Genomic DNA, 144179 nt, shown 5'->3' on the forward strand with positions numbered 1-144179 from the left:
CTGTTCCAGCTGCTATAGCATGAGAGCAAGGTATTTTCTCGACTTGATAGACACAATCACACTTTTGAAGTTCCAGATCAACATTACAGTCCCTATTGCCACCTTTCACAAAGAACTTCCATCCATCAATTTGTTGGACTCTCAGAGTATACGCGTTCTCCTCTCGGACAGCAAGCAAGTGTTCAACACCCCGACTATGTTGAGTTGTAAGACTCAAAGCATCTCCTCTCCTTTTCCAGTACCACCTTCCTAGCTTCTCCCTTATGAACTCCAGCAGGAACTGAATAGGAAATCCTCTTGCTCGCTTCAGTGCGGAGTTAATTGATTCAGCGATATTGCTCGTTTTTAAGTTGTACCTGTCTCCCTGACAATGAACCCTAGACCATAGGGTCACATCGGCTTCCTCCAGATAATCAGCAAGATCCGGATTTGCACTCCGTATCTCATCCATGTACCGATCAAAATCGTAAAGTGTATGAGCATAAGCAGCACCTTTCACCAAGTACAAGAGATGCTTCCCTTTATACTTTTTGACAATATTCTCTTAAAGGTGATAATAACATATTCCTCGGGTTGCCCAAGGAAACACCTTTTCACACGCATTTATAATGGAGGCGTGCCTGTCGGAGACTATCACCAGAGGATACTCATCAGATACACAGCTCGCCAATTTTGTGAAAAACCATTCCCAAGATTCATCATTCTCACCATCTACGATCCCAAAAGCCAATGGATATATCTGAAAATTACCGTCTTGTGCGGCTGCAACCAACATAGTACCCCCATACTTCCCACTTAGGTGAGTCCCATCTACCACAATGACCCTTCTCTGATACTTAAATCCTCTGATCGAAGCTCCAAAAGCAAGAAATAGATACTTAAATCTATTCAGAGAATCAAGTTCTATAGCTGTGATAGAACCCGGATTTGCTGCCTTGATTTGCTCCAAATATGAAGGCAGTCGCTCATACCCGTCTTCCGCTGATCCTCTCACCATTTCTTGCGCATATAACAATGCTCTGTATGAAGTGGTGTAATCAAGTGTCATGCCAAACATGTTCTTCATTGCATCTTTGATATGCTGCGGATTCAACCCATCAATGATTCCCACTCGATCTATGAAAAGTCGACCAATGTACTTCGGAGTACAACGTTTCCGCTGAGCGATTCTGTCTGGGATGGAACATGTATGAGTTGCCAAATACTTGGTTACCCAAAACGTTTTAGTCCCATGTTTCACACTTGCTCGGACCTTCCATTGACAACCACTAACACGACATGTTGCCACAAACAGAGTTTTCGTTGACTTGAATATTCTGAAGGAGAACCTACGCCTCACCGCTGTCAACCGCAACTCTGAAAGCAGTGCATCCTTACTAGCAAAACTCTGGTTGACATAGATTCTGTCTGCAGATGATCCTTCTCCTTCACAACCATATGCCCCTTTGTAATCATCAAAACAGATTTCATCATCTTCTTCCTCATCCTCATCTTTAACCTTTCCATACTCACTATAATCCTCAGCATCAGCGACAACAGGGATGTCAGCATCCTCCTCCCCATCATGATCCTCAGCTTCATCCCCCTCTTCAGCTTCATGCCCCTCCTCAGCTTCATCCCCCTCCTCAGCTTCATCCCCCTCTTCATCTTCATCGCTCACATCAGCTTCATCCCCCTCCTCAGCTTCATCCCTTTCCTCTGAAACCGTTCTCATCTTGCTAAAGCTTGATACACAAAGACGTACTTCATGTGTTTTAGTTATCTCGAGCAAGTTCCGAACTTGTCTATCACTTGTAACATGAATAGGAGGAAGGTCTGGAGCCATCTGTTGTAATGAGTAGGTTAGCTCCACAGACTCTGTGTTCATGTCCAGGTTATAATCTTCTTGAGCCATTGCAACAAGATCAGCATGTGTCGAACCTTCATTCAAAAATAACATTCTCGCTCCTTTGAAATGATCAACCACAAAATTCCAACATCCATCTTTCAACAACCATTCTCCATACACTGCATGTAACTGACGCATCATCTGAAAAAGTCAAAATAAAACACATTAGCAAACTTAGAACAAAGAAAACGAAAGTTTATTAAAGATCGAAGCGGACGACTTCAATCTAAGTAGTCCAGACGACTAAAATATATGTCGTCTGGTCAACGCAGAGGTTATTTTTGCAATTGACTTTGAAATCTGTTATTTCGGACGACTGAAAAATAAGTCGTCTACTATTGTTTGGCTAAAAAAAAAACTCCAAAAAAGCTAGACGACTTACATTTCAGTCGTCATAGGTTAGTTTTGCATTTGACTGGATAATTTCAGAAGTTTGACTTCCCCAGACGACTTACATTTCAGTCGTCTGGCGAAAATTAAAATAACAATATTTTTTTAAAAGTAGACGACTTACAGTTAAGTCGTCATAGGTTAGTTTTGCAATTGAAAAAAAAACTTCAAGATTTAATTATATACAGACGACTTATAATTCAGTCGTCCACGAGACGACTGAAATGTAAGTCGTCCAGGATTTACGAGGTTTGACCAGAATCTCGGAAAAAAAATCCTGGACGACTTACAAGTAAGTCGTCTCGTGGACGACTGAATTATAAGTCGTCTGTGTATAATTAAATTTTGAAGTTTTTTTTCAATTGCAAAACTAACCTATGACGACTTAACTGTAAGTCGTCTACTTTTAAAAAAATATTGTTATTTTAATTTTCGCCAGACGACTGAAATGTAAGTCGTCTGGGGAAGTCAAACTTCTGAAATTATCCAGTCAAATGCAAAACTAACCTATGACGACTGAAATGTAAGTCGTCTAGGTTCTTTGGAAATTTTTTTGAAACCAAACAAAAACAGACGACTTAACTTTCAGTCGTCTCAGGTTACAGATTTCAAAGTCAATTGCAAAAATAACCTCTGCGTTGACCAGACGACTTCCAGGTAAGTTGTCTACAGCCAGACGACTTCTCAAGTAAGTCGTCTGACGAACAGATCTGGAAAAAAACTCGATGTCATACCTTAAATTGGTGAGATAAGTTCCTTAGCATACATAAGGCTTCTCCAAGCATACAGAATCACAAACGAAAGTAACCCACCCAGAATCGTTAGCTTCTATGACTCTATGAACCATAAAAAATTTTGAATCAAAATCTTGGGTTTTTTAGCTCATTGTGGAGAGAAAGTGAGAGATATGTTGTGTTTAGTTCACAAGAATGGAAAAAGAAGAAGGGTAAATCGATTTTGGGAGCATTAAGAGCTTCAAATTAGTTGTTCATGGTGGTTGTGATATTGATGACAATGGCAATCTTGTAATTACTTGAAGATGATGAGGGTGAGAGAGTAAAAATGTCATTTTCGAAAAAAAAAGAAACAAAAATTGATGGCATTTTCGTAAATTATATGAACTTGTGGGGTGAATAGGGCAAAACCAATTTTCAAAAAAAAAGGAGGTTAGTTTTGTGTTTGACTTTAAGTTATAGGTCAATTCTGCAAAAAGCCCTTAAATATTTTGGCATACATTATTCAAATTTATATGTTATATAGTATTTTTCTTTTTAGATTTTGAAAACTTTAATTTTTGAAAACTTTAATTTTTGAAAAAAATTTAAATAGGTTATCCAAACCCAAACCCGAACCAAACCCATAAAGATCCGAACCAAACCCTCAAGGATTCGAATTGAACCAAATGATATTCGAATGTCCACCTCTAGTCAAATGTAAAAAAGGTTATTGATAACAAAATGTATATTGTTTATAATATTTAAGTACAATATATTTTTAAAAAATTTACTCCGCGCAGAGCGCGAGTTGTGATCTAGTGTGTGATTAAAATCCCAAATAAAACTAAAAAGGATTTTTGGAACTTGATACGCTGACCTCTGAGTCACCGTATTCACTACCTTATCATGTTGTGGTGGTGAAGTAAGAGTAGGTATTTAAAAGGATTGTTCTTCTCTTGGTGGTAAAAAGGATTGTTCTTCTCTTTGTTGCTGAAAAAGTTCTTAACTCCACCAGAGAAAAACTTTCCGTAGGTATTTTCTTTTGTAATTCGTTCATCTTCAGTTAGATGCAATCTTCTTTTTTTTTTGTGAAACCAAGGATTATATTAAACTTAACTGATGCTTACAAGTAGAGGGCTCGTTGCCAGAGAGTGAAATTCACTTGTTACATAAACGAAAATTAAAGCATTAAAAGGATAGGTTAAACGGTTTGAATCGTAGACAAAAACCGAAAGCTTCTTCAAAAGGGCTTCTAAGCTGATCGACTGCAAATCGATCTGATCTTCTGCCAAAAAAGGCGAATGAAGAAAATGGCTAGCTCGTTGTTTGATCGAGAAACGGTAATAAATAAGATGTGGGTTTAAGCAAAGACGTCTTATTAATGGTCGGAGAAAGAACGTTCAGTCGGTTACAAGAGAAAAGGAGAGATCGCGACAGAAAGAAAGCCGGTGGCACGATATGCTACCGGAAAAGTACAACTAACGGCGAGATGAAGCAAAGGTGAAAACCCTAATCTAGCCGCCAAGTGTTAGTCAGATGATTTCCAATCCCCTCCTCGTCGTCTCTCCTTTTCCTTATATAGGCGTCCTGGCGTCTCGCCCTTGACCTAATTTACGCCGTCTTGGTGGGCCTCCTCTGCTGGGCCGAGAAGCCCGTAGGCATCCGAGTAGCTGCTAAGCCGAACGTACTTCAGTCGATGATGATCGACTAAAAGTACTCGAGAGTCAAGCCAAGAGACCTGACTCTCGAGCCGACCGATCGAGCCGTCGTTCCTCCTAACTCGGGCCAGGCCTTCCTATTCCTCGGGCCTTGTGGGATGGTCAAATCCATCCTCTACAGTAAGTCCCCCCCTAGTCCATTAGTGAGCGGAGTGCTTTCCAGCTCGTGATGGATTCTAAGGTTTGGAGGTTTGAGGGAATAGGAAGCCTGTCGGAAGGTTGGAATGGTTGGTCGATGAGTTGCATTGCGTTGTTCTCTCGAACGCGAGCAGTAGAGGCTTTTGTCTCTTCTTTTAGTCGTCGTGTCGCAGGAAGGGTTCGTCGCGAGGGTTCGCTGGAGATTTGGGAGAGTTTCAAGGCCCATTTAGGCCTGTTTAGACTTAATGACGACGCCTCGAATTCCCCCTATCTTTTTTTTTTTTTTTAAATGAACCGAGAAGTCGAAACGTCGCGAGGGTCCGCTGGGTTTCTAGGGCGGATTTCGAGGCCCGTTTAGGCCCGAATAGACCTAATGATGTCACCTCGAGTTCCCCCCTCTCTCTTTTCCTTATAAATACGCAGACCCCCCTTCATTTCTTCAAGTTTTTCTCCGCGATCAAAGGTACTTTCTCTCTCTATCCTTTATCTCTCTAAGCGTTGTTAGATTCATTCGAAACATCCTTCGCCGTTCCGTTCTGCAATGTCGTCGGGTCAGAGGCTATCGAAGCAACAGAAGGGAAAGGCAGTCGCAGCGACGTCGAATCCGACTAGGAATCCCGGCGGGGGTCGTGTCGGTGATCCAGAGGCGATTCATCGCGCGGAGATGATGGACACGGCGAATCTATCCCGCTCTCATCGGCTTCTTGTTGCGGATGCTGCGAGACTTGCGAGAGAAGGATGTCAGAACGTCGTTGCGAGGGATGCAATGGAATGTTCGAGAGACGGGCAGAGCGGGGCAATGCCCGTTGACTCGTTCACTCTGAGAGCTCGACCTGCGGAGGTTGGTCTCTCGGAGGACGACGATTCTGAGGCCGAGTTCTTCCCGACCACTTTTTACCCCGATGGGATTTTCGAAGAGCTTCCTCAACTCCATCCCGATTTATTGCGTCCTGCCTTCTTGGCCGGCCAGGACTGGGAAGGCGTAGAGGAGACAAAGTCGACTCTTGGAAGCGTGAAGAGGGTTCTTCGGGCCGCGGGTGCCGTAGGCGTGACCTTCCTTGTGCCTACGGAAACGCAGAGACCTTGGTCTCCTCCGGTGGGGTACCAGACGGTGTATGAGTCCTATTTTCAGGAAGACACTTGTTGCTGGTTCCCCATCCCACGACTGATCACAGCATACGCCAGACGTCGAGATCTCGCGATCAGTCAGCTGCTGAATGGTTCGCTGCGTCTAGCGGTTACTTTGTCGGTTTTGGCGGAGCAGATTGACATGCCGATGAGCGTTAGGTCGTTCGAAGAGATGACCTCGATAACCGACATGAAAGATGGCACTTACTCGGTGAAGATGCGATCGAACTGCAATGTGTGTGCCGGTCATCCGAATAAGACGCAGAATTGGCAGCGCTCCTACTTCTTCCTTAAGTCTGACAGCTCGGCCTTCAAGGAGCCTCCCCAAGATGATTACCGAGTTCTTTGGAACCGTTCTTACGGTAGAATACTCTGTCGCGAACCGTACGAGATTTGTCGATTCTAACCCACCGTTTTTTTTTCTGCTTTGTATGCAGTTGGCCATCCTACCTCCCCAGCTTATCCCGAAGATTTCTTGAGGAGTGTTCGCGCCGTCGCTCTTCTCCGAGTCTATCGTTGGTCTGAGATCTCCGTCGAAAAGATCCGTGAGCTTAAGGATCGAATCCCTTGAAGTACGTTCTCTCGCACCTCTAGACAGTGCTCTTCTAGTCGCAAGTTTCTTTTTCTGTCGCGTCCTGACCCTTCTGCCTTGTGTTTTCAGGAGAGTGGAGATCCGACCTTCCGACCGTTCTTCCCATTCGTGCTAAGCGACTGGACATTTTCCCGAGGGACATCCAAAAACAAATCACCGAGGCGAAGAAGATGGACACTCTTCCTGATTTGAGCGCAATAATAGCGGCCCAGCTGGGGCTGGCTAGCGGGGAAGGACCCTCAACGGCGGTTCCTCGTTCTGACGAGGTTTTCCCTTCCGATGCCAGAAGCGCGGGGAAGGGCAAGAAAAGAAAAAGAGGCGATGGTTCGGGAGCCGGGAGGAGTATTGAGGAGACAGGTGATGTCCCTCCTTCCAGTGAGCCCCGGAAGAAGAGCAAGAAGAAAAGGACAAAGAAGAAGTCCACCGGCGAGCAGTTGGAAGATGCTGACGAGCAGATCGAGCAAGAGGAAGAGGATGCTCGAGGAGAAGGAATTCAGCCCGAAGAGGGGGGTTCTGGGGCTGAAGCCTTGGAGGGACGGAATGACGAGGAGGGAGTAAGCGAAGGAGAGGAACGCGAGACTTCTCTTAACGCCGCCTGCTCGGGTGATTACGAGGAAAATGGCGAAGGGTCGCCACTCCTGATAAGGAGGGGAAACGACGAAGACGATGATGAGAGGCGGTCTCCTGTCCTGACGTCTCCTCGCGAGAGAACTCCAGCTCCCGTCGGAGGAGGGGCCGTCCAGATCGGTACTTCTTCCCGTGGCTCGGCTATCCTAAGGAGGGCTCCCGGTTTCAGTTTTCCCGATAAGGTCGACTTCCATTATGAGGGGCCGGTTCCCTTAGCGTACGTTCCAGAGAAGTGTGGGGAGTTTCTCTGTCAACTGAGGGGGAGGGCGAAACCTCTTCCTGCCGTGAAGGACCTTATCTTCGGGAGTGAATACGAAGAAGCTGCAAGGGCCAAACTGCTGGTAAATGGCTTGGTCTCTCTTTTTTTTATTTCCTTGACTCGTAACCTCTCACGATTTCCATTGTGTCGCGTGTTCAGGGTGATAGCACGATGAATGTCGTAATCGATAAATACGACACGGCGCTTAAGGGAGCCTTGGGGGAGCTCGAGCTGGCCAAGAAAGAATTTGCTGAGAAGGAAAAGGTTTCCGCTCGTCGACTGAATGAGTCAAGGGCCAATCTGCAGAAGCTCGACGGGGTGATGGCTCGCACCGTTGCTCGGCGCGATGAGTTTAAAGCCGCGCTGGAGTCGTCTCGAAGGACCATCCGCGAGCTTGAACAAAAGAATGCTGATCTCGAGAGCGAGAAGGCTTCGCTCGCTGCCACGCACGAGCGAGAGATGAAACGTCTGAGAGATTCCAGAATCTTGGAGGTGACGAGAGAAAGGGGGAGGGTTGAGGCAGAAATGACCGCCAAGGCTAGTCGTTGCTTCGCCAGGATTCGTTCTCGAGAGGAGCGCCGGGGTCCTTACGACGAGGCTCGGTTACTTTACAGCCAAGCCTTCGGGACTAGGAAGTGCCTCGAGGCCTTGAAAGGAGCCGGGAACGACATACCGAAAGCCTCTATCGATATGTTCGTCGATTACGAGAGGAAGTACGAACAAGAGGCTGAGCAGCTGAAGATTGGCGAGATCCCTGAAAGCGATTTTATACTCTCTCCTCTCGTGTTGGAGTCTCAGTTTGTGGATGCTCGGATTCTGGCGGGTCTCGATCCGTATGGTTCCAACGCTGGCTTAATTGACCCGGAGGCCGCGGCGAATCTGCATGTCTCGTGTACTTTTCCGGTCGGAGAAAGGCGCGAGGAACCGATGCTTCCTATCGAAAACCCTTTGACCGTTCTTGAGGAAGGGGTGCCTGGTCGAGGAGCCCGGGTCGATGGAAATGATGTTCCTGTCCTCGTGCTTTCGGACACTTCAGTCGAGGGTCGCGATTCGCTGCCTCCAGAAGAGTCTCGTCGGGATGGCGAGGAAAACACTGGCGAGGTGTCGGGGGATGCTGCGGCGCAAGTTTCTCCGACCGCCCGCGAATCGAGCGTCAGGGCTTCGGAGCTTTCCGCCCTTAATGATCGCGAGAGTGATCCGGAAGCTTAGTTTTCCTTGTTTGTTGTTTTCTTTTGGACTTAGCCTTTCGAGGCTTTTACTTTGTTGTTCTTCCGTTATATATCTTCGAATCGTATCATCTGTTTTTTTTTTTTTTTTTTTATTTGTACTCGTCTATCAAATGCATGTTTTGTCAAGATTTGAAGTGACTATTTGTTTGGTATGATAGTATTCGAGATATCGAATCGTTGTAGTTTTGGGCTCGTTATGACGTTGTCTCGGTCGATTTCTTTGACTCGCGATCGTTCGTCATTTGAGTTTTGTTATATGATGATCGACGTTGACGGTTCCAAATCGACCCTAGCGTAATTTCCAAGCGTTCAGTGGGCCAAACATTACTTTAGTAAATTACAGGGTGGGTTGAAGTCATTGTCTCGGCCGTGCTGGTTTAAATCGCAACACGGTCGATTCCCATGAATACGTGTCTGATCGAGACATATCCAAAGTGGGGTGATGCGCTCGTTTGAGAAGCCGGGGCATGCTCGTGTCGGCATCGCTTAAGTGATCGTCTTCTTTGGAGATCGACTCCTCGGGGAGGAGGTTTTTTTTTTTTTTTTTATTTCGGCTGGACCCCCTTTTTCTTTGGGCTGCCTACGTATCCCTTCGTGGGAATCAAGCCATTCGTAGTTCTTAGATTGTGAGTAAAAGTGGCTTTTGAAGGCGCATTTACTCGGTTTTTTTTTATTTCGGCTGGACCCCCTTTTTCTTTGGGCTGCCTACGTATCCCTTCGTGGGAATCAAGCCATTCGTAGTTCTTAGATTGTGAGTAAAAGTGGCCTTAGTGGCGCATTTACCCGGTAAGGCGTTTGTCTTGACTAAGGATGGAAGAGGCAGAGATGTTTGGAGTTCCAAGCTCTCGGTACTGCTTCGCTCGTTGAAGTCTCGAGACGGTATACTCCTGGTTTGATGACTTCGACGATCTTGTACGGTCCTTCCCAGTTGGCTCCGAGCTTGCCGGCTTTCCACTCCTTAGTATTTTCGAAGACCTTTCTTAAAACAAGATTGCCCATTTCGAGGGGACGCGACTTAACCTTCTGGTTGTAGTAGCTCTCGATTTGATGCTGGTAATTTTGGATACGGAGCAGTGCTTGGTCGCGCTTTTCTTTGATGTCGTCGAGGGCGTCGAGCAGCATGTCACGGTTGAGTTCGACGTTTTGCGGCATTCGTGATCGGCGCAAACTCGTCACATTGACTTCTGCGGGAGCCATTGCCTCGACGCCGTAGGCCATTGAGAAGGGCGTGGCCTTCGTCGCTCCGCGAGGAGTTGTTCTGTGGGACCACAGGACACCATCTAGTTCATCCGCCCAGCAACCCTTCTTTAAGTCGAGTCGTTTCTTCAGACCGTCGATGATGGTCTTGTTCGTCGACTCAGCTTGGCCGTTACTCTGCGGGTTTCTCGGGGTCGACATGTTGAGTCGAATTCGCCATCTGTCGCAGAATCCCTTGAAATGATGCGAGATGAATTGCGAACCGTTGTCTGTTATGATCTCGTATGGGAGCCCGTGTCGGCAGATTATGTTCTTCCAGACGAAATTTTGCACCTCCTTGTCGGTGATGTTGGCATAGGCTTCGGCTTCGACCCACTTGGTGAAGTAGTCTGTGAGAACTAGGATGAACTTCTTTTGGCGAGATACCGGCATTGGACCGATGATGTCCATTCCCCATCGCATGAATGGGTATGGAGCAGTCAGGGTATGAAGGAACTGCGTTGGGCTGTGTAAGGTGGGAGCATGACGCTGGCATTTGTCGCACTTGCGCACGTATTTCTCGCAGTCGGCGTTCATGGTTGGCCAGTAGAATCCCAGATTCTTCACTTTTAATGCAAGAGCTCGTCCCCCCGAGTGATTGCCTGCTGCTCCTTCATGTGTTTCGGCCATGACTAACCTCGTTTCTTCGCCGGAGATACATTTGAGTAGCACCTTCGTCGCGGTCCATCGGTGTAGTTCCCCGTCCATGACAACGTAGTGTACACTACGTCGCTTCAGTCGCCGCGCGTCCCACTTCTCGGTGGGCAATGAAACTTCAGTGAGGTAGTTGATGAGTTCCTTGCGCCAATCTGTTGGCTGATCATCCTGCGAAAGAGGTTCCGCTTCGTCGATGTCCATTGCTTCGCTAATCGCTGCTGCGATTGCGGTCTGTTCCGCCTTCGGGTCGATGCTCGGTTTTTCGATTTTATGGATTGGGATTGTCCTCTTGACTTGATCGTGTAGCTTGCTTCCTAGAGCAGCGAGGGCGTCGGCACAGACATTTTCTCCGCGAGGAACCTTCGTGAGTTCGAAAAACTCGAAGTCTCTCGTGAGATCTTGGACGAGTTTTAGGTAGGCGTCCATCCTTTCGTTACGGACGTCGTAGTCGCCGAGGTACTGGCTGACAAAAAGTTGAGAGTCGCAGTAAGCACTGACCCTTTTGGCCTTTACTGCCTTGGCGAGACGGAGCCCTGCGATGAGGGACTCGTACTCAGCTTCGTTGTTTGACGCCGCAAAACCAAAACCGAATGACTGCCGGATGAGTTCTCCTGTTGGTGATTGCAGTTGCACTCCTGCCACCGACCCTTTACTCGTGGATGAACCGTCAACGTGGAGGATCCAGTTCAAACTTGGTAGGATGAGGTCTTGCTCCAACTCTGGTGTTAATTCGATCAGGAAGTCTGCAAGAACCTGTGACTTTGCTGCTGTGCGATTCCTGTACATGATGTCATGTTCGCTCAGCTCCATCGCCCATTTAGTCAATCGTCCTGACTGGTTGGTATTCTGCATAACCGTTCGGAGCGGTTGGTTGGAGAGCACTTCGATCGTGTGCGACTGAAAGTAGGGTCGCAATTTCCTGGCCGAGGTAACGACAGCTAAGGCCATTTTCTCGAGTGTTGGGTATCTCGTCTCCGGCTCTGTCATTCTTTTACTTGTGTAAAAGATTGGTTTCTGTTCTCCCCTATCTTCTCGAATGAGCACGCTGCTGACAGCGGAGGATGTGACGGCTATGTAGAGAGACAATGTGTCGCCGGCCTCTGGCTTTGATAGTACTGCGGGGGTTGTGAGGTAATGCTTTAGCTGATTGAACGCCTCTTCGCATTTCTCGTCCCAGACGAACCTCTTGTTGCCCCTTAGTAGCTCGTAGAAGGGAAGACACTTATCGGTTGATCGCGAGATGAACCTGTTGAGAGCTGCTATCCTTCCAGTTAGTCGCTGTACTTCGCGGCTGTTCTTTGGGCTTGGAAGATCGAGGATCGCCGAGATCTGCTTGGGGTTAGCCTCGATTCCTCGTTGAGTGACGATGTAGCCGAGGAATTCTCCCGAAGTGACACCGAAGGTACACTTGGCTGGGTTGAGCTTCATCCCGTAGTCATTCAAGATCTTGAAGCAGTCGCGTAAGTTGTTTAGGTGATCGTCGGCCTTGAGCGATTTGACTAACATGTCGTCGATGTACACTTCCATGGTGTTGCCTAGCTGATCGGCAAACATTCGGTTGACGAGTCGCTGATAAGTCGCGCCGGCATTTTTTAGTCCGAAGCGCATCACCATGTAGCAGTAGGTCCCTCTGTCGGTGATGAATGCCGTCTTCTCGCGATCGTCGGGATGCATCAAGATCTGGTTGTATCCCGAGAAAGCGTCCATGAAGGTTAGGAGTTCGTTACCGGCAGTTGATTCGACGAGACGATCGATATGAGGGAGTGGGTAACTGTCCTTTGGGCACGCTTTGTTGAGGTCCGTGAAGTCGACGCATATGCGCCATTTGCCGTTTTTTTTTTGACGACAACCGGGTTAGCCAACCATTCGGGGTATCGTACTTCGGTTATGAAACCAGCGTCGAGGAGCCTGTCGACTTCTTCGTTTACGGCTTTAGATCGTTCTGGACCGAGTTTCCGTCGCTTCTGTCGGATGGGTTTGAACGTTGGATCGACGTGCAGTTCATGAGAGGTAATTGCGGGGTCGATCCCCTTCATGTCGGAAGTCTTCCAGGCGAACGTCGAGGCGTTGTCTTTGATGAAAGAGATGATTTGTGAACATACGTCGTCGGACAGGTAGACGCCAACTCGGATGGTTTTCGTCGGGTCGAATTCATCAATTGCGACTTCGCGAACCTCCTCCTTCTGAGGGTATATCTTGTTGAGTGGTTTACTGACGGAGTTGACAAGGGAAGCTTGCTGCTGCATCTTTACAGCTGCGATCAGTAGTTCTCTCGCGGCTTGTTGATCGCCCCGAATCGTCTGAGTTTTACCATCTTTTCCCGGAAACTTGATGCACTGATGATAAGTCGAAGGGACGGCTTTCATGGAATGCAGCCACGGTGTTCCGAGTATGGCAATGTAGGGCGCTTTGGCGCGGATGACGGAGAACTTGACGGTGCGGGTTATACCGCCTGCGTAAACTGGAAGGCGAATTGTCCCTATCATTTGCTCCGAGGCTCCGTTGAAGCCGGTTAGCGTGCGAGAGGAAGGCTTCATATCTTTTAAATCAATTCCCATTTTGTTGAGTGTGTCGCGAAATATGAGATCGACTGAGCTGCCGGTATCAATAAGGACTTTTGCGACCAGACATTCGCTGATGTCGAGGTCGACGAGGAGGGGATCGTTATGTGGCATGTGGACACCCTTGGTGTCTAGTGCCGAAAAAGTGATCTGGCGATCATTTTCGACCGGAGAAGGCCACTTCTGAGAGGTGGTTGCTTGACGTTTGTAATCTTTGACGGCTCGAACCGAGTCACCGCAAGGCGGCGATCCGCCCATTATGACGCTGATGTGCGGGGCTCGGGTAGCTCGCATTAATTCGAGTCGCTTCCTCAAGTTGTCGGTTGTGTTCTCGAATGTAGGAATTTCTGCGGGCTGTTTCTTTTTTGACTCAAGGCGTCGTCGCAGATCGGATCCTTTCGAACGGTTGAGTTGGATTCGCAGGTCGTCGGCCTTCGAATTGAGCTGGTCACGAAGGTCATCAGTTTGACCGACTCTCCGAGCGCTGCATTTTGAGATGGTCGCACGGAGGTCGGTTGTTCCTGTGTTTATGTTCGCGGCGTTTTTTTGCTTCAATAGAACGCGTAGGTCTTTATCTGCTTTCGAGGGAACGAGAGACTGTTTATCCTTGCTGTTCAATTTACCATGCAGATCTGGTTGCGCTGTCGGAACGTCGTCATCAGAGGAGTCGCAAGGGCGAGAGAGTATGACTTCCACTCGTCGCCGGCGACGCGGGTGTTCGTCTTCTGACGAATCGTTGGCGGGGCCGACGTTGTTGATGGGAGTGCGCTCAGGGCTTGCTCTTTCCTCACTCGGGGCCGTGTTCTTTTGGGACTTTTGTGTCTTCTTCTCCTTGTTCTTACTCCAGCTTTTAGTGTTTTTCGGTGCCGTGGGAGAAGTGGGCATTTGGATTGTCCCATTAGTGATCCCGTCGAAAAACTGCCCGATGAGGACCTTGCATTCCTTCGTGTCATGGGAATCCCTTTTGTGGTAGAGGCACCATTTTTTTGGCTCCTCGGAGTTTGAACTCGCTGGTTCGGTTGGGGTTGATTGCTTCGGAGCAGAGTCTCGATCCCAGTGGTTCCAGCCTTTCTCTCGCGCGATAGCCGCCGACTTTGGAGATTCCTCGTCATCGAATGAGCTAACGTAGCCTCGCTTCTGAGTGGTATTTCCACCTGAGGAGTGCTGGCGAGGCTCGGGGCGGGGGTCGTTTGTTCGGGAGGATCGCTGTCTCGCCGCTGCTTCTTTCGCGAACTTTGCTCTGGTGTCTTCTTCCATGCGGATAAAGTTGTGCGAGCGAGCGATGGCGTCGGAGACAGATTTGGTCGGGTATCGGTAAAGATCCTGGCGGAATGTGGAGTCGATGTGCAAGGTGTTCATCAAAGATTCGACGGCGATATGGTCGGGAATATCGATCTTCGAGACAATAGCTTTGAATTTCTCCATGAAGTCACGGAGACTTTGGTCGCTGTCGTGAGTGAGGTTCCACAAATCTGACACGGTCGCTTCCTGGTTGGTGAACATGATATAGTTCTTAAGGAAAGCCGTTGAGAGGTCGTGGAAACAGTCGACGGAGTTCTCTCTGAGGCCGGTGAACCAAGTAAGGGCCGGGCCTTCTAGGGTTTCGACAAAGAGTTGGCAAAAGCCGGCGTCTTTGTCTTCGTCGGTCAGGTTTGCGCGTCGCTTCGCTATGTTGAAAGACGTGACGTGAGTAGAAGGGTCGGAGAGACCTTTGAAGGTTGGAAGACGGAGTTTCTCCATCTTCTGTAGCCGCACGCCGGTAACCTTTTACGTGAAGGGTGTGCGAAGAGATTCCGCGAGTACATGCTCGATTTGGGGCGCGGATGTCGTCACCTGGTGGATCTTAGAATTGATATCGAGGACCGACTGTTTTAACGCGGCTAGTTCGCTTGCGGTGTGCGCATTGGTGTTGTTATCGGCGCTTTGGTTATCGTCATCCCGCGTAGGTACCAGGTCGGTGGTTCGTTCTGTGGCGAACAGGTGTCGACGATACTGCGCCGTCGAAGCTTCGGCGTTTGCAGCGAGAGGAGCAAGGATCTTTGCTATCGCCGTTATTTGGTCAACTGCCGCCTTCTGCGCCGCTTCTTGTAGGGCGAGGCGTGCCAGGATAGTTTCCATGGTTGCGGGATGGGGAAGTGGAGTTACTGGTGTAGGCGTAGGTGTCACCTCTGGAGCCGGTGTCGCCTCCAGAGCTTCGCGCTCCTCGCCTGACGAAGAACTGTCATTGCCAACGACCATAGTTCCGACGTTACTTTGTTAGAGCCCCACCGTGGGCGCCAACTGTTTGATCGAGAAACGGTAATAAATAAGATGTGGGTTTAAGCAAAGACGTCTTATTAATGGTCGGAGAAAAAACGTTCAGTCGGTTACAAGGGAAAAGGAGAGATCGCGACAGAAAGAAAGCCGGTGGCACGATATGCTACCGGAAAAGTACAACTAACGGCGAGATGAAGCAAAGGTGAAAACCCTAATCTAGCCGCCAAGTGTTAGTCAGATGATTTCCAATCCCCTCCTCGTCGTCTCTCCTTTTCCTTATATAGGCGTCCTGGCGTCTCGCCCTTGACCTAATTTACGCCGTCTTGGTGGGCCTCCTCTGCTGGGCCGAGAAGCCCGTAGGCATCCGAGTAGCTGCTGAGCCGAACGTACTTCAGTCGATGATGATCGACTAAAAGTACTCGAGAGTCAAGCCGAGAGACCTGACTCTCGAGCCGACCGATCGAGCCGTCGTTCTTCCTAACTCGGGCCAGGCCTTCCTATTCCTCGGGCCTTGTGGGATGGTCAAATCCATCCTCTACACTCGTGATGCTTGTACAGCTGAGCGTTAAAAGACTTTCTCTATGGAGAAGGTTGATGGAAAATTTTTCCCTAGAATGGAGGAATGTGTCGAAAGTGATCTCTCCAAAAAGAAGGAAACTGGTCTTAGTATTGGCGCTTGATGAATTCCTGTGTACGGATTGGAATAAAGAACGCAGTAGAGAAAGAAGGGGGAGAACGATCTCTCATGGCACCGACATGAGGAGGTTTGATCAGCCTTTTGTTGTAAGGCTACGGGACTGCAATCTTCAAGCACTGAATGGTTCCGAGCTAAACTTTGAATGAGACGGGCATGAATATTTGTACTTGTCGGAGATACCGGTTGATGAGGAAATTTGCTTGACATCTGTTGGACGTGGATTGTGACAGCGAAAGGAGTGAAATGAGACATCTCCTGAAATGAATTGGACATTAAAGAACTTGACTCCTCCACACCAGTGAACAGTAGGATAGGCATGACTCCAATTTTGAAGGAGCATGTCTTAATTCCCAGCAAAACCTGTCGACTCCAGCATTACCGTGATGGACCCATAGAGATTTGCGGGAGTCAAAGCTGAGCCATTGGTCATTGTGGTCGGAATGAGCCGATATAAGCGGTGGTTGTGGTGAACAGAGAAGGATCAGTTGATCATCGGAGAGGAGGTTCATCGACCAGAACCAGGTAGAGTAAATATTCCCCGAAGGGAGAACGGTCATCTTCCAAGGAGACGAGAAAGGTAGCGGACGTCGAAACGTCTTCAGATCTGAGGTCTGACGAGAGCCATCTCCGCGAGAAGAAGTCCATGCCGTAGAAGACAGATCTGGAACTAGTGAAGTCATAAGAGATGGACAAGGGCTACACAAGAGCCAAAGTATTAAGAGACTGCACTGACACCATCTCTCGCAGCTAGCGACGGCGAACGAGGTTAAGAAACCCAGAAAAATAAGAGACTCGTGGAAAAACCTGATGCAACAAAGAGACAGATAAACAGCGAGATAAAAGGGGAGAGAGCAGGAATGAGAGATGCGTCTGGAGGGCCTGTGGGGGTCGGGAGGCTCCAGCGGTTCAAGCGGAGAGAGAGAACCAAGCAGAGGAAGCTTTGGCGGTGGAGGGTCGGGAGGAGATCTGGACCGCGACGGTGGAGGAGCTATGACCTTCAAAGTCATGGAGGAGGATAGGAGCAGCTTCAGAGAGGAGAAGGTTGATCGACGATGCTGAAGCGATGAAGATCCATGGAGGCGTCTCTTCTTCGTTAACTAAATCTAAGTTCGACTCCTATTTTATTATTTCCATTACGGTCTTGTGTTAGATGCTATCTCTTAGTCTTTATAAAATACACACCATCAATGTATATTTCATAATGTTTTTGGTATTTTCATCTTCTTGGGTAACTTAATTTGAGGGATTTATCAAACTCAAAATGTTGATTTATTCCGATTTGAGATTGAGAGATTAGAGATGTCTGACATGTATGTATTACCATTCCTTCGGTTTTGTCTATAGGTCGATTGTGGTATCTCCCACGATTTACTATCTACTTACTTCTCTGGCTTATGATAGGGTTTATTGTCTTTTTTGGTTTTCTTATTTCTCGGGAACTTAGGATTCATGCTTTTGGAAATGCTTGAACTGGTATACTGAATCTTCCTCCCATTTCACTTCTGCCCGTGCTCGGGATGTGACGTCTGCCATGGTTCTGCATTGATACTTGATTAACTCCTTGTACATATCAGCATCAAGCAACATGTCTCTCTTGAAGGTAGAGATCGCTATCGAGGTGTTACATCTCGGGATGGATACCTTTTCCTGGTTGAAACATATTGTATAGTTACGCAGGGATTCAGCTTGGTTTCTTGTGCATGCAAATTTTTTTACGAACTGGTCGGTTAGAGCTGCGAAGGAATGTATCGATCCATTGGGCAAGTTGATGTACCATTGCAGGACGGACCGGATCAGAGTCGAGCTGATACCATTGCAATGATAGCTTCCACGAATTGTTTCTGGATAGTTGTAGTAAGCATACACTGCTTGTTTTAGGCCACATAATTGTCTGGATCACGGGTTTCATCATTCATTTTTATATTTGGGAAATATAACTTTTTCGACATCTCGAACATGGCGATCTTGTCTGCAAAAGGAGTATCCGCGAACAGTGTATTTAGAAATTAGAGAGAAAGTAAAAAGGTAAATTTGGAATTCTCTTAGTTCAGTAAAAGTTAGAGTATGTAGAATAAATGAAAGTATTTCGGAATATTTTTTTTCTTATTAAAAGTATCTAAACAATTGGTGCCGTGTGAATGCACTTAGGTCCAAATATGGAAGGTCTTGGTGTAAGAGTGGCCCAGATTTAATCATCCTGATACAATGGCTGAGAATAAATTTTGAGATGTCCTTATGGTACCCTAGTTATAGTAAGTTCCAGATGAGACATGTCGAGAACTATCCGGTTTGGAAACTGAAGAACTTTCACATCTGAACCGGCCTTGATGAATCCAATTTTCTTGGTTTCTCTGATGGGTCAAGATTACAAACCAAGTCGGTTCATAACCTAATTCCTTCTGGTTTGGCTGCAAACCTCCATTTAGTTAGTGTAGATTCAAATCGGGTATGTTGGTAATTACCCAACTTAAGAGCTGAATATCTCCTCCATGTGAAATGATATTTTGCTTATTCCACTTCGAGGCGTGCTCTAAATGAGCAGAGAATCTTTCCCAAGTTGTTTCATGCCCTAACTCTCCGTGGCTGAGCCAACGTGAATTGAACAATGGCACTGGGTCTGAATGGCCTTCACTTGCAAGGTAGCCAGGAATCAGCTGGGTTGTAAACTTGATTCCGGTTTGGTCTGAGATGATATGGACCCAGTTCCAATTCGACGTAAGACTCTGATGATTTGAGTGTCTGGACATGTAGGTCTGTTGGTCATCTCCTTCTGGTAGGTTCGGCATAGTCTATGAAAGACACATGTCCTTGTTGGGTTTAGCTGGCCTTTTGCATCCGTTTTATGGTGCTATGGATTGGCTACTGGTTTGATGTCCTCATCACGGGGTTTGAGTGTGTTTATTTTGGATAGTTTGATACATTTTTTGAAATAAAATTTAATTCAAACTGAATTGTATACCATATCTAGAAGTTCATGCAGTCCAGATATTGATTACCTAGAAGTTCATGCAGTCCAGTTTACAAAACATCGTGTTTTATGTTTACAGTTACTATATTTTTTACATATAAGATATTGATGGCGCTTGCATACATTTCACTCAACGTACCATAAGCGTCGAGTGGTTCGCCAATCAAAGCTTGGTTCGCCCTCGGCCTTGGCCACCTTCCCCTCATCGAACCACAAGCGTCGAGCTGTACGCCAATCAATGCTAGGCTCACCATTAGGAACATCCTCGGTCTCAGACTCAGAATTCTGAACACTGCTGCTAAGTTTGGGTAGGACCTCATGCGTAAGGTTGTATAACCGTGGACTTTGGAATACATGAAGTTCGTGGCGAGCCTCATGCGCTACGTTTTGTCCGCCGTGTTCGTGGATAAACCAGATTATCGCTAAGGCCAGGAATAGAGTCAGCGCAACTGAAAACATAGTCATCCTGGTCCTGTTTTTGTCGCCTCCTTCCACCTAAAAACTAATAAAAATTAGATGGTCTTGCATCTGTTCAATCCAAATCAATTAAACTGATCGACTACCAAAAAAAAAAAAGAAACCAAACCATACCCTCATATAGTCATGTGGTTAGTATGAATTCATTTTTTCCATCTGAATTAAAAGAAGCTAATTATTTTCCCAAAGATTTATCTTTTTTTTTTTTTTGCTTTTCTTGGTAAGTAAAATTATTGAACCGCTTCAACACCAAATCAGTCATCAGTCCCTAGACTGATGAACCAATCATCAAACCAATCATGGTATGTTTTGGCATCAAAAGAGGTAAGATCTAAAGATGAAGTAGAAACCTTGGATATGGTGAAGTTCCTCTTGGGACAAAACCGAAGATTCTTATCAGCGTGTTCAAGGCAATGCCGTAGCAAGTTGCAGACTGTTAGTGTTGTGGCTGCGTCCCGGCTGTCTATACTTCCTATTAGTAACCAATAAGATATATAGCCTGTCTCAAAAGAAAAAATATAGACTTGTGACCTGGAATGTCGAAAATCTGTTTGTCAGGTGGGATACCAAGAAGTTCTCCAACGAGAACCTGAACTCGGGCCCGTTCCTCCCTTGAAAGTAGATCTCCATGAGTGATAACTACTGCTGGCTTGTCATCTGGAAATCATATTATGACTTCTTTGAAATTTTTAAAAAGAACAAAAGAAAAACACCATTCTGTGAGGACTCACCAACCTTTAAACGATAGTAAAGGAGAGTTAAAAGCAGTCGAGACCATATGGGCATAGCTCGATTCACTCTCCATCATTTCAACCGCATTAACAACAAATATAATGGAGTTCACTTTCCTTATCTCACAACCTGTACAACCATCTCGGATCAATCTATCCTTCAAATCCGAGTCATCGGATGTCCTGACCAAAATTACAAACTCGTCATGTTAACACAAAAAAAAAAACTAATTAAAGCCAAGAAGAGTATAAAACAAGACAGAGGAAGAAAAGACCAGATCACAGGCTCGCCGTGATGAACACCTTTTTTAATCCACTGCTCAATCATAGTAGTGTTATCGGATGACGAGATTTGGCTCAAGCCACGCGTGTCACAGAGGCAAAATGAAGCAGAACCTCCTCTTGGGATCATATATTCCTGAAGAAAGAACGTGCCTCCATTAGACGGCATACCATCTGCAAAAATTGAGAGCAACAAAACACTGATCTCGTCGTCTTCATCTTTAAAAGACAAGAAAATGAATTATCCAATTATATGTGTACATGATTCTTGAGCTCTAGCTGGGGCAAACTCCTCGTCTTGGACCACTCTTGTAATTCTATTAACAAGACTACTCTTCCCAGCTCCTTTCGGACCAACTATGAGGATCGACGTCGTCTTTGGAATATGGTAATCGCTCAAATTGACATCCGCAAATGATCCAGGAGTATAGCTGATTTTTTTTGTCAAAAAATACTAAAAGGGGTTAGAATCTAATAGTTGAATAATATCTCTTTATGGATCGAATATAAGTAGCACAACACAAGAATCAATCCTGATCTCGATTTGAAAACAAATAAAAAACCTCAAGATTTGGCGTCTTGCGAGTTTCAGTTTCCGATTGTTCTTGCCAAGTCTCTCCCGTAACAGATCATGGCTTTGGAGAATCTCTTGGTAAGTTTTCTCTCTCTTTCTCATATAAGCAGCAAGCTTCTCTTCAGAAACCCCTAAATCATCACTGCCACAAAAAAAGGAAATGAATCACTTTCTGATTACGACCATCGTCAGATAATAATATTACCTGAAGCAGCAAGAAGACGATCGTGAAAAATCAGGGTACAAAGAAGATGCCAACTCCTCTACAACAAGTTTAAATCATTTCCGTTAAAACAAAACATGCGAAACAGTTCCAGAGAGAAAGATAAAGAAGAGAACTCTTACCATCTTTGAGAGTATCACCACCCATGGCTATGATTAGAAAGAGAGAGGAAAATTGAAACGTTCGGGGATCAAATGCCAGTATGGACCACTTGGGGTCAAAAAAACCGAAATTCTTGGGTTCACCCGATGCTCTGAACCTTAAAATTCACCCACCAATACCAATAGTATTTGAGTATTTAATATTTGATATCACCGACCAAAATTGAATTTTCAAATAAGATTATATTTTTAAAATAAAACAATAAAAATACATAAAAATAATTACAATAAATAAATAAATAAATATTGTTAAACCGTTAGCAAAATACTAAATCCTATACCTTAAATCCTAAACTCCAAACCTTAAATTATAAACCTTAAATCTTGGATAAACCGTAAACCATTGGAAAATTTTAAATCCTAAATCATACATTAAAAACTAAATCTTAATAACACTAAACCCTAAACCCTAATCACTAAACTTTAAACCCTTGGATAAACTCTGAACCCTTGGATAAATCATAAACTCTAACTAAAAAATATTTAAAATTAAACCCTAAAGTTTATGATTTATCCAAAGGTTCAGAGTTTACCCAAGGGTTTAGGGTTTAGTGATTAGGATTTAGGGTTTAGTGTTATTAAAATTTAGTTTTTAATGTATGATTTAGGGTTTAAGATTTTCCAACGGTTTAGAGTTTATCCAAAGTTTAAAGTTTAACGTTTAGGGTTTAGGGTTTAGGATTTAGGGTATAGGGTTTAGTATTTTACTGAAGACTTAACAATATTAATTAATTTATTTTTTGTAACTATTTTTATGTAATTTTATTATTTTATTTTAAAAATATAATCTAATTTGGATATTCAATTTTATTTCCTTTTTTAAAAGATATCAAATATCAAATACCCAAACACTATTGGTTGGTGAACCTAGAGGTTCACCCTAGGGGGTGAACCCAAGAATTTCTCTCCAAAAAATCTCATTTAGACCCGTCTTTTTTTCTTTTCATTTTATATTTAAATTTAAATAGAAATTTAAGCAAAATAATTAAAAAACCTAAAGACTTAAACATATTTACTTACCCATGTCATTATTATCCGACCGAGAATCCAAACTACCCGAAACCCGACCCAACTAACCTAAATCTTCTTCTTCTTCTTCTTCCCCCTTTCTTCTTCATCAATAGTTTTTATTTTTTAAAATAAAATCAAAAAAGTTCTTCAATTATCCGATAATTTTATCTTTCTTATACCAAATCGATCAACTCATAATCATATTTAACCAATTATAAATTACCCATAATCAAATTTCATCTTTTACGTACTAGATTCAAAATAAAAAAACGCAGAGTATTACTAGTATAACTAGTGCAACTCAAATTAGTACAACTAGTACAACTAAAACAAGTATAACTAGTACAAATAGGTTGAGTATAACTAATATAACTGGTACAAATACAATGCGTATAACTAGTACAACTTAGCAATTAATATGATGATATTTGGTTTTTGTTTTCAGCATATTAATGATGCTATAGAAGATGATAATGCAAAACCAATAAAAATATTGGTATAATCCTCCTGCTTATATGTGTCAAAATATGTTAATAATTTTTTTTCGATAATATTTAATTTGGATAATGACATTGTTTTACTAGTTGTACTAGTGTACTATTTAGGAAAAAAATGCATCTTCATTTTTTCTGTTCTCGTAGCAAAAGAAGGCGGCTGCAAAGCTTAGGGGTGGATGTTCGGGTACCCATTCGGATTCAGTTCGTATCTATTCGGATTTTGGGTTTTCGGGTTTAAATATTTTGGCTCCATTCGGGTATATTAAAATTTTGGTTCAGGTTCGTTTCTGATCTTTGCGGGTTTGGTTTGGGTTCGATAATCTGTTTAAATTATTTTAAAAAATTTTAAATTCATATATAATTTAAATTTCTCAAAATCTATAAATAAAAATAATATATAACATAAATTTTTGAATAATGTATGCTAAAATACCTAAACTTAACCTAAAAATTAGTTTAGCTTGAAAATTTGGATGGAGAATCAATAGACATTTTAAATATTTTGGTGTTTTGAGTATTGATTAGCTATTTTAGATATTTATTTTAACTATTTGTATATATTTTAAAATATTTTAGACAATTTCAAAATATCTTATACATTTTAGATATTTTTTGGATATTATATCTAAAAATATCTAACATATTCAGGCACATAATTCTAATTTGGATATATTCGGGTATCCAAAATATTTCGGTTTGGATCGGGTTCGGTTCTGGTTCTTTAGATACCAAAATTTTGAACCCGTTCGGATATGTAACTAATTTCGGTTCGGGTACAGTACTACTTTTTTGGATCGTATTTGGTTCGGTTCTTCGGGTTATCGGATTTTTTGCCCAACCCTAGCAAAGCCAGAAAAAGTTATAGTAGGTTCATGCCCGTCTTTGGGCAAGTGCAAGTGGTGCTTATGCAGGTAGACCCGCCCGTAATAAACAAATGAACATATAATATAATTGTATTTAAAATGTTTAACTTATTCTCAACTTTAATTAAATTAATTTTCATGTTTTTTATTAAAATAATTTATCAATTTATTTGATTATTTATTTTAAAAATCGTAAAACTTATGTAGTTATTAAAATTTCCATAGAAGATTATTATTTTGCTTTCTTTCAACTATAGTTTTATTTTTATTAAAATAGTTTATCAACTATGATTTTCTATAGACATTACACATATTTGGAGAATATTTTAATGTTATCAATAGTAATATACCTCCATCAAGAAAATGGCATCACTTAATTATGAGATGTATAATTTTCTTTATTGATTGTTTCTAGCATATGAAAATGCTAGAAAAGAGAATGATGTAGAACCAATAAGACATATTGGTCTAATCTCTTCTGCTTGCATGTGTCAAATATATGAATAATATATTTTTAATAATATTTGATTTGGAATTGATACGTTTATAAGTTATACTAGTTGTACGATTTTCGAAAAAAAAATCATCTTCATTTTTTAGTTTCCAGGCCAAAAAGCTAGATGCGGAGCCAGAAAATTCTTCAACCATTGCTCTAAAGACGCGAATCACCGGAAAGAAGAAAAAGATTGGGTTTGATGTATGATTTTTGTTTTTTTTTGCAAATAATTGTTTTAATCGTGATGTATTAATACAATTGTTATCGACAATTGTAAAATTTTAGTTTGTTTATCAAGATAATAATAGCTATTAGAAAGAAACAAAATTGCAACAAATAATACAAATAATCAGTAAAAATATTAATTAAGAATTACTTACCAAAATAAATCATTTTAATCAAATATTTTTTTTAAATTACATTTAATTAGTAAATGATATAAATCAGCAGTTGTAAATGATACATATTTTTGAATAACTTCTTAAAATTGATACTAATTTTGTGTAAAATGAAATGATGCAAATAATTTATATTTTTACATCAATTATTAAATAAATTGATGTAAATTATTTGCATCACCAATTAGTTTAGTACAACCGATACAACTAAAGCAACATACTAACATGTAGTTCAACCACAATGTTTAAAAACATGATACACATTTAAAACTTGATGCACAATACAAGATGAAATAACATAGTTGTACTAGTATTTGAGTTGTACCAGTTTATACATAGTTGTACTTGTTTTTGAGTTGTACCAGTTTGTATATAGTTGTATTTAGGCATTGAAATCGAAAAAACTAGTTGTACCACATAAAATTTAAACTTACCTTAGTTGTAACACTTCTTTATGTGTACATGTCTTTGCCCCACTAAAATGAAATCATCAATTTTGTTAAAATACATTTCATGTATGGTTTCCAAAAATTATTTGGACAAAGAAGTTAACAAACCTTAAAAGTATAAGGTAGATCATGCAAACTTATGAGATGGTGTAGAAACTGCAAAAAAAAAAACAAAAAATTATCACAAATAAAAAGGGGGCCTATCTAAATACTTATCAATTTGGCCAGCTAATTGTTATTTTCATATGGAATATTTCAATTTCAAAATTTGAATAGTTGTACTAGTTATATCAGTATCACTAATCTGGTAAATAAGACATAGTTGGAATAGTTATACCAGTATCACCTGTATTGTTTGATACATATGAAAAAGTTGTACCAGTTGTACCATAGACAAAAACTATTTATTCTATAATATCATGATTCATACTTTAACAACATTATATTAAATCTTAAAATCTGACTCATAACGTTACAAGTTATACGAGTTGCACATGACTATTACAAGTTATAAGAGTTGTATCAATACCACATATTCAATGTGTTACACCGAGTTGTACCAGATTTACTAATGATACATTTTCTATAAAAATGTCAGTAATACTACATCAGTTGTACCAGTGAAACCAGTTGTTAAAGAATTTTGTGTTACAAGTTGTACCAGTTGTACCATAGACAAAAACTATTTCTTCTACAATTTCATGTTTCATACTCTAACAACATTATATCAAACCTTATAATCTGACTAATACGGTTAACATGTATTTTATATGACTTAACCGAAACAAATAACAATAAAAACATAAGAGAGAAAGACAAAAGAGAGAGAGGAAGAGAGTCTACACTTACCAATCGATTTCAGAACCAAGGACGACGCAAATGGGATGTTTCACGACGTCATAACCTGTAGAAAGACCCTAAGAAACAGAGGTAAAGGTTTGTGAGTGAAGAGTTGAAGAAAAGAGGTTTGGTTGGTGAAGTGAATGAATTTTCGTAGTGGTTCGGTATGGTTGAGGAAGACATGAAGAAGAAGAGTGATTAAATTTTCTGTGGGACCCAAGCGAAATCTGATGGCCAAGATTAAAACACACTCATAAGATCCGTCGGCTGAGAGACAAGCTTTATTAATGGCCTTATTGTAAATATTTCATCTTTAAAAATCGGACGGCTCAGATTATAACGTGAAGAATCAGATCTAATGGTTGATATTAAACTTTCATTAAGGGTACAATCATAATTTACACCCATTTGTCCCATAAGAGATTAGTTTTGGTGGTTATAGATTTTTTTTTCTCCTTTGTCCCTGTAGATTAAAGTCCAACTTTCGGTTCTAGTTTGTTCTTCTTCGCAGAGATTTTGTCCGCTCACGATACGGAATATTGTATTATTGTTTCGATAAAGATCATTTGAGAATCAATAATCATTTTATTCTCTTCTTTATTCGGTTCTATCTCACTGATTGTTTTGGAGAAAATTGGAAAAATATGATATTTAGAATTACTGTTAATCATTATATTTTTAATTTAATCTAAATTAAATTTAATTAGAATATATAATATTTGTTAATTGTTTTCTTAATACAATTTTGTTAAGCAAAAGAAAAGGTCAAATAGAAAAAGGTTGGAGGCCAAGCTTGGAGACGCAGAGACTTGACGTTTCATGGTCACCGACTCTTTGGTCTGAACCGTGTCTCCAATCTGCTATCAATCTAACTCCATCATCCTTCGTTCATGATGCAGCGGAAGCTACTAGATTTTGAGAATACTTTTAGTGCTTAATCAATTTTTTTTTTAGAGTTTGGAAAATATTTTTTTCGTGCTATAAAGCTCGTATAAAATTTCTTTCTTACTAAATCATCAAAATTACTGAATACAACTATAAACCTAGAAAAGCTATTTATGTGAAAACATAAAGGGAAATTCTCTCAAATATATTTTTTTTTAAGTTTTTCTCACAAAAATAGACTCCAAAAACTAAAATGGCCAAAATAGCATTTTTTATTTTAAAAATTTTAATTTTTTAATTTTTTTTAATTTGGTGAAACGCTGTCCACAAAAAGAGAGATCATTTGCTAAAGAGAGGTGTCTCTTTATTTATACAAGAAGAAGTCTAGGGCTTTATAGAAAAATGGACCTAATTTATTGTCTAGGAACATATGATGGACGCCTCTCTTTATGATCAGCTCATGATTATCCACTTCAAAGAAAAAGTCTCATCTCCAACAACTAGCAACAACTCATCCTCAAAAGATAAGTGTTTACAACCATTATGAGATAACTATCGTTGTTTGCTCTGTTGCTTGTTGTCTGTGTATATTGCTTAGTAATTAATTACTACTATCATATTCAACTCGTGAACACTAAGTAAAAACAAGTTCCATCGCTTACTTATTGATTATGCAAGACTTGTTTATTTCTCTTAGGTTTCTCGTGATCTAATGGTTCCTTTTATGAACCAGAGTTGATTACGTAACGTCGAGCCAAAGAGAATCAACGAGTGAATGCTACTATCATGTCCTCATGCTTGGAATGGCGATCTCTCAGCTGCGAGCTTGCCGGAAGCAGTACAAGCGACATAAACCAGCACGTTTCTCAATGCCAACAACTTGCTCGGCACACACGATCTCAACACGAGACTTCGGGTCAGCAATAGTTCGGTAAACATGTATTTTAGGCACAAGTTTAAATTGAACTTGCTTGTTATTAGGCACGAATTTGCAGTTGACTCGCTTATTGTTAGACATGAGTTTACAAAAACTCATCTTTGGCTAGGCATGAGTTTTCAGAAACTCTTCTTCTACTAGGCACGAGTTCTCAGTAAACTCGCCTTTGTCTTAGCATGAGTCTTGTAAACTCTTCTATCGCTAAGCACGAGTTTAAAGCAAGCACGCTTTTTACTAAGCACAAGTTCAAAGCAAACTCGCCTAAATCTAGATTCTCCCAAGTTTGATATGCTTTGAAGATAGTTCTCTTTGGCCTCATCCTTCTAGCGCCAAGTCCTGAGTTCTCTGCATAATATCATTTACGGCGAGAAGCTTATGGTGAAACGCTGTCCACAATAAAAAAAAAAAAGCTCGGCCTCCCATGCTCCATCAGTTACGACGTCTTGAAGCTCCATCAAGATTGAGAAGCCCGAGCTTGCCATCACAAATACAGTTCTGGTCTTGCCTTGGAAGTATGAGACACAGCCTTACCTTCATCTCTATACATTGTCAGCAGTTTCAAGCTCTGTTCAAGCTCCAAAACGAAAGAGAGAGAAGAAAACAAAGGAACATATGATGGACGCCTCTCTTTATGATCAGCTCATGATCATCCACTTCAAAGAAAAAGTCTCATCTCCAACAACTAGCAACAACCCATCCTCAAAAGATAAGTGTTTACAACCCTTATGAGATAACTATCGATGTTTGCTTTGTTGCTTGTTGTCTGTGTGTATTGCTTAGTAATTAATTAGCCACATTATGCACATAACCAAGCACTTCTTCAGTAAAAGTCTTGAATATCTAGAATTTGATAAGCTTATATGTATACGTCTAAGCTTCAAAAGCTGAATTCGGGTTTAGATGAAGATGACAATGTCATTCACATTGTTGATGAGAATGGATGGTGGTGACGGAACTTGTCCGCTGACAAAACAAGAAGATTCTAACTTCGGAGAACATATTCAAACTTTTTCTTCCACAATAGATAGTTACTATCATTGAATTTTGATAGTAACAGTACTCGAGCAAGATATGAATTGTGGAAGGAAAAGGATAAGGATCGTGAGCTTCGGCCAAGTTTATGAAAGCTCTGATACCATCATAATAAACAAGAAAACAATGCTTAACTGAAGTTATTTATTTACTCTTACTTGATTCATTAAAAGTTACAAGAGGCTCTTAAATAGTAGAGAAAGAAAGATCTCGATCCTAAACAGATAAGAACATAGGAAGAAATATCTAGATGAAGAAAATTTTAAGATCATTTACCAGTGTTCTAAAATGCGTTATGCGCTCTCTGTGCGGTGACCTAGCGCCTAACACCTACCTGTATACGCGGATGCTTAAATGGGGCCTAAGCGAACAAATATATATATATATATATATATATGAAAATATAATAATATTAATACTAAAGCATAAGGTTTTCAATACTAAATTCTTCAAACCAAATAACTAAAGTTTCCAAAAAAAAAAAACAAATCTGTAGTAAGATAATTCACATTATAAATTATAAAAAGGTTCCACTCAGCAAACATTAATTATTATAGTATTGAACACTGCTAATGAGAATAGAAACCAACAAATAGACGTAGGTATTATGATATTCAAAAAAGAAAAATACATGTATAGAGAAACAAGAAAAGAGAACATAAATCAAAATAATATTAATACCTTTCGCAAGATAGAAAGCGATAAAGTGAAGGTGTCGGGACTTGATTTTTTGATAGCTAGAGAAAACAATGAGTTGAACGTGAATTGTTAATCGGGGTTAACAACTTAAAAACCCAAGCTAAACTACGTAGTTTTATGTTTTTGACTATCTTCATTTAAACATGTATTTAATTATGACTTTGTTTAACTTTAACTATTTTGAGCAAAAAAATGGTAAACGCTTAAATGTCACCGTATATACGGATTATTCAGCGTATAACGTCCATTATTAAAGAAACCGTATATTAAATAGTATATGCTGAATCCGCTACGTTACATAGGCACACAGCATTTACCGACCGTATAGACGGCCGCATAGGACGCATTTTTGAACAATGTCATTTATACATGCAAATAACTAAAGAACTTCGTGATAATAGCTTCAAATGATATAATCAGAGAAAAGCTGGATACTCTGCAAATTATCGGATATTATCGGATATTGTCAAAGCAGATATTGTTCATCACATGGGACACTTTGAACATATAATATTATCGACGGCAAAAGTGATACGTCCTAGATTCGGACAGGATCACTCAACGGGACTTTGAATAAGAACTCGCCAAAGATGGGAGAACTTGGTGGATTGAAAGGCGACACAAAAGGTTGCGGAAAGACCTCTTGATACTACCGGCTTCGATTGGTTTGGAATGTTACGTCAAGACCAACAAGGGAAGATTTGTTTACTTGGAGAATCACTCGACAACAAACAAAGACTGTTCTAAGCGAAGAACAAAGAGATAAACTCATACACTTGAAAGAAAAATCAATTGCTCCATTATGAAAAAGAGTTTACATACTTATACTACTTGTGGTCAAAGCAAGACATAAATAAAAAAACTTAGGAAATAACAAAGTTGATTGGGAATGTTGAAAGACAGTCAAATAAACTCTTCAGATCAGATCTGGTCAAAGTGACCCTTCGGCTGATGTCTAGATTCATCCGACCAAGTTGGTTCCGTCGCGGTAAGGAGCTGGACGAACGCGGGGACGGTCTGGACAGTCCGCCGGATGATCGAGCAGTGCACTGATGCGGCCTAAGTCTTCAGATAGCTTGATGATTCGTGCCTTAGAGAAATCTGAGTGATAGAAGTCCAACAGTGCATTGGACATGAGAGATAGTCCGTCGGTTCGGTCATCAGGATACTTGGTACGTGCCAAACGGACCAGGAGAGAGAAGTCGTGATCGTTTTGGGAATCCTCACGACCCAAGTCAAGTCTGGCTCGGCTGTTGGCTTTAGCTTGTCGAGATGGTTGGGAAGGACGAGCTCTGGTACGGTCAGTTCAGACGTCTGGTCTTGGATCTGTCTGAAGCTCCATTCCGGATGTAAGCGGTTCGAGACGGTACATGGCTCGGTCGTTCTGGTCGGCATGGTCGGATAGACGAACCTCAGCTGAGTTGTTCTGATCAGCCTGATCTTCGTTCTGGTCCGGTTCCATGTACTGATCCATGGACTGAGGCGCATCATTCCCTCTCTCTTCAAAAGGATTTGTCCGCAAATCGGGATCATCTGCAAAGAAAAGAGATAGATCAGAAACGTTAAAACTTGGAGAAATGTCATACTTACCTTTCAGATCCAATTAATACGCATTGTCACTGATTTTCCTAAGGATCTGGAATGGTCCATCGACCCTAGGCATGAGTTTGGACTTCTTTTCTTCCGGGAATCATTCCTTTCTCAAGTGAATCCAAATAAGATCACCTTCTTTCATGCGAATTTGGTGATAGCCACTTTTCAAATCAATTTTAGAGAAAATAGAAGAACCATGCAACTTATCAAGCATGTCATCAAACCTAGGGATTAGATGCCTATACTTTACCGTAATGTTGTTGATGGCTCGGCAGTCTACGCACATGCGCCAAAAACCATCCTTTTCAGGCACAAGGAGGACAGGAACGACACAAGGGCTAAGGCTCTCCCTGATGTAACTCTTCTCAAGAAGCTCTCCAATCTGTTTCTGAAGTTCCTTTGTCTCCACTGAATTGGTTCGGTAAGCTGGTCAATTCGGAAGAGACGCACCCAGGACGAAGTCAATCTGGTGTTCAATGCCTCTTACTGGTGTTAAACCCTTAGGGTTCTCATCTGGAAATACGTCAGAGAATTCCTGCAAAACATCTGTTAGATCACTCGGAATTTCCGGTGCAATGTTAGAAGAGGAAGCCATTAGAGATTCTTTGTAAACAAGCAAAAGAAATGGCGGTTGTAAGCATAAGGATTTCTTTACATGGCTTCCCTTGATAAAGAAGTTTGAGTTCCTAGGAGATACCTCAGGTTCGGATTGTTTAGGCTCTTTGTCTCGGCTCTTCTTCAGTTGGAACTGATCTTGGTGGACTTCGGCCGGTGAGAGAGGAACCAAAGTGATCTTCTTTCCCTTATGATCAAAAGTGTTTCGGTTGGTGTATCCGTCATGCATTGTCCTCTTATCAAACTGCCATGGTCGTCCCAGCAGGATATGGCATGCGTCCATGGGAAGGACGTTGCAAAGGACTTCATCCTCATATCGCCCAATAGAGAGAGGGACTGCGACTTGTTCCCGCACATATTGTTCACCAGTTTCGTTTAGCCATTCCAACTTGAAAGGTTGAGGAAGTGGTTTGGTTATGAGTCCAAGCATCCTGGCAAGAGAATCACTAGCAACATTAGTGCAACTTCCACCATCAATAATCAAAGAACAAACTTTCTCTAAAACTAAACATCGAGAATGAAAAAGATTATCCCTTTGTTCTCGTTCATTGGTTTTGGGTTGAATACTCAATGTTCTCCTGGTAACAAGAAGTGGACCGTGAGCTGGGTAGTCGAGATATTTGTTCTCATCATCAAAGATAGGCTCAAGCGTCTCATCAAAGACCGGATCTGGGTCTTTGTCCGAATGTTCTTCAAAGATCGGACCAAGGCCTTCCATCCGTGGATCTTCTGTCGACTAGAAGTGGTCCTTGATGTGGGTAATCAAAGGAGTCTTCCTCCTTATCAAAGATAGGACCGCGTTCTTCCTTGTCCTCCGTATCGTCCTTATCATCATCGGACTCAACTTCTCCATTCTCCAAGAGGATCATCATTTTCTAGTTTGGACATTTGCTGGCATAGTGTCCAAGACCCTGACATCTATAGCATCGAATGTCTCTTGCCCGGTTGTTAGTCTCAACTGCTTTGCCTTTATCAACATGAGCAGGACCATTAGTCTTAAAAGCAGTATTTGTTGTGATCGAAGACTTACCCTTGTCTTGATAGCTAGGTTTGGGAGCAAAGGCCGGTTTAGAGTAGCTCTTTCTTTTGAGTTGCTGCTTGATCAGAGTGGCCTTGTGTAGCATTTGCTCCATACTAACATACTCTTAAAGCTCCATTCGATCTTGAATGTCTCGGTTGAGGCCTGAAAGGAATCTGGTCATAGTTGCATCCAAAGGCTCGTCCACATCCGCCTTGATCATCAAGATCTCCATTTCTTCGTGATAGTCCTCCACGGATTTGGTTCCCTGAAGCAAACGTCTGAGTCGTTGGTGGAGTTCCCGGTGATAATGTTCTGGAACAAACCATCTCCTCATCAAAGCCGAGATCTCATCCCAAGTAGAGATTGGTGGTACGCCATTCCTTCTCCCGTGAGTCATAACTTGATCATACCAGTTAATAGCATAGCCAACAAATTCAGTTGCAGCCAATCTAACCTTTTTCAACTCAGAAAAATTTTGACAATCAAAAACAAGTTCTATTTTTCTTTCCAATTCAAGGAAATCATCTGGGTCATTTTTACCGTCAAAAGTTGGAATTTTGAGTTTCAGTCCACCCAAACCTTCATCAGTTCGTTTAGTTCTAGCAAAAGGATTGACATCACCTTGATCACGGTTTTGTGGACCTCTCCTAGGTCGGTTGATGGAACGATCATCACAAATCTCCTCCTCTCCAACTTCTTCACCCGGCCGGTTGTTCCTCTGTGGGCGATCTCTCCTAGTTCTAGATCGGGTCAGTTGGCTACCTTGAATCTTATCAAGTCTCTGATGGACCTGCTTCAAACCTGCATTCATAAGGTTAGCCATAGAATCATTGAGACCTCTCATCTGTAAGTTAGATAAGCCGGCAAAGGAATTTCCGGTTTGGTTTCTTTCTTCTTCACTGTCCATAGTTCCTAAAAAGCTTAAACACAAAGGATTAGTAGACAAAATCCTCACGCACTCAAGTGTTTAACTCTCCCACACACGTGTTTCACTCAAAATTTAAAAAGTCATTCTAGAGCCTTCTCTCAAAGTTCTAAGAGAACAAGACAAGTAACCAGCTGTGATCTCCAAGCAAACGGGGGGTAGTACTAGATAGAAAGATAAGAACTTTGGTTTTGAAATCCGTTTTAACCACTCTAAGGCTGGATTTCTCTTTAGCCAGCATGATTTCTTCCACCACCTAGCCACTAATCGAACTTTTGATTTTTTGATAGATCTCTTTCTTTTCTTTTTTTATTTATTTATCTAGTGACTGGTAAAGAGATGGCCCCGATTAGAGATAGAAAGAAGAAGATGAAAAGATTCAGAAAATGGAAGATGAGAAGATGGATAGATAGTACCGGTTGAGTGGCTCTAATACCACTTTGATACGTCCTAGATTCGGACAGGATCACTCAACGGGACTTTGGATATGAACTCGCCAAAGATGGGAGAACTTGGTGGATTGAAAAGCGACACAAAAGGTTGCAGAAAGACCTCTTGATACTACCGGCTTCCATTGTGGTTTGGAATGTTACGTCAAGACCAACAAGGGAAGATTTGCTTACTTGGAGAATCACTCGACAAGAAACAAAGACTGTTCTAAGCGAAGAACAAAGAGATAAACTCATAAACTTGAAAGAAAAATCGATTCCTCCATTATGAGAAAGAATTTACATACTTATACTACTTGTGGTCAAAGCAAGACATAAATAAAAACACTTAAGAAATAACAAATTGACTGGAAATGTTGAAAGACAGTCAAATAAACTCTTCAGATCAGATCTGGTCAAAGTGACCCTTCGACTGATGTCTAGATTCATCCGACCAAGTTGGCTCCATCGCAGTAAGGAGCTGGACGAACGCGGGATGGTCTAGACAGTCCGCCGGATGATCGAGAGAAGTCGTGAGAGAAGTCGTGATCGTTTTGGGAATCCTCACGACCCAAGTCAAGTCTGGCTCGGCTGTTGGCTTTAGCTTGTCGAGATGGTTGGGAAGGACGAGGTCTGGTACGGTCAGTTCGGACGTCTGGTCGTGTATCTGTCCGAAGCTCCATTCCGGATGTAAGTGGGTCGAGACGGTACACGGCTCGGTCGTCCTGGTCGGCACGGTCGGATAGACGAACCTCGGCTGAGTTGTTCTGAGCGGCCTGATCTTCATACTGGTCCGGTTCCATGTACTGATCCATGGACTGAAGGGCATCAAAAAGTCTCCTAGCGCAAAGGCCGCTGGTTTGGTCATGCGATAACGAAGTATTGGTTCGGTACTTGTTAACAATATGGCCTATGGTTGCTGTGTTGACAAGGAAGTGAATTTGCTGATTCATAATTGCAGATTCAGAGAGCTTATACTCTGGATTTGAAGGCAGATTCAGAAAGGTTATACTCTGGATTTGAAGGCTCAACCTCCCCTATAGATAATCCAATCTAACCTTTTCTGGAAAGCCAGATCATAATATCGAGCTAGCAGCTTAAGAAGCAAAGGGACAGTGGGGTGGTGAAAGTGACAACAGATGCTCCAGCCGCTTCAGAACTGATGCTAAATGACAGACAAAGCTACTACGCTACGGTATAGGAGAAGAGGCCTACGCACGTTGAAGTAGGTGTCTAGGTGGAAAAGAATGTAATCGATTCAATAATCAATAAGAATTGTACTTGAACACTTATCAAACTCACATTAAATTCATGTTTATGTTTTGTTTTAATTATTAGTAACATCCTTTTATCACTAAAAGGAAACAAAATAAAAGAGTAACCCTTCAAATGATACTATATTTACATGGATGCCGTTTAGGAGCTAACGTGTCACACAGCCAGCGCTTTTCAATCCCTTTTTCAAAACACCCACGCCCATCTAGGCTATTGACAAATATTTCCACTGGTCTGGCTTAAAACATGTAATTGTAGGATCCTTATAAATATGTATATAACATAGTATATGTTAACTGCGGTGTGCTGGCACACATTAAGATTGGAAACCTATGTTATTTTATAATCTCATTCGCCGTACATTAACATGAGATTGGACACAGCCTCTCCTATTGGTAATATAACCTGCAAAATAAAACTCGATGTTAGTTGCAAACACACAAACATATATTATGTTATATTACACACAAACATATATTACAATTTCTACAGGAAGAGGCGAATTATGCAAAAAATTAGAGAAAATGCTTACAAGAGATCTTCAGCATGACACAAGGAATACTGTTAGGAATGGATCTCTTAGGACTACTTAGGGTGATGTAGTCAGGCGTGAATCCTCAAAAGGCAGGTAAAATTGTCGGTAGTCACATATCATCTGTTCATGCTAAAATATATAGTGTCACATATAGGGCCATTTACTTATCAAATTATCATAGGAAGTTGTATATTCTTTATTGCAATGTTCTTTACGAATTTAAACATGCAGTATTTTTAGATGATTTTGACATAGCCTCTAAATCTATACAGGCGCTATGTAGTATGCATTGATATTTTAATGATAATTTGTCTCTACATCCAAGTTCAAAATCGCTGGATAAATATTTATTCCAATTGTAAATGATATTGATAGTTTTATGCGCCTAAATTTCGAACGTTACTGTGCTAATTAGTAGTGATAGTTCAAATCGTGTTCTTACTCTGATTTAGATGACAAGGTTTTTGGAAAATTCATCAGTTCATATTAGCATTTATGTGATTACTTATTATATAATAGGAAACAAAATATATTCAATATATGGTGGTGATACATTATTTAAGCATATTCACATAAATAGAGGCCCACATGATTGGTTGATTTTTTTAATCTTTCTATATTCTCACATGATTGTGATCCCGAAATTATATCAAGGTAAAGATCAATATTGTGCCAATCACACAAATGTATAAAAATGGAAAGTTAACAATTATGTGACCAATTATTTTGGGTTTAATTGAGAACGTGTACCGTAAATTTGTACCATAGGGGATATGATTAAAATTTAAAATTTAAAATCTAAGATTCACGTAATAAGTATCGTATATTATGCATTAACAAGTCTATGCCTTGATAAAAAATGCATTCCAAGTTACAATTCTCTCTAAAATTTCATTTTCAGTTCTTTGTTGTTTATACTCAAATTGTTGGGATGCCGAACCGTGAAGCACAATATCATTGTGTCAGGGACCACTATCATCCTTGTGGAAAATAATCTATAGGAGGTTACCAAGAAGGTTGTAATTTTTCTATAAGTTCATATTTCCGTCTCTTAATTACAAGCAAACACTACAAGAGAAGGGGGTAAAGATATTATAAGAAGATAGCGTTCTGGTCGAGAATGCTATTTTTGACATAACTCATAATTTAAGATAGCGTTTTTTTTACCTCGATGCTATAAAAAACCGCATATTGTACATTAAAACGCTATCTTTAGTGAGGCGAAAAAATGATTGATTTTTCGCTCCTACCCTCATTTCATTTCCTTCTCATTTTATTCTTTAAATATTTACATATAGAAGAAAGAAATTTTTCTATTGGTTGAAAGTAATACACAAGGATTGCAATCTCTACCCTTAATTATTTTTAACCAAAGGTGGAGATTGTGTTTTAAGCTGTCCTATCCTTTTGACTTCTGAAACACGACGAGAGAGAGAGAGAGATGATGAGAGATTACAAGGGAAGAAGACAGAGACCGGCCTGAGTTCGTCGCCTTCGTCACCGTCTGAGTTTGTCGCCGTCGACCTGTCTCTACTCCTCGTCACTTTGTTCTTCCGGAATCCGTACTCATCCTGAGAACGCCCCTCTCTCCTCTGCAGCCGAATCCGAAACCAACACTCGTCTCACTCTCAATCTCCTCTCATGTCTACTCCTCAGGTTCTCTCTCTCTCTCTCTTCCTCTCGATTCAATTTCACTAAACAACAGATCTGAAAAAAATATCCGTAAAATTTGTATCTTTATGTAGGTCTGGTGCTTCCTCTTCAAAGAACAGATGAAATCCACATCCCAAACCCATCTTGGATGCAATCTCCTTCCAAAGAAGAGGCTCAGAACTAGCCACATATATGGTTTAGACCAAACAAAGTTTTAATTTTTTTTTAGAACAGTGATTCAGTCAATGGTGATATACAATCCCACAGATCTTTACTTGTGGGAGGGGACTATTGTTAGAGCTTCAAAATGTTGTTCAAGTGTATTTCTTTGTGTTGGCTTTCTAGTTTGTGCAAGGCTTCCAAGAAACTTAGGATTGATTTTCAGATGTTTTCTTGTGCAGATGAAAGTTGCTTTTGGAGGTTTGGATTCTGTGAGTCAGCCACCACATCAACCTGACCGTAGCAATGAGCAGACATGAACCTCAAATGCTCTTGCATTCCCAGGTATTGTGTTCATATCACCTGTTTTGTTTACGTTGATGAAAGATGAACAAAACTAGTTTATTTTCTTATTTGAATTTTTATTAAAAATTGCTCGATGAGTTCTGCAGGTCCTGAAGGTTCTAAGAGTACCCAAAAGGGTGTGACAGAGAATGCTCTTGTTGTTGGTCCAATTTTACACCCAAAGGGTTTGTAAGTATTAACCTTTTGTCGTTTGTTTCGTTGATCTGGATGCTAGTTGATGCTTCTACTTAATGGCAAGGATGCTGATTAAAAATAGTTTCTATCTTCATGTTCTTATGTAACTCTTGTTTCAGCTGTGTGCTAAGAGACGGAAGATGTTGGAAGACATGGAAAAAGACTTTGAAGGTATATTCTCTTTGAGACCTGTTTTTAAATATAAAAGAGTGCTTGATCTCTCTTTGTGTTTTGAATTTGATTTTCTTTTCTTGTTACATGAAGGTGGACAAGAGGCAGATAAGCTTGGAGGAGGAGGTAGCAAAAGCGGTGGGTCGTTAGCCTCAGGGACATTAGGTTTAGAGTGGAAAAGGTCCAAGCTCCTGTGTGTGATTGGAAGACGGCAACGTTGGAGTACTCGTTTCGACGGCGTCGGTCGTGGTGTGGTGCGGTTCTAGAAGATAGAACTTTAGGTATAGAATTTAGGTGTAGGTTTAATATTTTTGAAAAAATTGGTTTAGTTTGGTTTAGTTTGGTATACCAGTCATAAATATGTAACTAATTTCGATATATAAAAAATTTGAAATATTTTATTTGTATTATTTTTTTTTTTTTTAATAATGCTATAATAACAATTATTATCTGCTATTAGAAGATATACAATTGCACAATTAATAAAACGCCATCAAACTAATACTTTAACATAGCACAAGTTAAACGCTATCTAAAGTGCTCGAGAAAAGATTGCGGGGGAAGATACATTGTTCGCCATAACGCTGCGCTATCTTGCAATAGCGTTTTTCTCATGCTATATATGAGACGTTTTCTTGTAGTGAAATAGTATGTCTAAACCCATCTAAGGTTAGTTACCAAGAAGGTTGTAATTTTGCTATAAGTTTATATTTTGTCTTTTAATTATAAGCAATTAGTATGTCTAACTTCTATTTTTGCATTTCAATCTTTCGGATTCTTCTGTTTTTCACCCTCTATTTTTTAGTTTGGTGTATTCTCTTCCTTCTCAAATTCTTTCAGTTGTGATAAGACCTCCAAGAATTTTGTTATCATGTCGATTAAAGACTGTCAGTTAATAATATGTAAGTAGTATCTCCATCAACAAAAAAAAGTAAACCTAAGTGAATCAAAGTACGAAGCGGAACCAAAGAATGAAAAATAAATAAGAATATAATTCACCTGGATTACTCGGTTGATGACCAAGTGAAGATTTTTGTTCTGTCAATTGTAGAACTTTTAGAACCCTAATCCCCTTTTGTTTTCTTTTACACCCTTGAAACATCTAATGATCCCGATATCATTAGCTTCTTCCATTTTTAATAAAAGAACAATTTTAATATTTAAATGTAATGAGCCTGTTCTTAATTCGGCATAATTCTTCAATTTGTTTATGAAGCCACGATACTTTTTTTTTTTTTGTCGAAGCCCACAATACTTGTAGTTTTAATAATTCATCATTTTAGACATTTTGTCTGACATGTTTAGGTTGACAGATTCTAAAATGTAGTATAATTTATTACTAGACATTAAATTAGATTTCATTATAAAATATGGAAGATACATACTATAAAATCTAAATGTCCTATAAAATCACCATTTTTTAGGTGGAAGCACCGTAGCCTAATGGTTAAGGTTTAAAGGCTTTTACACCCAGGTCTGGGGTTCAAATCCTAGACTATGCAATTTATTGCAGATTACAGGAAATCCAGGTTTCAAGTCCCGGAGAGAACTATTTATTAAACAATTATGCAGACTACGGAAGAAAGGCTTACAAAGAATTTTCAACATGGTGCAAGTAAATCTGGTCAAGCGTGGATCTTCATAGGATGACTCAGGTGATGCAGTTAGGCGTAGGTCTTCATAAGACAGGTAGTATTGTCGGTTGTCGAATCGTCTATGTAATCTTTCTCATATCATAATTGTAAGATCATAATAAATCAGCGTAGAATTTGCGATTTGTTTCTCTTTGCTCTTTACACATACATGAGCTCAAACATTCACGATTATACAAATTTGATTTCTGTTTGATTTTTATGTCTCTTTGATTTTGATTTATGAATAGATGAATTCTTTACCATTTTCTATTCAAGATAATACAAATAGAAATTATACGAAGAAAAATAATACAAGCTCGTGTTCCTCAGCGTAATAACAAATCAAAAAGATCATAAAACTTACAATTTTGTAATTTTAACAGTATTGTTTCTGGTCTCAGAGAGTCAAATCACGGACACATAAATTTTTTATTATTATTTGTTACACAGTTTGGTTATACCTGAAATAACTCGAACCTTAAAAACCCAAACCCGATCCGAAGTATAAAATAACCCGAACGGATTCTGTACCGGTGCGACCCGAACGCCCAAGCCTAAAGTACTATAAAAAACTTAACCAACGTAACAAAAAAAACTAAACCAACATGTCAACTAACATGTTCACATAAATTATTATTTTTTTTAACTCTCACCCCGCGCAAAATGCGGGTATCTAGTTAGTAGTTGGGTATTATATATTACACAAAACAAAAGAAAACAATGAGAAAACGAGAATCAAACTATAAGCTTATAGAAACATAGACAGCGCGGCACAAGCAAAATGCTATTCATGGCTCGATAATGATCTTCCCAGTAGCATGACCGTCGATACTTTTAGCCCAAGCATCCTCTGCTTTGCTCAGAGGATGCTTCGAGTCAATCACAGTCTTGACTTTCCCTTCTTTCACTAAGTTGACCATAAATTCCAAATTCTCAGCTTTCGGGATCAACAAAAGCGGAACCAATTGCTTCTTAGACATGGTTATTTTCTTAACCGCGAAAGTCCACATTGCGCTAGGCCCCGGCGTGATGTCTATAACCTTTCCATTTTCAGACAAATTCGGTTCGAATGTCGAAAACGGTATCCCATTTGCACAGTGAATCACAGAGTCATATTTCTTACCAGAGGGACTCTTGAGAGCAGCTCCCTCTGGAGTCTTGTAGTCAAGAACCTCGTCCGCTCCTAATGATTTAACGAAGTCTATGTTCCGAGCCCCACATGTGGCGGTTACATGAGCGTTCCCTAGCTTTGCTAGCTGGACTGCATAGTGGCCGACACCACCAGATGCTGCCGTGACCAGGATGTTCGCCTGCTTGCCTGTACCATCCAGCTTCAATCCTGCCGGATTAGTTAGAGCCTGGAGAGCGGTTAGGCCGGCCACAGGTAAAGCGGCTGCTTCAGCTGGTCCTACCTCTTGAGGCCTTTTGACTGTCAGTTTCTCGCTTGCAACAGCATATTCAGCAAGTCCTCCTCCGGTCTGAAAACAACCAAAATAGTTAAGTTTTTCATGCTGTATTATAAGAGTAACTCTACAAACTGTAACGCAAATGTCTTGTATGTAAGAACCTACAAGATGGCTGAGAACTGATACAACTTTGTCACCAGCCTTGAAGTTCTTGACTCCTGATCCAACCTCTAAGACCTCACCAGCAACATCCGTAGCTGTTCAAGACAAATTATCCAACGTTATGCAACCCATTAAAAAGCCATCTAAGCATGGGCAGGGCAAGAGACACGAAGCATATTATTTTTGAAAGCAAATAAAATACCAGGAATGCAGGGGAACTTGCGAGGCAGAAAAGGCCTAATCATTCCTTTTTGAATTTTCCAATCAACAGGGTTTAGACTAGTAGCTTCTAATTTCAGCAAAACCTCGTTGGCCTTAGGCGATGGAACCGGAACTTGAACATGCTGAGAACATATCAGATAAGCACATACTATGATACTCATACTAATCATCAACAAAACAGGGGAACATGAATCGGGTTGATAGAAACAAATGGTTTCTCAGAAAATCAGTCCTTTAGTCCCATCAGATTATGTCAATAAATTCTCGATAATCATTAGCTCTTACACACGCACTAATTATACATTCATCTGTGTAAAGGTAAAAACACTTATAAGATTGAGATGATTTCGAACAAGAGGTTTAAGTGTTTAACCTTCAAAGCGGCGGCGCCACCGCCGTAAGACTCGTATTGAAGAGCGTGCATGAGTTTTTCGGCCATTGTTAAACGAAGGGGATCTCTAAATCGAACAGTATAGTTTTCTTCTTGCAGAGATAAATAAAGTTGAAGGGAGGATCTGGAACCTTTACAACCGCCCGCGTGCAGAAGAGTTTCGTTAGTTTATGTGGACAGAGGCTGCAGTGAAGGGTAAAAGCGGAATTCACAACAACTGATTGTAAATCTGCCACGTTACTTCCGCTTATACACTTTAACTAACGTGTGTCTATCGCACGACTCACAAGGAGATGGATCGTGTAAATTGTTTTGGATTGGTCAATTCAAGCCTTTATGTGGGCCGGCCCGCTTCAAGTTAGCCTATTCGTAATGGCTTAACATTTGTTTTCGAAAGGTGTCGATTGATCCACCGCGGGTTCAGTTCATGTCTGTACCATTTGCTCTAGCGGGTCTGCAGAAGCATCTTCAAAAGAAATAGGATAATTTCAAATTTAGAGTTTTTTGTCCTACAAAAATGAAATTTAAAACTTCAAATTTAGAATTTTAAATCAAAGTTTTACTACTCAAAATCCAAATTTGAAGAAGTTTCATCTTTTTATTTGCATTTTGTCTTTATAATTAATTACACATCACATTTATTTTTCTTAAGAGGAATTTCATGTTTACCACTTTCATTGTACCATTATTCATTTTTACTATCACTAGGGACATTTTCAAAAATACATTCTTTATTAAGTGACAAAAGACTCTTATACCCTTGTTCCTCTATATATAATAAAAAAATTATGTTTTCTAATTATACTTTTGCAAATTCGAGCTTTTCTATAATTTTTTTTTTGAACTTGTTTTTTGGATTTTTTTTTCAAATTTTTTTTTTTTTAAATCGAAAATTATATTTGAAACTATTTTTTAAATTTTTTTAATATACTTTATAAGTATTTATTTATATATTTATTAGAATTCTAAATTTCACTTTCCAAAAATCCTACCTTACCCCTCAACTCTAAACCCTAAGTCCAGATTAGTTAACCCTTAGGGTATAAAAGTGGTTAGTGTAAACATTAAAAATAGTACTATGAATGTGGTATTTGTGGTAATTTTCCTTATTCTTAAGTATTTTTTTCATTTATCGTTTTAATCCTTAAGACTTTTGTATATCATAAATATTTCACATTTATTTTTTTAAATAAAAATTTAACACATAAAATTAAATAAAAATTTTAAAACAAGATTCATAATATTTTAAAACTAGAATTATACAACAAGAATATTACAAAAGAAACTTAATAATTTTTTTAAAAGATACATAAGCCAATAATTATTACACAAAATTAAATATTATTACAACACTAATAGTCTAGTAAATTTTCTTCGGAACCTCTAAAATATTGTCCAAATAAATTTTGTGTAATCAAATATGGAGCATTACAGAAATAATTAGAATAATGTAGTATTTTGCTTGTAGTTTAATATTTAATTATGTATTTCTATTTATAATTTTTTTTATTTGTGTAAGATTTCATTAATTAATATTACTATAATATTTTTATATATGTGCTAGTTGTTTATAAATTTTATGGATTTATATTAGTTATGAAAATATAAGGACCATTGTGTAAATTACAAATAATTTTGAAGTTAAATTTGAAGTTTTGATTTTTCAGAATAACACTTTGAAACTTCAAATGTAGAGTTTTGCATACTCTAAAATAGAGAGTCTTTTCGGAGATGCTGTAAACAACTTACAGTAGAAAATCTATAAATTAATACTCGATAAATTAATAAATACCATAAATTAATTAATTTCTCCGGTCTTAAGTTGGACCGGCTCAAAATATGACACAAAACGATAAAATAAATTCTATAAATTAATTTCTCGGCTTTGTTGGGGTATTCCCACCGAGTAAGCTATCACACTAGCAAACTCTAATATCCCTTCTTGAGAGTTCTTTAACTAATTAACTGTTTTATCTCACTTGACTAATTAACCTTGGCACACTTGTTGTTGTTGTTTGAGTTAGTAAAAGACACACAAGATTTGATTACCGAATTCTCTTTACCGGCACATCTGGGGAGAGGACGGTACGCTCAAAGATTTACTAGTATCAAGAGTATACAAGAGTTTTCTCCTACACAACAACTTATGTGTTTCTATATTTACCTAGAGACAATACTACAATAAGCTAAAGACTTGTTGGGGGTTATTGGTTCTAGTATTTTAATGAATTTGGAAATCCTCCTTGGATTTAATAAATCCATTTATTTTTAAATCAAACAAATAGATAAGTGGGGGTTATTTGTTGGTGTATTTTGATGGATTAGAAAATCCAAACTAAATTTAGTGTTATTGGTTATATAATTTTAAAATATGTATTGAAATTATGTGTTATTGGTTTAATGATTTATAAATTCTAATTCAAATCAAGTGTTATTCAATAATACGGGTTTAATAATAGATTTGATTTCATAATGAATTTGAATGGATTTGCATGGATTTCTTTGTTAAAAATACAAAGGCTCAAATCCGAGGGAAAACCTTCGGATTTGTAAATACTAATCCGAGAGAATTTGAAAATTTGTATATTTTACTTTGATTTATAAATACTGTATGATTTCTAAATCAATCAAAATATATAAAACAATAACACCTTAGAATCAATGATACATAATTCAAAACCAAAATAGGTGGATTATTATAAATCAATGAAATTGATTTGCAATAAATTCAGCTTTGTAGTAAAATAAAAAATATAAAAACTGAAACACATGTTTTTCATTTCATATATCATAGGTTATTTTTATAACATAAAATCACTCCACATGTAGTTAAACGTGCTGCAGCTAAGGCTAGCACTCGTCAGGGTGATGGGGGCAAACAACAAGAGAGTAAGGGAGCTTCAACCCTGAAATCTGGCAACTTTAAGGTTTGATTTTATAGATCAGAGTGGTCTAAAAGAGAATGCTAGAGAATGCATGGTACGGGGTATTGGTTATGGGGTCTGGGGGTTTATGGTTTTTAATAAGCTCGATGAGCATTTATCTCATGTTTACGGTTAAGATTTTGGGTTTGGTTTTATTTACGAGTGTGTCTCTGATGCTTTGTAATCATTTTATGGTGAAATATTGGAAGCATTGGAATATTTATGATATCTTGGAATATTGGCTTATGGATTTGATTGAGATATTACATTGTTTGTTTCCACTGGTTTTATTTGAGGTCTTTTTATGTTGTTGGAATATCAGCGATCAGAATGGATTGGTAGGTTTGTATTGGTATGTCTCTTTGGACGTTTTGGTGGTGGGTGAAGTGGCGTCGTGGGCCGGTGGGCCTGGCACGTTTAGTTGTTTCAATATGGGTGATCGTTTCAGTCTAGTACCGCTGTGGTTCTTAGGTGGGTACATGGCTTATTTGTTCGGGTATGTATGGCTAATTGATCGTATAATACTGTTACAAGGTCTTGGTTATTGGAGGGGATGGACATGGTTTTATGGGCAGTAAATTGGTACATGTAGTTGGAGTTGTGGGAGGGACAAGTTTGAAAATTGTTCCAAGGTTATTGGGCAACATCTTTTGGACTGGAGGGTTGGGATTTTAAGTTATTTCAGATGGTTGGGAATCGTCAATCCCCCATTCTCTAGCTCTTGGGAGCATGATCAAAATAAAATTTTATGAGGATCCTAAGCTGGAATTGTAGAGGAATGGAGAATCACTCGACAATAAGTTATCTTCGAAAATTTTGGTATAAACATAAACCTGGTTTTTTATTCTTATCGGAAACTAAGCAAGATTTAGAATTCGTTCAAGGAGTTCAATCACATTTTGGATATGATCGTCTGGTGACAGTGGATCCAAATGGTAGGAGTGGGGGGTTAGCGCTTTTTTACAACGATGAATTTCAGGTACAAATACTCTATTCGAGTAACAGAATGATTGATGTAGAGGCCGTCGTTCTTGGGAAGACAGTTTACCTCACGTTTGTGTATGGTGAACCGGTACAAAAATTGAGGGAACAAGTATGGGAACGTTTGACGAGGTATGGGTTATCGCGAACAGACCCTTGGTTCATTATTGGTGATTTAAACGAGATCACCGGAAATCATGAAAAAGATGGGGGATCTTTACGAAGCCCAAACTCTTTTGTCCCTTTCAATGACATGATTAGAAACTGTGGTTTGTTGGAATTTCCAGCTAGAGGAAATACATGGTCATGGCAGGGGAGAAGGGGAAAAGGAAAGGGGGCGGTGCTGATCAGATGTAGACTAGATCGAGCTCTAGCAAATGAAGACTGGCATATGCTTTTTCCCTGCTCTTATACCGAGTATTTAGGGATGGTAGCGTCTGACCATCGGCCAGTGGTGGCAGTTTTAGAGGATAAGGTATATTGCAGACGGGGGCAGTTTAGGTTCGATAAACGTTGGATCGGACAGGATGGACTCATGGAGTCAATAGCCTCAGGCTGGCTGGAAAATAATGAAGGACAGTCAGGGGATTTTGTTTCAAAAATTAGTAATTGTCGCCATGAAATTGCAGCGTGATGGAAAAATAATCCACCATATGGAAAAGATAAAATTCAGAATCTCCAAAACGCACTGGAAGAGGTCCAATCGGATTATAATAGGACACAAGAGGATATTTTAGAAGTTTCTAGGAAATTGCAAGAGGCTTATAAGGATGAGGAGGAATATTGGCACCAAAAAAGTCGAAATAGGTGGTATTCGTGGGGAGATCTAAACACTAAGTTCTATCATGCATTAACGAAACAAAGACGAGTTCGGAATAGAATTGTGGGCCTTCATGATGAAATTGGTAATTGGATAACAGAAGAACAGGGGGTAGAAAAGGTGGCGGTTGAATATTTTGAGGATTTGTTTAGCACTACCTCTCCTTCTGAATTTGAGGGTTTTCTGGTGGAAATAGTTCCGTCAATTACTCCACAAATGAATAATGGGTTGTTAAGGTTAGCAACGGAGGAGGAAGTTCGGCAGGCCTTGTTTATGATGCATCCGGAGAAAGCTCCGGGTCCGGATGGGATGACAGTGCTTTTCTTCCAACACGCATGGCATATTATCAAAAGTGATTTGGTTGAGACAGTTAATAATTTCCTGGTTACAGGAGTAATGGATCCAAGGCTAAATACTACCAATATATGTATGATCCCGAAGATGGAAAGACCTACTAGGATGTCCAAATTGAGGCCGATTAGTTTGTGTAATGTAGGGTACAAGGTTATTTCGAAGGTCTTATGTCAGAGACTCAAATCATGTCTCCCACGGTTAATTTCGGAGACACAATCAGCGTTTGTGCCAGGAAGGCTGATTTCGGATAACATTCTTATTGCACAGGAAATGTTTCATGGATTGCGGACTAATAAGGCTTGTCAAAGTAAATACACGGCGATTAAGACGGATATGAGTAAAGCGTATGATCGGGTGGAGTGGGATTTTATTCAAGCGGTACTTCTTAAGATGGGGTTTGATCAGCATTGGGTTAAATTAATCATAGGATGTATATCATCGGTTCAATATCATGTATTGTTAAATGGACAGCCGCGGGGAAATATAATCCCTCAAAGAGGTTTACGGCAAGGGGATCCATTATCCCCTTATCTTTTTATTATGTGTACTGAGGCTTTGATTGTGAATATTAAGAAGGCTGAAAGGGGTAATCAATTTACGGGCATGAAGGTTGCTAGAGCTAGCCCTTCGATTTCTCATATGTTGTTCGCAGATGATAGTCTTTTTTTCTGTAAGGCACAGAAGGAAGAATGTCAGACAATTCTTAGAATCTTAAAGGAATATGAGGTGGTGTCGGGTCAACTGATTAACTTTCAGAAATCTTCGATACAATTTGGGCATAAGGTGGAGAAATCCGCTAGACAAGAGTTGAGAGACATCCTAGGGATACAGAATTTAGGTGGGATGGGGTCATACCTGTGTCTGCCGGAAAATATGGGAGGATCCAAAATTCAGGTCTTTGGTTTTGTCCAGGACCGTTTGAATAATAGGGTTAATGGATGGACATTTAATTTTTTTTCTAAAGATGGAAAGGAAGTAATTATTAAATCAGTAGTTACGGCTTTACCTAACCATGTGATGTCTATATATCGGTTGCCCAAAGCAACAGTGAAGAAGTTGACGAGTGCGGTTTCCAAATTTTGGTGGAGTCCAGGGGGAAACACAAGGGGCATGCACTGGAAGTCATGGGACAAAGTATGTACAAACAAGGATGAAGGAGGTTTGGGTTTTAAGGATATTACGGATTTTAATACGGCTATGCTTGGAAAGCAATTATGGAGGCTGATGGAGAAGCCTTCATCACTTTTTGCTCGAGTTTTTAAAGGACTGTACTATAGGAATGCATCACCCCTGGAACCGATCCGTTCATACTCCCCGTCATATGGGTGGAGGAGTATTGTATCAGCTAGATCTCTGGTTAACAAAGGACTAATCAAAAGGGTGGGAACGGGGTCCTCTATCTCTGTATGGAGTGATCCATGGCTCCCAACCACTCGCCTGAGACCAGCAAATAAAAATCAACATGACAATTATCAAGACCTCACAGTGGATTCTTTAATAGATCCTATTTCACGTACTTGGAACATGCAACTAATTCGGGATTTGGTGGAAGATGCTCAAATTATTGAAAGCATCCCTTTGAGTAGGAATCAGATGGTGGATAAGGATGGTTGGCACTTCACAAAGAATGGGAAATATTCGGGCAAGTCAGGATATCAGTTAGAACGGGTATATCCGGATAAGGCAAAACCACCAGAGTTTTATGGACCCACGGTGGATAGTCTAAAAGCGTTCTACTGGAACGTGAGATGTCCTCTGAAGATTAGACACTTTTTATGGCAAATGGTATCCGGATGTATTGCTGTTAAGAAGAATTTGCAAGCAAGAGGAATAAGGGGAGATATTTGTTGTGCTAGATGTGGAGCTGAGGAGGAATCAATAAACCATGTGTTCTTTGAGTGCCCTCCTGCGCAACAAGTTTGGGCCTTGTCAAAGATACCGTTAAACCCAGTTTACTTTCCTACTAGCTCGCTCTTTACGAATATGGATCACCTCTTTTGGAGGGTACTCCCGAAGATGAAGGATCATCATTTTGCGTGGTTATTATGGTATATTTGGAAAGGAAGGAATAATAAGGTGTTCAGTAATTTGGATATTGACCCAAGGGAGACAATTAAGCTTGCGGAAACCGAATCAACGCTTTGGGCGGAAGCTCAGGTGTTGAAGACAAAACAGCTAACACAACAGGGTGAGGGTTTGCACCGTCAGCTGAGGGTAGGTCGTTGGTGCTTTATAAATGGTTCCTGGAAAGACAAAGAGCCTTACTCAGGCCAAGGATGGTATAGTACACTCGAGGGATTCCAGGGTTTGTTGGGGGCTAGGAATACTATGGCATGTCTGTCACCTCTCCATGCGGAAATGGAAGCATTGATATGGACAATGCAATGCATGAGGAATTTGCATCAGTTTCAGGTTACATTTGCTACGGATTGTTCTCAATTGGTGAAGATGGTTTTGGAACCAGAGGAATGGCCGGCGTTTGAGAGTTACCGGCACGATATAACGATACTGAAGACAAGTTTTATTAGCTCAGAGATCATTCATGTACCCCGGACAGAGAACAAAAAGGCGGATAGCCTAGCACGATGTGCAAGGAAACAATCGTCTTTCGTCGTTCACATGGATGTGGAACTACCAGTTTGGTTCGCAGAGTCTATATGAGTCTGTTTGCTGATGACAAAAAAAAAAAAAAAAAAATCACTCTGCGTATTTGTTGCTATTGTGGCTCTCACTTGATTGGCATGATCTCTTTGCTGATCCTGATTTACGAGAATTTCTTCAAGAATTTCATCATTGTTATTAACTTCTTAAAGATCTTTTACATCATCAGAGTCTTTTTCTTCACGAAAATTATTTGTTCTACAGAACTTCCGAAGAAAATCATGTAACCCAACACACGCAAGTATGATCTTCGTGTGTGTCTTGTAAGCTAAAAATAGATTTAAAAATTAGAAATCGAGATTTCAATATACCAAAAAATTTCTCGATAACATATCTCAAGGAAGCATGACGGTGATTAAACAACTCTTTATCATTCTAAGGAGTAGAATTTTGACCAGGAAACTCTTGTAGATGGTATCAAACACCTCGATATGGAGCTAAAAAGTTTCGGCGATTTGCAAAACCCCAATCAACTAGATAAAACTTTGCTGATATTATACAATAAAATAGTTAATTATTTAGAAACATATGTATGATTTAAAATATATTTTATATTTAACCAATCTGATAAATCGGGAAATCAGATCCAGTTACAAACCCGCTTTGAACAAAATATCTCAAACCAAACTATTACAAACTATATGCACCTTCTGGAACTGGTAGTGGATTCGTGTTCCTTGTTAAAGCATCATTTAATAACTTTGAATCATGAGTTTAATAAGGAAAAATTGGCAAATTGGGCAAATTGCAAGTTTGATATTAGAGAGTTGGGCGACCTCGAGTTTAAATTAGAAGATTGGACGAATCGCCTTTTCCAGACTTGTGAAATGTCGACAGAGGGCGCGCGTGGTTCTTGATATTACGACCGTGCCACCTCTTGATTTTTTATTTAAAAATAAAAAAAAGACCTAATAAAAGAATAAAAAAGAAGGAAATTAGAAAAACCAAAACATCTCTTATATCAAAATATACCAGAACCACCTCTAAACAGTTGCAATTGAGAACCAAACATAAGAAGAATCCCACATAAGAACCACTCTCGACTGTACCCAGATCGGCATGGTATCCCCCTCCAGCGTAACGCCCTCGAGGAGGGCGACTCGTAGTCAATGCCCCAGTGATAGAGAAGCAAATCCCAAGAAAATTCCCCGACTAGGCAAAACTGCGTCTCGTTATGCAGGCATCTCCTTTCGCTAAGCTTCGCTGTGAAATTCTTTGGAAAAAGTTTTTAAAAATAAAGCGTTGGGTAAATGTCTGGATTTGGTCATTGTATTTCAGTATCTAGCACGGAGTCCGAACTAGAGGAAGCTGCATCCACCGACCAAGAAGAAGCTGCATCCACTGAACAAGACGAAGCTGCATCCACCGAGCCGGAATTTATTGTCACCACGCCAACTTTCCCGGAAAGACTGTTCGCACGTAATTGCTATCCTGGCAAACCTCGACTGAACATCTATTCAAAGGTGAGTATCATTGGATCGTTAGTGAAGTTGCTAAGAGGCTCCCCTGAAATGAATTGTCTTCTAGGAAGTCAGTTTGGAGCTCTGTTCCACTTACCTGTATCACGCTGCTCAAACTCTGCGAAACTTGTACATTCTCTCCTCAGCCGTCAGCTGGTTACGATGCGCCTATATGAGCTCTGGTTCTTGTTTGCAGACAAGCCACTACGCTTTTCTCTGCGTGAGTTCGGAGACATCACGGGGCTGAAATGCGAGCCTGAAAGGGAAAAAGTTGGAAACGGGTCAGAATCTATCGATGCCACACCTGGACGTATGTGGAAAGAGTTGTTTGAAACTGAAGATGAAGACGTGACTGTACCAGATGTTCTTCGTATGCTTGAACAGCCTAGTCTTCCTGAGTGGAAGCGGTTGCCACTAGCTCTCATTGCGCTTGTAGATGGGCTCCTGGTTTGTGGTCACAAACTTCTTCTTGTGATGCCTGCTTACGTCGAGATGCTGGAAGACACCAGATCATTTCTTCAATATCCATGGGGGAGAGAGGCATTCGTCAGCACTCTGTCTAGATTGAAACCACCTCAACCTTCTGATCCTTCTAAAATGGATAAATCCCTTTCGGTCATGCGCCTTCGTTTGAAACAGCAGTCAACAGCGTGTTATGGGTTCCCTCTGGCGCTGCAACTTTTTGCTTTTAAAGCTATCCCCTCATTGCTTGAGAAAATTCCCGAACCTAATAAAACCACTTCTTTCTTGCAAGAACCAGAAGGATGCGACTCAACAAATGCACTTCTGAATTTTGAAGACATACTTCTGGTGGAAACCCAAACTGAGGTACAATGCTGTTGTCTATCTTATTTGCAAAACAGAAGTTAAGACGCTCAAACTTTGTGTACTTATGAATGTTTGTGTTCTTTGTTTGAGGTTATTGTTACGTATTCAATCCCAAATGAAGGTGGGGATCAAAAGTGGAAGAAAGAAGTAATCGATCCCAAAATAGATAACTTAGTTCGTCGAATGCGGGAAGGGCACGAGTTCAAAGCAACAGACTTTAGAGGAGGTGATTCATCCCTTCCACCTCTGAAGCCAGTCGAAAAGGCTGAAGGTGTTGGTGTCAAAAAGAAGTGTCAAAAGCCGTCTAGGCGGTTTGGGAAAGCATGTGATGAACCTGGAAGTTCGACTCAGGCACCTCAGCGTCCTATTCGACCTCGTCGTGGGATATGTAAACAGGCTGAACCAGGAAACTTATCAGATAAGGAGCAAGAGCTGAAAGAGTGAGGTGTACAGGAATACTGATTTGTTTGGTTAGGTATTCAGGTTATTTAGTTAAGGTATTCAGGTTAATTTTTGAGGTGTACAGGAATACTGATTTGTTTGGTCTGGTATTCTGGTTAATAGTTCAGGTATTCATGTTAATTTATGAGGTTTACAGGAATACTCATTTGTTTGGTCTGGAATTCAGGTTAATTTAAGAGGTGTTCAGCTTAAGTAGTCAGGTATACTGATCTGTTTGATAGTTTTCAGGTGAGAGATCAGAGGTATTCATATTAGTTAGTCAAGTGTTAAGATAATTTTGCCGGGTGTACAGATTATGTTGATTAGGTATTTTAATGTTAAACTACATCTGAATCGAAGTATTTGAATGAGCTATATCTGAACGTTGTCAGGGCGAGGGGGGAGATGAGTCTCCAATATTAGGGCTAAATTTGTTAGCAGAAGAGGTTGAAAAGGGGATACGGAGTGACAATGTCTATAAAGATCCACAGGAGAACACTTGTAGGATGCTTACCGTTTGGTCTCATCCTGAATCTTACGTCCTTCCGCCGGAGGAACAAGGTGGTAAAGCGTCACCGACAAATTCTGAAGATTACAAGACACCGCCAGAGGATGATCCGATGACGGAATGTCGCACACCAGACGTTGGGAATTCGAAGCTGAGTCGATATCTGACTAGGTCATTAAAAAAAGCAGAGCTAGAAGGGAAATGTATTCCAATAAGCTTAACCAAAAAAGATGACCTCCAGACGAAGCGTATTCCGAGACGTTCAACAAATATTGGAGGAGTGTACACCCCAGACAAGAGATTGAAGAAGCTTTTCCAAAGCTGCAAGAAACCCAAATATACGCCCTTAGCAGACTTGGAGAAAGCACAGTTTCAAGAGTTTCAGTCAATTCTCAGCGAGAAACCGGCACAGTAAGTTGTTTGGATATACTGTATAAATTTCTTGGACTGTCAAATGTTTAATATTGACTTTTGGTTTGTTCTCAAATTTCAGGGAATTCGAAATTGTTATTGGGATCCATGTCTCAAATAAGTTCTTCCTGTCGTTGGCGCGGCCAACAAATTGGGTCAGTACCGAGGTATTCCATTCATCAGAACTTAATCCGTTTTATTCAAGTGGTTTGTACATATTTTTCTAATGGTTTGTACATATTTTTCAGCACATTTCTGTGCTAATTAGTATGCTAGTAAGGCGACATGGACGCAATTATCTGAGTCGGAGGTGCAGATTTGTAGACTACTTCAGTATTGCGGGCATCATATCAAAGTTCGCAGAGTTCGAGAAGGCCTCAGATAAATTGGGATTCAACTGGGGAGGGCTTGTCAGTTTCAGTTTCACCGGAAAAACGCCGCGTCGGAATGACAAGCAGGTGTTGTTGGTTGATGTGGACAGGGTGTACGCCCCAATGATGTGGGGAAAAGATCATTGGGTTGGTCTTGTGATCAACTTGACATGCAGACAAGTGGAGATTTTGGACTGCAACATTCCCCTTAATGAGTCCGATAATGAGGTGAACAAGCACATGGCTTATCTTCTACGCGCATTGCCTCATGTCTTAGCTGCGTTTTCGCCTCCTTCCGATAGTAGTCATCCTGAAGAAGACCAAGCATTTTCATGGGTGCGTCCAGACAATATTTACTTCAACGAAAGGTCTGGCGACTGTGGACCATGCGCGGTCAAATTTCTGGAAATGCATGCAGCGGGATACTCCTATGAGGATATGGGGCAGATCGATGACAAAAAGGTGGACATATTCCGTCAGAAATACGCGATGGATACCTATGAAGAATTTATTGGAAACGCAAAAGTTCAAAACGATGGTTGAAGACGTGTATACTGCCTGCTTCATTTCGTTTGTTAAACCGAATTGTTAACGGTTATTGTATATTTTCATTCATCCAGACACTATAATTCAAACAGATCAGTTTATCTTTGAAGGTTTTATATCGTATTTCTTATATATTTAGGGTTTAGAGTTTAGGGTTTAGGGTTTAGTGTTTAGGGTTTAGGGTTGCATGTTTAGGGTTTAGGGTTATTAGAGTATAATATCCATGCAAGATCTCACCATAGTGTGTTAGTTATTTGTTTCAAAGGAAAACAATTTCAGAAGTAGTTGGTGTTTTTACTGTTTCATTTAATAAGTATTAGTGTAAAATTTAAAAATTGATTGCAATAACTATTTCTCTGAGTGTGTTAGGTACAAAATGTCGGAGGGGACAATAACTTTCCTAGTAACTCATAAGACTCCTTTGTTTATTTCTTTATTCTATATATACATATTCAATGCTTCTGATAAACATCTCCAACAGAACTCAATAGTATGGCATCTCTAAACATCCCCAATCTTCCAGAAGAAATTTTGTGTAAAATAATAGAGATGGTGGGAGCGGATTCATTCTACTATCTTGGTGGTATTTTGCGGGCTGGGAAACGCGGTTATGCACTTGTCCACGAATCCTCCGTCTTAAGGAAGTGTAATGTTCAGCCAATGGTCACCTTTGCAACATGTCAAATCTGCACTGGTGGTCAGTTTCGAGAGTTTTTCATCAAGTGCGTAACAGCTGGCAACACAAACGCTATCTACTATGAAGGGCTCTATGTAGCACTGATCGTAGGTCCTGAGAAATGTATTAGAATATTGCAACCAAATGTCCCAAATCATGATTTATCAACTTTAGCAGTCGGTATTTTCAACGTGTGTATTGGCAATGACAAGGAAGCCAGTAAACTGTTTCAGCAGTTCGAAGCTAATCACTATGACCTTCGCTCGGATGTGATAGTTGGACTGGGAGCTGATCTAGAGTGGCGATTGATATCATTTGGAGCGCCATACATGAACAGATATGGTGCATCTTTCAAATTTCTGGATGATGAGGTAATCAAGTCACCAAGCTGCCTTTATGGCCATGATTACACAGTCGATTTTGAAGGTTCTTGTAAAAACTGCAGGCTATTTTGGATATGCTGCAACATTTCTCACATCCTCTAGGACTTTATTTATGTTATCCTCGATGTTATCTGTTTTCTATCGTATAGCTTAAGTATTCGTAGACCTTAAGTATTCGTATACCTTAAGTATTCGTCAATGTTATCTGCTTTCTCTCGTAGACCTAAAGTATTCGTCAATGTTATATGTTTTCTCTCGTATACCTTCAGTATTCGTATACCTTCAGTATTCGTATACTGTTTAATCAATGAAAAGTGAGTAAAGATAAATATTAATGGAATTATGAAGAGATGTCAATTGGGCCTAATATGGTCAGACCATTTGGGGTTGGTCTTGGTTAACCCATGGTCATTAAGCCCATTTGACATCCCTAGTTATGAATGTTGAGTAATAAAAGTGAGTAATTAATGGAATTATTCGTAGACCTTAAGTATTCGAATACCGTCAGTATTCGTAGACCTTAAGTATTCGAATACCGTCAGTATTCGTACACCGTCAGTATTCGTATACCGTCAGTATTCGAATACCGTTAGTATTCGTATACCGTCAGTATTTGTTTACCGTCAGTATTCGTATACCATTTTCTCTCGTATACCTTCAGTATTCGTATACCTTCAGTATTCGTATACCGTTTAATCAATGAAAAGTGAGTAAAGATAAATATTAATGGAATTATGAATAGAGATGTCAATTGGGCCTAATATGGTCAGACCATTTGGGGTTGGTCTTGGTTAACCCATGGTCATTAAGCCCATTTGACATCCCTAGTTATGAATGTTGAGTAATAAAAGTGAGTAATTAATGGAATTATTTGTAGACCTTAAGTATTCGAATAACCAACTCCAAGACTCGTTTGTTTCATTGTCTATAACAGCAAACGCTATAGGGAATACCTGAAAATTGGCATCTTGCCCACTTGCAGTTATTAAACACCCTTTGTACTTCCAAACATATGAGTACCATCAACCACAATAACCTTCCGTAGATGCTTCCACCCGTCAATGCAAGCTTTCAGCGCCATGAACACGTACTTAAACCTTGTCTGACCCTTATCATCTTTTTCAGTTTTGATATTAGTAATGGACCCAGGATTTGCATACTTTACAACATAAAAATATTTCGGCAGGAGCTTGTAAGAGCTCTCTTCTGTTCCTTGTGCAGCCACAGTTGCTAACTCTTTTGCTTTCCAACATTTCCAATATGTGGCCGTAAACAAGAACTCACTCCGGAGCATCTCGGGTAATTCAGATGCGCGCGGTCCAGCTTGGAGCCTTTCATACTTCGATCTCATTAGTGCAGCTATTACTTTCGACGTCGCATGTTTCTTATATTGCGCTTTAGCATCAGATGTGCAGACATGCTTCAGTTACGCCTTCCTCACCTGATATGTCGAAGATTCCCCAATTGCTTAGCCATAACATAAAATTTACAGTTTTTATCAATGCATTTCGCTGCGACGTAGTTAAATGCATGTTTGTGGAACTTAAACCTGAACACCTGCTTTAAGGCATAAATGTGCAAACTGATCTTGAATTCTTGCTTGCTACTGAATAGCTTCCCAGTGTACATATCAGCATCTGCTAGAGTGAAGTCAATATCATCGACGGTATAATCGTTAACTGCTTCGTTGTTAGACGAAGCTTCTACATCCTCATATCCATATAGCTCAACGGCTCTAACGGATTTCATGAGTGATTCGTCATCAGCCTTATCCTTTTCACGACGTCTTCTTGCGTCTTCCTCACGGCTTCGAGACTGAGGTACCAGTTCGATAAAGTCGTCATCCTCGTCTTCTCCAACCAGGGTTTCATGTGTCTGACCACCCGAAACACACTGAGGTACCGGTTCGACAAAGTCGTCATCCTCGTCTTCTCCATCAGATGTATCATGTGTCGGTCTAGACGAAACACATTGAGGGACCTGCCCAACGAAATCATCCCTGTCGTCAACTTCCCGAGTATGCATGTTGAACGGCTTTGGAGGAGTCTGGAGAACCAACATTTGGGAGCTGTTGTCCAAACTTGGGTCCTCTTCTTGATTTGGATCTGAATGATTCTTAGTGTCGGCCACTTGATCACTTGACTTGACAGCTAAATTGTTACTTGCTTCTTCAATATTCTCCATCGAAATCCTAGATGAGCCTATGTAATCTCTACCCTCATCTATGTAATCTTCAAAAGTTGATGGTGGGTTTGCGGTACGCTGTTTGTTTGTAGATGAACCACTGCCTTTGTTTGAAGAAGGATTAGTTCGTCCACTCCTCGTTTTAGTCACCACCTCACCACGTACACCTCCATATGTTACGTTTGTTCGACCACCACCACCTACCCCTCCATCCTCATCCTTATCATCGTCCCATTCGCAATTTCGTCCAACAAAATCATGCCATAAATTGTAATCATAATCCTCATCGTCGGCATCTTCGCCTTCCCCTAACGCAGCATCTTCAGTTGTCTCCACTTTATTCTGAACTTCACATGCAGTTCCATCCACTTCACGCATCCCAAAACCATTTTAGGCATAAACTGCTTTAATTTCCGCAACTCCCATCAGAATTATTTCATCTTCGGTCAAATCAGTCTCACCGTCATTAACTTCATTCCGGGTGTGCACATCAGCAGACGTACTCCCAACTTGCATTTCGTTGCTGCTGGCAACTTCTTTGGACTTCAAAAGATTCCCCATTGGCCTCAGAAAATGGATTTTCCCATCTATTTCCTCTTTGAATGTGACAAATACGTTGATGTACTTGTCCACCTTACGTGCCGAAGTAAACAAGTCGAAATCCTTATCTTTGGAAATTTGAACAGGAGCTTCTCTTTCACCAACAGCACAAGATCCGTGTTCACCAAGCCAATATGACATCTCAACGGCAACAGACATTCCAACTAGACCGTATGACTCAATAATGGCCCGCTCCAAGTCTTCAACAGAAGTTATCAACTTCGCATAGACAGCCCTCCCCATACGGTCGCTATCAAGTTTAAAATCCCAGTCACCAGTGTCGTACATAATCCACCGTCCAGAGATTACAACGATGTATAAATCGTGAACACCTACGAAAAATAAAACATAAATTTATTTAAAAATTCAATGTGCTAATCAGAAGCAATAAATATAGTTTCGCACAAAAAAACACCTGAATTCCGAACACCCTCAAATCTGTAATAAATGATTTCAGCAATAACTATAATGTCATAAATGCAATGGTGTACGGCTTATATATGATTTACCTTCGATGCTAGATACAGAACACCCACCATCCGCCATACCATTTCCTCCCTCACCATATCGGATGCAGCTCATGCCTCTGTGTGTAAAATTCTGCCTCAAGTTCCCTTGTTCGGTAGCCTTTTTTACTCCTCAACAAGGAGACAGACAAAGAGATAGGGTTGATACGTTTTTGTATTAAATAATTAATTGTTGTCATGTTTTTAATTAATAAATTAAAGTAAAACACATGTTTTCCAAAGTCACCAGTCATTAATGGCCATTCGTCCACCTTGGAGCCGTTGTTTCCCGCGAGAAATCATCACATATAAGGCCTTTAAGTTTTGGGGTCAAATAGCCCAAAAACGAAGCCCAATACCATGTTTCCTTTTTAAATTAAAATAATATAATATTCAATTCGTCTCTTACACGCACATCCGGCGCGCTTGTGTCGGTATTCCTGAGGCAAGTTTTTCTGGGCAAAAAATAGCCTGGTCCCACGAATTTCAGCTCAAGATTGTTGGGCAAAAAGGTTAAAACTGTCCACTTTTTCTTCTCTCTCCTACTAGGTTGCCCAACAACCTAATTAAAACATGGGCTTGCCCAAATTTCTAATTCAAACTTAAAAGTTGCCCAATCTTCTAATTTTCCCGTTTAATAACTGGGACGTTCAATTTGTAACTGAAGTTCACGTTGTCACTTCTTCAAACACATCATCTGACAGAAAATGAAGACCACCAATAAAATAATAAGGGCATCTAACTCATCGTCTTCATGCGACAAATATGACTCTTTTTCTTCTGATTCTTGTTGCCCAAAAAATTCTGGATCCATGTTTGATAATATATTGCTTTGACGAAAGAGCTATCAAACAAGCACGAGGGGATGACGAAGGCGATTTCCAGATCTAGCTTCCGGTGACGTAGATCCTTCATCTCGACGGACTGTACTCTGGTTTCTCCATCGCAAGGGAGATTACCCCACACTCCTTGTGATCGGACAGAGGTCTCTGATAAACCAAGGCTTTCAGATTTTTTTTCTCCTAAGTAACGACAGATTCATGGCGTGATCTCTGTTCTCGTGTTTCCTAGTTTAAAGTTTCCATTGAAACTTTGATCTCCACATAATCAATACGTTCATTGACGTGTAGATTATTAGACGATCCTCAGCTACATCTCTCTACGTTATACTTCATCACGTTCGATTCAGATTCAAGGCGACCTCTGCTCCACTACATCTCTCTCCGTTCTACTGCAAGTTGAAGCCGCTCTGTTTCCCTACGATCAGATTAAATATATTCATCTCTCTCCATAACCTGATCTATACGATCCTTGTCGTAATGATCCTACGTCCTTCGTATGGGGTCCTCTCATAGGAATCACTCTGCTCATATGGCGGACATTAAGGGGAAAGGAATACTCTACGACGATGATGATGAACCGATCAAGCTCACTAGCCAGGATGATCCTACAATCCTTGATGAATTCAGCTTGTCACTGATCGGAAAGATCCTTAATCCAAAGAAACAAAACGTGGAGAAACTACTCCATAAAATGCCTTTGCATTGGGGTTTAGCTGATCGCATTACGGCTAATGATTTGGGTAATGGGAAGTTTCTTTTAAACTTCACAACGGAAGAAGACCTGCAATCGGTTCTTCGGCAGGGACCGTTCCACTTTAATTTCTGTATGGTGGTGTTGGTCCGTTGGGAGCCAATTGTTCACGACGACTATCCATGGATAATCCCATTTTGGGTGCGTCTGATAGGGATCCCTTTGCACCTATGGACGGATCAAAATCTGCGCAATATACGTTCGCGATTGGGACATGTCGACAAAGTGGAGCATACCGAGGGTCGTATGCTCATTCAGGTGGATACCCGTTGACCTTTAAAGTTCTCGCGTAAGGGTGAGTCGCCGGAAGGGGATGAGGTCACGTTGGAAATCAAGTACGAAATGTTGTTCAAACATTGCTCAACCTGTGGTATGTTAACGCATGAGAAGGAGTATTGCCCGTCGTTGGATGTCAAAAATAGGATACAACCACAGACAGAGCGACATGGTGTTTTCACTCGAGTGCAAGTCCCTTTGGACCAGAGGCACAATCAGTCTATCTCGCATCAGAATAATGGAACGCAACCTCGTTACGGTAATGAGATAAGCCACGGCAGGTACAACCAATCTTGCGGCTCGAGATATGATTCTAGCGATAGGAAGTATGATGAAGAAAGCAACTATCGTCGCTCTCATTCTGATAGGATCATGCGTAGACGGGACGATCATTCGAGGAGTAATAGATATGGTGGATCACGCGCTGGTACAGGTCCATATGACCGAAAGCCCGCACTTACTTGGAGACAGAAATCACTAGGTGACCAGAGAGAATATTGTGTGGAGCCACCCATTACTAGCCAAGACATTGTTCCATATGAACATTCGGCGGGTACATGAAGTGATGGCAAGCAGGTTCTGAGGCAATGCGATCACCAGAGGCTCCGGTAACAAGAGGACTGGCCAGTACCATTGTTACGCCATCTCGGGTTGATATCCCTATAGAAGAAAATGTAACTAAACATCTAAAGGAAGCTACTCGAGCGCTTTCATTTCCTGCTTTAATTGATCAGGAGCTACAAGAGGGACTTGGGGATAAGCAGATCATAGGTGCCCTGAGTGACATGGAGATTGCTGATCCGCATGATGGCGAGATGATGGAGTGTGACGTGCGTGATGATGATCTCTTAGGTCAGGAACTTACGGAGATGGATAGTTTGGGTTCTCGTCAAGCTTCAGTCAAGATAGGAAGATCGGATGACAAACCGTCTAGGAGCAGGCGGAATGGTGCAAAAACGAATGTCTCTTTGGGCATTACGAGTAGGAAATTTGAGATTCTTCGTCGGGGATCTCCTCGGAAGCGTTTGACATCGTCTCATGTTGATGCAGGAAAATCAAGGCGTCACCAAAGTTCAAAAAAGCTGAGAGGTGGTTCGTCAACAAGTGATGGTTTGATGGGTTCCAAAAATCCATCCCACGATCAGATATGAGGACACTCAGTTGGAACTGTCGAGGGATTGGGAACGACCTCACAGTTCGAAGCCTTACTAAGATGTGTCAGAAGCATCGCCCAGGACTTGTGTTCCTTTCTGAGACGAAGAACAGAAGGCTGCTGTTGCAAAACATTCAAGCCGACTTAGGATTTGATCATTTATTTACTGTTGAGCCACTTGGACTCAGCGGAGGTTTAGCATCGCCCAGGATCGTGTTAATGTTTTATTTTCGAATAACCGTATGATTGACATTGAGGCAGTCATTGATGGAATAAAAGTTTATATGACGTTTGTTTATGGGGAACCTGTACTTGAAAGGTGTGATCAAGTTTGGGAACGTCTTACGCGTTTCTCAACAACAAGAAATGGACCTTGGTTCATGATAGGAGATTTTAATGAAATCACATGTCATAATGAGAAAGAAGGAGGGAGACAACGTCCTGATAGTTCATTCCTCCCTTTTAAGCAGATGCTTAATGACTGTGGGATGTTGGAGTTTCCTTTCACGGGGGACATGCTCTCCTGGGTAGGGAAGAGAGCAGGAGGAGCAACTGTTCGATGTCGCTTAGATAGAGCAGTAGGAAACGCAGATTGGCATGAAAAATTTCCACACTCGACTGTGAAGTATATGAGGCTATGGGGATCGGATCATCGTCCGATTCTTGCAGACATCCTCGTAAAGCCAATGAGGAGATCAAGAAAATTTAAGTTAGATAAAAGATGGGTGGATAATGAGGAACTAAGGAAAGTTATTCTTGAGGGATGGAAATCTCCTGATCTTCCTTCTCATGAGACTATTATGGAACAAATTTCTAGTTGCAGGAGAGCCTTGAGTGAATGGAGGAGACAACATAATGTTAACTCGGCTAAATTGGTGGAGGAGCTTAAGGAAAAGGTGGAGGATCTGTACGCTGATGATAACGCTACAACAGAGGAAATTGCAGCAGCGTTAAAGGAACTCTCTGATGCTCTTAAAGCAGAAGAATTGTTCTGGAAACAAAAGAGTCGGGTGTTTTGGCTGAAAGAAGGGGACAGAAATACGAAATTTTTTCATGCCTTAACAAAGCAAAGAAGAGCAAGGAATAAGATCACACAGCTCCTAGATGAGAATGGAAACATAGTTGAGGATGAAGTAGGATTAGTAGCCATTGCTACTAGTTATTTTAGACAGATCTTTGAGTCATCGAATCCAGAGGATATTGAAGACGCACTTTCTCAAGTTCCAGCGTCGATCACTGGTGCTATGAATGATAACCTTACAGCTCCGGTCTCTGAATGGGAGATCAAACTGGCGCTCTTTGCTACGCATCCAGAGAAGGCCCCAGGACCAGATGGGATGACTGCGCTTTTCTATCAGAAATTCTGGGATATAGTAAAGGAGGATTTGACTCTTATGGTCAATAAATTCCTTTTTGAGGGGACGGTGGCGACTGGACTGAATGATACAAATATATGTCTCATCCCGAAGACAACGAGGCCTAATGAGATGGCTCAGTTTAGACCCATTAGCTTATGTAACGTCAGTTACAAGATAATCTCTAAGGTCTTATTCCAGAGATTAAAGAAAGTGCTACCAGGATTGATATTGGAGACTCAGTCGGCCTTTGTTGCTGGGAGACAGATCTCTGACAACATCATGATTGCTCAGGAGATGTTCCACGCTCTCAGAACTAAACCTAGTGGACGCAATAAGAGAATGGCCATAAGACAGACATGATCAAGGCATATGACATGATGGAATGGTCCTTTATTGAAGCTGTCATGCGCAAGATGGGGTTCTCAGAGACATGGATCACCTGGATAATGCGGTGTATTACGTCGGTGAAATATAAGGTCCTTATGAATGGAGAGCCAAGAGGAAATATTGTTCTAGGTAGAGGTTTACGTCAAGGAGATCCTTTGTCTCCTTTCATTTTTATTCTATGCACGTAAGCGCTTGTTAGCCTTCTTAATCATGCAGAGATCCAAGGGAAGATAACAGGGATGCGCGTCACACGCACGTGTCCGTCGGTATCCCACCTTCTCTTTGCTGATGATAGCCTTTTCTTCTGTAAGGCAGAGCCCCGTGAATGTGAAGAAGTAATGAAAGTAGGTAGGAAATATGGCAAAGCATCTGGACAATGTATTAACTTTGATAAATCGTCCTTACTCTTTGGTAAGCGGATTAATGTGACTATGAGACAAGAGCTTAAAGATGTGCTTGGAATACAGAACGAGGGAAAACCTATCTTGGTATCCCAGAAGACATAAGTGGTTCCAAGTGCAAAATTTTTGCATTTCTAAAGGATAAGTTGATGCATAGAGTGAATGGATGGACAGGCAGATGGCTATCGAAAGGAGGGAAGGAAGTGATGATAAAATCCATTTTGCTCGGTCTACCGACATACGTGATGTCTACTTTTCTACTACCATTGGAGATATGTGAAAACCTTGCTAGTGCCATTTCACAATTCTGGTGGAGTTCAAATCCACCAAAAAGAGGGATACACTGGGCAAAGTGGGAAAAAGTTTGCTTACCAAGAGAGGAAGGTGGGATCGATTTCCGTATGATCCATGAGTTCAACTTGGCGCTATTGGCAAAACAATTATGGAGGCTAGTTCAATTCCCTGATTCTTTGGTTGCGCGGGTCTTGAGGGGAAGATACTATAGATTGAGTTCTCCATTAAGAGCGAACACTTTTACCAGCCCATCCTATGTGTGGACAAACATTTATGCCGCAAGGAAGTTGTTATTACTGGGGATCAGACAGAAGATACATTCAGGGTATGAAGTCAAGTTGTGGGAGGACCCGTGGGTTCCAACGACTCCTGCGAGGCCAGCTATTCCCATAGCGCCAGCTATGCACCTGAATATGAGAGTCAGCGATCTTATTGACCAGGTATCGAAGGAATGGGACATTGGTCTATAGGAGAATTATGTCAGTCTTGAGGACATACCTCTCATAAGGAGTCTAGCCATAAGCCCAACTCATCGTCGGGATACTTTTTGCTGGAGCTACACAAGGAATGGCCAATACACGGTTAAATCTGGATAATGGGTGGCTCAGAATGTACTAATGCCATCGGCTGAGAAGGAAGTTCTAGAGCCAAGCATCACTAAGCTCCAAGCCTTTGCGTGGCAGATAAAGGCGCCGAAGAAGATATGTCATCTTATATGGCAACTGTTAACTGGTCATGTGGCAGTAACGAGAAACTTAACAAGACGCAATATGAGGTGTGACAATTACTGTCCAAGATGTGGAGAACTAGAGGAAATAGTAACCCATGCCGTTTTTGAATGTCCGCCAGCTCTCCAAGTTTGGTCATTATCGTCGACTCCGACAAGCCCAGATATATTTTCCGTATCAAGTGTCTACACAAATATGGACTATCTATTTTGGAGGAAGAATAGCATTATTGAACCAGAACTAGACAGGGATCCTTATCCCTGGATAATATGGTATATTTGGAAGGCTGGGAATGACAAACTTTTCAGGGGTGTAGATAGAGATCCTTTGGAACTAGTTCGACATGCAGAAAGTGAATGCAAAGCCTGGTTTGATGCTAACGAAGTGGTACAACCAGTGGTACAACCAGTGGTACAGGATAATAACCCTGTGGTAACCCAAGTCATAAGCTTGGGTAATATCTGCTTATTAGATGGATCTTGGACATCTTCTGCTCAATTCAGTGGATGCGGATGGGTATGGATGGACAGTGGTGGGAACATTCAACTTATGGGAACAAGGAATTTCACTCAACGCGAATCAGCCTTGCATTCAGAAGTAGAAGCACTGAGATATGGAGAATATGCTTCAACACTCAACATGTCAGAGCTTCAGGACGGATTGTAAGGAACTAATTGCAATGATAAAGAACCCTCAGGCGTGGCCAAGTTTTACGACGGAGTTGGAGAGGATAGAGACGTTACAGATATGCTTCCCGGACTTCAGCATTATTCATGTTCCACGGGCGCGGAACCAGATTTCAGATTTTTTAGTTAAGACTGCGAGATCCTTCGATAGGGAGTTACTTTTTATTGGTTGTTCTATTCCGGTTGGGTTACCTAGACCACCTCAAGTTTGAGTAATAGAATGAGCCTTTCGACGTCAAAAAAAAAAAAAACAAGCACGAGAGTTTTATTATTTTCTTTGATGGGTTTCTCTTTTTTATTTTTTAAAAATAAGCTATTATAGATATGAGAATCAATTGTATATATTATGTCTTCCTCTGTTTTAGGAAACTACTAGCGAGATCCTCTGTATATAAACTCCTTTGTATCATTCTAAAAGATTAAGGCAAATACATTATTTATATGGTATCAAGAGCCATCGGTAACCCTAAACTTCTCTAGCCGCCAAACCCTAATTTTTTTTTCCATCATGACGACCATTGCAGAACAAATCGATGACTCAAAATCCGTTCTCAACATCAACATGGTCAACATCACGAAGCTCAACTCCACCAACTTCATGACCTGGAATCTTCATTTCCATGCTCTGCTTGATGGCTACAATCTTGCCGGCTATATTGACGGCACTACCACTGAACTAGACAAGACAACAACTCTCGATGATGTCATTACGATCAACCCTGATCATACCAAATGGCGACGCCAAGATCGCCTTATTTACAGTGGCCTCCTTGGCACACTCTCTCCATCAATCCAAGCGTTGGTGACTAACACCAAAACATCCCGAGATGTGTGGAAGTCCCTAAGTGCGACTTATGCTACGCCGAGCCGTGGCCACATTCAACAACTTCGTCCCCAACTCAAAACCTTCACAAAAGGAGACAAGACGATCGATGATTACATGAGGAGTTTGACTACACGTTTTGATCAGCTTGCTCTACTTGGGAAATCGCTCGATCATGAGGATAAGATCGAGTATATCATTGATGGGCTCCCGGAGGACTAAAATCAGTGGTTGAACAGGTTGAAGGTAGAGACACTACGCCTTCGATTGTGGAGATTCATGAGAAGTTGATCAACAAAGAGGCCAAGCTACTCTCCATGAACGCAACTACTCTCAACACGATTCCAGTAGCTGCAAACGTTGCGACTTCTCGCCCACGGCAGAACAACAACTACAATCAGCAGTACCGCTTCCACAATTCAAACTGGAACAACAACAAACCGCAGCAACACTACAACAATGCTTCACGACAGGACTCTCGGTCTTCGAAAGGATACCAAGGGAAATGTCAAATCTGTAGTGTTTTCGGCCACAATGCTCGACGCTGTCCTCAACTCGCTCAATCATTGAACTCTGGCTACAACCCCTCACCGTTCCAACCGTGACAACCACGAGCCAACATGGCTGTCTCTGCTCAGAATCCCACAAACGCCTGGATGATGGACTCTGGAGCCACACACCACATCACCAGTGAACTCCAGAACATGAAGCTCGCGCAGCCTTACAATGGCTCGGACTCTGTTCTCATTGGTGACGGATCAGGTTTATCGATATCTCATACTGTCTCTCTCTCTTTACGTACTATCACCAGACAGTTGCGACTCAATAACATTCTTTGTGTTCCAAATATCAAAAAGAACTTGATCTCTGTCTACCGGTTGTGTAATGCTAACAATGTTTCGGTGGATTTTTTCCCTGCTTCCTTTCAGGTGAAGGAATTGAGCTCGGGTGTCCTGTTGATCCAAGGAAAGACCAAGGATGAGTTGTACGAATGGCCAACCCAAACACCAAACCTTCAGTCTTTTTACGCATCACCCTCACCAAAACCAAAAATGTCTGATTGGCACTTTCGCCTAGGACACCCGTCTTCTTTTATTCTTCAGTCTATTGTTTCCGGTTTTTCTTTACCTATTGCCAACTCTGTAACACAAAACACATTATGTTCAGATTGTGCAATCAATAAATCTCATAAACTGCTTTTTGCTCAATCCTCTATTACTTCTACAAAACTATTACAATACATTTTCTCAGACTTGTGGAGTTCTCCTATACTTTCCCTTGACAATTTCAAATACTACCTAGTTTTGGTAGATCACTACACCAGATATACATGGCTTTACCCTCTCAAAACTAAATCCCAAACCCTGGAAATATTCAAAGCTTTCAAAAGCTTGGTCGAAAACAAATTCTCCACAAAGATAGGCACTTTGTTCTCTGACAATGGTGGTGAGTTCATCGCCTTGCGATCTCTACTAACAGAAGCTGGCATCAATCACCTTACATCCCCACCACACACTCCAGAACACAATGGTATTGCCGAGCGGAAACATCGGCACATAGTAGAAACTGGCCTTACTCTCCTTACCCATTCGGCCATGCCCAAGAAATACTGGCCTTTTGCTTTCGCCACTGCTACCTACCTCATAAAACGGCTTCCCACACCAGTCCTCAACATGGAGACTCCCTTCCATAAACTCTTCCAAACCCAACCCAACTACCTCAAAACCAGAGTATATGGATGCCTCTGTTATCCATGGCTACGACCTTACAATGCAAACAAAATGTAGGACAAATCAATGCCTTGTGTTTTTCTCGAATACTCTCAGTCACAAAGTGCCTTTCTCTGCTTACACACTCCCTCTGGTCGTATTTTATGTCTCGCGACATGTCACTTTTGACGAGACCGTCTTCCCATTCAAATCCAAGAAACCACTATCTCCGGCCCCAAACACCACAGACGAACCACCATATATTCCATTACCACTAGTTACTGTTATAAGAACCTCCTCAATACCTCCAAACCAACCGCCATTCGTACAACCAACGGGAACCACGAGCTTGATTCCTCCCCTGCAGGTACAGGATAATTCTACTGGAACATTAAGCACACCAGCTCCGCCTACTGCTGCACCGGAGTTGTCTCCTCCAACCTCAACTGTGCAACCGCAACAACCGCTGACAAGTTCGGAACCGGCGCCTCTACAACAGACACAGGACGCCACGACTACAAATAGCTCTGTCTCAGCTTCTGATAATGCAGACCCACCTCCGAATCAACATCGCATGGTTACTCGCCGGCAAAAACCAGATAGTCAAGCCCAATCCCAAATACAACTACACTGCTGCACTATCATCTATTATCCCGATGGAACCAGCTACTCTTAAACAAGCGCTACAAGATAAGAGGTGGCGTGGATCAATGTCGACTGAGATAGATGCGTTTGCGCGTAATGACACATTTGAACTTGTTCCGCGACCTCGCGACCAGAATGTCATAGCCTGTCTTTGGATCTACACGAATAAGTTCTTCTCCAATGGTTCACATCGTTGCTGCAAATATCATCTCTTCACAAAAGGGTATAATCAACAACATGGACGAGACTACACTGATACATTCAGTCCGGTAATCAAATCTACCACACTACGTTTGGTTCTGGACATTGCAGTCAGTAGCGGTTGGCCTATACAACAACTGGATGTTAACAATGCGTTCCTCCAAGGAACGTTAACTGAAGAGGTCTACATGGAGCAGCCACCGGGTTTTATTGACTCTGATAAACCGGATCATGTATGTCACCTCAAGAAAGCGGTTTACAGGCTCAAGCAAGCTCCCAGAGCTTGGTACACAGAAATCCGTTCGTTCCTTCTCAGCTTAGGATTCTACAACTCCCTAGCAGACACATCTCTTTTTATTCTAAAAAGGGGATCGGATTTAACGTATTTACTCGTGTATGTTGATGACATTGTGGTTACAGGAAATTCAAAACTGTCAATCAAGCGAGTCTTACAACTCCTAGCTGAGAGATTCTCTGTCAAAGACCCGGAAGAGCTCAATTACTTCTTGGGTATTGATGCACATCGTACATACTCTGGCTTACATCTGAATCAGTGGAAGTACATCTTCGATGTCCTCCACAAGTATGACATGACCAATGCTCGTCCAGTCACAACACCCATGGCATCTTCTCCAAAACTCCATCTCAACTCTGGAACCTCTCTCACTGATCCTTCAAAATACAGAAAACTCATAGGAAGCTTGCAGTACCTGCAATTCACTCGACCAGACATTGGATTTGCGGTGAACAGTCTGTCTCAATTCATGCACAAACCCACTGACGAACATTGGCAAGCTGCAAAGAGGATATTACACTACCTAGCAGGTACACCCACTCATGGTATTTACATCTCTGCGACGAACAGGCTGATATTACATGGATACTCAGACACGGATTGGGCTGGGGACTCCGATGACAACGTCTCAACAAACTCATTCATCATCTACTTGGGTAAACACCCAATCTCATGGGCAAGTAAGAAACAGAAAGGTGTTGCAAGGTCCTCGACTGAAGCGGAATATAGAGCTGTCGCCAGCACTGCAGCCGAACTATCTTGGATTTGCAATCTCTTAACTGAGCTTGGGATACAGCTGCCTTCTTCGCCCCTCATTCACTGCGACAATGTAGGTGCGACGTTTCTCTGTGCCAATCCGGTATTCCACTTTCGAATGAAGCACATTGCTATTGATTACCACTTCGTCCGAGGTCAGGTAACAAGAGGAGCATTACGTGTCTTTCACGTTAACACACGAGACCAGCTAGCGGATGCTCTGACAAAGCCTCTCTCGCGTGCAAGGTTTCTAGAACTCAGAGACAAGATTGGAGTTACTGCGGACACTCCATCTTGAGGGGGCGTATTAGAAATATGAGAATCAATTGTATATATTATGTCTTCCTCTGTTTTAGGAAACTACTAATGACATCCTCTGTATATAAACTCCTTTGTATCATTTATATATTATGTCTTCCTCTGTTTTAGGAAACTACTAATGACATCCTCTGTATATAAACTCCTTTGTATCATTCTAAAAGATTAAGGCAAATACATTATTTACATAAGCAACTTAAATCATTATTTTTGTAAATTATACATTTTTGGTTAGTAAAGTTTTCTTGAGTTGCACAATTTTCATTTTATATTTATGTAAACTTTACATTAAAAAGTGCTTGTATAGATACGTAAATATGTAAATTTTAATGTGCTAAACGTTTACTTTTTAATTGTATGTAGATTTTACATAAACTAGATCATTTCTCGATAATATATTTAAATTTGTTACATTTATCATTTTTATTTGTATGCGAATTTTTGTATATTAAATTATATATAACTAATTTTTAAATTTGATTTTTTTTTTATATATTTTTAGTTTGAAGTAAGTATTTCTATTATATGTAACACAATTAACTAATAAAATATGAAGAATCAAGTCCGAGATTTTAGAGTTATGTAAAAAAAATATAATTATGTATAGATCATAAATGATCTTAGTTTAAAAGATCGGAATCTCATCTCAAATAAATTCACGAAAAGAAAAAGTACTCCAATAACCTACTTAAAATATAAAATCCCCTTTTAAAAAAACGTACTTAATAATATTTTTTACGTGTAATAATTGAAAACTGACAATTGAATATCGATCTAGAATATTATTTTAATATATATAATGGTAAACTATTAATTGAAATAAACAAATTTTAATTTTTTTAATATTACATGAATTAAAAGTCTTTAAAATCTAAAGTCTATTTTATTAACATAATATATTTTTCATTCATTTATTATTTTGACGTTACAAAATATTGCTTTAGTTTTATTTGTATATTAATTTTTTAATAATTTAGTTTCTTTTTAAGTAATTTTAAAATTATCAAGAATATAATATATTTAAAATTATTTATTTAAATATATCCAAATATGAAGTCTCATTTTTATGTGTGTTTGCGTTGAGCATATTTAATTTGTAGTTTGTATATTTAATAACACCTTGTTGTGTGCCGTTATATGGTTTTAATAAATGTGTTGTCATTTCATTTTTATTACTACTAACATGATTTTTTAGTGATCAGTGATAATGTATTTTTAACGTTATGTATTATATTTTATCTCATACTTTCTAACTCTTCATGCTGACACTTTTTTTAAAATCATTTTAATAAGATAATAGGTTTGAAGATGTAAATACAACTGTGTATGTTGCAAATTTAGACTTTTTAGTGTAACTAAGCACTATCAATTATGGAAATTATATTATGATTTTATTTTACTAGTTCTTTCTTTCTGTGTATATTTTTTGTTCTATTTCCAATTTTTGTTTCATATACCTTAAAAGTCTTCGGTTGATTTTTGTTTGTTTTCTTTCTCTAATTACAACGTACAGTTCGACCGTTTATTTTTTTTGGGATCAAACTACTAATATCATCAATGTACAGAAAAGCTTAAACTCCAACAATGGAGTGAGTATTTGTGTTAGAGAAAACTGATTTACCCACTAATATAGTGAGATATTATAATATTAGAACGTATGGAAACTCTTCTCTGTTGTCCTACACTAGACATAATTAAGTTGTTGTCAATTGATTCTATATTAGTGATAACTTGAAATACATCTTTATGTCTTCCTTACATCATCCTTAATTAGTTTACGGTTCGACCATTTCTAATATACTGAGAGTAACATAATATTAGATGTTGATTATCTCCTTCCAATTAGGAATGCACAGAATGAGAGAAATTCAAAGTGAGACCACTTTACAATTTTGTCATCATATCTATATAGAGTTAGTTTATAGATTACTCTATCTATTTCAAAATGTAATCAGTTTTAGTTAAAATCAGTAATATTTAAAAGTTATTACTTTTGAAAACTGTCATTTAATATATAAATTTAATCAATTACACAGTAATTTACACAATTTAATCGGTCACACAATATCCAATAAATATAAAGTTACATTGAAATATGAAAACAAGTTATATAGTGAAACAAAAAAACTTTTAAACCATTATATTATAAAACAAATGGAATATTCAAATTATATTGAAACATTAGAATAGTAAGAATCAGAAAAGCTGAAATCTCAACGTCGATCATTTACGTCGGCCATGTCTTACACCATCTCCAATGTATTCCTCTATTTTTTTTCTAAAATAGAGGAATTTCATAATAGAGATGGATTTGTCTCCAATGTATTTTTCTATTTTCTCTCCTAAAAAGAATATTTTTGATATATTATTTTCTAAGTTTACAAATAATATTTTTTATTTGTGAAAGTTGAAAACCAGCCCAATTTATTTTAGTATATTTATAAAATTATGATATTATTTACACTAAATATTTCTTTACAAACTATTATGTAAATAAAAAATATATAATTATATTTATATAAATAATATATTTCACTTAAAAAATATTTTTCGTTTATAATTGTTTAAGTAAAAAGTTAAAGGATCATTTTGTAAAAACAAATAGAGGAGGTGACATGGTAAAAATATAGTTTCTCATTGGCCGATTATTTTTGCCTAAGTGGACACTCTATCTCAGGCTTATATCCTCCAGTTTTAATTAAAATCTGTAATATTTAAAAGTTATTACTTTAGAAAACTGTCATTTAATATATAAATTTAACCAATTACACAGTAATTTACATAATTTAATTGGCCACACAATATCCAATAAGTATAAAGTTATATTGAAATATAAAAAAAATTTATATAGTGAAACAAAAATACATTTAAACCATTATATTATAAAGCAAAAGGAATATTCAAATTATATTGAAACATTAGAATAATAAGAATAGGAAAAGCTGAAATCTCAACGTCGATCATTTACGTCAGCCATGCCTTAGACCATCTCCAATGTATTCCTCTATTTTTTTTTTCTAAAATAGAGGAATTTCATAATAGAGATGGATTTGTCTCCAATGTATTTTTCTATTTTCTCTTCTGAAAAAGAATATTCTTGATATATTATTTTCTAAGTTTACAAATAATATTTTTTATTTGTGAAAGTTGAAAACCAACCCAATTTATTTTAGTATTTTATAAAATTATGATATTATTTACACTAAATATTTCTTTACAAACTATTATGTAAATAAAAAATATAATTATATTTATATAAATAATTTATTTCACTAAAAAATATTTTTGGTTATAAATGTTTAAGTAAAAAGTTAAAGGATCATTTTGTAAAAACAAATAGAGGAGGTGACATGGCAAAAATATAGTTTCTCATTCGCCGATTATTTTCGCCTACGTGGACACTCTATCTAACGCTTATATCCTCTTTTTATTACTTGTTTGATATAAAAATAACATGCTGTGCAATCGAAGAAAACTGTATTGCGTGCAAATCTCAAACTTTTACATATTTACATATACTTTACATTCAATAAAAAATAAAAAAAAAAATTAAAAAGGAAAACACTATTCTAATTTTTTTGTCTATTTTGTATGCAAGGCAAGGACAATGACGAACTTAGGCAAGCAATTATGGATGGATGGAAATCCCCAGATCTACCGTCCGATGCAAGTATTATGGAACATATTGCGAGTTGTCGTAAAGCCTTGAGTCAGTGGAGGAGGGAACATAATTTGAACTCAGAGAAACTAGTGGAGGAACTTAAAGAGAAGGATGAGGGGCTGTATTCGAATGATAATGTGACGACTGAGGAAATAGCAGAAGCCTTGAAGGAACTCTCTGATGCTCTTAAGGCAGAAGAGATGTTCTGGAAGCAAAAGAGTCGAGTTTTTTGGCTAAGAGAAGGAGATAGAAACACAAAATACTTTCATGCCTTGACAAAGCAGAGAAGAGCTAGGAATAAAATCATACAGCTTAGAGATGCAAATGGAAATGTTGTTCAGGATGAAGAAGGATTGGTAGCCATTGCTACTAGTTACTTCAGGCAGATCTTTGAATCCTCAACCCAGAAGACATAGCGGATGCGTTATCAGAGGTATCCACAACGATTTCTGAGCCAATAAAAACTGGTCTCATAGCTCCGGTCACTGAGTGGGAAGTCAAATTAGCACTTTTTGCGATGCATCCAGAAAAGGCTCCTGGACCAAATGGAATGACAACTCTCTTTTGTCAGAAATTTTGGGATATAGTGAAGGATGATTTAACTCATATGGTGAATCAATATTTTTTTGATGGCGACTGGTTTGAATGACACAAATATCTGCCTCATCCCAAAGATGAATAATCCCAATGAGATGTCCTAGTTCAGACCCATCAGCTTATGTAACGTCAGTTACAAGTTTATCTCCAAGGTCTTATGCCAGAGATTGAAAAAAGTTATACCATATAGAATTTCAGAAACACAGTCGGCCTTTGTTGCTGAAAGATAAATTTCAGACAATATTATGATTGCCCAAGAGATGTTCCATGCCCTAAGAACTAAGACAAGCGGAAGAAACAAAAGGATGGCCATTAAGATGGATATGAGTAAAGCATACGACATAATGGAGTGATCGTTCATTGAGGCAGTTATGCGGAAGATGGGGTTCTCTGAGATATGGATTACCTGAATTATGAGGTGTGTTACTTCGGTGAAATACAAGGTACTTATGAATGGACAACCGAGAGGTAATATAGTCCCAGAGAGAGGTCTACGTCAAGGAGATCCTTTGTCTCCTTTCATCTTTATTCTATGCACATAAGCGCTCGTTAGCCTTCTTAATCATGCAGAGAACCAAGGGAAGATAACGGGGATGCGCGTTACACGCGCGTGTCCTTCTGTATCCCACCTTCCCTTTGCTGATGATAGCCTTTTTCTTCTGTAAGGCGGAGCCCCGTGAGTGTGAAGAAGTGATGAAAGTAGTCAGGAAATATGGACAAGCATCAGGACAATGCATTAATTTTGAGAAATCCCCCTGCTCTTTGGTAAGAGGATTAACGCAAATGCTAGACAGCAGGTTAAAGGTGCTTTAGGGATCCAAAATGAAGGAGGAATGGGAACATATCTAGGAATTCCAGAAGATATTAGCGGATCCAAGTGCAAAATTTTTGCATTTCTGAAAGATAAATTAATGCATAGAGTGAATGGATGGACGGGCAAATGGCTATCAAAAGGTGGAAAGGAGGTTCTGATTAAATCTATCTTGTTAGCACTTCCGACATATGTTATGTCTACTTTCCTGCTCCCACGGAGATATGCGAAAACCTTGCTAGTGCTATCGTAGAATTTTGGTGGAGCTCAACCCCCCCCCCCCCCCAAAAAAAAAAATAGAGGGATTCATTGGACAAAATTGTAAAAGGTCTGCAAACCACGGGAGGAAGGCGGATCGGATTCCGTATTGGCAGATTGGATTCCGTATGATCCATGAGTTTAACCTTGCTCTACTGGCAAAACAATTATGGAGGTTAGTGCAATAGCCTGATTCGCTGGTGGCTAGAGTATTAAAGGGAAGATACTACAGAATGTGTTCGCCTTTACGAATAGTCTCTGTAAACAACTCATCATATGTGTGGGCCAGTATCTCAGCAGCATGGAAATTACTATTGTTGGGGATCAGACATAAAGTACATTCAGGATATGAGGTTAAGGTGTGGGAGGATCCTTGGATTCCGACAACACCAGCTAGACCCGCACGACCCTTGGCCCCATCACTGCATCCGAATATGAGAGTCAGTGATCTCATCAACTAGGATTTGAAATAATGGGTTGTTGGGCTACTGGAGAACTATGTTGACCCTTCTGATATACCTGACATAAGGTGTCAGGCCATAAGCACCACTCATCGTCGGGATACTTTCTGCTGAAATTTTACTAAAAGTGGACAGTATACAGTCAAATCAGGATATTGGGTAGCTTGCAACTTACTAGAGGCTGATTAAGAGAAGGAGGTTTTGGAACCTAGTATAGCAAATCTTCAAGCCTTTGCTTGGAAGATAAAAGCTCCACAAAAGATTTGTCATCTTATATGGCAACTGTTAACTGGTTATGTGGCATTGACGAGGAATCTGGTACGGCGTAACATTTGCTTGGAAGATAAAAGCTCCACAAAAGATTTGTCATCTTATATGGCAACTGTTAACTGGTTATGTGGCATTGACGAGGAATCTGGTACGGCGTAACATGAGATGTGATAACTATTGTCCACGATGTGGAGAGCCAGAAGAATCTGTAACTCATGCAAGTTTTAATGTCCACCAGCTTTACAAGCTTGGTCTCTCTCAGCGACACCAACGAGTCAAGATGTATTCCCTCTTCCGAGCATCTATGCGAATATGGATTTTCTCTTCTGGAGAAAGAATAACATTGTTGATCCAAGATTAGACAGGGACCCATATCCATGGATAATTTGGTGCCTTTGAAAGACCAGAAATGATAAACTATTTAGGGGAATAGATAGAGATCCTTTGGAGCTAGTTCGTTATGCGGAGAGTGAGTGTCAAGTCTGGTTTAATGCAAATAAGATAACAACAGCCCCACAAGACCTTAATAATGAAGAACCTCAAGTCTTAAGCTTGAGGAATATCTGCATGATAGATGGGTCATGGACATCTACTGCACAGTTTAGTGGATATGGATGGGTCTGGCTAGATTGCTTAGGGAACGTTCAACTAATGGGGACACGGAATCACATTCGAAGAGAGTCTGCATTACAATTAGAGATGGAAGCACTGAGATGGGCGATGGAGAGTATGCTCCAGCATTCGACTTGTCAAAGCTTTGGAACGGACTGCAAGGATTTGATTGTTATGATCAACGAGCCTCATGTTTGGCCAAGCTTTGCGACAGAACTCGAAAGGATAGAGACCCCGAAGATATGCATCCCGGATTTCAAGATTACTTATATTCCACGAGCACAGAATCAGATTTCAGATTTCCTAGCTAGGACTGCGAGGTCTTTCCATAGAGTACTTTATTTCATTGGTTGTTCTATTCCGGTCTGGTTACCCAGGCCACCTCAAGTTTGAACAATAGAATAGCTTTTCGATGGAAAAAAAAAAACAGAACAAGAACAAAGGATACCAACACCAATTTCATTCTAAAAACGATGTAATAAAATGCAAAAAAACCAACATATAATAAGATCCAACATCAGTAAATAATCTATCTAACTATAATAATAAAATAGACTATACTCTCTCATCCTTGCGCCACATCATCATGGAGAGTGGGGCATTTCGCGAGACGTGTCGACACATTAAGATACTCTCGATTTTTGCTTTCTGCCGGGTTTCTACGTCCCTTAATTTTAACCGGGCTTTTATTAATTTAAGCCCAGAATTTTGCAGACACGTTACAAACCCACATGGGATTAGGGTTCCTTCCTCCGTCTTTCTCTTGAGCGGCGGCCTTCACAATGAGAGCACACAGAAGGTTAGAGTGATGATCCGATCTACAGTTCAACTCAAACGATATTTAGAAGATTCAGTCGGGTTCGTATGTTTTAAGTATGTTCTACGACTATATTTGGAATCGATTGATCTGTTCATTTCTCTTTTTTGCCATTGGAATCAATCGAGAGGGCTTGAGATGCCGGGCTTAACATGTAACGCGTGTAACATGTAGTTCGAGAACGAAAGCTTCATTACAGCTCCGATTGGCACAGTTACAATCTCAAGCGCAAGGTCAATATTTTGTCGTTTTTTTATTTGTTTGTCGGAAAATTCTACTCGAACAGTTTTGCTTAGATAAGATTAAATTTTCTGAGAAAAAAATCAAAACTTTATCATTTTTCCATCGAGATGGTTTTACTTTATCATTGTTCTTGATGTGTGGCATCTGAATTGTTGAGGTTTTGAATACGTCTAGGTAGCTGGAGCTCCTGGGGTTACAGAAGAGTTGTTTGAGGCTAAACAATCTGCTCTTGCTATGGAGAAAGGAAAATCAGATGAAAGGCCTATGCTTTACACCTGCAGAGTCTGCGGTAAAAGTTACAGGAGTTCCAAGGCTCATGAACAGCATTGCAAGTCTTGGAGACACGTTTTGCGCGTTTCACAAGGGACAGCAAGCAACGGAGATGAGGATGTAGCGATAGTCACGCCACTTCCTCGCCTTTTCAAGAACAAAGATAACGAGGAGAGTGATAATGAGTAGGTGGAGACAGATTCAGATGAGGAACTGGCTGATGCGGACGAAGAAGAGGCCTCGGATTCTTTGTCTAAGTTGAATGTGAATGAGTCAGGAGCTGGTGGAGAAGATGATGCAGACATGCATAAGCACCATGGTTTCTTTTTTTTTTTTGATCAAACAAGCACCATGGTTTCTTTGTTCCGAATGTTGAGTATCTAAAAGATCCAGAAGGGCTTCTCACTTACCTCGGTCTTAAGGTTCAGATTCGTCAGTTAAGCATTGTTGTAAAGCTTTGAATTTTCTTAACTTTTATTTCCTCTTATACCATGGATTATGATTCAGGTTAAGAGAGACTTCATGTGTCTCTACTGCAGCGAGCTGTGCCATGCATTCAGCAGCTTAGAAGCTGTAAGAAAGCATATGGAAGCAAAGAGTCATTGCAAATTGCATTACGGTGATAAAAAAGAAGCTAGAAATAGAATTCAACTTAGGTGATTGTGAGTAAGATTGCTTTGTAGCCTGTTTCGTTTTATAAAAAAAAAAAAAAATTGTTTACTTGCTCTAACAAACAGTACATCTTCCCCTGCTTTAAACCAGTATCACGACATAAATGTTACATGAATTTTCCTATTACCCCACATCCTTTTATTACAATAACTTGCACCACAAGCTCCAACAAATCCAACCAAAACAAGTACTCAATTCTGTACGCCACTTACGCTTGGAAAACATTTAATAATTGAATTGTAAATTTTGTAACCACTGTCGCCTTCATAAAATAAATTCAGTCAAACTTATACACAAAACAATAAACCGACGCACAAACGACATATTCTGTTCTCGGTTTTTCAGTTAAACCAAACGCCGCGAACGTCCCAAAATATAACATTGCACTACTACTAAATTGCCATACCATAATTCAAACCAACATACACAATTAAAAAAAACAAATCAGTCAAGATTTATATCAAATCAAATTAAATAACAAAACCAAAGTTCCAGCAATCCAACGATAATTTTTTTTTTCAGCTGCCCATCTACGCTAGATCAAGTGGTGATCAGACAAGCCGATTCTCCAAAAAGCACCTCTGTCTGACCGGGTCTATATGTAGCCTCTGGTCCTTGCTTCTTTTGCTAATGCGTCCGTCTGACCATTCCTACTTTGAGGAACTGAGACATACTCACATCATCGAAATCCTCATGTAATCTCTGGAACACCTCGATCTCTGTCGCGAATGTTGGCCAATCCACCGGATTTGTAGTCTGTCTAAGTACGTATCGAATCGTATCGAGGTTATCCTCATGTCTCTCATACATGAGGCTGCCCAAAGTAAACCTTCCATCTCAGCATGCAAAGCAGAGAGGCTCCTGTTGCACGCCCGTGATCCGAAATATTCAGAACCTATTTGATCCTTAAGACTCCACCCTAAAGCATTGACATTGCCATCAGCGACAAATATTCAGAAACCATTTGATCCTTAAACCTTCCATCTCAACGATCGGATGTAGACTCCGTTTGATCCTTAAGACTCCACCGAGCAATCAACGACAAATATGTAAACAAAATCTTAAAAACTAAATGCTAATAACACCGTATCATGATTTTTAAACGCCGTTGCTCTATAAAAATTCCTAGATGCAGATCTTCGTACACACAAATAAAGTTAGAAAAATGGATAACCCTCTAAATCTCCCTCACCCCTCATCTCATCAAGATTCAAACGACATCTCCAATTATATGGAATCTGAGCCGGATGTTAACCAAACCGTGGAAACCTCAAATGAAGACACTTCTGACACGGAGCCCGCATCTTATTTCCACAACCGAAGCCTCAAATATTTTGCATCGGAACCACCGAGGATGGTCTCCCATCACAAACACTTGATGGAGTTATTGTTAGAAAACAACAACCCTGAAGCACACTTTGTTGAGGGGATAAATCAGTTTTTCTTCCATCAAAGATTAGTCGAAGCACTCAATCACCTGCACAATTCTGCAAATTGAAAATACAACAAGGGTACGTATCTTTGTGGTTTATTACTTCCTTGCACAGGAAAAAACAAAGAAGGAAAAAATATCATGGATACCCTAGATTGGGAACACACACTATCTACATTTGATCGTCGCTGGAGAAAAATTAAAAAAACACTCAGTGTCTATCTTATTCCGCTGGAGGACTTATATCTAAAGAACATGGCCAGACTCAAACTCCCAAGAAGCTGCGACCTCCAAAACACAAATCATCCATGCAAGAATTGTTACTACTTCATAAGAGTTGAGAAATTTGTCGACTACATTGCTCATAGATTAAAAATATATCATTGTTTTTTTTTTGAATATTTCTTCTATCATGAATATTTTTAAAAAGTTAATTTGTTGTTTGCTATACTTTTGAAATTCATTACTCCCTTATGTACTAACCTCCTACCATAACCTTTCCGTTTAGGATAAGCCAATAAACTTTACAAACCTCGAAAAAGAAAAAAGAAATCCCTTATAAATAAGAACCGTAAACCAAAAAAATGCATCGCCCACGTTACCTAAAACTTTTAACATTTTCACTCAGGAGGAATCAAAAATGCATTCACATGCTTTCGAAAGCCAAAGACTCCAGGCCTGAGATCTCCTAACATGCACTCACAAAATCCATTATTAGGTCAAGACACTCTCAATTCTTAATTGTCAAGAACTAATAATTCTATGCCTGATTGGACTAACAACTAACAAATGAAAATAAAACTAAATGAATTCAAAAGAAAAAACAACATCCGAATCCGGCGCGTAGCGCCGGAATACCCCTAGTAAATAAATAAAAACCACATATAAGTAATAGCTAAATCAAAATAATATCACGTTATGCTTAATCCATCCGCAACGTTCATCAACGGACATGCTATTGAATACGTCTTTCATTCCTAATTGATGAATCAATTTAACGGCATCGTAACGTACATGTTCCTCCAAATCAGAAACTTCTTTGATTGCTTCTCATAGATTATTTTTCTTGTTCTCTGCTTCTCTTTGTACAGCCTCTTGTTTTTGTCTTATTTCTCTTCCTTCTATCAAATTGAAGAGTTTGCGAGTGATTGTTGTCAAAGCATTCATCTCGTTAGATTCTTCTACACTTTCTTTTTGAGTGAACAGATCATCAACTTTCTTAAGAGGACTAGTCTTTTGTCTCTTTCTTAAAGGAAGCTTTTCCACAGTATCATTTGCAGGGCTGCAAAAAAAAAAGATGATTGAGATTCATAGTTTTGTTGGATATCAAAAGAAAACTGTTCACCACGATTTGTTTGTTCCTTTTATGTTTCTGCAACTCCAACTGTTGGTTGTGCATCAGTAGTATCACCTAATCCAATAGCATTCATATCCGTCGCTATATTCTTGTCAAATATAACTTTGAGATCATCAAATTCTTCGAAGGTTTCATCACTAATTTTTTTGAAATTCGGATGTGCCTACAATAAAAAAAATTAACATAACCAAAAAAATAGTAATATAGTCTTATGAATTTTTTTACCTTTAAATATTCAGTACATACTTCTTTCGGAGCCGTAAACCTTTGTGTGGTTGAATCCCAGCCAAAACCAGATCTAAAGCGAAGAAGTTCAGCCGCGTTTAGATATTATGTTTTCAAGATCTTCATTATGTTTGGATAGTGTTGATAAATTTTGCTGCATCCATGCAATCGATTGAAGGTAGGTAGAATTCGTCTCTCCGCCGTAAATTTGCTGAATGTGCTATTACTGTCATGCAAACCCAAAGCAACAACATCTAAAAGTAGCTTTATCAAATTTTTATTTTCTTCAGGACTATATATATGAACTTTTTCCTCGTTCTTGTGATGGTTCATGTGTGCTTTGATGTGAGTCTCCCATTGATGCTTTTGGTTTTAATGTTTTATGTGTTTGTGTTTTATAAAATTTTTGTGTGTATAATAAAGATTATATAGAAATCATGACATACATATTCTAGAAAAGGGAAAATCAGTAAACTAAAGACTTTTTCCTTCGTATTCCCTGCATATTTCTACATTGTCGAGAACATGTAAAACTAACCTGAGGACTTTCTCCTTCGTATTCTTTATAATATATGAGTAAGTGATCTTGCACTTAAATCGCTGACAAATAATTTTTGGAAATTTTGAAAGATCTAACATCTACTTCTTATTCAAAACACTTCATAAACAAACTCTAAAACTCTCGAACTCAAGCCAACAATCAATGTTAGATTACACAAATATTACCTCTCTTCAATATTATAAGAAACTATATACTATTACTTGCGAAATTATTTTTCGCATTTGAGTCATCACGTTAAAAGATAGAGTGGTTAATATCGTTTATACCTTTAATGAATAAAATATATAAATTAGCTCCAAAATAAAAACGATTTTAAATTGTTTTGATTTAATAAGTGATTAAAATTAATAATAATAAGAATTATCTAAAACCTAATATATTTTTTACAAATAAAAGATAATTCATATATATATATATATATATATATATATATTGTGTTGTTATATGATAATACCTTGTAATAAGAAAGTTAAAATTAAAAAAAAAAACAGAAAACACATAACTAAACATTAATCAAGTAAAATTATTAATTTGATATAACTGAAAAGAGAACACTTAGTTTATACTATTATGGGCTTTTTGCAAAAGTGACTCAAAACTTGGAGTCAAACAGAAAACTAACCTTTTCTTTTGACTCCTTTTTTTTTTGAGATTTTAACCCCACACCTGCACTTTATCTACGAAAATGCCATTAACATTTTTTTTTTTTTTTTCGAAAATGGCTTCTTTACTGTCTCAACCTCATCTTCTTCAAGTATTTACAATACTGCCACTGCAATGAATAGTGGCAACAACCTTGTACGAACTGTTTGGAGCTTTTAATGCCCTTTAATGCACGTAAATCTCTTTACACTCTCTCTGTTTCAATTGTTATGAACTAAAAACAACATTTCTTTCACTTTCTCTCTATATTCATCCAAAAAACTCAAGCTTTTGATTCAAAATATGGGCTATGGTTGCAGAGCCATATTTCTTTCGTTTTGACTTACGGTTGCTTTCGTTTGAGGTTCTGGGTGGTTGGAGAAGACCCTGTGTGCAAACGAAGTCATCTCACCTAGTTTAAGGTACGAATTTGAATTTTTTTTCAAGATCTGTTCGCGTAGAAGACTTACTAGTAAGTCATCTGTATGTAGAAGACTTACTGATGAGTCTTCTGGTCAAACGGACGACTTAAATTAAGTCGTCCAGCTTTGTTTGTTAAAAAAAAACACTTCAGACGACTTATATATACGTCGTCTACGAGAAACGGGCTAGTTTTGCATTTGACCGAATCGTGTCAGATCTTTGACTATTTCTGGACGACTTATAATTCAGTCGTCTCTGGGAAAGTTAAAATTTCAATATTTTATGAAAACTTGACGACTTACGTGTAAGTCGTCCTAGGTTAGTTTTGTAATTGAAAAATAAAACTTCATAATTTAACTTTAACCAGACGACTTAATATAAAGTCGTCCCTCCAGAAGACTTAATTTAAAGTCGTCCGGGGAAAGCAAAGTCGTCCAGAATTTTTCCCAATTTTCTGGTCAAACCTTGCTTATCCCGGACGACCTTAAATTAAGTCGTTTAGCTGGACGACTTTCATCTAAGTCGTCTGGAGAAAGTTAAATTTCAAGTTTTATTTTTCAATTACAAAACTAACCTAGGACGACTTACACGTAAGTCGTCAAGTTTTCATAAAATATTGAAATTTTAACTTTCCCAGAGACGACTGAATTATAAGTCGTCCAGAAATAGTCAAAGATCTGACACGATTCGGTCAAATGCAAAACTAGCCCGTTTCTCGTAGACGACTTATATATAAGTCGTCTGAAGTTTTTTTTTTAACAAACAAAGCCGGACGACTTAGAATTAAGTCGTCCCTTTTAATTTTCAATTGCAAAAGTGACCTCTTTAGACGATTTACCTTTAAGTCTTCTGGACGACTTAATGCTAAGTCGTCTGCGGCAATGTTTATTGAACTTCTTCATTTCCCTTTTCCCTATGTTTACTAATGTGTTTTATTTTGAATATTTGCAGATGATTTTTCAGTTACATGCAGTGTATGGAGAATGGTTGTTGAGAGATTTCCGTTGGGATTTTGTGGTTGATGATCTCAAAGGAGGAAGATTGTTTTTATTGAATGAAGATTCAACACATGCTGAACTTGTTGCAATGGCTCAAGAAGATTATAACCTGGACATGAGAACAGTGAGTGTGGAGATTAGCTACTCATTACCAGCAGAAATGATGATGGCTCCAGGCAGTCTTCCCATTCATGTTACAAGTGATAGACAAGTTCGAAACTTGCTGGAGATACTCAAAACCCATAGAGTATGTCTTTGTGTATCAAGCCGCAGCAAGGTCGAAACGGTTTCAGAGAAAAGGGATATTGATGAAGCTGGTGAATGGGAAAAAGATGTTGGTGATAATGATGAAGCTGGTGAATGGGAAGAAGATGTTGGTGATAATGATGAAGCTGGTGAATGGGAAGAAGATGGGGAGGAGGAAAATGGGGAGGAGGATGCTGATAATTCTATTGTTGGTGAAACGGATCAGAATGGTGGGGATTACAGTCTTTATGGAAAGGTTCCAGATGAGGACGAGGAAGATGATGATAATATTTGTTTTGAAGAAATCCAAAAGACATATGCTAAGACAAATGCTATTGAAGGAGGAAAATCGAATGGTACCAGTATCTATGTCAACCAGAGTTTTGTTAGCAAGGGTGCTCTGCTTTCAGAGCTGCGGTTGGCAGCAGTGAGGGGTAAGTTTTCTTTCAAATTATACAAATCAACGAAAACTCTCGTTGTGGCAACATGTCCGGTTAGCTATTGTGGATGGAAGGTCAGAGCGAGTGTCAAACATGGGACAAACACGTTTTGGGTAACAAAGTATGTGGAAAAACATTTATGCTCAGCGGGAGACCGAATCGCTCAGCGGAGACACTGTACTCCGAAGTATGTAGGTAGTCTTTTCATTGATCGTGTTGGAATCATTGATGGGATAACTCCGCAGCATATCACTGATGCAATGAGGAACATGTTTGGCATGGCGCTTGATTACACCACTTCATACAGAGCACTGTTATATGCACAAAGATTGGTGAGAGGATCAGCAGAAGAAGGGTATTCGCGTCTGGCATCATATCTCGAGCAAATCTCCATTGCAAATCCTGATTCTATCACGGCGATAGAACTTGATTCTATGAAAAGATTTAAGTATCTATTTCTCTCTTTTGGAGCTTCTATCAAAGGTTTTAAGTATCAGAGAAGGGTCATTGTGGTGGATGGAACTCACCTAAGTGGAAAGTATGGAGGAACTATGTTAGTTGCAGCCGCACAAGATGACAATTTTCAGATATTCCCATTGGCTTTTGGGATCGTGGATGAGGAAGATATACCTTCTTGGGAATGGTTTTCACAAAATTGGCTAGTTGTATATCTCATGACAAGCCTCTGGTGATAGTCTCCGACCGGCACAAGGCCATTAAAAGTGCGTGTGATAAGGTGTTTCCTTGGGCAACCCGAGGAATATGTTATTATCACCTTCAAGATAACATTGTCAAAAAGTTTAAAGGGAAACATCTCATGTACTTAGTGAAAGGGGCTGCTTATGCTCACACGGTTTACGATTTTGACCGGTACATGGCTGAGATACGGAGTGCAAACCCGGAACTTGCAACGTATTTGGAGAAAGCCGACGTCAGGCTATGGTCAAGGGTTTATTGTAAGGGGAACAGGTTCAACATAAAAACAAGCAACATTGCTGAATCTATTAATTCCGCACTGAAGCGAGCAAGAGGATTTCCGATTACGTTCCTGCTGGAGTTCATAAGGCAGAAGTTAGGAAAATGGTATTGGAAAAGGAGACAAGATGCTTTGAGTCTCACAACTGAACATAGCGGGGGTGTTGAATACTTGCTTGCTGTTCGAGAAGAGATAGCGGGTACGATGACGGTCGAACCAATTGATGGATGGCATTTCTTTGTCAAAGGTGGCAAAATGGACTGTGTGGTTGATTTGGAACATGCAAAGTGTGATTGTGGTGTCTATGGAGTGGAGAAAATACCTTGCTCTCATGCTATAGCTGCTGGAATACATGCTGGTTTGCATATCTCCACACTTGTATGTCCACTGTACTCAAAGAATTATCTGTATGCAGGATACTCAGAGAATATATATCCTATCGTATCACAACATATTGAGGAACGAGAATGCTTTCCTCCAGAACTAAAGCGTGGTCGGGGGAGACCGAAGAAATCAAGATGGCAATCTTGGTTGGAGCTATCTAGGATGAGAGGACACAAACCCAGGAAGAAACACAGGGCACGGAGATGCTCAAACTGCAAGGAAACTGGCCATACGAAACCACAATGTACACAACCAGTTGACTAGTTGTCCAGACGACCTAAATTTAAGTCGTCCAGTCTTGATTACCCGTCCAGACGACTAAATTTTTAGTCGTCCAGTGTATTTTATTTTTAGACGACCTTCTACTAAGTCGTCCAGTGTATTTTATTTTTAGACGACCTTCTACTAAGTCGTCCAGTGTATTTTATTTTTAGACGACCTTCTACTATCCCTTCAAGTGTATTTTATTTTTAGACTACCTTCTACTATCCCTTCAAGTCGTCCAAACCTTCTAGACGACTTATTTGTAAGTCGTCCAGTTGGAAAACCTTCCAGACGACTTATAATAAGTCGTCCAAGCCTTCTAGACGACTTATTTGTAAGTCGTCCAGTTGGAAAACCTTCCAGACGACTTATTTCTTCCAGACAACTTATATATTTACAAGTTCAAATACAAACACTAATCTTCCAGACAACTTATATATTTACAACTTATATATTTACAAGTTCAACTTATATATTCAAATACAAAGACAAGTTCAAATACAAACACTAATCTAATCATACAAGCCCACGAACTTATCACCATCCACATTTTCTTTTAGATGCTGATCAACAAGCTCCTTCCATATATCCACCGCCATATTATCCCTCATTTTCTTTGCGTTGCACCTAGCAAAGTCTTTAGGGTCAAAGGAGACACCGAGAGCATGACATTCAATGTACTTTACAGTGTACACGCCACAATCACCATTGTTGGCCGTGGGTACACCTTTCAGCGGTCTCTCATATGTGTATGGCTCCAACCCGTATTTGACCCGTATTTCGTCGGTGGCTGCGCACTCAACAAGCAGATAAGGGACCATCTGGAGAAAAGGCTCCATTATCGCATCCCATGCGTCTGGTACACTACATGAAGGTATGCTGTCCCAGACGACTATGTGCCTCTTAGGGATCGATATCCAAATAGCAACCCAATGCTTGTCGTCCAAGTTCACTGGCGCATAGATATCATCAATGTCCTCCCCCCACTTCTTGTTTGATTGGCAAAATGAAGGTATTGATCCGTCATAAAAATATGACGCCCCACCAGGTAGAACTCTTCCTAAACCTTTGTGATCAGGTTCCGATGTTTTGAAGAGGTGATACTGCTCTCTCCAAGACTGGGAAAAGTTGTGATCCAGGAAGCACATTCGCTCGCTCCTCTCTGGTCACCCCTCCTCTAGCGTCTTCTCTAGCCTCTTCACTAGCCACTTTAGGAGCCTCTTTACGAGCTTTCTTCCGAGGTCTTGGATTGTCTTCCTCCTCCTCCTCCTCCTCCTCCAACACAACCATCTCTTTGGCCTTCTTTGATGGAGTCACAACCTTAGGTTTTGTATTGACCTTAGTACCAGTGACTTCCCAGCAATCCATGGTCCACTTCCACGGTCTCCGCTCATACATGACTTTAATGATGTTCTCCGCGGGCAGGTCCTCAACCTCAGAGTCCCATTTTGGCCACATTTCACTAATGTCCTTCTCAACAAAGTTGATCACGCGGGTCTGCAGTAAATAGAAGAATCGAGTTAGATATTTGAAAAAAAATACTAAATAGACGACTTAATTATAAGTCGTCTACTAAGTCGTCCAGCTGGAAGACCTTCCAGACGACTTATAATAAGTCGTCTAATAAGTCGTCCAGATGGAAGACTTTCCAGACGACTTAATTAAGTCGTCCGATAAGTCGTCCAGCTGGACGACCTTCCAGACGACTTATAATAAGTCGTCTGCGCAGTCTTTTGGATTGAAGTAAATACCTGACTCAAGATAGCAGCTTTCATTGATCTGCGGCCTCTGCTGCCCTCGTAAGCCAGTATCGGTGGAGACGGACTGTCTGCTCTGGGACCACCAATACTAGCACCCAATTCCGGCATAGCTGTGTACGTCCAGACCTGAAGAACTTGTATAAACCCATCCACGGTGTAACAGCCAGCAATTTCTTTGTTCCACAAAGAGTCCATCAGCACCTTAAATGCGACTCTCCCCCATGGATAATTCTCAAACCGTTCTAAATCCATCACTAGCCTTGCCAGAGTAGATCGTGTAGCGGTTGAAAACTTTCTCCCTTCAATGAATCCAGTGAAGATGGAGAGGTACGCGAGCCGCTTGCGATCTTCCCTGGACCAATCCCCGCATCTCTGCAGTGCTGCTATTATCTGATCAGTAGTTGGGCCAGCTTCCAGATGAACTCCCAGCATCCCCCAGAAAGAAACCATCTCTGGGGTAACGTCACATTTTGGTGTCTCAAGGTCCTCGATGTACTCGCAGTTTAGACCAGTGAGGTTTTCAAACTCTAACAGTGAAAACCTCAAAGGTTCTGGACCAACGAGAGACCCCATCTCATACTTCTTCTTAATGTCCAGCTTGAAACTGAGCATGTAGTGAACCAGCCTTGAAGCCCAACCAAATCCCTGCTCCTTGAACTTGATGAAAACTCCCAAACTCGACTCCTTGAGCTCTTCAAATTCGTCATCAGTAAGAGCTTTCCTAAGAGCAGTATGCAACTTGCTGTTATCCGTATGATACGAAATGCTATTGTGGGCTTCTGGTTCTTCCCCTGATGTGTATAACCTACGGGGGAGTTCTGGAATATCCATCCTTTTTGTCTGCAAAATAATCAAAGACAACAATATAAGTCCAGACGACTTAGTAGACGACTTATAATTAAGTCGTCTGGAAAGTCTTCCAAATGGACGACTTATATTTAAGTCATCTACTAAGTCGTCCAGTTGGAAGACTTTCCAGACGACTTAAATTACTTACAAGTCTTCCAGTCGCAGAAGGAGTTGGAGTACTCGTCATTGCGGTTATAGATCTGAAAAAATAAACGTGAAACGGTGAGAATGAGTAAATTGATAGAGACAACGTTTTATGTTCATCTTTTCCTCGAGATTGATGACTTAGCGGCGTTAGGGTTTACAGAGAAACGGCGCTAAGGTTTACAGAGAAGAAGCGGCGGCGCTAGGGTTTAGAAGAAGCGGCGGCGCTAGTGTTTAGAACGTTGGTGACCACGGTGGCGAGGGCGACGGTTTGTTCGGAAATAGTGGAAGCGGCGGCGCTAGGGTTTAGAGGAATCGGCGGCGCTAGGGTTTAGAGGAATCGGCGGCGCTAGGGTTAGAAGAAGCTGCGGCGACAACGGTGAGAATGAAGTGAGATAGATAGCCGATGTTGAGAACGATGGTTTGTTCGGAAATCGTGGGAATTCGAAATCGCCTTTGAGAGAGAACTGTTAGGGTTTCTGAATATCGCGAAAAATGAAACAAAAAAAAAAATCACCTTATATATTGGGTAAATAATCCGGTTAGCTTTAAAATTACATTGGTAAACTTTAAGGTTTGGTCCGGTTTAGACGACTTATTCTGGCTGATAATGTACAACAGACGACTTAATATTTAGTCGTCTGTTTTCAGACGACAAAATATTAAGTCGTCCTAGACCCTAAAATGAACCCCTAAACTAAAATGACTAGATTAACTAACTAACCACGTTATAAAATCAAATTATACTTAAATAGTGTTTACTATACACAGAAATGAACACGCATAAGTAATTTTAAAAATTTTCAAAAACGGTTTTAATGCTTTCCAAAATCTAACCCTAAGAACACATACAATACTACAACATATGTTGATGAAACATAAACTTAAGAATATCATGACTCACTACTTTCAGTCATCTATGCTGAAAACAATTGAAATTTGTTATATCTTAATTTATACCTCCTAAGACATATGTTAATTACATAATTCCCATTTTTCACTTATCAAAATATTTTTTACAAAATTTTTAAATTATGTTTAAGACTAACTGTCCAGACGACTTTAAGTTAAGTCGTCTGGACAACTTATTTTCAAGTCGTCTAAACAGACGACTTGCGAGGGGTAGAAACGTAAAAAGAATTCCGTTTTTTTGTTTGGTCACAAGGGGATAGTTGTAATTTCAATAGCCTTTTAGGTTACTTTTGCCTTTGACCCAAGTTGGGGTATTGTTTTGGGTTTGACTCCAAGTTTTGAGTCACACTTGGCAATTCTCCCTACTATTATTAAAGCGATATTTCTGCTCTCACGTTAAAAGTTAGAGCATTTAAAGTCTTCATTACGTTTAATAAATAATTAGATTAGACTTGTAAATATATAATTACTCACACGTTAAAAAGGAATTTCATTAATTTAATAGTCATCATTATCTACAAAAATTATATATTATGTGATCCAAAACTATTTTACATCAATTTTTTTTTTAAATATAAATCTTTGTATATAGTTTTATGTATATATGAATATTTTCAAGTTTGTTTTACGTAATAAAATATATTTTATTAAGATAAAAATAACTTTATTGAATACAAAAATTAATATTTAATTAATTATTAAATATATCAAACGCATGAAAATAATTTACTTTAATGGTTTTTGAACTGATAATATATTTATTTACTAATTTTGTAAAATTATCAAGCCCACAAGCAAAACACCTAGTGTTAAAGTTATGTATAAACCACAAGAAAAATAAATTTACACAATGAGCAATTGCGATTTGGGTAAAGAAAATTGACAAAAACATTTGTTCTTAATATTTATGTCAAATTAAATAAGTTAACATAAACATTAAAATTAATATTAAAATTAAAATATATTAAATATATATATTAGTCCACATAAGGTGCGGACCCACACCTTGTTCTAAATAATGTATAAATTTGATTTTTATCATGATAAAAACTTGGAAGGAATACAAACATCTAAAAATCGTTAAAAAAATTTGACATCATCTAAAAATCGTCATATTTAGTGGCGAAAAAGCAGTTTAAGATCCTTCGTCTTAGGTGAAACATAAATGTCAACTACTTAATCTGAAAATGTTCGGTTCCATTGGTTATTTTATTCAGGTCTGGTTATCCAGACCACCTCAAATTTGAATAATAGAATAGTCGTTCGTTGTCAAAAAAAATGCAATGAAAGGAAAATCAAGTGAAAAAAAGATCGCCAAATAAATAAAAAAAGAAAGAGATATAAAAAATATATCGAACTTCTAACTGGGAAAAATCTAAAATCCAAAATAACAAAAAATAAAGAAAGAGAAGTAACAACAGAAAAAAAAAATTATATTTGAATTAGGAATGAATCTTCTCCGGACTGCAGAAATAGAAAGTGTCTTGTGGGCTGAATCTCACACCACAAATTCTATAAACCGGGCATCCCCACATATTGTGGAGAACCATATTGCATATGACGTAAATAAGTGTTACATTGATGGGGCATGGAGGGAACAAGATTCTTGCACAGGGCAAGGATGAGTTTATAAAAAAGGTGGATCAACTGATACTATGATGGGTGCAATGTCTATTCGTAAGAGTCTATCACTTTTACATGCTGAATGTGAAGCTTTGATATGAGCGATGAAGTGCATGAAGACCTTTCAAATCTCAGAAGTGGTGTTTGTAATTGACTGCTCTCAACTGGTGAAGAAGGTGTCTACACCAACAGAATGGCCGGCGTTCACTACACACATGGAGGAGTTTCTGCGATGTAAGGAATTTTTTCATCCTTTTACTATTCAACATATTCCGAGGGCACAAAACAAAATGACGGATAACCTGGCACGAGGTACTAGGAATCAGCCTTCTGCTATGGTTTATGTTGGCTCAATTCCCCCGAGGTGGGTTTTGGATCAGGAATCGGCTTAGTTTCGTTTTAGCCTTTTCTTGTAAAAAAAAAGAAGATATAGGAATGATATAATTCGTAATTAATTGAATCTGTCATTAATGTTTTACACCAGTTTCAAATTTACAAAATAAAATAAATTGAAATAAATGAAGAGTATATGAGCACTTTTTTAGTAAGTGAGAGTATATCACCAATTGAACAAAATTGCAAAACATTAATGCTCTGCTTAAAATTAAAATTTCAACAATTGCTTTATTTTTAATAAAGACTTTTTGGTTCTTGTAATTTTTTTAAATGAAAATTTTATTGGTTAACATATTGGGCTATAAATTAAATTTGGGTGTCTAGAACGTCTTGAGCTACATGTTTACAATCAATCAACCATAATAACTATAAAGTTTTTATCATCAAAGTTATCTTCACTTTATTTTCCTAAAAAAATTTCTTATTGTTATTATTTATTCTAAGTATTGTATAAATTGGATTTTATTATGATGGAAACTTGGAAGGTATACAAACATCTAAAAATCGTCAAAAAATAAACTTTTCGACATCATCTAAAACTCGTCATATTTAGTGGCGAAATAACAGGCTATAAGAGCACCTCCAACAGAGGGTTGTTGGAAGGTTCTAACACAAAATTTTAAAATTAAAAATAATTCAAAAATACAAAAAGTAGGAAAAATGTCAGAAAAATATCCTAAACTCTTATGTTTTAAGAACCTATAAAAAACTCACAGACCATGTGTCACTTTTATACTAGTTCAAATTTAAAAAGATAAATAAAAATTAATTACTTTAATTAATTGTAATAAAAATATTAATAATTTTTTTTCTTAGATAATAAGTTTCTAATGGTTGTGGATGCTCTAAGATCCTTCGTCTTATGTGAAACATAACTGTCAACTACTTAATCTGAGAATGTTCGGTTCCATGCCCTTCTAGAATCAGACAACACAAAAAAAGTGTTTTACAAAATCAAAACTCAGTGAAAATATAAACAATGTTATAAAAGTAATGAAAAAGTCTATCTTTATTCATAATATAGAGGTTCTTTATATAGGAGATTACACTGTCATAGATAAATGGAAAGATTACAAATCATAATCTTTTGGTTATTAGCCATCCACAATCTGGTTCATAACACTCCTCCTTGGATGTCATAACCATTTAGAGCTTGTAATGTGCTTTAATGTTGCTTCATTAAAACCTTACCAGGAAAACCCAATTGGGACAAAACCATGGTGAAGAAAAAAGAGTACAACCCACATTACTCCTCCTGATTTGGACATTACTGAAGGTCCTTTGGACCTCCCAATTTTCTGCAATCCGTGGGTGATGAAGATCTTGGGCAGAATATGCTTTGTCCTCGAACATGATAGTTGGTTCTTCTTTACCATCGGCCATGCCACAATCTGATCGAACATATTGAGTCATCGACCTCAAATACACACACACGAAATCTTGGATGATGTTGCTGTGATATTTGTGTACCACCATGTGTAAAACATAACCTGTCTGAAAACAAATCAAGAAAACCAAATAACCCTTCTTTGGGCTGGTTAGTATAAAATAAACCAAAATCAAAGGCTTCTTCATCGTTCTTCTTATGGACCAATCAGATCAGTGTCTAAAACAAGATTTCTGCATCGTCCATCTCAGGACTAAATGAACTTCTTTATTGTCCACCTTTGGACTGAATGGATCAGTGTCCAAAACAAGTGATCTCACGCCCATGTACTAGATAATGGGTGAGACTGGTCCATATTAAATCTCTTGGGTACCATTTTTCTGTATATACTATTTGATGCACAAGGATTTCATTGTTAATGTACTCAAGCTGTATTCCCAAACAAAACTTTGTTTTCCAAGATCTTTCATCTCAAACTCTTTGTTGAGATATTCAACTGTTTGGAAAATTGTATCCAGATGTTCCTAGGATATTCAGATCATATACTTTGATGATTATCAATATTGTTCTCGAGAACTTGCTGTACTTTCAGCTCAATACCCTCTACTACTTTCATTATCCAGTGGACCATATAAATATGCAGTCACTATATCAACTTGCTGCAAGTCTAATTTTCTCTCTTATATAGCCAGACTTATGAGAAATCTAAAAGTATTTGCGTCCACCACATGGAAGTATATCTCCTCATAATCTATTACTGGTCTTTGTGAGAATCCTTGTGCAACATCAGCTTTATATCTCACGATCCTCACAAGACCCATTTATATCCACTGGTTTTAACATCATATGGCGTCTTAATCATATGGCCAAATACGCCTTTCTTCCTTAAACTATTTAACCCCACGTTTCCATTCAATCCAATCTGTTCTACGAGTGTGCACTCTTATATTGACGTGGGTTCATGATCCTCGCTTATATTCATAAATTCAAGTGCTACCTTGTATGCAAATAAATCATCTTATGTCGACATTCCTTATTGGTTCCATTATGTTCCAGACATGATATAATCGATTGAGATTCATTATTATCAGGACCTTTAATACTTTGCAGCTTGGCGTCTCAAGCTACATTGTTTGGTACCTGTACCTTAGAGCCGGCCGGCCTTATCACCATGTCTAGGATGGTTTCCTTAGTAACCTCGGATTTGGATTTTGATTATCATTCTCTGCACTTTTCTTTTGTTTCCGAGGATTCTTATCTTTTGGAACCTATTTGGTCTACCACGTTTCATACGTTGTCTAGACTCTGTAGCAACTTGACTGTGTCTCTTCTTGGACATCAAATTCGTTGGTGCTTTACAAGCTGGTTTATATATGACTTAGTCATTCTTTTTCGGGTCAGCAAATGTGTCTGGCATTTGATTAGCTAGCTTTGTAAATGTATAATCTTTGGACGTCTATTTCACATTCTTTAGTCCGAGGATCTTGCCAAGACATTGATGGTTGATTCCATTCTATTTCTTTTACCATTCTTTTACCAGCTTTATTATTTTTTTCTCCTCCTGGTCTTAAAATAATCCGTGTACCTGGCCTCAAATATAATCACCCATAGTTGGCTCAAAGTACTTTATTATTGTGGGAGAATCATATCCAACATATATCCCCATCCTCCTTTTGAGGTCCCATCTTAGTTCTCTGTGGTGGAGCAATTAGTACATAGACAGCACATCCAAATGTCTTATGATGGGGTATGTCTGGCTCTTGACCCGTTAATAATTGTGATAGGGGATATCTATGCTCACTAAATGGCCTGATGCGTATTAACTTAGGTGCATGTAAATTTCGTGTGGCCCAAGCTGTGAATGGGAGTTTTGACCTCATAAGTTATGGTCTATCAATCAGCTATTTGCGTTTTAAAAGATTTCGGCCAAGCCGTTCTTGGTATGGACATGTATCACAGAATTGTCCACACTTACCCCCATGGACATACCATAATCATTTAAACGCTTGGGACATGTATTCACCAGTATTATCTAGACATATAGTCTTTATTTATGAAAAAGGGGCTCGTAGCCGTTTTACTGGTGATGGCCTAATGAGTTTCCCTTGTGTACATGCTACACACGTGAGATTCTTTGGGATAACTCTTCTTATCTTTTAATGTGTGCCTTTTGAATATCAATTTTCGCATCATGTTTGGACCAGGATGGCCAATCCGGTCGTGCCATAAAGTGTATATTTTCGCAGGCTTTTAGCCTCTATCATACTGATCTATGCATAGTCTAGGTCAGTAGAGAATGCAGGTATAGTCTTTAGGACTTATTATGGCCTTGGGCGATTTTATACATATATCTGAAGGAACTCTTTGTTTCCTTCGCCCATTGTTTCAATATGGAAACCATTCATTCTTATATCTTTAAAACTCAATAGGCTGCTCTTGCTCTTAGAGCTGGGTGAATATAAGGCATCACTGATTTCTAGATGCATACCCTTAGGCAATAATATATTAGCCTAGCCATAGTCTTCTTTCAGACTGGCGATACCTGCTTTAGTACTTATATTGGCGTTTTTCAGTGTACTCATATAGAAAAATCATTCATTCATTTAATCTAAGCAGACAATGTAATAGAAATAAATTCAAGGAGATAAAAATCAGAGAAAGCATACAAGCAAAGCAATCACACAAGTTTGATGTCGAAATCAGATTATCAACTTGATTCTTTTAGGCAATCATAAGTCTCATATTCCATAAGATCATCTTGATCATGTTCGAAATTATTTTCACCATCTTTATAGACCAAGTGGGTTTCAGGATTCTTCCCTTTCAGACTCTCTTTGATAGAGGTCACAAAAATGTTTGTGAGTACTTCATATCTTAGCCCAATGGTTTCCCATTCCACATCTATGGCACACTGATTTGGTCGAGCTTTGTGGTTTAAAGGATATACCACGGCCACTGCCTTGACCATGGCTCAAATTGGGTTGATACCCACGGCCTCTGCCATAGTGATTCCCACGGCCAAATGTGTTATAGTGGCCATGGCCACGTCCTTTCCACCCTCCACGGCCATGACCGTGTGGTCTATCATTCTGGACGTGGTTACCTTTTTTTTTTTTCTTCTGCGGCCTTATTGGTATTAGGTAATGGGGTTAATCCAGGAGGTCTCAATTCACTGTTTCTCATCAGTAATCAATTATTTTGCCCAGCTAGGAATAGACTCATCCACGGACTTATAGTCCTGGATTCTGGGATTCCTCCAATCAAATAGGGCCTTTGGTAATAACACCGTTCTTTGGTGATCATACCTCGATTTTTAACTCTGTCCAAAGGTCTAGAGGATTCTCTATAGTCAGATAATGATCTTTGAGACTCTTAATAAGATGATGGCTAATAATTAATATTGCCATGTATCAATCTTTCTCATTGGCATTATTGCCTTCTATGATACATTCACCAAGTCTTTTTGACTTTAGGATAATCTTTGTATCCAATGCCCACCGTAAATAATTATCTCCAGAGAGATTTAGGGCAGCAAAATCCAGGTTGATTTTCGACATCTCAAATCATATATCACTCAATATTTAGGTATAATTTTCATGCGGCCTTACTCTTAAAAACAATCAATTCGGATTTCAATCTTGTGAGGACAATGAGACTATCAATCTTAAAGGCATTTAATCAATCAGTCAATTTCTAGCAAGTCTCAGCAATACTATTTCTATGTGCTCATAATATTATGGTTTATCAAGACTAGCAAAAACGGATTCAATTAATCATGCAATTAGGGTTTAACAATCAATGGATTTTAGCAAGACTAGTAAAAAGATTTATTAATCACTCAATCAGTTTCAAGGCTGATTTTAGCAATACTAGAATATAGATTTCAAGCATGAATTTCAATGAATCAGTTTCAAGGCTGATTTTAGCAATACTAGAATATAGATTTCAAGCATGAATTTCAATGAATCAGTTTCAAGGCTGATTGGTATTTAGCATAAACCATGTGTAAATAATTTATCTAGTATCCGAATTTATCAAACCTCAAAAACATATAATCAGATCAATCAATTTAATCGAACTTAGCATACAATCTTAAACCTCAAGACATTAGATTTTATCATGAATCTATCAACCTAGCATACGGATTCTCAATTCTCAAAGACATCCAAATCAGATCAATATAACCTATCATACAATTTATTTAGGGTTTCTATTTAAAACAGATCAGATTACAAAACTATTAATCCTAGCAGATGATATTAAACCTCAAGAATCATGCAATCAGATCATTCGGATTTTAAACAAGTAAACCTCAATCAATCTATCAACCTATCGGATTATATAAGCAAAGCAAGCTAGCAACCTATCGGATTCAATCAATGTTTTAACAGGCTGGTCGGTTTAAACAATTTTAAATCAGATGAACAATTAACCAAGCAGGATGAGAAAATAAATCTATCAATTTAACGGTCAAACAATTCTAGCAACATAGCATCAGATTCAATCAGATTTAAAACCTCAATGATCAAAACCGAAAACAGTTTTGATTTCAAAATATTCGATTAGGGTTTTAATATGTGATTTGATAATTATAGTATAATTAATTCTGATACTTATATTATTTAGGGTTTATAGATATAGGGTTAGGGTTTATCGGATTTTAACTTGTAAAAACCGATTTGGGGTTTTAATCATGTAGGAACATGATTTAGGGTTTGGGGTATCGAACTTTTAGAGCTTCGATTCACTCAATTAGGATTTTTGATCTATTACCCTATGGTTTTGATTCATAAAGATTAGGGTTTTAAGGTTTCATTCTTTATCAATCAATCCATGTTCGATTATGGGTTCTTAGGTTTTGAATTACCTTTTAACCTTAGATGATTGTTGAATCGGACCACCAAAGGAGTTGAGCCGCGAGCTGGACACGAACGGGACGCGAGCTGGAATGGATCGAGTCGCTTCTATCGGGTCGTGGACGTCCTTTGTTGCTTGATCGGGAACGCCTTGATCGTCGGACGCGAGCTGTCTGATGTTGTCGCGAACGAGGAAGAGGTCGCGTGCTGGAGCTGCTCTCGCGTCGCGAACGTCTGAGCTAGGATCAGGAACGCCTTGGGCTGAAGCTGATCGGGGACGCGAGCTAGAACAAATGTGGGAACAAGAGACGCGATCGGGGTTTAGGGTTCGTCGGATCGCCGGCTAGGGTTAGGGTTTTAGGGTTTTCCGATTTGGGTATTAGCTTATGGATTTAGAGTTTCGTACTGATAACGTGTTATAAAAGTAATGGAAAAGTCTATCTTTATTCATAACGTAGAAGTTCCTTATATAGAAGATTATACCGTCATAGATAAATAAAAAGATTACAAATCATAATCTCTTGGTTATAAACCATCAACAATCTGGTTCATAACAAACAAACAAATATCTTTTATTAGCTGAAACCACGTGTGTATCGCTAGATTTAGATGCAGGCTATAATTATCACTCATTAATCTCTCTATTTATTCCTTACCAATACTTGGCGGTTACTACAACACAACGCATCATCATGGTGTCTTATCTCCGAGTCTCCCTTTCCTTCATATTCTCGGCTTTGCTAATCTCACCGGCTGTCTCGCAGTCATGTTCGTCACAGACATTTTCCGGCGACAAATCATACCCTCACTGTCTCGCCCTCCCCAACCTCAAAGCCTTCCTCCATTACTCCTATGACGCTGCCAACACAACTCTCGCCGTTGTTTTCTCTGCTCCGCCGTCAAAGCCCGGCGGTTGGATCGCGTGGGCGATTAACCCTAAAGCCACCGGCATGGCTGGATCTCAAGCACTCGTCGCCTCAAAAGACTCAAAAACAGGTGTTGCCTCCGTGACGACGCTTAACATCATCTCATACAGCTCGCTTGTCCCGGGAAAGCTATCTTTTGAGGTATGGGACGTAAAGGCGGAGGAGGAGGCGGCCGGAACTTTAAGAATTTTCGCGAAGGTTAAGGTTCCGGCGGATTTAGCGGCGAATGGGAAGGTTAACCAGGTTTGGCAGGTTGGACCTGGAGTGTCACCTAACGGGAGGATACAGCCACACGATTTCAACACTCCGAATCTTAACGCTGTTGGATCGCTCGATCTGAGCGGTGCCACTACAGGGGTATTTGCCTCCGGCGGCGGCGGTGCTGGAAACTCAAGGATTCATAAGAGAAACGTGAGTTTGATTCTACTTTTGAAACCATTTTTTCTTTTAAGAATTAACAATTTGAATATGAATCTGACAGATCCATGGGATATTGAATGCGGTGAGTTGGGGAATTTTGTTTCCGATTGGAGCAATGATAGCAAGATACATGAGAATATTTGAATCCGCAGATCCTGCTTGGTTTTACGTCCACGTGTCATGTCAGTTCTCTGCTTATGTCATCGGTGTTGCCGGATGGGCCACCGGACTCAAGCTCGGCTCCGAGTCTAAGGGAATTCAGTTCAGCAGTCATCGCAACATCGGCATTGCTCTCTTCGCTATAGCAACGCTTCAGGTAAACCAATGCTAATCCTCATTAGATTCATTTGTGTGGAAACACTGCGCCTGGGCCAATAGAAAAAGATGTGTTTGTTCTCTTGTTCAACTATATGTTTGTCTTGTTTAAAGATGTTTGCGATGCTGTTGCGGCCGCGGAAGGACCACAAGTTGAGATTTTTTTGGAATATTTACCACCATGGAGGTGGACACTCTATCCTTATCCTTGGAATCATCAATGTTTTCAAAGGTCTTAGCATCTTGAACCCAGAGCATACTTACAAGACTGCTTATATCGCTGTGATTGCTACTTTGGGAGGCATTACTTTGCTCTTGGAAGCTGTTACTTGGGTCATTGTCCTCAAGAGAAAATCTGCTAATTCGAACAACCCTCCCAAGCCCTGAGTAATTCAAATGATCGCTCTTTTTATCTCTTTAAGTTACAAATGCGTTGCTTTATCTCCCACTTTTGATTCATCTCTAGACGTGGCTTGTGTTTGATGATGTTGACTTTTGGTGTTTATGTATAGTAGGAGAAAAAACCTCATGTATTAGTGTTTCTTCTTTGTAGCTTTGTCTTTTGTTTCCTTGTTTATGTGACTGGCTCAGAAGTTTTATTTTGTAGGATTATTTTTTATCATTCATGTTTAGTAAAATCCCCACTAAAAATAATTTCAAAATTAATTAAGACAAATTCAAAAAATCTAAAGTGTACGAGCTTGCCTTCCGGCTTTACTTGTGGGGCACAACACCTGTCATAAAGTTCTTATTTTCGGTATTTTTCTAAGCAAGTGTTTTAACTTTATAGCGTCCACCTACTACCGAATCACTTTTAGTTACAACGTCTTTCTTTTTTATTCTTTTCTTTTTGTGCAGAATGAAATTCAATTTTTTTTTAACACTAATTTATTATGATCTTGCAATTATGATATGAGAAAGATTACATAAACGATTCGACAACCGACAATACTACCTGCCTTAAGAAGACCTACGCCTAACTGCATCACCTGAGCCGTCGTATGAAGATCCATGTCTGGCCAGATTTACTTGCACCATGTTGAAGATCTCTTGTAAGCATTTCTTCCGTAGTCTGCATAATTGTTTAATAAATCGTTATCTCCGGGACTTGAAACCTGGATTTTCTGTAATTTGCAGTAAATTGCATAGTGTGGAATTCGAACCCCAGACCTGAGTGTAGAAGCCTTTGAACCTTAACAAGTAGGCTACGCTGCTTCCGCGATAAAATTCAAATTCTAGTGGAGATCTCTTTTTAAGTTTTCAACGTTTTGTTTTTTTTTTTTCTAAAAGTTTTCAACGTTTCCACTTTCTTTCGTAAAGGTGGGGGGTCTTTCCTGGATTGACTCGTTGACACAAGTCACCCTCGAACAAAATAAAAATAATGTACTAAACAGAATCTTTATATATGGCGTATTTGGTTTGCAGTGTGTGAGAGTTAAAACGCTGTTAGAACCGACAACTGTCGATAAACTAGTAAGAAGAAGATATGAGAATTCGTCGGTGGGTCGAGACAAAAACGTTTATTAGATCATAGAATCGTTCGGTCGATTTACAAATAAGGAAATAAGTGGTAGAAAGCAAGCCGGCGAAAGCTAGTTCGCCGGAAGGTACAAGTCGGCGAGAAACAGAAATGAAACCCTAGTTCTAGCCGAAAGTAAGTGTCTGGTGATTTGCGGATCCCTTTCTCGTTGCTTCTTGCTTCTCTTATATAGGCGATCAGTCGATGACCTAATTCGTCTTCGCTTGATGGGCCTTCTGTCGATTGGGCTAAGCTGTAGGGCCGCTGGTTCGAGTCGTCGAACCGACCGCTTTCAGTCGCTTGTTTGATCGACTTAAAGTAGTCTTGAGCCAAGTTGATCGGTCGCAGACGAGCCGAATCTTTTCCACAAGGTCATGGCTCGGGACAACTATCCTGTGGGCCTTTTGGGAGTCAGGCCCATACCCAACAGTAAGTCCCCCTAGTTCACTGGTGAGTAGCGTAGTCGAATCAGTTAATTTGGAAGTAAGGTCTGAAGGCTAGATGTTCTAGATTCGTGATCTCGCTCATTTCTTCGATTGGATGCGTCACGCATCTTCTTGCGACTGATCGCTGGATGCTGTGTCTGGGCGTCGAGTCGTTGGATTTCGTCGGTTTGGGCAAACCGACGGTTTTCTTCGGTTTTGGGCATAACCACTGGTTTTGGCCTAAACTGGTTCCGGTCTGCCTCGAAAAGTCGAAGAGTCGCGAGACAGCGTGGATGTCCATGCGCTTTAATGGGCCCATCTAGGCCCGTTTAGCCCTAATGATGACGCCTTGGGAGACGCGGTACCCTTTCCTTATAAATACCCTTCTCGCCTTTCATTCTTCTCATTCTTCTGCAGACTCAGGTACTTTCTCTCTCCTCTCTTCCACTTCTCTCTCTAGCTTTTGATCGTAGATCTTTTTAGGAAGCGTACGAGTTGTTCTCGATAATCTTCATGTCGTCGGGCGGTAGGTTATCTCGTGAACAAAAAGGGAAAGCAGTGGCGGCTAGTTCGAATCCTAGTTCGAGTTCTGTGAGGGACGCAGTCGGAGATCCTCTCGCCACACTTGAGTCGATTCATCGCGAGGCTATGATGGATACTGAGAATATGGACACGCCGCAGTGAGCTTTGGTTGCCGAGTCAGCGAGGCAACTTCGCGAAGAAAGAGTGCACGCCGCATCCGATGCTCAGGGATGCTCAGGATTGCGCGAGAGACGGTCGTGCGGAGCGAGTGACGGGGAAGATACTCCTCCTGACTTTGTTCCAACCTGCTACCATCCTGGTGGGATCTTCGAGGAACTTCCATCATTAGCGTCGGAGTTGATGCATTCTCCGACCGCAAAGGGACAGTCTTGGGGAAACGTCGAACAGACTTGGTCGACTCCGAGCAGTGTGAAGATTCTACTCAGAAGGTGTAGCGGAGTCGGGGTGACTTTTCTTATCCCCACGAAGGCTCATAGGCCGTGGTCTCTGCCGATAGGGTTCTAGTGTGTTTATGAGTCATACTTTGAAGATGAGACGAGACTCTGGTTCACGATTCCTCGACTCCTGACGTCCTATGCGAGGCGTCGCGATGCAGCAATTTCCCAATTCCTGAATGGCTCATTTCGTCTTGCAGTCGCGATGATGGTGAAGGCAGCAGAGATCGATGTGTTGATGAGCGTCCGAGCTTTCGAGGAGCTGACGTATCTTAAATCGATGGGAGAGGGACTTTTCTCGATTCAGATGAGGCCGAACTATAACGTGATGGCTGGACATCCCAACAAGACGTCTGACTGGCAGCGTTATTATTTCTTCGTTAAGTCGGATGGGTTTTCCTTTGAAGACCCGCCCGACGACAGCTTTCGAGCTTTATGGAACCCCAATCTTGGTAGAATGCAATCATTAGTAAGTGATGACTTTGATTTCTCGTTTCTTATCACTTCTCTTTTTTGTTGTGCAGTTGACCATCCGGATACGGCCACTTATCCCGAAGAGTTCATAGCGAGTGCTCGCGCTGTCGCATCGCTTTCTCAAGATCGATGGGAGAACATCACTGTCGAGAAGATTCGACGTCTTTCCGACAGGATTTCCAAAAGTAAGCTTACACGTACATTTCTGTTGTTCTTTTATTTCGTCATGATAACTCGAACGTTCGACTCCTCGCAGGGGAATGGAGGTCTGACCTATTTCCCACTGTTGTTGGCAACAAGCGATGGCTTTCGTTGTTTACTAAAGCAGAGCAGAAGCAGATCAACGCAGCTAGGAAAATGAAGGCATTACCGGATCTGAGTGCGATTCTTGGAAAGAGGTTGGGGGGTTCGTCGAGTAATGAACCAATGGTAGTTTTTAGCGAGGCGATTCGAGAAGAAACTTTGGCTGCGAGTCCTCGTTCGGCAGCGGTCCCCGATCCATTGGATACCGAGCTCGCGGAGGAGAGCCTTGCTCCAGAGGTCGTTGAACCGGAGAAGGTTAATAAGAAAGGAAAAGAAGTGGGCTGCTTCCGGTCCTTCCGTTTCATCAGTCGAAGGGGTTTGGCGGATGCGCAATCAGACGAGCCTCCTAAGAAAAAGACGAAGAAAAAGAAGAAGAAGAAGTGATGCGCCTCAGTTCATGGATCAGTACATGAAACCGGACCAGACTGAAGATCAGACCGTTCAGAACGACTCAGCCGAGGTTCGTCTATCCGACCTTGACGATCAGGACGTTCGAGCTGTGTATCGTCTCGACCCGCTTACATCTGGAATGGAGCTTCAGCCAGATCTACGACCAGATGTCCGAACTAACCGCACCAGAGCTCGTCCTTCCCAACCATCTCGACAAGCCAAAGCCAACAGCCGAGCCAGACTTGACTTAGGTCGTGAGGTTTCCCAAAACGGTCACGACTTCTCTCTTTTGGGCCGTTTGGTTCGTACTAAGTGTCCTAAAGGCCAAACCGACGGACTGTCTTCCATGTCTGACGCACTGAAGGATTTCTATCACTCAGATTTCTCTAAGGCACGAATTATCAAGCTATCTGAGGACTTAGGCCGCATCAGTGCACTGCTTGATCACCCGGCGGACTGTCCAGACCGTCCCGCGTTCGTCCAGCTCCTTACCGTGATCGAACCAACTTGGTCGGATGAATCTAGACATCAGCCGAAGGGTCACCTTGACCAGATCTGATCTGAAGAGTTTATTTGACTGCCTTTCAACATTCTCAGTCAACTTTGTCATTTCCTAAGTGTTTTATTTATGTCTTGTTTTGACCACAAGTAGTATAAGTATGTAAACTCTTTCTCATAATCAATGAATCGATTTTCTTTCAAAGTTTATGAGTTTATCTCTTTGTTCTTCGCTTAGAACAGTCTTGTTTCTTGTCGAGTGATTCTCCAAGTAAACAAATCTACCCTTGTTGGTCTTGACGTAACATTTTAAACCACAATCGAAGCCGGTAGTATCAAGAGGTCTTTCCACAACCTTTTGTGTCGCCTTTCAAACCACCTAGTTCTCCCATTTTTGGTGAGTTCATATCCAAAATCCCGTTGAGTGATCCTGTCCGAATCTAGGACGTATCAAAGTGGTATCAGAGCCACTCAACCGGTACTATCTATCCATCAATCTTCTCATCTTCCATTTTTTTCTAACTCTTTTCATCTTCTTCTTTCTATCTCAAATCCGGGCCATCTCTTTACCAGTCACTAGTTTATAAAAAAAAAAGAAAAGAGATCTATATAAAAAAAAAAAGAGAAAAAGAATCAAAAAGTTCGATTAGTGGCTAGGTGGTGGAAGAGAAATCCTGCTGGCTGAAGAGAAACCCAACCTTATAGTGGTTAAAACGGATTTCAAAACCAAAGCTCTTATCTTTCTGTCTTAAACTACCCCCGTTTGCTTGGAGATCCCAACTTGTTACTAGTCTTGTTCTCTTAGAACTTTGAGAGACAACTTATTGAGTGACCATCCAAATTCAGAGAGAAACACTAAGAGTGGGCAAGTTCAAACACCTGAGTGTGTGAGGAATTTTGTGTACTAATCTCTTGTGTTAAGCTTTTCAGGAACTATGGAGAGTGAAGAAGATAGGAACCAAACCGGGAATTCTTATGCTGGTTTATCTAACTTGCAGATGAGAGCTCTCAATGATTCTATGGCTAACCTTATGAATGCAGGTTTGGAACAGATCCATCTCAGACTTTATGAGATCCAAAGTAGCCAACCAGCCCAAACTAGAACCAGGCGAGATCGCCCACGGAGGAACGGACGGCCGAATGAAGAAGTCGGAGAGGAGGAGAACCAAGACGATCGTTCCATCAACCGTCCTAGGAGAGGTACCCAAAACCGTGATCAAGGTAATGTCAATCCTTTTGCTAGAACTGAACGAACTGATGAGGGTTTAGGTGGAGTGAAACTTAAGATCCCAACTTTTGATGGTAAAAACGATCCAGATGCTTTCCTTGAATGGGAAAGAAAAATTGAACTTGTTTTTAATTGTCAAAATTTCTTTAAAATGAAAAAGGTTAGATTGGCCGCAGCTGAGTTTGTTGCTATGCTATTAACTGGTATGATCAAGTTGTGACTCACAGGAAAAGGAATGGCGGGCCACCAATCTCTACTTGGGACGAGCTCTCGGCCTTGACGAGGAGACAGTTTGTTCAAGAACATTACCACCGGGAACTCCACCAACGAATCAGACGTCTACTTCAAGGAACCAAATCTGTGGAGGACTATCACCAAGAGATGGAGGTCTTGATGCTCAAAGCGGATGTGGACGAGCCCTTAGACGCCACCATGGCCAGATTCCTTTCAGGTCTCAACCGAGACATTCAAGATCGAATAGAGATTCAGGAGTATGCTAGAATGGAACAAATGCTACACAAAGCCATTCTGATCGAGCATCAAACCAAAAGAAAGAACTACTCTAAACCGTCCTTCGCCCCCAAACCTAGCTATCAAGACAAAGGTAAGTCTCCAATCACAACAAATACTGCTTTTAAGACTAATGCCCCGGTTCGTGTTGACAAAAGTAAAGCAGCTACGACTAACAATCAGGCAAGAGACATTCGGTGCTATAGATGTCAAGGCCTTGGCCACTACGCCAGCAAATGTCCAAACTAGAAAGTGATGATCCTCTTGGAAAATGGAGAGGTTGAGTCCGAGGATGACAAGGACGATATGGAGGACAAGGAAGATCACGGTCCTATCTTTGATGAGGAGGAAGAGTCCTTCGATTACCCACACCAAGGGCCACTTCTAGTCGCCAGAAGGTCCATAAGTAAAGGCATTGGTCCGATCTTTGACGAACACTCGGATACAGACCTAGACCTGGCCTTTGATGAGACACTTGAGCCGATCTTTGATGAGAGCATACATCTCGACTATCCAGCTCTCGGGCCACTCCTTGTTACAAGACGAACGTTGACGTCAAACCCAAAACCAATGAACGAGAACAAATGGAGAATCTTTTCCATTCTCGATGTTTAGTTTCAGAAAAAGTTTATTCTTTGATTATTGATGGTGGAAGTTGCACTAATATTGCTAGTGATTCTCTTGTCAGGAAGCTTGGACTCGTAACCAAACCCCTTCCTCGACCGTTCAAATTGGAATGGTTGATTGAACGAAACTGGCGAACAGTATGTGCGGAAACAGGTCGCGGTTCCTCTCACTATTGGTTGATATGAGGACGAAGTTCCTTGTAACGTCCTTCCCATGGACGCATGCCATATCCTGCTAGGACGACCATGGCAGTTTGACAAGAAGACGATGCATGATGGATACACAAACCGACACTCTTTTGATCATAAGGGAAAGAAGATCACTTTGGTCTCCCTCTCACCGGGCGAAGTCCATCAAGATCAGCTCCAAATAAAGAAGAGCCGAGACAAAGAGTCCAAACAATCCGAACCAGAGGTATCTCCTAGAAATTCAAACTTCTTTATCAAAGGAAGCCAGGTAAAGAAATCCTTAAGCTCCCAACAGCCGTTTCTTTTACTTGTATACAAAGAAACTCTAATGGCTTCCTCTTCTAACATTGCACCGGAAATTCCGAGTGATCTGAAAGTTGTTTTGCAGGAATTCTCTGATGTGTTTCCAGATGAGAACCCTAAGGGCTTGCCACCAGTAAGAGGCATTGAACACCAGATTGACTTCGTCCCGGGTGCGTATCTTCCGAACCGGCCAGCTTACCAAACCAATCCCGTTGAGACAAAGGAATATCAGAGACAGATTGGAGAACTTCTTGAGAAGGGTTACATCAGGGAAAGCCTTAGTCCTTGTGCCGTTCCTGTCCTCCTTGTGCCCAAAAAGGACGGTTCTTGGTGCATGTGCGTAGATTGCCGAGCAATCAACAACATTTCAGTAAAGTATAGGCATCCAATCCGTAGGCATGATGACATGCTTGATGAGTTGCATGGTTTTTCTGTTTTCTCTAATGTTGATTTGAAAAGTGGTTATCACCAAATTCGCATGAAAGAAGGTGATGAATGGAAAACTGCATTCAAAACGAATCTAGGATTGTATGAATGGCTTGTCATGCCATTTGGTCTTACTTATGCACCTAGTACGCTCATGCGATTGATGATTCATATCTTGCGGTCATTTATTGGCCATTTTGTTGTTGTCTACTTTGATGATATTCTCATTTACAGCAAGAATCTTGATGATCACAAATTACACTTGAAATCTGTTCTTGAAGTCCTTAGAAAAGAACGTTTGTTTGCTAATCTTGGTAAGTGTTCTTTTGGGACAGATCACGTGGTCTTCTTAGGCTTTGTTGTAGGTGCAGATGGACTCAGGGTGGACGAGGAAAAGATCAAGGCCATCCGAGACTGGCCCAGTCCAACGACCGTGGGCGAGGTGAGAAGCTTTCACGGCCTGGCCAGGTTCTATCGAAGGTTTGTCCAGAACTTCAGCTCTATAGGCGCCCCTCTCACCGAAGTGATCAAGAAGAACGTTGGATTCAAGTGGGAACATGCCCAAGAAGAGGCGTTCCAGATCCTCAAAGGGAAGTTGACTCAAGCCCCATTATTTGTTCTTCCTGATTTTTCTAAGACACTTGAAATCGAATGTGATGCCTCGGGTGTAGGTATTGGTGCTGTCTTGATGCAGGATAGGAAACCCATTGCTTATTTCAGTGAGAAGCTTGGAGGAGCCACGCTCAACTATCTCACTTATGACCAGGAACTGTATGCTTTGGTCTGGGCCCTTCAGACGTGGCAGCACTACCTTTGGCCTAAGGAGTTAGTAATCCATACAGATCACCAGTCTTCGAACATGCACGTTGGGTCGAGTTCATTGAGACCTTTCCTTATGTAATCAAGTACAAGCAAGGTAAGAAAAACGTGGTAGCTGATGCCTTGTCCAGAAGGTACGTTCTTCTGTCCACTCTTGAGACCAAGTTGCTTGGTTTCGAGTTTATTAAAGACTTGTATGCAACTGATCCATACTTCAAGGAAATTTTCAGAAAAATGTTCCAAGGTTGCCTATGGGAAGTATTATAAAGTTTCTGATTTCCTATTCATTGATAACCGTATTTGTGTTCCCCAATGTTCTTTGAAGGAGTTGTTTGTCAGGGAATCTCACGGAGGATGCTTGATGGGACATTTCGGAATCAAGAAAACCTACAAGGTGGTTGATGAGCACTTCTATTGGCCGAGTCTCATGAAAGATGTGGAGAGGATATGCAACCGATGTGTGGTGTGCAAGAAGGCCAAGTCCAAAGTGAAAAACCAAGGTTTGTATTCAGCTTTATGTTGGGGTCAAAATCGGTCACGACGGAATCGATGTCCAAAAGTCCTTTAGAAAAACCGAATCTCGGTCAAAACTTCAAAAGCCGAGGAAACAAACAGCCGAAACGGATCGCCAGGCGAGCTCGACCGCGACACGAGCCAGCTCGCCCGGCGAACTCGGCCGCGACACGAGCCAGCTCGCCCGGCGAGCACGGCCGTGTTGCCGGTCGACTCGCCGGCGAGCTCAGCCGCGACACGAGCCAGCTCGCCCGACGAGAACCGCCGTGTTGCCGGTCGACTCACCGGCGAGCTCGATCGTGCCACGGATCGGCTCGCCTAGCGAGCGCGGCCAATTCTCAATGGACCATTCCGAACCCGGTCCCATCCCATAACCATGCATCTTCGTCCGAAGCTTCCGTAACTCAGTCCTCGGGTCCGTGGATACGACACCAATGTTCTGTCTAAAAAACATCGTCGAAAGTATTTGGGAAGTTGGAAAGGTTATGTCTCTCGAACAGTTTCCTATTCTTCGTAGTAGAGCAGGTTACGGTTAACTTAACACCAACTGCCTTGGCTATGCGAAGAAACAGGGTTCCGTTGGAAGAACCATGCCTATACCAACGGCTACTCCGCGAGTAAAATCGTAAAAACGCTTAAGTCTCGATACGGCCCAAAGAGGGTCTGAATTGCGGACAACAGCCCATCTTTGGTCCCAAAAGACTTGAACCCAAAAACTGGTATGACGGTTTATCGCATCCGCGGGAAGAGATAAATGTCAAATTTCCGAAGATAATCGGAAAGAAGAAGGAAATATGGAAAAGCCCGCTTCGCGACAAATCCGGCCCGAGAAGAGGTAAACCGACCTAAGGAGGAGTATATAAGGAGGACCTAGGACAAAGAGAAAGAAGGGAGCCTTCTAAGAGCAAACTTAATACTTAGAGCAATTTAGGCATTTTTCCGTTTTTACTATCGAGCTGCGACTCGACTAGGTTAGAACTTAGGTGGCTAGACTAGCGAACATACCGACAGCTCTCGTGGCCTAGGATCTTACCTGTTGTTCACGCTCAAACGCGAATTCGGAAATAAGACCTCTTTGTTCTCTTTTCGCTCTTTTACGATTTATTACTTTCGAATCTTTCATATTGATTGTGTTGTGCGTGGCCCAGCAGATAACCGGGACCTTCAGGGAAGGCTAGGTTAACTTGGCTTTCCTCCGATTAAAAAAACTCGACGGTGTGAATTTCGGTTCCCACAGTTTGGCGTTAGAAGGAGGGGAGGGTACAGATCTATCTCTCTCGCAACTACACACGCTCAGTCTGATATGACGACCAACGCTGACAAAGACCCGCAAACGCACGATGGAACTCCCGTCGATGCCAACGCTGATAAAACTCCAGCTGGAAACGTGTCAACGGTCACTGCCGACACCGCGTTACTAGACAAATTGAAGGAAATGTTCTCCTCCGCTCAGAAAAAGACGGACGAACATGGAAAACTCGTGGCCTCTCTCGCAAAACAGATGGAAACCTTAACGGCGAAGGCCAGGAACAAAGCCCCGCGCGGAACCACAAGAGCCCGCAGCGGCAGAAGACTTGATTTCTAAACTCCGGGGAATCGAGCTGCACACGCGAACAAGGCATCCTCAGGCCAAAACCCTGATGAAACGCTCCAGCCAGGTGCACAGCCAACTGCAGAGAACCTTCCAACTCCTACCGGGAGCAACGAAGGAGAAGAAATCGAGCGCATCGCCCTGGATATAAGCGACCTGTCCGATCACTCGGACGACGGTGCTGACATCCACCCAAGAAGAACGCGAAGCCAATCCGCTCGGCAGGACGCGTCCTTCGAAAAACCCATGACCGAGGAAGAAGAAAACCTCTATCGGGTAGAACAGGAGGAGCTGGCCGAGAAGCAGGCGAGGATCCACCGCGGCCAACACAGACAAGCTCGCAAGGCTGCCAGAAATCCTGATGAGATCCACGATCTCCGCGAGTACATCGCGAAAACCGCAGCGGAGGTGAAAGCGGTGAAATCACAAATCCACCACGCGACAAGTGCTGCGCCTGAGATCGACAGACTTCTCGAGGAAGCACGCAAAACCCCGTTCACTGCCCGGATTATTGAGACCAACGTCTCAGACCCGGGGAAGATCAAAATTACCATCTACGATGGCACCACCGATCCGAAAGCGCACCTGCAGTCTTTCCAGATCGCGATGGGGAAGTGCAAACTCAAGGAACGCGAACGAGACGCTGGCTACTGCCTCCTCTTCGTCGAAAACCTCAAAGGAGCCGCGCTCGAATGGTTTTCTCGCCTAAAACAAAATTCCATCGGAAGTTTCCGCCAACTTGCTTCAGGGTTTCTCAAGCAGTATTCCATGTTCATGGACAGAGAAACCTCGGACGTCGATCTCTGGAGCCTGTCTCAAAGAGAAGACGAGCCACTTCGCGAGTTGAGGAACAGATTCAAGCTAGTAATGGCAAGAGTCACCGGGATCAGTGACACAGTGGCGATCGATGCTCTGAAGAAAACTCTCTGGTACCGGTCGAAATTCCGGCAGTGGGTATCCCTCGAAAAACAGAGAACGATTCAGGATACTCTTCATAAGGCAACGGACTTCATCGTAATGGAAGAGGAGATGAAAATCCTCTCTCAGAAGTACAACCCGCAGAAGACGCCCACGAAAAAGAAAAGCTCTCGAAACGACAAGTATGTCCACCACGAGGGAGAAGATATCCAGGGCGAGCACAACTACACTATCAATTCCGAACATGGGAAGACCTCCGGAAACACCTGGTCCAGGAACCAATATAAGGATAACTCCTACTGCGAGTTCCACCAGACCAAAGGTCATTCCACTACGAACTGCAAAGTTCTCGGCGCAAGGCTAGCCGTAAAACTCCTCACTGGCGACCTCTCAAAGGTCACTAGCATAAAAGACCTCATCCTCTGGATTCTGACCGCCCTCCAGGACTGATAAAGAGTCTCCAGTCTAGCGAAAAACGCGGAAGAAGGGAGGATGACCTTGGAGACAATAGTATCCGCCGAAGGATAAACATGATCATTAGAGAATCGCAATTCTACCGCGACTTTGTTTCATCCATCAAGGCCTACGGAAGAAAGGCGGAAACAAGTTCTAACTGGACGACTCGGTCCCTGACCGACAACGCTCCAAACGATACGATTGTTTTCGAGGAGGAGGAAACCGTTGGACTCGATAAACCTCACTGCGACCCGCTGGTCATTGACTTGGTGATTCGAGACCTCGAAGTGGGAAGAATCCTCATCGACACAGGCAGCACGGTCAACGTCATTTTCCGCGACACTCTCCGGAGAATGAACATCGAACTCGGGGAAATCATCCCGGAACCAAAACCACTGACCGGTTTTTCGGGCACAACATCAATGACCCTCGGATCGATCAAACTTCTGGTCATGGGAAGGGAAGTCATGAAAATCGTTGACTTCGCCGTAGTCGATAACCCGACCATCTATAATGTTATCATGGGAACCCCATGGATCATCGCAAAGAAGGCGGTACCGTCGGCTTACCACCTTAGCATCAAGTTCCCAACACCAAACGGAACAGCAGTAATTTGGGGATGCCAGAAACAATCTAGGCTCTGCTTTTTGGCCGAGCATAAGCTACGACAAACTCGGAACACCCCTGCGGTTAGCCCGAAGCGAGTCAAAAAAACTCAGAGTACTCCCGAAGGTTCCACAAAGAGCGATTCGGAATCACTCGCCTCCACAAAGAGCGATTCGGAATCACTCGCCTAGGCAACGACTCCGGACAGCGATGCAATCCCGGAGTCCATCGCCCTACCAGCGGAAAACCCGACTCACGAAACGGCCGCCGATTTAACTAAAGCCTCAACAGCCAAAGTAACAGAAACGGCCCTATCCAACGAGTAGGAACGCCCACAACAACAAAGCAGAACTACGAGATGGCTTGATCCTCGAAAGAGGTACGTAGGCGGCTTGTCCTATTGACAAGTTCAGCTATCCCCCTCTCCAAAAAGAGGGGGGAGTGGGTACGTATACTCGTATACTCCCACAAAGTTTGGAATATCCCCACATGTGCTCGATATTTTCGAAACGTTTCCAATAAAACTCATTTATTACGGTCTCCCGATTCATTTGCAATAAGCCACAACAATCGGAGATTAACCTGAGAAATACCCAAGACAAGGGTCTCTAAACACGCATACCTTTCTAGCAGTCCTTGGATGGGAACTAACTTAAACAACAATCACTGCATATCAATGGTCAAGCAAGACCAAATACATATTCTCTAAAAACGAAGATCGTAACTTTCTCACTACAAAGGATATACCTTTCGGAAAAAGCGAGACGTCGTAAATATTTTCGAGAGATATTATCCAAACACACGGTCCGTCCGCGACTCTAAAAATTGCCCGTCGATTGGCCCCGATGGACAAACCCAAAACGTTCTCAAAAAAGAACTCGTAGTCTAACCTTTCGTAAAAGTAAAGGTTCTCTTACATCCGACAAGGATACCATAGCGCGCTATACAAGAAATCCAAAATTTTGGTCAGCACTCCAGACGGTCTCTGGAGAGTGCTCGGTTCGTTCCATATCAGTCATATAAGCCGGCGCCAAGTCGCGGACTTTAAATCGGGAAGAACCAGGTGGAAATCGCCCACAGGCAAAACGAGAGTCGATCAGTCGTCGCACAGCCGTTGAGCCGAAAGTAAACCTAGGTCTTGCCCTAAACCCAGTCCTACTGGTCCACTAACATCTCAAGACATGATACGAGATCTTAAAAACATGTCCCATCGTCTATATCTAATACGCTCATGAAACTTCGTGAAACTCCTAAACGTTTCCGAACGCCCTCGTTCAGTAAGAGCAAACGAACAAGACAATAAACTAAGAGTTAATATACAAAGTGACTACTCGAATCTTTCCTTCACACTTGGCAGAAGTATAAACTAAAACACACAGAATGTCAATCATTCATCATATATATAGAAGCCGCAAAAAACGGCTAGGACCCAAAGCCACCAAATGGCCGGTCTCAAACACATAGTTCACATAGCCTCTCAAGGCCATAACACACATAAATCAAATACGGCCACACTCGGCCTAGATACATCAAACCTCGAATTAAAACTAAGGGAAATAATCCCAACAATCCTCAAAGCTCGAAGTCGAGGAACCCGGACATGGAGATTCCGAACGAGCTCACGGGCTGATCCACCTCTCCGTCCGTAACTCTGGCACCTTCATCACCGACACCGGCTCCCGCTTCCGCCGTGTCCTCCGAGACCTCGATGGAGTCCCAAAGCTGTCGGACCCTTCCTTCGATCGGAGGAACCAAGGATTCGGCATGGGCACACCCGTTCATAAGACCCGACATCTCGGCGACCTCGGCAGGAAAAGAGAAGTCCTCTTTCTGCGACTCGTAGAGGGTAGCAACCAAGCCACGGCACTCGCAAAAATCGCCCACGAATTTTTGAGCATCCTTAAAGCTCTCGAACAGTTTCCTATTCTTCGTAGTAGAGAAGGTTACAGTTAACTTAACACCAACTGCCTCGGCTATGCGAAGAAACAGGGTTCCGTTTGAAGAACCATGCCTATACCAACGGCTACTTCGCGAGTAAAATCGTAAAAACGCTTAAGTCTCGATACGGCCCAAAGAGGGTCTGAATTGCGGACAATGTCCCATCTTTGGTCCCAAAAGACTTGAACCCAAAAACTGGTATGACGGTTTATCGCATCCGCGGGAAGAGATAAATTTCAAATTTCCGAAGATAATCACAAAGAATAAGGAAATATGGAAAAGCCCGCTTCGCGACAAATCCGGCCGGAGAAGAGGTTAACCGACCTAAGGAGGAGTATATAAGGAGGACCTAGGACGAAGAGAAAGAAGGGAGCATTCTAAGAGCAAACTTAATACTTAGAGCAATTTAGGCATTTTTCCGTTTTTACTATCGAGGTGCGACTCGACTTGGTTAGAACTTAGGTGGCTAGACTAGCGAACATACCGATAGCTCTCGTGGACTAGGATCTTACCTGTTGTTCACGCTCAAACGCGAATTCGGAAATAAGACCTCTTTGTTCTCTTTTCGCTCTTTTACGATTTATTACTTTCGAATCTTTCATATTGATTGTGTTGTGCGTGGCCCAGCAGATAACCGGGACCTTCAGGGAAGACTAGGTTAACTTGGCTTTCCTCTGATTAACAAAACTCGACGGTGTGAATTTCGGTTCCCACACTTTACCCGTTCCATCTCATCTTTGGGTAGATATTTCTATGGATTTCGTGCTTGGATTGCCTAAAACTAAGGCCGGACGAGATTCCATCTTTGTGCTGTGCATGTTGCTGAACTGTTCTTTAGAGATGTTGTCCGATTGCATGGCATGCCTCGGACGACTGTGTCTGATCGAGATGCTAAGTTCCTTAGTTATTTCTGGAAGACATTGTGGTCTAAATTAGGAACAATACTTTTATTCTCGGCCACTTGTCACTCTCAGACCGATGGTCAAGCTGAGGTTGTGAACCGGACCTTGTCCGCATTGCTTAGGTCTTTGGTTAATAAAAATCTTAGACTTTGGGAAGAATGTTTGCCACATGTTGAGTTTGCATACAATCATTCCGTGCATTCAGCTACTAAATTCTCTCCGTTTGAAATTGTTTATGGATTCAACCCTATGTATCCACTTGATCTTTTGCCTTTGCCTTAGAGTGAAAGAGTTAGTACATATGGAAAAAAGAAGGCAGAGTTCATTCGGAAGTTGCATGAGCAAGTCAGTGCCAACTTCACGGCCAAGACAAAGATCTATGAAAAAAAGGGCCAGTAAGAAAAGAAACAAGGTCGTTTTTGAGCAAGGTGATCTTGTTTGGGTTCACTTGAGAAAGGAACGATTCCCAGAAGAAATGAAGTCCAAACTTATGCCTAGAGTTGATGGACCTTAAGAAAATCAGTGACAATGCGTATCAACTGGATCTGAAAGGTAAGTATGATATTTCTCCGAGTTTCAACATTTCTGATCTATCTCATTTCTTTGTAGATGATCCAGATTTGTAGACAAATCCTTTTGAAGAGAGGGGGAATGATGCGCCTCAGTCCATGGATCAGTACATGGAACCGGACCAGACTGAAGATCAGACCGTTCAGAACGACTCAGCCGAGGTTCGTCTATCCGCCCTTGCCGATCAGGACGTCCGAGCCATGTACCGTCTCAACCCGCTTACATCTGGAATGGAGCTTCAGCCAGATCCACGACAGATGTCCGAACTAACCGCACCAGAGCTCGTCCTTTCTAACCATCTCGACAAGCCAAAGCCAACAGCCGAGCCAGACTTGACTTGGGTCGTGAGGTTTCCCAAAACGGTCATGACTTCTCTCTTTTGGGCCGTTTGGTGCGTACTAAGTGTCCTAAAGACCAAACCGACGGACTGTCTTTCATGTCCGACGCACTAAGATTTCTCTAAGGCACAAATCATCAAGCTATCTGAGGGGTTAGGCCGCATAAGTGCACTGCTTGATCACCCGGCGGACTGTACAGACCGTCCCGCGTTCGTCCAGCTCCTTACCGCGATCGACCCAACTTGGCCGGATGAATCTAGACATCAGCCGAAGGGTCACCTTGAGCAGATCTGATCTGAAGAGTTTATTTTACCGCCTTTCAACATTCTTAGTCAAGTTTGTTATTTCCTAAGTGTTTTAGTTATGTCTTGTTTTGACCTCAAGTAGTATAAGTATGTAAACTCTTTCTCATAATCAATGAATCGATTTTCTTTCAAAGTTTATGAGTTTATCTTTTTGTTCTTCGCATAGAACAGTCTTGTTTCTTGTCGAGTGATTCTCCAAGTAAACAAATCTTCCCTTGTTGGTTTTGACGTAACATTCCAAGCAATAAAAACGAAGCCGGTAGTATCAAGAGGTCTTTCCGCAACCTTTTGTGTCGCCTTTCAAACCACCCAGGTCTCCCATCTTTGGGGAGTTCATATCCAAAATCCCGTTGAGTGATCCTGTCCGAATCTAGGACGTATCACGAAGCCTGTCGAAAAGCAGATCGAACTCAATGAAGTTGTAGAAGGCTGGGAGATCGTGGTCCACGATGGTTCTGGCCACGACACTACTGCATGGACTGAAGGCGGATTGAGCGGTTCGCCGGTTGTTCCTCTAGAGAGGAAGAAGAGAAAGAGGCAATCTGTCGACTGCGATGTGCCGGCTTCAACCAAGCGAGATGACCTTCATGCATCGGAGGAGAGAGGTGAGGCGGGAGTTCGTCGACCTACTACTGATCAAGTTTGTCAGGTTGCTGCGCCGACGATCGGGAGCAGCGGTTCGGCTCCGAGGAAGTCCAGGGTCAAGTTTCCCGACCATGTAGAATTTAAATACGACGGGGACACTCCTCTTGCCTTTGTACTGAGCGAATGCGCCGAGTTAATCCGCTAGATCCGTGGCGGAGCGAAAGACATGCCTGCCGTTGGTTGACGATCTTTTGATAGGGAAGCGTATGTCGACGCTGCGCGGACTATTGTTTTGGTAAGGGGCCCTCTCCTTTCGCCGTCGTTTCGGATCGTCCTTCCCTTACTTTGTTCAACTCATATATATATATATTTTTTGAAACAGAGCGATGGCAGTATGAACTTCGTCATAGAGAAGTATGATACGACACTGAAGGAGACACTCGCTCAGCTGGGAAAGGCCGAGAGGATGGTGCGGTTGAAAGACGCTGCCCTTCTTCGTAAATCGAAGAAGTTCAAGACAGTCGCTGAAAAGGCCGTTGAGGAGCAAGATCGAGTGCTCGCGCAGAAAACGGCTCCGAAGGCCAGGTTCTTGGAGAAATCGGGAGAACTGAAGGGGAAGTACAAATCTTCTCGCGAGAAGGTAAAGGAATTGGAGCGAGAGAAAGCCATCCTTGAGGAAAAGAAGGCCGCCCTAGAAAGAGACAAGACCGCCGCATCCTTAAGGCATCTGAAGAAAATCAACCGGCTAAGAGTGTCACGCCCCCAATCCTGAATAGGATTGACGGGATGGCAATGGTTCGAGGGAAACATACCACCCAGTCTTAGAACATCCATGGCCAAGATAGAAGGTTAAGGACGTCAGGATGCTGAGACTTTACCTTACGAGAGAAAGAAGTCAGCTAGAACGAGTAAGACGGTAGCTGGACGAAGTGAACGGGTAGCTCGACCAGCTCAACGAAGCTAGGTTAAGCTCACTCCAGCTCGGCCACTACTAAGTCAGCTCCACTAGCTGGACTACTAGCTCACTGAGCTGAGGCAGCTGGGAGTCAGCTCATCGACGGACTGTTCGGGTTTCAGGCCGATGGTCCGGGTCCGGGACGGTGGCGGGCTGTGAGGTCCGGCCATGAGGCCATGGGCTGTTGGGTCGTTGGACAAGGCTGTGGGCTAAGTCCAGAAGGCTTGGGGAATGGTTTGGGCTTCTGTCCCACCCAAACCCAATCAGAATAGGCGATGGGATGCAAGTGGCTGAGAGGACACAACCCTTGGCCGATGGTGCCCATCCTCTACAAGTCGTGCCTGTTCATGGGGCAAGGCTTACCCCTTCGTTTTCTATAAATATGGGGTCCCTCCTGTCGATTTCATTATCCAATTCCAGAGTAAAAATACTCAGAGAAATCGTAGAGAGAGAGAAATAAAGAGAGAGAGAGAGAGTTTCCGGCCAAAGAAAGGCCGATTGTTGTGGTTAGGTTTCCGGCGACTCTGATCGTTTGTGTGAAGCAACCTCCGATCAAGTATGGGAGATCAAGACAAGGAGAACCAAGTCGTGGTTCAGAAGGTATGTGATGGGCCGTAACTCCATCAGACCAAACGGACGGTCCTTGTGATCGCACCGCGGCTCTGGTCGGTTCATTAGTCCCATCCGCTTCTCCTTATCTGTTTCTATCTGTTACCTTTCTTTTCTTTCTGGTTATACAGGAAAGGTTGTGTGGGTTCATAGTTTGTCTAAGCCAGGGTAAGAGTCGCAAGGTCTGACCGGTTGTTAAGCCTACTGGATTGGGCTTGAGGCTTACTCGGCTATTTGGATCAGGGTCCAAGGCCAAATCAGGCAAGGAAGTCCGATGGGCCATCGAGCCGGACTTCATTGGCCGGTCGAACCTAGATTCTATCCGAATAGACGAATTGGTCTTCGGGGCGATCCAAATTTGTTCGTGTGTTCTGTTTATCTATTCAGGACTGTCTATCTGATTTTAAGTCAAGGGGTGGTTGGTTTAATGACTTAGGATACGGTAGGCAGGTTCGTACTTTTGTGGTTGTATTGATTGAGGTTTATGTAAGTTCTAGGAACCAAGCCAAGCATTGTAGAATCGATCCGTTCTATCTTCGGTTATGATTAATGCTTATCTGGTTGTGGTTTCAGGAACTAAGGATGGTTCTGGTCAAGCCAAGGAGCCGTGAAGGTTCAGTCAATGAGAGGCTGTGTAACGTGTGGTTAGATGATGCTAGGGATGAACTAGTGATTGTCTATGAAACCGTGAACAAGTTGTGTATCGGATCTCATGTTTCTATGTAATACAAGTCAAACACATTTATATTCCGCTGTGCTATCTGTTCGTTTGTTTATGAAACTCATATTCGAATATGACTTAGTAAATAAAAGACTTAAAATGAATCAAACAAGTAAAGAAATTAATAAGTAAGCATTCGTATCCAGTTTGGTCGAGAGGCCATGATCGGGTCTTACAAGTTGGTATCAAAGCATGCTTGATTCTAGGATAGTTGGGTTATGTAGTCCACACACGCAGCCAGCTGATAGGTCTCACGGTGAGGTTTGATTGCTTTAGTCTAGGGATTATTTTGTCTCGTTTATGTTATGTATGTTTCGTACTAACAATGTCTGAAATCCTTAGGCTGGAAAAAGCAAATCGGGAAAAGTCCGAAAGAGTAAGGGAACGGCCGGTCAGACCAGTCAAGCGGCCGCAGACGGAGCTAATCTGTCAAGGTTACCAACCGATCCGGTTGCGACTAACACCGGTGTTAGGGGATTTTTGTGTAGGATCTTTGTGAGTACCACAGAACGATGTACAAGGCTGGTATTCGTATTGGTTTACAAGTAAGACGGTAGAAAAAGACGTTTTATTAGATCAAAGAGGTGGAACTACAATAGTTTTGAGTAAGAACCCTAGTTCTAGCCGCCTAGCTCTAATCTCTAAGTCTCGAAGTGTCAATCCCTTGGTTTAGGGTTTTGGTTCCCTTTATTTAGTCTTCTTAAGGCGGGCCTTAGTCGGTTGGAGTAGGTTAAACTCTTCCATATTCAGAAATATGGAAGGTTCTCCTTATCAGAAGTTTTCCTTTTCCCGGGGGAAGGGGGGGGGGTCCTATGGACCGGACCCGGAGTACTTCATAGCGGGGAACCGAGGTGTCTCCTAGTGGGGACCCGGAGGCTGGTGTCCTGCCTGGGGTCTGTAGAAATTCAATACCTGAGTATTTTTCCCCAACAATTTGCCCCTTATTGCTCGATTTCGTCATCGAACTCGGGAAATAACCTGTGCACTCAAGTCAACCGGAGTTGCTCATTCTCAGCAGGCTTCCCTTAGGCAGGACATCGCTACAGTAATCCTGCGATCCCGGGTTCCACTCAGGCCGGAACCATACTCTGAACCCGGGGGAGGACCGGTTCCCTTATTCCAGACCGAGGTCTATCGCTGTTGAACCGCTGACTTTTTGTTGAAGATGGAGAAGCTCTGGGCTTCTGATGGTGTCTTGGAGACGGCGTAGCCTGGAGCTCTGATCTTTCCCGTGGACGAGCTTATATGTTGATGCGTGGAAGCAGGCTTGGGGATTGGCGCAAGAGTTTCGGAGATCCTGGATCAAATTCTGGGTCCCCTAGAGTCTTCCGGTCCCCATTCGTGACGAGAAAGGGGATGGTCATGATGAAGCCTTGTTGGGGTCAAAAACGGACATGACGAAGTTAACATCCAAATATCCGTAAAAATCGGCATGAACGCTTTTACGAAAAGTAATCTTCGTAAAGAAATCTTCGCGAAGAACTTTGCGGTGAAATCTTTCACTAGTCTCGGTTGATTCATCGAAACTAAACACCCATAGCCCAAGAACACGTTCACAGAACGTCAGAAATGGATCCAAACAAGGTCGCCACATAACGACCAAGCCGCGAACGAGCCGATCGCTACGTAGCGACCGACCCGCGAACGAGTCGGTCGCTACATAGCGAACGACCAAGCCTCCCCTTCGGTCGCTACGTAGCGACCGATCCAGCGCGGATCTGGTCGCTATGTAGCGACCGAACTGTAACGAACGTTGATCAACGGGCACGACCCAAATCCGTGCATTCTCGTCCGTTCCTTAATGCTAGCTCCTATGTACCACAGCCATATCATTTCTCACACCCATCGATCGGAGTTATCACTTAAACTTTACGATAAAAATCGCGTAATAAACGTTTCGAGTCGAAAGACGGCCCAAATAGGTTAAAATGTGATTAGAAACCCATTTAGGATTTTTTGAGGAAAAGCCCATAGATACTATGGCGGTTTATACTCAGTCCGCAAAAAAAGATAAATGTTAAGTTTCCGCAGATAAATGTTAAGTTTCCGCGAATAATCATGAAGATCGAGAAAAATGGAATATCTCTTTTTTTGAGTTATGACGGCTTAAGGGTAGAAGAGGAAAGCTCAAACCGACCTTGGAGGGAGTATATAAGGGGTCCTAGGCGAGAGGCATAAAGAGAGAACTTTTTGAGAGCAAACTTAGCACTTAGAGCATTTAGGCAACTTTCCGTTTTTGTTATTTCGAGCTGCGACTCAACTAGGTTTTGCAGTCTTAGGTTGTTTGAACTAGGAATCTCGCCGACAGCTCTCATAGCCGAGGCTTCTACCTTGTTGTAACGCTCATACGCGAATTCGGAATAAGACTCCTTTTGCTCTTTTTTACGTTTTCTTATTTTTCTCGTCTTTATTTCGTGTTCTGATTGTTTGGCGTGTGGTTTAGCAGATATCCGAAACCTCTGGGATATTAGGGTTTTCCTAACTTTCCTAATTTAAACGGAAATCGACAGTGCGAAATTCGGTTCCCACAGTTTGGTGCTAGAAGGAGGGGGATACGGATCAATCTAACTCTCAGCCACAAGACCCTCAACCAGACATGAAAACTGACGACACAAAAAACCTGCAGACTCCTCTCAACGGAGGAAGCAACACCAATCTCCACACTCCAGTGGCGGATGTCTCCGCGGCCAACGCACCAGCCAACGCCGCAACGCTCGAGGAGTTTAAAAAGATGTTCGCCACCTATGACTAAACAGGTCGAAATCTTAACAGCAAGGACTCGAGCAATCCGTCTCCGCGAAACCACAAAGATTCACGGGAAAAGACTTGACTTCACAACTCCACTCGACTGGCCTGGAACATCGCGGGAACGTGCTTCGGGTCAAAACCCCAGCGAAACATCCCCTGCCGAGGAATGGAACTCTGAAAACCCTTCACCTCCCGCAAGGGACACATAGGTCGATGAAGTCTAGCCTGTCAACTTGGATCCCAGCGGTATTTCTGACAATACAGAAGAGGACGCTGACATACATCAAAGAAGAACCAGAAGCCGATCGGCTCGGGAAGACTCTCCATTCGATAAACCTATGACGGAAGAAGAGGAAAATCTCTACTGGGTCGAACAGGAGGAGTTAGCCGAAAAACAAACCGAGATTACTCGCAGCAAACGCCGACAACCTCAGAAAGCTGCTGGCGAAAAATCGGACATACGCGACCTTCGCAATTACATAACTAAAACTGCAGCAGAAGTAAGGGCCGTGAAATCGCAGATCCATCATGCTATCAGCGCTGCCCCAGAGATCGACAGATTACTTGAGGGAGCTCGGAAAACACCTTTCACTGCTCGCATCTCTGATACCAAGGTATCTGACTTGGGAAAAATCAAAGTACCAATATACAATGGTACGACTGATCCTAAAGCGCATCTTCAAGCCTTCCACATCAAGATGGGAAGGGCCAGACTGAAGGAGAGAGAAAAAGACGCCGGCTACTGCCGTCTGTTCGTCGAAAATCTGGAAGGAACAGCGCTCGAATGGTTCGCACGCCTTAAGCGAAACTCCATCGGAAGTTTCCGCCAGCTTGCATCGGAATTTCTCAAACAGTATTCTATGTTCATAGATAGAGAAACATCCGATGTCGATCTCTGGAGTCTATCACAAGGAAACAGACTACATCATAATCGAGGAAGAAACCAATGTTTTGTCGCAAAAACATAAGCCGACAAAGATGTCCTCGAAAGATGCAGACCAAAAGACTAAAAAGAAAAAATCTCGTAACGACAAGTACGTCCATCACGAGGGGGAAGAACTCCAAGGGGCGCATAACTACGCAGTCAGTTCGGAACAAGGCAGGACCTCGGGAAATACATGGACTCGCAATCCAGGATACGACGAAAACACCTTCTGCGAGTTCCACCAGACTCGAGGACACTCGACGACTAACTGTAAAGTCTTGGGAGCGAGACTGGCCGCAAAGATACTAGCTGGAGAACTCTCTGAAGTAACCAGCGTTAAGGATCTCATCCTTGAGACCGATCGTCCTCCAAAAACTGAGAAAAATCCACCCGCAGAAAATTCTCCTCGGGGAAATCAAGCAGGGGATAAACGCGGAAGGAGATCGGACGACAAAGGAAACGATAACAATCGTCGCAGAGTAAACATGATTATCGGAGGATCACAGTACTGCAATGACACGGTCTCAGCCATCAAGGCCTACCAGCGAAAGGCCGAGTCAAGTGCAAATTGGCCTACATGGTCTCCTCCCCGAGATGGTCAAAGCGATTCGATAACATTCACGGAAGAGGAAGTCGGCGGAATCAATCAGCCTCACTGCGATCCATTCATCATAGATCTGGTCTTACGAGATCTGGAAGTCGAAAGAGTCCTCATTGACACAGGGAGCACGGTTAATGTTATCTTCCCCATCACTCTCAAAAGGATGAACCTCGAGCTCGGGGAAATTACCCCGATACGAAAACCATTGACGTGTTTTTCGAGCGAAACGTCAATGACTCTTGGATCAATCCGACTACCAGTCATGGCCGAGGAAGTCACAAAGATCGTCGACTTTGCGGTGGTCGATCATCCTGCCATCAATAATGTGATCATGGGAACCCCATGGCTGAACGCCATGAAAGCCGTTCCGTCTACATATCTCCTTGGCATCAAATTCCTGACCCAGAGCTGGGTCGCTGCCATCTGGGGTTGTCAAGTACAGTCGCGACTTTGCTTTCTCGTAGAGCATAAGTTAAGACAAATCACAACAACCGTGATGGTAAATCGCAAACGCACGAAGTTAACTCAGCCTTCGGCCGAAAACATTTCAAAGAAAGACGACTTGACATCGTCTGCTGGAGCAAACGCCTCGAATATCGAAACTCAGCCTGATTCCGAAGTCAACGCTGTCACTCAACCGAAAAAGAAAAACCCGGACAAAGACTTTGATCCTGCCACAGTCACCACGATTAAGGCGGTCAACACAGCACCAACCGCCGAGTAGAAACACTCGCGGCATAAAATTGAACTACGAGATGGCTTGATCCTCGAAAGGGGTACGTAGGCAGCTCGTCGAAAGACGAGTTCAGCTATCCCCCTCTCTAAAAAGGGGGGGGGGAGTGGGTACGTATACTCGTATACTCCCACGTCTTAAAAGTTGCATTATTGTACTCGAGCTTTTTAAAACTTTTACTACAATACGTATTTTATGAACTCTTACGACTTCAGCTACGCGAAAATCTCTACAAACATTAAATTCTTGTCAACGGCCGTATCTGGTCCAAATTGCAAAACATTCGCAAACCTTTCAAAACTTAACACTCATTTATAGTCTTCGAAATAACAGCGAGTCGTCGCCAAAGTTAGAATCAAAACTATACGAACAACTGTCCAAACGCGACAATAAAATTTCAACGAATATTTACATCCTGCTCGTTGATTGGCCCCAATGAACACATCAGCCGTCTTAAACAAACGCACCCTGATCATTCTGATGCCCAAACATCCGACACAAAGATAAAAGCGCGCTATATAAAAAATCCGAAATTTTGGTCAAGCACTTTCAGTTGGCTTAAAAATTGTCTCTTGAGAGATGCTCAATTTGCACCATACAAGTCGTATAAGCCGAGAACCTATCGCGGAATTTAAATCGGTATGAATCAGGTTGAAATCGCAACAGGAAAATCGATAGCCGGCTAGTCACCGCATAAACCTTAAAACCGAAAGTAAACCTAGGTCTTGCCCTAAACTCAGCACACTGGTCTCTAACATCTCAAGACATGATATCTAAAAAATGATATGAGATCTTAAAACATGTCTCTCCGTCCATATCTTAAACGTTCATGAAACTTCGTACAAATAAATAAGTGACTTTTACGAAAATTCACATCTCGAGCAAACCAACAGATTGAACGTCTCGCTTGAACTAAATATGAGACGACGACTCATATTTATTTCAGACATATTCAGAACAAAGTAGTTCGATAAATATTCATCATATATAAAACCGCAAAGCGGTACGGATTCGAAGCCACCAACGGCCAGTCCCGATAAAAACAAAGCGGCCAAACAGGCCCACACAAAGTTTCAACATAAAGGCCACACTCGGCCAGATACAAATAATAAAGGCCACACTCGGCCATAAAGACAAGATAGGGGGAAACCTCTTCCCGTCAAATCCTAACTTCGATTCTCACAGATCAAAGTTAAAACCCTCAGACATGGAAGCTCCGAATGCATCCGCGGGACAATCCACTTCCTCATCATAACCAGAAACCTCGGTCGCGACCTCCTCTGTATCGGGAGAAACCGGAATGGGATCCCCGAATCCTTGAATCCTCCCATCGATCAGGGAAATAAGCGCCTCAGCATGGGCATGATCATTCATGCCACCTTTCATGAGTTCCATCTCATCCTTGAAAACAAAGTCGTCCGCCTGCGTCTTCCAGAGGGTACCAACTGAACCACGACACTCGCGAATATCGCCCATCGAGGATTAAGCCTCCTTAAGGTTTCCATACTCGGCTTTGAACTGAGAAGCACGGTTTCTCATCACCTCGACAATCTCTCTCCTACCTCTCCTTTCCTCTTGACGGACGGCCTTGGCATGATCCTTGGCAAGTTTCGAATCTCGCTCAAAAATTTCGCTTTGAACACGTGCAAGGTCTTTTTCCGCTTTCTCTGCCTTGAAGCGATAAACCATGACCTCCCTGTGGCTTGTCTCAAGGGCTGAGCCAAGCATGTCCAGACCCTGTAAAAACGACTAACGTGTTTAAAAAAAAAAGAAAGAAACTATCCGCGAAGTTCCTAAAGAAGAAAGAAACTAACCCCGTTGATTATGCGAGATCCTTCCGCGACTACCTTGGACATTCCACATCCGTCCACAAACGAAGGAGGATTGAAACTCGAGGGTAAACCAGCCAAGAACTCGTCAAAATCCAGAATAGGTACCTCGCTCGAACCACTACTGTCACCATAAGCAAGGTCCGTGTCCCATCCTGGAAGAATAGAGTCAGCTACGGAAAACTCTATATCACCAAGATCAATGCCTTTTCCCTTAGAAGTTCTCACGTCCGTTTCCTCCGCGGGAACGTCGCAAGGAGCAGGATCATCGGACTTGGAATCACTATCCGCTTATGCGCCCACTCCAAGATCGGGATGCACGAGTCTCAACGCCTTGCGGACTCTCCTCGGCGTAAAGAAGGTCCAGAAAAATGGACCATTCCTGAGGAGATCCCTCATTTCGATCACGTCTTCGGGGAATGGGTAAAGTGGGTTGATGAAAGGACTGTCATTCGGCTTCCTCCGGAACAGTGGGATGCAATTCTCTTCGACGGATGCATCGTTTACACGAACAAAGAAGAAGAACTTCGTCCACGAGTTAGAGTTGGAAATAAGCCCCTTAATCACCGTCATATATTTCCGACGGACCAACCGGTAGAGGTGTGGTTTCGAAACAAGTTGCAGCCTGAAGATCGCTTCAAAGTGGTCAGTGGTAAGGGAGAGGCCATGCTCATAGCTCAGGATCACGACGCCAATGAGATGCTGAAAACTGGTGGGATTCAGCTGGCTTATCGATACCTCGAAGCAGTCCATCACACGGACTATGATTTCAGGGATCAGAAACCACAGACGACAGCACACCAAGAATGACTCGTAGCAGGAAAAGTAACCCTCCGGGGGATTATCAGCACTTTCTCCTCGACAAGGAATTCGAAACTCTACTGCATCCGAAATCCGGTAGAACGCCCGAACGGCCTTAAGGAATTCACCGGTGCTTCTGCTCGGCGCACCTTTTTCGACCGAACTTTGGTTCATGACAGGAAATGACTTCTCAATAGGGGGAGTAATCGAACCATATCTCACTATCCAGTACGCCTCACCATCGGCAGGATCCATCGAGTGAGGCACGAATTCGGCCTTCGGGGCAAGAATACCGTCATCGTGAACACCCTCGGACGAAGAACCAAGGGAGGTACCTCTTTCCAAAGTCTTTTTTCTGCTAGAAATCTTTTAAACTGAAAGAAAATAGAGAAGGAGAGGGAAAGGAAAATTTTTCTCAAGAAACTTCTTATGAAAATAAGTGAGTGAAAATTATGAGGAAAGTTACTTCCCTTCTTATACGCATTAAAAGTTACTATTTGTCTACGGATTCTTGGATATAAACTTCTTCCAAATACGCCTATCTTGCCTAAATCGCCAAACCGAGCGCTAGAATCTTATCGCAATCCACGATTCTAACGGGCTGGGGGGCTAACTGTTGGGGTCAAAATCGGACACGACGAAGTTAACATCCAAATATCCGTAAAAATTGGCATGGACGCTTTTACGAAAAGTAATCTTCGTAAAAAAATCTTCGGGAAGAACTTTGCGGTGAAATGTTGCACTAGTCTCGGTTGATTCATCGAAACTAAACACCCATAGCCCAAGAACACGTTCATAGAACGTCAGAAATGGATCCAAACAAGGTCGCCACGTAACAACCAGTCTGCAAACGAGCCGGTCGCTACGTAGAGACAGACCAAGCCACTTGGTCGGTCGCTACGTAGCGACCAACCCGCAAACGTGTTCGTCGCTACGTAGCGACCGACCAAGCCACTCGGTCGGTCGCTACGTAGCGACCGACCTGCGAACAAGTCGGTCGCTACGTAGCGACCGACCAAGCTACGTAGCGACCGACCAAGCCACTCGGTCGGTCGCTACGTAGCGACCGACCCACGAACGAGTCGGTCGCTACGTAGCGACCCATAAAGCCTCTCGTTCGGTCGCTACGTAGCGACCAACATGTGAACGAGTTGGTCGCTACGTAGTGACCGACCAAGCCTCCCGTTCGGTCGCTACGTAGCGACCGATCCAGCGCGGATCTGGTCTCTACGTAGCGACCGAACTGTCTCGAACGTTGATCAACGGGTACGACCCAAATCCGTGCATTCTCGTCTGTTCCTTAATGCTAGCTCCTATGTACCGTAGCCATATAATTTCTCACTCCCATTCGATAAAAATCGTAATAAACGTTTCGAGTCGAAAGACGGCCCAAATAAGTCTACAACGTGATTAGAAACCCACTTACGATTTTCTGAGGAAAAGCCCATAGATACTATGGCGGTTTGCACTCAGTCCGCAAGAAAAGATAAATGTCAAGTTTCCGCAGATAAATGTTAAGTTTCCGCGGATAATCATGAAGATCGAGAAAAATGGAATATCTCCATTTTTGAGTTATGACGGCTTAAGGGTAGAAGAGGAAAGCTCAAACCGACCTTGGAGGGAGTATATAAGTAGTCATAGGCGAGAGGCATAAAGAGAGAACTTTTTCAGAGCAAACTTAGCACTTAGAGCATTTAGGAAACTTTCCGTTTTTGTTATTCCGAGCTGCGACTCAACTAGGTTTTGCAGTCTTAGATTGTTAGAACCAGGAATCTCGCCGACAACTCTCATAGCCAACACTTCTACCTTGTTGTAACGCTCATACGCGAATTCGGAATAAGACTCCTTTTGCTCTTTTTTACGATTTCTTATTTTTCTCGTGTTTATTTCGTGTGCTGATTGCTTGGCGTGTGGTTTAGCAGATATCCGGAACCTCTGGGAAATTAGGAGTTTCCTAACTTTCCTAATTTAAACGGAAATCGACAGTGCAAATTTTGGTTCCCACAAGCCTCGAAGTTCGCTCCCTCACGTGGCGTCCTCTCTGTGGCGCGTGGGGAATTTCCTAGGGTTTATTACCCTTCTCTTTGCTCTCGCCGCCTAGCGGCTCTCCAACTTTCCTATTTTCTCTCAATCTCTTAGCATTTCTCCGCAATCTTCATTTGCTCAAGCTCAGTTCTTCATTTCAGGTATTATCTCCCTTTCACTCTTTTTTTCGACTTCTTTCCTCCAGATACCCTTTTTGATCTCTAGGATGAAATCTAAGCCAGATCTCGCTCTAGATTCTTTTTCTATAGGCGGTAGGTGATGCGACCCAAATCAGCATCTATGTCTCAACGAGGAGCTTAAGGTACGAACCAGCTAAGCAATTGATCATAGCTGGCTTAATGGGCATTTTATGGGCCTTATCGGTTTGATCCATGAAGTTCTAGACCGAGAGAAGTTGATGAGCTTGATGCAGAATGTGGAGGCCTTATGCTCAATAAGAAATCAATGTATGGATTTGTCCAAGAAAGGCCCACCAAGAAAATACAAGCCAAGGTCGTATAATATATCAATCTGACGGTAATTCCGAGATCTTCAACCATGCGAAAGGACGTAGCCAGCCGAAGAGTTCTGCGACCATAACTTTCAAACTTCGGTCAAGTCTTAGTCTTTGGTCAAGTCAATATTCCTAGTCAAGTCTTCTTAGTTTTAAGAGCTTTATAGTTTTTGACTAGATTATTTAATTCTACAGATTGCCTATTATATAAAGGCTTGCTTTGTATTGTTTCTATTCATTTAACTTTTTAATAAAAATCTTTCCTTTTAACTAGTTGAATCATTTGTTCTTCATCGAACATCTTATCTTCTGAGTCGTCGGAGTGTGTCATATCTTCGGGCTTAGAAGTTGGTAGTATCAAGAGACTTTCCGCACCTCGTGTGTCACCATTCGATCCACATCCCTTGATCGTTTGTGCTTTCTAGCTCATTCGGTGCAATGCTTATCCAATCCACCAACCTTAGAGTGATCCTTCAATTTAGGGCGTATCAAGTGGTATCAGAGCCAATTTGGCTGGTTTTTTTTTTTCATCTTTCACCTTCTCATCTCTCCACGTTTTTTTCTTTTCTTATTTCTTGGATCCGGGCTGTTTCTTTAGACAGCCTATTATAACAAAAAAAAATATTGATAAAAAAAAAGAAAAAAAAAAGTTTTGGCCTGAATCACTTCTGAAGAGAAATCCATGGGGAGTGGTGGAAGAGAAACCCTGCTGGCTGAAGAGAAATCCAGCCTTAGGACAGTTAAGGCGGATCCATATCAAAAATCTCTTCATCTTTCTTTCTGTTTTCTTTTTCCCACAAAAGTTTGTTTTGGGTTTTGATTGCTGAATTTTGACTGCCTATCATCCTTTGAACCAGTGGAAAGAACTTTGAGTGATCACCTAAAAATCGTGAGCTAAACACTTTAAGAGTGTAGGGATTTTTATTTGCTAACTCTTTGTTAAGTGTTTTCAGGATGTTTGGACTTCTCAATAAATCAAAACCACAACAAGACGTTTACTTTCCTTTTAAAACCGTGTTAGAAAAAGAGCAAATGATTTTTGGAAATAAGAAACAGTTTGCTTCTAATGGGTTTGATTTTGTGCAGAAACAAAGAAACCAAAGGAAGAGACAAAAGAGGTTCGATGATGATGAGAAGTGGGTCAGAAGTGGTGATCGTCCCTTCACCAAAGCAAGAGAAGCAACTGTGATGTGTTTGATCAGAATGAGCTTCAGACTTATGTCAGCTTGGAGAAGATGTTGCATAAGGCAATTCATGCTATCCGGCAACTCAAGAAGAAGGGAAACACCAACACTTCTCCTGCACCAAAACAGCAAAGTAATTTTTCTTCTCTTTCAAATTCTGATTTGAAAACTAATGTGTTGTCCTCTGATAAAAGCAAAGCTGTGAAACCCACTAGCAAAGCTCATTCTACCAGGTGCTTCAAATGCCATAGGATTGGTCATTATGCTAACAAGTGTCAAAAGCAAAGACCATTGGTGACTTTGGAGAATGAGAACGTTGAAGTTGAAACCGAGCCAGAAAAGGAAGACCCATTGCCAATTTTCGATGACTTCACATATGAGCCAATCGAGGGGCTAAATGAAGATAAAATTTGTGGTCATCAAGCCAACCAAGAAGAATCATCTTCCATTCAAAAAACGGACCGAACTCAAGGTGAGCATTGTGCTGATTATGGTTCTTTTGCTTATAATCCTTTTCCTTTTAATGTTTCAGAATTGAGGACAAATCTTTTTGAAGAGGGAGGGAATGATGTGCCCTGGTTCGTGGATCAGTCCATTGGAGCCGACCAGCATGGAGATCAGGACGTTCTGAATAATTTGACTGAGGTTCGTTCATCCGACCGTACCGATCAGACTGACCGAGCCGTCCCACGTGCGTCCCGATTGGAGCTTCGGCTGAAACCACGACCAGACGACCGAACTGACCGTACCGGAGCTCGTCTTCCTTGACCAACTCGATATTCTCAGACCCACGGTCGAGCCAGACTTAGCTTGGATCGTGAAGAAACCGAAGACGGACATACATTCTCATCCGGCGGACCATCCGGACAGTCCCGTAAGCGTTTGTATCTTTACCCCGTGCATCCATCTGGTTCGAATGAACCTGGACATTATCTGAAGGGCCATATTTGACCAATCTGTATGGAAGACTGAGTCTTCGACTCATTAATTCAGATCTGGTCAAATTTGTATTTTCTATGCATTATTTTCCATGTATTTTCTTTATTAATCTTTGACTAGAAACACTATAAATATGTAGTCTCATTCTATGAATAAAATCAGTCTATGTTTTTGAGTTTATTTTCGTTTTTTTCTCTGAGTGAGAGAGAGAGTTCTTTAGCTAGTTCACTGGTGTGAACCGGCTTGTTGATTTGGTGGTCAGCCAATTCATCTTTGTGTGTTGTTTGGTGGTTAGCCAACGCATTACAATCGTTATTAGGTGGTTAGCCTTAGATCGTGGGTATATCAAGAGCCATTCCACATCTCTTGACGATCCCTTCAATCCATCTCAGTTCCAGAAGTGCCATTGCCTTCTCGGATCATATCCAACACCCAGATAAAGTGATCATTCCCGATTTAGGGCGCATCAAGTGATACGCCGTAAATCGGGAAGGATCACTTTAGCTGGGTGTTTGATATGATCCGAGAAGGTAATGGCACTTTTGGAACTGAGATGGATTGAAAGGATCGTCAAGAGATGCGGAATGGCTCTTGATATACCCACGATCTAAGGCTAACCACCTAAGAACGATTGTAATGCGTTGGCTAACCACCAAACAACACACCACTTGATACGTGAAGGATCACTCTAAGGTTGGTGGATTGGATAAGCATTGCACCGAATGAGCTAAAAAGCACAAACGATCAAGGGATGTGAATCGAATGGTGACACAAGAGGTGCGGAAAGTCTCTTAATACTACCAACTTCTAAGCCCGAAGATAAGACACACTCCGACGACTCAGAAGATAAGATGTTCGATGAAGAACAAATGATTCAACAAGTTAAAAGGAAAGGTTTTTATTAAAAAGTTGAATGAATAGAAACAATCCTTTATATAATAGGCAATCTGTAGAATTAAATAATCTAGTCAATCCTTGAAACTATAAAGCTCTTAAAACTAAGAAGACTTGACTAGGAATATGGACTTGACCAAAGACTAAGACTTGACCGAATTTTGAAAGTTATGGTCGCAGAACTCTTCGGCTGGTTGCGTCCTTTCTCATGGTTGAAGATCTCAAAATTGCCGTTAGATTGATATATTATACGACCTTGGCTTGTATTTTCTTGGTGGGCCTTTCTCCGACAAATCCATACATTGATTTCTTATTGAGCATAAGGCCTCCACGTTCTGCATCAAGCTCATCAACTTCTCTCGGTCTAGAACTTCATGGATCAAACCAATAAGGCCCATAAAATGCCCATTAAGCCAAGGTATGATCTGTTACTTAGCTGGTTCGTACCTTAAGCTCCTCGTTGAGACATAGCTGCTGATTTGGGTCGCATCATCCCCTCCTCCTTTAAAAGGATTTGTCCTCAAATCCGAACCTTCTAGGATGAATGAACAGAAATGGTTTTTCGCAGCCAAGGTGTTTCTACTGTTCTTGTGCGCACTCGCCTTTATTCCAGGCTCAAAGATGAAGTGTTGTAGACCCTCTTCAGGCCTCAGTAGCTCCACTGGGTCGTAGTCCTTACAAACAAATGGCTGAACCAGTTTGGCACTTGATAAAGAACCGAGAATATCACCTGAATCATAAGCGGTTGTGAGATCTTTTTCATGATCAGCTTCTGGTCCACTATGAACCACATCTTTAGCCACTTTTTGGACAGCGAGGAGAACACTTACAGCCTCTCCTTCTTCCTCCTCATCAAAGATTGGACCGAGATCTTCCTCCTCATCAAAGATTAGACCGAGATCTTCCTCTTGATACAGCTGATCGTCCATAGATTCTGCTTGGACATAAACAATCGATAGCTCTGGTTCGATATCTCTGGCCTCCTGATCTTCTTCTAAAAATGGAGATGGACGTGGGTTTGTGATCCTCTGATGAATCTTAGCCTTGAAATTCTCCAGCCATCTTTCCAAGCCTTTATTCCTCTTCTCCTCAGTTCTGGTTGATGTAGTCTCTTCTTTGCTGAGTGGTTTCTTCCATTTGTCTCTCTCCGGTCGTGACTTCTTGGCTTCCTTCTCTTGGTCACGCTCATATTGTGCTCTCATTTCGGCTGTGCGTTTGTTGTACCTCCATTCTCGCAACTTTTCTTCTTGTGCTTTGCGCACTGCCTTCTCTTCATGGTTGATTAGTAGTCCAAAAGACACAGTTGATCTCCTAAGGGCTGAAGAGTTAAGAATGACTGGCTGTGAAGAACTCCGAACCTCAGAGTGGCTCTGATACCACATGATACGCCCTAAAATAGGGAAAGATCACTCAATCTGACTAAAGGGATATGATCTCGACAAAAGGGTGAACTGATGGATTGAACGGTGACACAAGAGGGGTGGAAAGTCTCTTGATACTACCAAACTTCAGTTGTTGCTTGATATGACGCACAAGTCGAACAAAAGAAGGATTTCTATACGTTGCTTGATATGACGCACAAGTCCAACGAAATAGAGAAGTTTACTTGGAGTTAACCACACCAAGAAAGAAGAAGTGTTCAACAAAAAACAAAGGAGATAAACTCAATAAAAGGGGAAAAAGTTTGTCTTATTTCGTGGCTCATAGGCCCTATATATAGGATTACAAGTTGTAGAAATCCAAAGAAGAAGGTGCTAAAAACAAGACACTGAAAATAAAAACAAAGACTTGACTAAATAAAGTCTTTGACTGAAACTTGGACAGCCTCTTGATATAGCCACGGCCAAGACTTTAAAAAGTGAAGAATATGCTCCTGATATGGGCCAAGACATGTCTCTTTAAGGCCTGGTCGAAATCCATCTTTTTTCTTTAGCCAATTTTTATCGGTTTCTCCATTTGGCCCAAACAAGTCTGTTTGATTCTTTTTGTAAATCATCAAGCCCAAGACTTTCTTGGAAATTTAGAACATGAACTCAACTGGTACTATCTATCCATCTTCTCATCTTTCATTTTCTAAACACTTCTTCTTCTTTCTGTCTTAAATCTGGGCCCTACCTTACATATCGCCATTCTTCAATATAAAAAAATGATCTATCAAAAAAAAAAAAAAAAAAAACAAAAGTTTGATTTGTTGGCTAGGTGGTGGAAGAGAAATCCTGCTGGCTGTGGAGAAATCCAGCCTTGGTGTGGTTAGCTCCAAGTTAAACGAATGTCATTCAAGAGGCAGAATGATACAATCATTGTTCAAGAATTCATAAGTGAATTTAAGTAGATGATCGAGGCTAAGTTTGCTCCGATCAACAAAAGAATTGATCAGTTGGAGACACAACAAAAGCGATCTGTGCCTAGCCATGAAAAACCAGAATCAAGGAGGCTAGCATCGGAAGACTGGTTTGTAGATCTGGAAACCAGGCTCAAGGTTCACTTCTTGTCACTAGGAGACCATTGAGCTATGATCTTGGTCCAATCTTTGCTGAGGAGAAAGAGCAATTCGATAATCCGACGCAAGATTCACTTTTTGTCACTAGGAGACCATTGAGCTATGATCTTGGTCCAATCTTTGATGAGTGATATACCATGGATTTGACCCATTTTCATCCATGGTATATAAGTGTTTTACTAACTCTATATTATATATTCTATCCTATTAGGTATGTTTTCAGGTTCAGGAGTATCTTGGAATAAAGTGATGATTATGGAGCATTTAGGAGCTTAAAAGAGATTTCATCCGAGCTGACCATTAGAGGTCGATACGAAGAAGAAGCAATCGATCGATGCACATCCAGTGCCGTCGATCGATACAGAAGAGAGGCCTTGACGATTGAAGATTATGATCGATCGATGTACATCCTGTACCATCGATCGATGTCGAGACGCGAGACGCGCGACTTGGTTCTAGACGACTTTAAACCCAAGGCTTCACCAAATTACAAGATTACCCCTGACGAGTTTTTAACCTAATAGTTATATACTTGCCTAAGTGTTAGGAGGCAGAGAGCTTTTAGCTACCATTGTATTCTTATTTTCAGCAGAAAGTTTTAGGAGACAAAATCATAGAGAGATTTGTGATTGGAACTCCATTGATTCATCTATTCTATTCTATCAGTTTTATCTACATTTTGTGTCAAGAATTGCTTAGCTATGTCTGAGTAGTTCACTTGTTAGATTCAGGGTTCAAATAGGTTAGAGGGATTAGCCCCAACTATAGAGTGCTAAGTTGTGATATTCATTGATTGATTGTTCTTAATGCTTGTTTTAGCCTTGCTAACTTGAACATGAACCTAAGAATTTACATGTGTCAAGCATCCTTGATCATCCAGTCCTGAATCTAATTTGTCATGCTAGGACTGCTAGAGAGATGCTAATCGCTGATCTAGGAGACTAGTGAGCATCATCAACCTGCGCCTAGGGCTTAACTAGAAGCATCGATCGATATTGTCTTCTCACAATTGATCGATATTTACGAAAGGTGTATCGATCGATATCCCTATAGGACCACCTATCGACACTTTCTTGTGATCAAAAGACGACAGTTGAGATCCAAGATCTAGTTAGTTAACCAGTGAAACATTGCCATCGCTGATCACTGTGATTAAGGAGTAGAGCTCTAATATATCATGCATGCAACTGTTAGGCATCTATAGGATTATAATCTCCAACACCTGAATAGAAACCATGCATCTAATAGCTTCCATTAAGTTACACCCCCAATCATCTTGTTAGTCGAGCAATAGACTTGCTCAATTAGGAATGCTATTTACTTTTAAACCATAAAACAACAAACACTTAGAATTATTAATTTACTAGATTTCAAAGGTTCCCTAGCTCCTTGTGGATTCGATCCCTAAGTACTGCAACTGAACCTCTTATTTGAGAGAGTAATTCACTCCTTAGGGTAATTTGAGTGGTATCAAATTTGGCACCGTTGCCGGGGAGCTTTGATCGCCATTAGATTTAGTTTTATTGATTATTATTCTTTTCTCTACCCCCATTCTGACACAAAATTTTTTCTTGTCTTTTCAGGTGCATGCCCAGCAGTACCAGAAGCAATAAGGACAAACACCTGTTATTCTCAGAAGATCCTGCTCACTTGGAACGCACGATCTGCAAAGACCAACGTTCCACATCGCTCGACGCAGCAGCTTTCACGTCGACTGATTCTCGCACCCAACCGTCGACCGACACCCGACCTTCATCGTCGACCGATCTACATCATTCGACATCGATCGATACTACAGGGCGTACATCGATCGATCATCAGTCGCGAAACATGGTTGCGATTGTTATTCTCAGACATGATGAGAATGGAAACTTGTATGACCAGGATGGTCATCTGCGTAATGCAACTAGTCAGATACTAGACGCTCAGGGGAATGTAATCCCTGATGCTGATGCTACATGAGCTGCTCAACCTGTAGAAGAGGCTGCTCAACCAAGGGCACTGGCTGACTACAATCGTCCAGATGAGTACTACACCAACAGATCAACTATTCGACTTCCAGAGATTCAGAAGGAGAATTTCGAGCTGAAGCCTCAGTACTACACACTCGTGTCACAGCTACCCTACTCTGAGTTACCGTACGAGCATCCTATGGACCATCTAGAGAGGTTCGAGGATCTTATCGCTGCTATTCGTATGGATGGAGTCCCCAAGGACTACCTATTGTGCAAAGCTCTTCAAGTATACTCTGACTGGAGAAGCGATGCACTGGCTCTAACATCCTGGGCTGACATCAAGAATGCTTTCTTGCGAAACTTCTTCGATGAGGCACGCGCTGAAGACTTGAGGAGCAAAATTGCTACATTCGCGCAGGAGACTGGAGAGTCTTTCAAAGATGCGTGGATCAGATTCATGTTCTTCCAGCGAGACTGTCCACACCACGGATTCAACGAAGTGCAACTGCTGAGCCCTTTCTTCAGAGGTATCGCCTTGAGGTATCAGATGTCTCTTGATACAGCTAGCGAGGGAAACTTCAACACCAGGAATCCGGTGGTAGCTGTGAGACTGATAGAAAATCTAGCAAACAGCAGCAGCACCAAGAACACTGACTTTGAGAGGAAGAAGTCTGTTGCATCCCTAGGGAAGGAGCAGATGGACGAAGTTAGAGCAAAGTTAGATGTGGTTCATGAGCTTCTCAGGAAGCAGGTCTGCTCAGCTGAAGGAGAAGTAGCTGTAGACATGGAAGGAGAAGAAGATGTGAACTACATTGGAGGTACTGGATTTCAGAGGTCTGGAAACCAGAGTGGAAACAAAAACTTATATGGCAATGGTCAGAGGAGTAACCAGAGTTCACATTTCCAGAAAACTTTCAGCAACAACAGGAGAAGTTATGGAAACTCATTCTACCAGAATCTACCACCACAGACTCAGGAAAGCAAGATTGAAGCAATGTTTGACAGAGTTCTGGAAGGACAGCAACAACTCACTGTGGATTTCAATGGGAAGATAGATTTCGCCTACAACTGTCTGAACACAAGAATTGAGACCTTAGGGACTCAGGTGAGGAAGCTTGAAACGCAAGTGGTTTAGACTGGAGACACTGTAAAGAGGCAAGAAGCCTTGGCTAGAGAGGCAGGAGTTGAAAAAGCAAAACACCACGTAAATGCCATCTTAGATGATGATTTCTGGCAAGTGGTGAAGCATGAGAAGCTTGGAGAAGGAGACTTCGAAGTCGAAAGCTCCATGAGTTTCGGCGGATCACAGTGGTGTCGACCGATGTCAATGGATACACATCGATCGACAGACCATGACGAAGATCGATCGACGGATTACTCTAAACATCGATCGACGTCTTCTGCTCTATCGACTGCGGAGCGTAGTGCAGTTCAAATCATGACTCATGAGGAATTCGCAGAAAAACATCCTCACCCACCCTCCCCTTTCTACGTAAAAATCGATCGACCGCATGAGCCAGCCATCGACCGACAGAGAGAGACCAATATCGATCGACCCCCTCACCTCCCATCGATCGACGGGCACCTCTCACCTACCGAGTGTGGTTACCTTCTATTGACAGTGACCGAATCAACGCACTCAGACCACCACCAGAACCTTTAGCAAACCCACCAGAACCTACAACCAACCCTTCAGACACTACACCAGAGCCTATGCGAGTTGATGACGCAACTGAAGGAAGAAGGTTAAGGAAAAGGAAGGAGAAGATTCCTAAGAACCTTAAGAGGGAAGCTAATGAGAAGGAGATGGATGGTTTCACTAAGAGAGTCCTCAGCATCCCAGTGGAGAAACCTTTTGATGAAGTTTATTACACACACCGGTTGTGTATGTTCTTTAGAGAGACTAAGGAGACTGAGGAGGACATGAGGAAAATGTTTGATTACGCCAGGGAAATGATGAAACTAAGAATCACATTGAAGAAGAAGAGTGATCCTTGGAAGTTTGCAATACCATGTGTGGTGAAGGGTATTGAATTTCCCCATGCACTTTGTGACACAGGAGCATCAGTCAGCATACTACCTAAGGTTATGGCAGACCAGCTGGGTCTGAAAATAGAGCCCTCAGCAGAATCTGTCACCTTCGTGGACCTTCAGAAAGGAGCTCGGGAGGCATCATAAGAGACCTTGAGGTACAGATTGGTAATGCCCTTGTCCCAGTAGATTCTCATGTCCTGGACATCAAGCTTAACTGGAACTCTTTACTTCTGCTTGGAAGAGCTTTCCTGGCTACAGTAGGAGCTGTTTGTGACATGAACACCAACAGACTGTGTCTGACACTGATAGATCCAGATGTCCACTATGACCTAGTTCGAGTTGTGAGACAACAGGTCAACCTCGTGGAGCTTGAAAATGATCTTGGCTACATTGCAGCATGCTATTGTGGACCAGAGTACGAAACAGAGTACTCGGAATCGATCGACACTCACACTGCTTCATCGATCGATTCAAATGAGACACTGACGACCGATGAACACTATCCCACGTCGCTCGACGGGAAGCATCTGGTAGACCACTTCACATTACCAGATCAGTGTTATCAAGACTTTGCCTTTCAACAACCCAACAAGAAAGGACGTGATGACTATTCAATAGGCAGTTGGGCAGACAGTGGATTCCATGAAAGTTTTACAGTAGAGACTGTGATTCTTTCATCAAATGAGGATCCTACTGAGGAGTATGTTGAGGATTACTGGAAGGAAAAAGCTATAGAGATTGGTATGCAGGATGACAGATATTCAACCCATTCCTTCAACAACACGCCTCCACCATCGATCGACAGCAACTACTCAGCATCGATCGATACCACGTCTACACCAGACGACGCGCAGTTGATACAAAACAAAATGGAGTTAATGCATGAGGAACTGAATGAGCTATCAGCCTGCGCCTCCGACAAGATTGGATGGCATCAGATCAGCATTGAAAACATCCTAGAAAGGCTACAAAACATCTCAAATGCAATTCAGAAGATGGATGAGAGATGGACCAGAAATGATGAGGCCACAAGAAGTTTCATTGCAGCTTGGTCCAGAATGTGCAGAGATGAGGTGAATGCTTGTTTCCCAACAAGTAGCTGTCTTTCCACCAACTAGCCACACACCTCAACAGTCAAGCTCAATGACTATAACAAAGCGCTGAGTGGGAGGCAACCCACTATTAGGTAATTTTAATTGGTTTTCTTAGTTACTAGTATTTACTTTCGTTTTCATTCTTTCAGATTTATTACAAAACCTAAGTAGGATAATTACCAACATATCGACCGTGGACGACATGTCGACATCGATCGACCTTAAATCACATACGACGATCGATGCATATCGATGCATATCGATCGATTCCCACTCCGGTCAGGTTTATCTTCCGAACTTGTTACATTGAGTACTTATGATTTATTTTCCACTATAACTCCGACTGTGTTACACTGGGGCAATGTAATTTAAGGGGAGGCTTACTGATATAATTTATTTTGATTCTTATAAAAAGATTTTAATAAATTATGCTTAGCTATGTGAAAGGGACTATGATCTTATTACTTGAATGTCTAACCACTCTTTAGCACCATTCTAGATTTACTGATTGCAGATAGTACTAAAGATGCTAAAGTGGATCAACCTGTCAACTATATACACTTGCCTTGATTGTTTGAAGGAACCAAAGCTGACCTCCAACACTAAACCTAACATAATCGCTTCTCTTGGGGCTTGGTATACATGAGATCGGATTCTTCAGACAAGTCTGGAAGGTAACGCCTTGTGTAAATTAATTTATCACATTTTCTCTCTCTATTTCGACCCTAGAGTAGTTAATTATTAGTTTATCTAAAAAAAAAAAATATCCGAAATTTATTACTTAATTAGGACTTAGGATTTAGTTAGGTGGAATCCGAACAAGACTTGGTGGCTAAAACCATTGAGGCTTGCTTCATAAGGATTCCAACAAAAAGAATTCAAACGAGACTTGGTGGCGGCAATCTTCAAGGCTCGCTTCATATGAATTCTTGGATATAGGTCAAAAAGAAGTGAACAGAGCTTGGTGGCAACCACCATTAAGACTTGATTCATGGAAGCCTGTCCAATCTTGGTCACTGATCTTGCAATACAAGCATACTTTGACTCAAGAGAGAAATTAGAGAGAGAGAAATTATGAACTAACTTTTACCTGCAGTTCCAGATACTTGTCTGAAAATCCTTGCATCCTGTGATTGATTCTCCCAAGGTAAAGCATGCACTTTTATATTTATGCTAAGAAATGAGGTTAGTAGAGGGGAATGGCAGACAAGATTTGCTGAGTTGTAGACTAGTTGAATTTGGTTGCTAAGCTAGGATATTGCATAATGTGCTTTTTGTGATTAGGACTTTTTAGTTGTTGTTTGCGAAATTGTAGAGGTGATGATTTCTATGTTTTAAATCTATAAGTCTCTGCTGTTTTCAAACCTCTTTCAAAGAGACTGCCTGTTTGTTTTGCTTGAGGACAAGCAAAAGGGTAAGTCTGGGGGAATTGATATACCATGGATTTGACCTATTTTCATCCATGGTATATAAGTGTTTTACTATCTATATATTATATATTCTATCCTATTAGGTATGTTTTCAGGTTCAGGAGTATCTTGGAATAAAGTGATGATTATGGAGCATTTAGGAGCTTAAAAGAGATTTCATCCGAGCTGACCATTAGAGGTCGATACGAAGAAGAAGCAATCGATCGATGCCCATCCAATGTCGTTGATCGATACAGAAGAGGGGCCTCGACGATGGGAGATTATGATCGATCGATGTACATCCTGTACCATCGATCGATGTCGAGACGCGAGACGCGCGACTTGGTTCCTGCCGACTTTAAACCAAAGGCTTCACCAAATTACAAGATTACCCCTGACGAGTTTTTAACCTAATAGTTATATACTTGCCTAAGTGTTAGGAGGCTGAGAGCTTTTAGCCACCATTGTATTCTTATTTTCAGCAGAGAGTTTTAGGGAGAAAATCATAGAGAGATTTGTGATTGGAACTCCATTGATTCATCTATTCTATTCTATGCAGTTTTTATCTACATTTTGTGTCATGAATTGCTTAGCTATGTCTGAGTAGTTCACTTGTTAGATTCAGGGTTCAAATAGGTTAGAGGGATTAGCCCCAACTATAGATTGCTAAGTTGTGATATTCATTGATTGTTCTTAATGCTTGTTTTAGCCTTCCTAACTAGAACATGAACCTAGAAATTTGCATGTGTCAAGCATCTATGATCATCCAGTCCTTAATCTAATCTGTCATGCTCGGACTGCTAGAGAGATGCTAACCGCTGATCTAGGAGACTAGTGAGCATTATCAACCTGCGCCTAGGGCTTAACTAGAAGCATCGATCGATATTGTCTTCTAACAATCGATCGATATTTGCGAAAGGTGTATCGATCGATATCCCTATAAACCATCGATCGACACTTTCTTGTGATCAAAAGACGACAGTTGAGATCAAAGATCTAGTTAGTTAACCAGGGAAACATTGCCATTGCTGATCACTGTGATTAAGGAGTTGAGCTTTAATATATCATGCATGCAACTGTTAGGCATCTATAGGATTATAATCTCCAACACCTGAATAGAAACCCTGCATTTAATATCTTCCAACTAAGTTTCACCCCCAATCATCTTGTTAGTCGAGCAATAGACTTGCTCAATTAGGATTGCTATTTACTTTTAAACCATAAAACAACAAACACTTAGAATTAATAATTTACTAGATTTAATAGGTTCCCTAGCTCCTTGTGGATTCGATCCCTAAGTACTGCAACTGAACCTCTTATTTGAGAGAGTAATTCACTCCTTAGGGTAATTTGAGTGGTATCAATGAGGAAGCACTGCCCGAAACAATTGAGCAATCATATCCTAAGGAGACTAAAGAAGCTGCAAAAGAAGAACTGTTTCAGATTTCAACCAGAACCCATTTCGATGA

At 41.1% G+C, this 144179-nt stretch overlaps 5 protein-coding genes, 1 long non-coding RNA gene, 1 other non-coding gene and 1 pseudogene across 12 annotated transcripts; 5 read left to right on the top strand and 3 right to left on the bottom strand.

The window, feature by feature from the left end:
• Positions 1-18979: 18979 nt before the first annotated feature.
• Positions 18980-21630, bottom strand: LOC111205517. 6 transcript variants are annotated; one of them, XR_007327463.1, is made up of 10 exons: positions 21470-21630; positions 21330-21387; positions 21114-21266; positions 20812-20981; positions 20544-20724; positions 20273-20451; positions 20069-20194; positions 19888-19996; positions 19652-19693; positions 19265-19555 (listed from the first exon to the last, which is right to left on the bottom strand). XR_007327463.1 is itself a non-coding variant. In XM_022701483.2 (10 exons), the coding sequence occupies exons 1-9, from the start codon at positions 21492-21494 to the stop codon at positions 19670-19672; spliced, it is 1029 nt and encodes a 342-aa protein (XP_022557204.1). In that variant the 5' UTR covers positions 21495-21630; the 3' UTR covers positions 19315-19555; positions 19652-19669. The 6 variants fall into 6 exon arrangements, 3 of the variants coding, with proteins under 3 accessions (XP_022557201.1, XP_022557199.1, XP_022557204.1); XM_022701483.2 differs by having other exon boundaries at positions 19315-19555; positions 19888-20000; XR_007327461.1 differs by lacking the exon at positions 19652-19693 and having other exon boundaries at positions 18980-19555.
• Positions 21631-37009: 15379 nt separating this feature from the next.
• Positions 37010-38940, top strand: LOC106413781. Its single transcript, XR_001282653.3, has 6 exons — positions 37010-37663; positions 37753-37855; positions 38062-38164; positions 38272-38353; positions 38479-38530; positions 38624-38940. It is a non-coding gene; the product is annotated as an uncharacterized LOC106413781 (long non-coding RNA).
• Positions 38941-40760: 1820 nt separating this feature from the next.
• LOC111198735 (chloroplast envelope quinone oxidoreductase homolog) lies at positions 40761-42576 on the bottom strand. Its single transcript, XM_022687841.2, has 4 exons — positions 42328-42576; positions 41935-42076; positions 41736-41827; positions 40761-41642 (listed from the first exon to the last, which is right to left on the bottom strand). The coding sequence occupies exons 1-4, from the start codon at positions 42391-42393 to the stop codon at positions 40953-40955; spliced, it is 990 nt and encodes a 329-aa protein (XP_022543562.1). The 5' UTR covers positions 42394-42576; the 3' UTR covers positions 40761-40952.
• Positions 42577-49017: 6441 nt separating this feature from the next.
• LOC125591851 lies at positions 49018-50085 on the top strand. Its single transcript, XM_048766724.1, has 2 exons — positions 49018-49729; positions 49889-50085. Exons 1-2 carry the CDS (start codon positions 49018-49020, stop codon positions 50083-50085), a joined length of 909 nt encoding a protein of 302 aa, XP_048622681.1.
• Positions 50086-52906: 2821 nt separating this feature from the next.
• Positions 52907-54816, top strand: LOC106393481. Its single transcript, XM_048765714.1, has 2 exons — positions 52907-53900; positions 53982-54816. The coding sequence occupies exon 2, from the start codon at positions 54003-54005 to the stop codon at positions 54645-54647; it is 645 nt and encodes a 214-aa protein (XP_048621671.1). The 5' UTR covers positions 52907-53900; positions 53982-54002; the 3' UTR covers positions 54648-54816.
• A 23428-nt stretch (positions 54817-78244) lies between these two features.
• LOC106412747 lies at positions 78245-81251 on the top strand (annotated as a pseudogene).
• Positions 81252-99620: 18369 nt separating this feature from the next.
• On the top strand, positions 99621-101453 carry LOC106415646 (cytochrome b561 and DOMON domain-containing protein At4g12980-like). The gene is made up of 3 exons (XM_013856401.3): positions 99621-100507; positions 100578-100832; positions 100946-101453. Exons 1-3 carry the CDS (start codon positions 99863-99865, stop codon positions 101216-101218), a joined length of 1173 nt encoding a protein of 390 aa, XP_013711855.1. The 5' UTR covers positions 99621-99862; the 3' UTR covers positions 101219-101453.
• A 37104-nt stretch (positions 101454-138557) lies between these two features.
• On the bottom strand, positions 138558-138665 carry LOC125592186. Its single transcript, XR_007328033.1, has one exon. It is a non-coding gene; the product is annotated as a small nucleolar RNA R71 (small nucleolar RNA).
• Positions 138666-144179: the final 5514 nt, after the last annotated feature.

This window comes from Brassica napus, chromosome C8 (assembly GCF_020379485.1).
Source record: "Brassica napus cultivar Da-Ae chromosome C8, Da-Ae, whole genome shotgun sequence".
In the NCBI taxonomy this organism is placed as follows: Eukaryota; Viridiplantae; Streptophyta; class Magnoliopsida; order Brassicales; family Brassicaceae; genus Brassica; species Brassica napus.

What these genes read in the sequence shown, in the direction of transcription:
- LOC106393481 (XM_048765714.1), top strand. Translation starts at nt 54,003, where the DNA reads ATGCTAGTAAGGCGACATGGACGCAATTATCTGAGTCGGAGGTGCAGA.
- LOC111205517 (XM_022701478.2), bottom strand. Translation starts at nt 21,494, where the DNA reads ATGGGTGGTGATACTCTCAAAGATG. An exon ending in CACGGCGAGCCTGTGATCTG is followed by an intron (nt 20,452 to 20,543) that starts GTCTTTTCTTCC and finishes AATTTTGGTCAG; the next exon opens with GACATCCGATGACTCGGATT. An exon ending in ACAGATTTTCGACATTCCAG is followed by an intron (nt 20,001 to 20,068) that starts GTCACAAGTCTA and finishes TAGGAAGTATAG; the next exon opens with ACAGCCGGGACGCAGCCACA.
- LOC111198735 (XM_022687841.2), bottom strand. Translation starts at nt 42,393, where the DNA reads ATGGCCGAAAAACTCATGCACGCTCTTCAATACGAGTCTTACGGCGGT. An exon ending in GTGGCGCCGCCGCTTTGAAG is followed by an intron (nt 42,077 to 42,327) that starts GTTAAACACTTA and finishes ATATGTTCTCAG; the next exon opens with CATGTTCAAGTTCCGGTTCC. An exon ending in TATCAGTTCTCAGCCATCTT is followed by an intron (nt 41,643 to 41,735) that starts GTAGGTTCTTAC and finishes GGTTGTTTTCAG; the next exon opens with ACCGGAGGAGGACTTGCTGA.
- LOC125591851 (XM_048766724.1), top strand. Translation starts at nt 49,018, where the DNA reads ATGGTGGATAAGGATGGTTGGCACTTCACAAAGAATGGGAAATATTCG. An exon ending in TACACTCGAGGGATTCCAGG is followed by an intron (nt 49,730 to 49,888) that starts GTTTGTTGGGGG and finishes TTTTGGAACCAG; the next exon opens with AGGAATGGCCGGCGTTTGAG.
- LOC106415646 (XM_013856401.3), top strand. Translation starts at nt 99,863, where the DNA reads ATGGTGTCTTATCTCCGAGTCTCCCTTTCCTTCATATTCTCGGCTTTG. An exon ending in CAAGGATTCATAAGAGAAAC is followed by an intron (nt 100,508 to 100,577) that starts GTGAGTTTGATT and finishes TGAATCTGACAG; the next exon opens with ATCCATGGGATATTGAATGC. An exon ending in TCGCTATAGCAACGCTTCAG is followed by an intron (nt 100,833 to 100,945) that starts GTAAACCAATGC and finishes TCTTGTTTAAAG; the next exon opens with ATGTTTGCGATGCTGTTGCG.